Genomic DNA, 121,896 nt, shown 5'->3' with positions numbered 1-121,896 from the left:
GATCATCAATGCAAAATCAACTGATCTGATTTTATAAATAGGCTTCACTTCACACAGTAAAGTGAAGCCTATCTCAGTAATCAACTGCTGCTCTATATTTGCCTTCTCTGAAAGGAGACTATATAAGGAGTTTGCTGTTTCTTTTTATCTTACATGCTGGAGTATACGTATGCCTGTGTACGTTTATGAGTGTGTGCCAGGAATTGTTAGGAAGGTGATGCTTATGGTCAGAGCAGCAGGCCCAACCCTGTGATTAGAAAGAAGAGCAACGCCTATCCCTCAGCCTGTGATCTCAGTCTTGATCTCTGCATTCACTGTGGTTTTTTGTGCTTGACCCAAGGGGAGACCCACGGTTGATAAACGACAGGGCAGAAATGTTTGAGCATGACTCTTAAATACTCTGGATGAGACACACCCAGGAAACATCACCGAAAGTGATGTCTAGCTCCATGGAAGATGAGCTTATTGTTTGTTTTTTTGGTTTTGACGTTGTTAACACGAATGTAGCAAGGACTGTAGCAAGATAAACAGACAGAGAAAGAAAGAATGCAACTGATAACTGATTGAAGACAGGCAAGAAGACAGTGCAACACAGAGACTGCCAGTGGTGTTTTGGTCAGAATACAGATCTGATACATCCCAGTTTAATGTCATTCAGTCTCTCTGTGCTCCATTTAGTCTGGCTTTGAACCCTGAGACCTGCTGAGGAAATTAAAAGATCACTGCAGAGAAAACACAGTAGATTTCCTGATGAGGAGAATTTCCTTCTCTTTCCTGTTCCTGCTTTTTCATCTGGAGTTTTGCAAATCTAAAAGGCGGCTCATTTGTTTCACATTCCTCTGTTCTTCTGACAGATTATGTTGGATGTAGCCTGCGAAAGTGCAGAGCAGTGTTGAGCTACACAGGCTACTTCATAAATCTACTGGATGCTTGAGGTCCACGTGGTGTTTCAGAACGAATTGCAAATATTTGAATTATCCCCATCTGTTTCTGTAGCTGTCTCACTTTCCTCCTCCTTCCTCTGTTTACAGGACACACTCATACTCTACAGGTGCAGCTACAGGTGTGACTTACCGTAAATCCCAGTCATAACAACATACGCTCAGTCATGCACACACAGATCCCTGAAAGCGAGACATAAAGCTCATGAACATGTGCTTAAGCAGCCATGCAAACACACAATCAACACACGCCCCGAATGGTGAAATCCTCAATACGCCACATGATCGTTCTGATAACTCACTGAGATGGCTGATTCTAGGAAAAACGGAAAACGGGGATTAGGTTTCACAGCACGATGCAGCATAAATATTCTCTGGGAGCGAATTTGCAGGGGCCCCTTGTGTTTCACCATGTGTGTACAGAATGTGGCTTCCACACTAAAGAGGGTGTTTCATCCACAGCCAGCAGACTAGGGATGTGACTGCTGATTTTCTTGTGTACTTAGTGTTTTCTGGCAACTTTTAAAAACATCACTTGATCCTTATCTGAGGTTCCACTCATTCCCCTCTCTCTGTATTCCTTGCACACCTGCCTGTGCAAGGCCGTCCTCTCGTTGTTTCACTGACTCAAGTCATATTGTGTTCTCCTTTATCTGAAGGTTTCCTCTTTCTCTCATTGCCATCTCTGTCCAGACGCAACAGGAGAGCAGACCTTCAGGAAATTCTGGTGAAACCCCGAAGGTAGCCAGTGTAACTAAATTCAAAGAAAATCTCATGAATCATGGTTCCACCAGTTACCCAATTTACCTCACGTTTCACATGTGGCGTGAAAGCGATCCAGCACTGCACTTAATTTTAGCCCATTCAGAAATCCATTAGAGGATAAAGATTTGCAGGGCAGGACAGGGGGAAAAAAAGGCGCCTCTGTGGGAGTTCGGTCTTTTACGAGTCTCTGACTAAAGACACAGCGAGGTCATAAAAGAGCCGCACAAAGACTCAAGGAGGAGACGTGTGTGAGGGGAAGGCTGTGTTTTAAGGGTGACATGAAGAGGTTGTGTTATACACTTGCGCTGGTGGTTTAACGAGGAATTGATGCGTTGAGTTTTTCCTTGAGTGTTGCAAAGGAGGTTTGGGTGTTTATATCTCTTATTTGGATCCACTCTGCACTGTAAACTGTGTGCACCCCTTTCATGAAGCCTTCAGTCCTCACTTTCCAGGAAGTTAACCAGCCCTACAACAAACATTAAGCATTGGATTAGAAGGAAATTTTTCCTTGAGTTGAGCTGAATCCTTGAGTTTTGCTTTTCAAAGATTTCAAGGAAAAATCTGATGAAAATTTTCCTTCCTTTAAAATCCTTGAAAATCTTTTTGAGGAAATCTTAAAAAGATTTCGAGGAAAACAAGTGTCACAATGTACTTGTGTAATGTTTAGGAGCTAGTAGATTTTGTTTACAGATTATCTGCAAGATCAAAAGTATGCAACTTCCAAACAAACCATTATTTTTGCTTTATTGTATGAGCCAAGTAGGTTTTCACGTGAAAAAAGAAACTGGATCAAATCACTTCTGTGGAGTTTTTTTAAACCCCGGTCTACCAGTGGAATGATCTCAGTGAGGAGCATACATTGCGATATACATCTGCAATGTATACTGTTTGAAAGCTGGATGTGTGGTGGGGTGACCTCATGAGATTAGTAGGGGGAGGCCAGAAACATCAGCATATGTTCATATGGGGTGTAACAGATGCATACACAGAGAGTCCCGACAGTGATATTCAAACATAAAGTAAGCATGCATATATCAATGTGTGTAGGCTGACGTGCACGCTCAGAAACACACGCTTTCAAGTAGCCGTGTCTGCTCAGTACAGTTTCTGCAGGTTTTCCATGCTCTCACTGAAAGCCACTTTTGCGCATACATGTTGGTGGTTTATCTGTATGTTATGAGAGGAGTGAAGGCGACCAGGAGGCTGAGTGAGTCCTATGTTCAGTCCATGAAAGCAGCTGGTCATGCTAGTGTTAAAGGGAGACCACTTAGGTCACTGTATGTGCAGCAGTCAGAGCCAGTCTGGTCTGACCAGACTTTCTCAACGCACTGATGTCCCAATTCAGGAGAAATACGAGGTTTCATAACGATTCGATTTCAGCTTCTGCAGGAGATGCAAGGATCTGAGTGGCAGCAGAGAGAGGGGGCTGCACATGAAGAACTGAATACATACTCCTTACAGTGTTCATTTAAATTTCTGTTGATGAAAGCCTTACGAGGAATGACTGATACGTTTGTGGTCCAAGAAGGAGTCAATTTTAGAAAACCTAGCACATTTATTTTCAACATAGTCCCCACCTATATTTGCACACGTGGTCCAGTGGTCATCGAGCATACAGTTCCCTTCAGTAGTCTTGGACCTCCAGAAAGTGGTCCAAAGCTGAGATTATGTCACCATCACTGTCAAAATGGTGACCACTGAGCTCCTTCTTCACCTTGGGGAAGAGGTAGTAGTCTGGCGGTGCCAAATCAGGCCAAGGACCTCACTGAGTGATAAGCTCTTGCTGGATTAAGGCCAGTTTTGTCCATTTTCTCAGGCTCTTGTAATTTGTAATTTTCAGTTACCTCAAACAGAAATTTTAAACTTTAAACTTTTGGCATAATCAAAGAGTATGACTGAACATGTACGTAGCAAGACCTGTATAATTCATCTTTTACCTTAGGCCATGAACTTATTAATCATCCCTCGTATGTTCTCTCCACTTGTTTCTCCCCTTGATGACTTCTTGGACCCTGATGACCCAGTTTAGCTCAGGTCCATTCTTTGCTGTCTTTCATCAGTCTGACTGCTGTCTGAGGTCAATGTTTGTTGGCTGGCAGGAGACTTGGGTTGCATCATTCCTCTCATGAAGTCTTGGTGTTCTGTTGTTTCAACTCTGATCGGGATGATCATCATGACAATAGGAAAGGGACCCTGTCCCTCATCCATCGCCCATGTTGCCCTGTTGTTGCTTGTTATCAAATATCCGTGTGTGTCTTGAACAGAAAAATATTTGAAAGATTCCAGTAGCATTCTCATAAATTCATGAAAGATCTCCCTTTTAAAATATTCACCTCAAAAAAGACAAGATCTCTGGTTCTGCTGCATCGAATTTGATTTTGTTTTAATGTCCATCCTGAGTCTGACAGTGTTACAGGATTGCAATGCTGAATCGGTTGAGACTTCTTTAAAGAAAATCAGCAGAGATTATGCTTAAAAACTTTTTATGTTCCCATTCATTTTTCAAATCATATTATGACACATGATCTTGTGGAGAGCTATTTGACAAAGACTTTTCTAAAACACTCTTTCTGTTTAGACTGTTAATGCACCATGTACTGCATTTTTCTGTGGCCCACAGAGCTGATGCTCTGCAGACCTCCTTCTCTCCCCTGCAGGTCAAGGTGCTGCTCCGGGATTCAGTTCTGCTGAAAAATAAAAAGAATGTTGTCTCAGCTTTGTTTTCTCTCAGTTGTCCAAGGAAGCTCCTGGCGGACCCACCGGTGGTGGTCTCAGGTCTGGACCCTTGCAGATCAACATATAGAAGTGCTTCTGCACATGAATGTACCATCAAATGCAAACATGCAACACAAACATACGACTCTGCCTCAGCTCTCCTGCTGCTGCGTCTCACATTCATGTGCGCTGCCACTGATTCAGAAGGTGCAAACCAAGCAAAGTCAGGAAACACAGCAGAAGATCTTGCTGACAACCTGCTGTGTGATATGATGTGAATTCCATTGTGTTTTCAGAGGTGTGGCTCTGGCTCAAACCAACAGACATCAGATTACCTACTACATGTTCACATGATCAAGAAAGGAGAGAGGAATTTGTTTGGAAAATAAGAAAATGCAGAGTACTGCTAAGTTCATTATAGCTTGTGAGGCTAATAGCCAGTTAAGATACATAAGACCCAAATGTCAGATCCAGCTTTAGATTGACAACTCAACTGCTCAAAAGTAATAACAACTGAAACCTAAATGTACAAACATATAAAGATTCTGCAGTCCGCAAACTCTGTCTGGTTTTAACATACCCAAACAATTTTATCCATTTACAGTTAATTCTATTAGAAAACTGTGCAGAAAGGAAATTATCTTTTTTTTTCATTCCATACAGTGGTAATGAAACCACTCTATGGGACGATTTAATGTAAAAACATAACATCACTACTAAATCAACAAGCTACAATTTCCAAACAGACAAAATATTTCATCCAACAGTTAAAACAGATCAAGAGCAGCATACAACTACATTACATCCCTTGCAAGTTAAACCTGAGGTTATCTCTCAAAATGATTCTCCAAAACATCTGTGCAACACATTTGCAGCTGCAAAGCTGAGCTTGTGTTTCTGTGTCATAGATGTAGAAGTAGATATCAAGGAGGAAATAAAGAGGATGGAGACACAACAGACACACAGACACGAAGGACACTTCCATTTGGTAACTCCTCAGGACAGACATCAGAGAAAACAAACACAGTCATTTTCAAAAGTCCAGGATTCTGGGTAAATGAAGTTGCACAGCATGGGGGCAACGCAGAGGATCAGTGGTGTGTGTGTTTGAATGCATTCCTTCTACTTTGACCTCAGTGTGAGTGTGTGAACCAGTGTTTGCATACACATTTTTCTGCCTGTAAGTGTGTGTGTGTGAGTGTGTGTACGCGTGCATGTCAGGCGTGGTGTCTGTGACCTTCTCCACCTCAGACCCTGTGTGCTCATCTCCCCACCAGTCCTAGTCATGTTGATTTAAGCTGTTCGTCCTACATCTGGTGGACTATTTGTATTTAAGAAGCGGTCAGTTGGGGCGAGTTGTCACATTTAGAGTGTGAATGACTGTCACCCTCAATCATCACAGTCGCTTGTAATATTGTAATTGCTTTTTAAGCTGATTCCAAACCTGTTTCAGCCTCTATTCATGATCATATGACACCCTCTAGTGGAAAAAAAGAAAATAGCAAAGGAAAATGAGGAGGATTTTAGACTCAGGGATCAGATGTTTTGCCAAAAAATATATTCTATATAATAACATTTTATTGAGTGCAACTTTGTTCACACTGGGTGCCAGATGAGAAAATACATAAAAAAAACACATTAGAAGTATACATGTATTGATTTAACATATTTCACAGCCAGTAAAGGAATTGTGCCCAGGGAACACAATGTAGGAACAAGGAAACTACATTTTTAAGCACACCAATAATTATTATTGTATTATCTAATAATAGAAGCCATTATAAAGTACTGCATCGTGTTGTTTCTTTGTTCTTGGATAATTCAGTTTTCATTTGTGAACACAAAACTTTCACTTTGAGGACATTATCATGCTTGAATGACCATGCACTACGTGATGTTCTTTGTACTTCCCCACAAATTTATACATATGTGTCACCCATAACACTAACAATGCATCATCCGCAGAGTCCTGGAGAAGGAAAGTATCTTTTGAAAGAGAGGAACTTCACTTCTAGAAGAGGAACTTGGAGCCAGTTATAGATAAGACTCACTGAAGTCAGGGTTTATTTCTTTTCTTAAATGTTGAAGAGGGAACTATAACTGGACCTCATGACGTATCAGTGTGAAGTACAGAGGTCAAAAGTGGCATCCTACAATTTTAAAAGTGTGTGTGTGTGTGTATATATATATATAAGAATGAACTGGATGGACAGTTGAGCTAGATGATGTCTTATTCTGCATATCAGATGAAACACTAAAATGTGCTGAGGTCCTGTGTGTAGAGACAAAGTGGCTGGACTCCAACCAGTTGTCCCAGGCCACCCCCCTGGGTTTGCTTTTGCAGCCACTAGCTTCTCACCTCAATTTCTTTAGGCTGGAGGTCTGCAAGCCATGTGCAATAAATCCATTTTTATTGGACAGTAAGTAACACTCCCTCTGCCATTTGGATAAGTATCAAGGCACCAGAACAGCAGTCTGATTGCACATAGATACATTATGGAATACTTCAAGTGGTTATAGGGTGATAATAGTAGTCAGAGTTTCTGGAAATGTAGCAACACTGAGTATAAAGGGCAAGGTTCAGTGCACGACCCAAGAATATTTAATAATCAATCTATATCCTACATCTTTTTAACAAAGTATAATACAATAGGAAGCTCTAACAGAAGGGTCGAAATTCTAATACTTGCTTCAGTGTATCACACCAACTTGTATGCTTTTTGTGATTTTTTTTGTGCTTTATGTGAGGCTCTAAAATTGATCTTTGGAATATGAGTCAAGGAGCATTTGTTTCAGTAGCACCACTGCAAAAAGATGAAAAAGATTTTATTGTTGTCGGCAATTTCACCCTGTGAATTTTACCACTGAGCTCCACTAGACCACTGAGCCAAGCATGGCATTAAAATAAACTAAACACTGTCAACAGAAGGAACAGAAAACAAACAAAACAAAATCACACATATATGCAAAAAAAAAAAAAAAAATAGACATTTTATGTTACAGAGAACTTTAGGCTGAAACATCATACATTAAATTTGAGATTTCATCACAGATCTGTGCAGACATACACACAGCAATCACACAAATCAAATACTATATACAAATAAAAAGAAACACTGTTTGAGATATAAAGAAAAAAAAAAGTCTAACAAGCCTGGATGATCAGAATGTGACATTTAATTTAAAAACCTTTTCTTCAGAGGGAAAATTTTTAACCAGCCATCCGTTTTAAAAGAATGATGTCAAAAAGGAGCTTCAAGCTCTGAACAAGTTATTTGCAACAAAATGCTTTAACAAGAATGAAAAACTTCCAAAATGTTTCAGACACAAACTGGGATACAGAAAGGAGACTGGTGAGCATAGGTCCATCAACCTAGGTGTCTATAAAACATCTGAATTTACAACACAGAGCTGGGACGTGATTCCACCAGAGGCCAAACAGTAAACACAAGGCAGTCTTGTAAGCAGACAGTCGTGTTAAAACAAGGTAGGTTGGACTGGATGATAAAGGCAGGAGATCACTACATCACAAAATAAAATGGAGAAGCAACACGAAAAATAAAGGTCTTGATCAAAAATGGATTGGAATTGTGTCAAAAAAATTTTAAAAAAATGTACAAAAACAAGACGGCCACATCCTTCATGACATGACCTCCTGAAACAGTCCCACTATTCACTATTCGATTAGACAGACATCAGTAGCGTCGACCGAAAGCTCCACCCTGAAGCCCACCACCCTGCATCAGCTGGTTCTGTCTGTTGAGAGCTCCAGAGAGGGACTGCGATGTCCCTGTGTTCATGTAGCCTCCACGGCTGGTTAGAAAAGACAGACACACGATAATCGACACTCTTCAAACAAGCAGTGCTGGATGCTGTTGTGAGCTTGAGTTAGTCTTTAAAGAAATAACAACAACAATGACATTTAAATACAGCTGATATTCACTGCTCACCCTGCCATTCCTCCTCGTGCCATGTGGCTCTGGCCTGGGATAGCACCATCTCTATCTGGAATTGAAAAGCAAAACATCAGCCATACAGACCACGACCACAGTAGCTAAAGCTCTAGGCGGCCTTTAAGCGGGATAACAACTATACACCAGTTTCCATCGGCCTGCTTCTATGTATACCCCATCTGCCACTCCAGTCCTCAGAAGGCAAAACTACTGTACTTTAAAATGTAAATCATGGAATCACAAAATCAGTAAGTGTAACCATCACAATACAGGACAGGTATTCATACTTTGCCATGTTCTGTCTCCTTCCATCTTCCGCCCGGACTCCCAGTCTCGGCCTCCTTCCCTAAAAAACACACAAAAATAATTTGTACATTTTCCCCTCCTTCAGTAAAAATATCCGTGCTGGACTCAGAGCTTTTATAACTGGAACCAAACAAGCTCAGTGTGACGTTCACCTCGGGTTGATCCGCTTGTCATAGCCTCCACTCCAGGGCTCTCGGCCGTCTCTGCTGTGTCTGTCTGACCTGTCTGAGAAGTGCTGTACAGAGACGAGACTGTTAAAACTCTCTCATACACACCCTCCAGTGCAGCTGACACAAATTTAAGATTCATGTTTTACTGTTCTTTAGGGTACTGGGGCTCCATTGATCTTTATGCCAGCCACACACCAAGTCAATGACCCTGCAGTCATGGGAGGAAGATCCACATCTCTTACCTGACCGTCTCTGTCTGCACCCATGCCACGAGCGTTGTCCCGCCTGTCCATCATCATGTCATCTTGGTAACGGCTCCGGTCTCTGTGGTCAAAGTCCTGATAACGTTCCTGTCGACCGAAGTCTGAACGGCCATAGCGGTCATCCATGGCCATGCGCTTATCAGGCCAATCATCTTTCCTACGAAAACAAAAAGAAAGATTTTCCATTTATTATTGATGAGATTGGGAAATGAAACTCTGCTTTAGCAAATCTATTCACAAATCATCCTGTTCAGTGTCCCCACACCATGTCAGTTATCATTTACCTGCCATCCATGTCATAAGGCCTCTTAAGGTGGCGTCGCTCCTGTTCATAACGTAACTGATCCTGCTGCCGCCTCAGCTCCTCACGCTCCCTGAGGATCCTTTCCTGCTCCCGTCGCCTCTCGTACTCTATACGCAGCCTTTCACGCTCCAGGAACTGTCGCTCCATACGGTCTGCGTCGAGGCGCTGTTTCTCAGCCTGGGGATGAAACCATTCATCAGGACTATCAAGAGATATCACATGAGTTTTTTTAAATATAAAATAAAGTAGATATGGGACAATGAGAAATTTGACAAATGGCTCTACTGAAGCAAGAGAAGCGAACTGTATTTCCATTCATATTTTAATTGGAAACAGTGTTATGTATTCAACACACTAAGATTTGCACCAGAGAAAGTGTGCAGGAAATGTGGGCAAGAGCAGCAATGCAATGAGAGAAAGAGAAGTCCCCAGCAAGAAATATTATTTAATTTGAAGTACCTCCAGCCAGTGTCTCTTCCGGATCAAGTGTTTCCTCTCCTCTCTCTCCCTGAACAGACGGATACGCTCACGCTCACGGTCTGGCCGGTTATCACGGTCACGGTCACTAAAAGAAGAGGGCAAGGATTAATCAGCACCACTGTAAAAAAAAAAAAAAAAAAAAAACCCAACAAAAAAACCCAAAGATATTTCACATGATCCTTCACAAGAAAATAACCTAAAGATGCAGATCATCTTCATTAACTCTATGTTGTATTAAACCTTATTAGAGTAGGCTGAGATTATTGTGTCTCGCCCCTTTGAATGATCCTTACGTATATCTGCGTCTTTCGACCTCTCTGATCTCCCTCTCTCTTTGTCTCTGCCTCTCCCTCTCTCTCTGCTCCTTGATCTGGTCAAATGACAGGATGTCTTTCTTCTCTTTACTCGATGACTTGCGGTCTTGACTCTTTGTGCTCTGGAGAAGAGAAGAAGAAGAGAAGGAAAGAGAGGATAGAAAAAAGCCGATTACAAAACGATTACACACTGTTATGTATTGTATTTTAGAAGACTCAAGCCGATGTTCTCCACACATGGCTGCTGTAGTAACTCAAGTACACCAGTTAGGGGTATATGTTCACTTACTCGCTCCTTGCTTTTGGTTTTGACGCTGATAACAGGCTCTCCCTTGGACTTGTCCATAACTACAGTCCTCTCATTTCGCCCTGTGAAGGACAAATGGTTGATATTGTCAAGAATACCTAAATAGAAAGTACATTTTTTGAGTGGTAACTTTTTCTAGTGCTAACTTGATATATACAAGCGGGGATTGATCTAACTTTTCTCACCTTTGCCATCTTTTCCTTCTCCCTCAGATTTCTCATCCTTTCCGTCAGACCTACAAAATATATTAGTAGTGTGAGTTCTATTAAACATTTTAAACAACAATTCAGTGACTGGTTTACTTTTCTCCCTATAGTTGACAGCTCATCCACTCTTGAGCCATAAAGCTCAGGACCTCATAACTGCTGAGGTTATAGGTTACCACTGGGTCATGCCATGCTAAAAATGTACGTACCCATGATATTTAAAGACACACTGTGTTAAAATATCAGGCTGCTATGTCATTTTTAGTATCTTTACTCGAACACGAGGCAGCTTGTAAGCGATCTTACTTGGAGTCAGAGGAGTGTCTCCTCTCACTGCCAGACTTCTTGGTGTCATTCTTGTCTGCTGGCTTCTTCCCCGCTGGCTCATTTTTAGCCTACAGTGTTTAAAACAGGAACATGTTTACTCACAAGAGCCGAATGAACAGATTAAGTTTTGCACACTGATCATACCAAACGATGAACATGGCAAAATCTTTTGCAGGTATCAGATCGCTTGTAAAAACTGTGTTGATATGTTATTTGTTCTAAACGTTCTCAGTTGTTAGAGAAGTTCAGAGTGAAACCAAAAACTGAAAATCTAGCAACAGCTGTGTTTGCCATGTGCTATGGATACAGCTCCCACAGAGATTATATTCAATAACTGAGTTCAACCTATACATGCTAAGATTCACTCAGATCCATGAGGTGTTCCTCTGGGAGGGACCTTAGTTATTAAAGGACCACTAAAAGCAAAAGCCTTCCCTCAACACTCACCCGCTCGACTGAAATCATCCTGCCATGCAACTCAGTCCTGTGAAGGTGGCTGATGCACTTGGTGGCCTCCTCTGTGGAAGACATGGTGACAAAACCGTAGCAGCGAGCCCCTGGGCTCTTAGCATTGGTAACCACCTTAGCTCCAACAACCTACATAAAATGAAGAGATGGGGGAGGAGAACCAAGGACCAAAAAGTAGAGGTGAGCAGGGAATGGGGTAAAATAATATATGAAAGGACCCATTTTAAATAAAATATAAAGAATTTGTAAATTCTCAGCCTGGTGACAATGGTGAAAAATAATTTGCATAGACTAGACCTTGCCGTATTTGCTGAACAGGGTCTTCAGATCAGTCGCTCTGGTAGTGGAAGAGAGACCGCTGACCCACAGATTCCTGCTACTGCTTGCTGCAGCACCACTTCCAGCGGCTACACGTATACACAGCAAATTAATGAACATACATCCACTGAATGTGAAAGACAAGGGCACGAGCAAAAAAAAAAAGGTTCATTCACTCACCCTTTTCATCTTTTGACTCGATCTTTCCATCTTTTTCCTCAGAGCTAAAGACAAAGGAAAAAAAGGCATAAATATACAGCAATAAGGACACCTGGGATCTCCTCCCATTAATGCATTTATTTATGTGTTTTATGGTTTCATAAAAAAAGGAGACAGTGATCAGCCCATCATGTACCATAGTGCCGTGCTTTAACAGTGAATAAATGGGACTACACCCTATGAAAATCCCAACACGTTACTCGTTAATGGGTAATAAGGTGGTAATACGTGAGTGTAAAGAACGACAAATGAAAACGGACAAATGCACAGAACGTTTTTACCTCCAAAAGAGCATCCAAATTGTTCTAGCACAAAGGAGCCAATGCAACAGAGATAGCCATTTTGGTTTCTAGTAGACAGAAAGCAACAAACCTCTTTTTCTGATCATCGCCCTCTACAGAAGAGGACTCTTTCACTGTCGAGGCTGAATCCACAGCAGCTTTCTCTTCTGTCTTCTCATCCTCCTCACCCTTCTTAGACCCCATTTCTGAATCAACGGTTTCACCCACAGCACCCTGTTCGCTTACACTAACAGCCTGCGAGCTTTTGTTTTCAGTGTCAACTGTCTCTTCTGGGACATTCTGTGAGTCCCCAACCTCTTTGGTGTCAGTCTCCATAAAATCTCTGTCGCTCTCCACATCTCCAGAGGTGGCTTTGTTGGACTTGGCACCAGTGTTGGACACACTGTCTTCCCCTCTGGCGGTGGCAGCTTGCTCTTCTTCAGGGCTCGTCTCGTGGCTCTGGTGATCTTCTTTAAGTGGCTCAGATAAACAAGACCCGGCTACTTTGTCATTTTCTACGGATTTAACAGGAATAGAATGGCACAGAGTTTAATCACTTCGGAAACACAGCAATGGTTAACGAGGAACTGGCAAGGCCTGGATTAGGAACGTCATGACCACTGGCCTCTGCTCTTAGAACTATGTATTAAAACGATGAAGTAGACCCTAATGAGAGACTGGAAGAGAACCCAAAGGCTGGAGGACAACCAAGCAACTAGTGCGACTAACACTTTGGCTCAATTCTCAAGTTGAACCACTTCACTCTGTTCACCTGATCCAAAGCAGACAAAGAGTTCGGTGCTAAAGAGCACAGTGTAGAAGCAGAGGTTCATTTCAGTCCATCTTCTTTCAGCCTTTGACTTTCCACGTGTCCATTTGTATTGACCAGAACTTCAGCTCAAGTCCAGCATGTTCACATCCAGCTGATCTCTGAGTCAGTGTCCTTAAAAACATGTAATAGCCAATGAGTCTTGATGGATCTTCTTAGTCTTCGTCTTCATGTGGCAACCTAGAAACACTGCAATCACCTGCAACAGCTCAAACCTCCCTCACCATGAAATTTAATTGCTGTCAGTGTGCATCAAATTGTTAACCACTGTCATTTTACAACTTCAAGAACATCATTGGTAACTTGACCAATATTTACTGGTGAAATTATTAAATATGGATAACAAACTTTCAGCACAAAGCCAGCAATTTCCTTTGGGCTTCCAGTCTCTCTTCCTAAACAAAGTGTTTGCATTCCAAGCTCAACACTGTAAAAAGATGCCTCCACCTTTTTATCAACCATTTTCTACAGTACCTGTTTCTTCTTTCACGTCGTCTGCATCTGGATGCTGAGCCTAAAACAAAAAAAAAAAGATAACGTTATGAAACTAACACTATTTTTTTCCCAATAGCATCACAAGCTTTACATGCATGACAAATATTTGTGAAAGAACATACCATACTGACTGATGAGCATGTCATATATTCATCCTTATCTAGGAGGTCAGACTCATCCATCTGTTAAAATATACACAAGGACAAAAGCATTAAAAATGCCAAGATAAAGGATAAAAATTAGTAGACAAGTTTCTAGTCTGGTCTCACCTCTAGAGCTCTTTCTTCATCTTCTGACTCGAAGGCTTGGTTGTCATGTTCTTCATTCATCAATGCATCATCTTCTCCGTGGAAATTCTCTGTTTCATCCTCATCGTCCTCGGCTGGTATGCCATTGTCGTTCTCTGTCTCGTCCAGCACATTCATCTCAAGGATGTCCATTTCCTGCATGTTTTCGTGATCATCCTGCAGATCCTCCTGACAAACAAAAGACGGATTTGTTAAAAAACTGTAACAACAATATAAAAATAAGAGCCAGAGCCAATTAACTCTGTATTTGATAAGGATGACTACCAACATTTTACAGCACTACATTTGTAAAAAATGAAATGAATCTTTAAAGGAGCTTACATGCCCATCACGGGAGTCCTCCTCAATAGTGCTGTCCTCTGGTTCGTCATTCTCTTGCCTGGTATCTACGGAAAGCAAACTCCTGAGTGTGTACTAACCACAAACAACTACACTGTATTCAAATGAATTAAATAATTATGCTTGTAAATGTCTCCTTGTAAAAGGAGGTAAAACACATATCTTATACAAGTTCTTATCTACAGGTTTTTTTTAACGCAGTCTGGAAAAAAGTAAGCTTCAAGCCCAGATTAAGAGGTTACTGTAACAGTAAATAAGGCGAATGTGACTGGTGCAAGTCAGATGAGAGTATGTCGAATATTGACATATTTTCTATGTTCTATTATTGTTCTATTTTTCTGAATATAACGTGCAAAGGCATGAAGTGCTACAAGACCAAGTACCATGTGTCATTTGGCAAGCAGAGGACTGCCGTCTTGTTTCGTTTGGACAGCTGCTAATGAGACAAGACCATGTGTCACATTGTGTAGACATTTGTAGTGTAGGCTGAGGAACATTTGTGCAGCTCGTGCAGACGTTACCTCTTGCAGCCCGTTTAGATGTAACGTTGGATTTCTTTGGTGCTGAATCCGGAGTCACAATAATCTCATCAGGATTTCCACCCTCCTCCTCGATTGCCTGTTTATGGAGAGTAGACTCACTAATGAATAATTTGATAAACTGTACAAATAATGAGGAGTTGAAAATAAAGCAGTGAATATGTATAAAGCGCCACAAAAATTAAAGCATGTTTGGCGCAAACATTAGCTAACAGTTAGCGTTAGCACACAGTTCAGGTCTATGCGGCCCAGAAGCTAACGTAGCTTTAAGTTTATATTAATCTGACAGGGTATATTCGCAAAACCAGAAAATGCGGGCTTGTGTGGTAACTCTGTGCATAGCCGTTAAGCCGGACAGCAGTCAGAAGACCTTTTTCAGACGCTCCGACAGCACGCTCTTTACGCCCGTGGTATCCAGGTTTCGTTTCTTCAGCTCGGCCTTCAGATCGATCACTCTCAGCTCCGACAGTTTGCGAACTTCTGCCCCTTCCGGAACGTCCACGTCCGCTGATGGGTCAGCCATCGTTTTGTCCTTGAAAATATTTCTTCAGCTTGAAATAACCCCTTTCGTGCACTTTATTTACCAATGCAGCCTCCACGAATGGAAGTAGCTAGTTAACAAAACTGTTGCAAAATGGAGGCCGCGGCGAGTCAGTGACGTCAGAGCGCAGGCGCAGTAAAGTTGCAGAGCAGAGATGAGCGCAGTGGAAACTGCGTTCAATTGGAAACGGTTATAAAATACACGACACACTCACATTAATTCTGAAAAACAATAAACATCTACTGTCAGAGATGACAACGAACTGTTTTTTTCTTTTGTACAAATGAACGTAAGAAAGCTAAAAAAAAAGCTGAAGACACAACGGTTCATACAGTTAAAATGTTTTATTTCTTCCGTCTTACAGAGAGACTACGCGTCAAACTTGATCTGCCTTGTAATGTGTTATATTTATTTATTTATTCTTATAAAAGTGTTCATATAATATTACAAAAACTGAATGCATCGTTAAAACAAAGATAAATGAACCACATACCTACTGAACTGGAAACTTTCCAGGCTCCCCCCCATCTTTTGGCCTTTTTTAAAGTATACAAGTATACTCTGACTTATCAGCATGTCATGGTCAAATCAGGTTTCATGGTGACTAGTAAGTCTGAAAGTTGTACATGTCACTAAATTTGTAGTTTGTGTCATTTATTTGACTGTGGGGCAAGCTTTTGCTAGCAACAAGAGGTTTAGGGGTGTCAAATAATTCAGGACTGTCAGTCTCCTCTGGTATATTGGCAATCCTGGATGAAGTCGGGGGGTCAGTGGTGGAAGATTGTCTACCACTTTGCGCATAATATGACCATGTGTTTGAGGTTGATTCAACAGAGGTGAAGTCCTCGGCAAGCAAGGAGGACTCTGGGACATTGAAGGAGTCAAGGCTGCAGGCTGAGGATGCAGAGCAGGCACGAGTTGGTCGTGGCTCATGGAGGTTGAGTTTGGAGACCAGTGGTTTGCCAACTGTTACTGGTTGCCTTTCCTGCACTTCTTCATCCATGTTGGAATAGGTGTAGTGAAGACAGACGGTGAATGTGAGATCCCTCTATTAAGACAGTGAAGAGCAGAATGTGTTTTTTAGCTTCAGAGGGAAAATATAAAAAGGCTTGAGTGGTTCTGACCTCCTCCACAAAAGACAATGAAGTATCTCTCAAATCAACATAACATAACGTAAAATCTCTTAATTCTATAAACTCAGTATTACTCAATATTAATAACCTGTTTTTAGAGGGGCAATAAACATTTACCAGGTTCCTTCTAGGACAGAAATAAGAGAGGTAATTATGAGAACAACAACCAGTATCTGACCCTGAGTCTCTGCAGGCTGCGGATGCGGGTGTAAAGACTGGGGACCTCTGGTGAAGGAAGAGTTTCCTTGATCAGTATTAAACTGCCAGCTTCAAGCAGAGTCTCCTGGTTACTTTTCTTCAGATCGATGTCCACATCCTTCCAAAGAAACATAGAATACAGTGTCAAGGTCGGTACAGTGCTTAAATTGGACATTTTCTGTGTGTCCACAATAACAAATTATTTCCTGCTTAAAACAGTATATTGCAAAACCAGATTCCAGTGTCATTGTGAGCCAGAACTTTGTTTGTCCTTAAGATCTCAGATCTACATAAAATCAACAAACAAACCTCGGGGAAATCAGTAAGCTGAGCAGAGCAGGAAACAATTTCTTTGGGCTGCTCAAGTATGCGAGTGTAGATAACCATGATGTTGGAGAATTCTGCCGCAAACCCAAGCTGGACTGTCACCCCACAATCAAACTGCAGGCAATGGCTCGCGGGTAGGACTATGAAGGCAGGCATTTGAATTAGTTATACTTTACTCTAAGACAAAAGTGTTCTGATTTAATGGCAACAATAAACTAAGTAACCTACAGACATGACAAAAACTTGCTATATTTAATCATTTGAGTTCATTTTTGTGGCGAGAGTACCATGAGCGACGGCCCACTGCAGGTTGCGAGCTGAATAGGATGCAGAGCATTCATAGGTCTGTATCCGATCAGTGAGGGAACGTCGTTCAGACAGGTTACTGCGTAGCTCCAGAGCCTGCCTCCCTCGTGTGATTGCACAGCGACCCATGTCTGAAAAGAGTTAAAAACTTAAAATGTACAGTATGTATTCATCAAAGCTGTTAAAGAGTAATTCAGTATTCAATTATTTAGGGGTAATTCATGGTGAGCTGTAGATAAGGCCTGTATTTATAATATGAATGAAATGTGCATTATTTGGAAGAAAGTTGAGGTGACTTTAGCCCACTAATTCCATTCCAGTACTTGTCCTGTCACACATTTTCTGTCCCAGTTGGCGCTTGGCCTGGTCTTGCTTTATACAGTGCCCGCCGCCCGTCCCTTCTGTCGCGGTCTTGCTTTATACACACAGCCCAGGGAGCGAATTACCCACAGTGCCCGCCGCCCGTCCCTTCTGTCGCGGTCTTGCTTTATACACACAGCCCAGGGAGCGAATTACCCACAGTGCCCGCCGCCCGTCCCTTCTGTCGCGGTCTTGCTTTATACACACAGCCCAGGGAGCGAATTACCCACAGTGCCCGCCGCCCGTCCCTTCTGTCGCGGTCTTGCTTTATACACACAGCCCAGGGAGCGAATTACCCACAGTGCCCGCCGCCCGTCCCTTCTGTCGCGGTCTTGCTTTATACACACAGCCCAGGGAGCGAATTACCCACAGTGCCCGCCGCCCGTCCCTTCTGTCGCGGTCTTGCTTTATACACACAGCCCAGGGAGCGAATTACCCACAGTGCCCGCCGCCCGTCCCTTCTGTCGCGGTCTTGCTTTATACACACAGCCCAGGGAGCGAATTACCCACAGTGCCCGCCGCCCGTCTACATACCTTCAGCCACTCTGTCAAGCATGACTGTGACCTTCTCGTCTTCACAAACGCGCTGTTTGAGGAAGTTAATGAAGATGCCATTGGACACGTCTTCCCTCTTTACTTCATATGCCTCTGCATCTGCACATCTAAACACAACCAAGTAGATATGAGGGACACCTTACAGAGTAATGATGGAAGACTATTACATAATTGATGCATATATTAAATATACTTCTCCTGTCTGAAATGCCAGACTCATTCAAAGACGACATCTGATACCAGCATAAGAAACTTAGAATTACTGTTTCTAAAGAGCAGCAACTTACGTGGCATAACCAAACACTATATTTGCTGTGACCTTCAGCAGTCCGGTTTGTACAATGACATCATCATTTGGGTTTCTAAGAAAGAAAACATTTTAAGCACAAATATGCACATCAGGTAGTCTAATCTTAACATGACATAAAAACAAGCTGGTACATAAATTCATTAATTTAAATAAACATTGATACCTTTTGCGGCACATGTCCAGCAGGAATACGTTGAGTCCAGTCTCTTTCTCTTGCATCCTGGTGAGTATATTCTGTACACACAAACAGTGCTCTGATGTGTATGAGGCTGGTGCATCGATGGGAACCATGAAACTGTTGCCGTAATTCTCATAACCATGACCAGCAAAGTATAGCAAGCCTGTAGCCAGAAGGACAAAGAAATGTTATCAAATTTGATGAATTGCGTCAAAATCACAGAGAATCAAACACTTCAAGCTGAAGTTGTTTTATTTTATTTTGTTACATGAAAAATGGGAAATTATATTCAGCAAAGTAAGATTACATCTCCCAACACACCCTGACTGCCAATTTTGTTGTGAACAAAAGGTCTAGTCTTTAAAAGTCATAGACAGACACAAAACAGGTTTTGAACATATCTCTATGGACATGAAACAAACCATAGACTCCCTTGTCAAGCAGCAAGAGGAACTCTGTGACGGCGCTGCGCATCTCCTGCCAGTTGAGGTCGAGCAGGGAAACCACCTTGAAGTCCATTTGTCTGAGGAGGTTGGTCAACTCATGGACGTCAGCAATGGGAGCACATAGCTGAGTGTGGTAGAGGTAGTTCATGTTGCCAATCAGCAGAGCAACTTTGTCTGTTGCTGTGGAGGGGAAGATAGGGCATCAAGAAAGACCCACTAACCTAATAAATTATGCAATGTGCCTATTAACCGTATATATTGTGGTCTACAGATAGTGTATTGTAACTACATTTTTTATTTGGACAAAACTCACCATAGAAGTCCTTGGTTGACAGTCGTTGTTTGGTCATCTGTTGTAGCGGATTTATTCCTAGTCCACAAGTTGACCTGTGGATTTCCTGTGAGTCTGGCAACATATGAAAGAAAAAAAAATTAAATGTTTGATGTTACATCAGAATGTTTAATGTCTAATTTTCATTTTGTTTTCTACAGTGCTTGGTAATACACACTCAACTGCTCTGACACACCCAAAGTTACAAACGCTTTATTTTCACCCATGTGATTACAAAAAACAGGAATCAAGATGTGATGAAATGTGACAGAGGAAAATGACAGAGGAACAAAAATACTACTACTAGTTCCTTTCTTTCATTGTCAATATTCTTGCTTAGGGAGTAAATAATACCTAAACCACGATCAACTTCTACCCAGGATGCTTCAATAATGGAACTAGGGCCTGAAATAAAAGCAGAAAACAAGAAGTTATTCACTGAACAGTACAGCAGTATTGTTCCTGTGTGATACTGATGCTATAAACATGCACTTTCTATGCATTTCTGCAAATTCCTTAGAAACATTCACTTAATATTCATGCCGTTGTAATAAGAATTTTAACCTCTCTTTGATTTTTCTCATTTAAACATTTCAATTCTGAATATAGAAAATAGAAACTATGTCTCACCAATGGTGACTGTTGCTGTATCGCTCCACGCCTCATGATAAATATTAAACACCTTGCACCGGTACTGTCCTCTGTGTGTTGTGGTCACACACGGGATCTACAGGACATAATAAAATAAATACATCAACTACACAAACAATACTTACACAGAGACTGACACAGGTTTTCTGATGATGAATGATGACTGTTATATGCAGTAGGTAAGCAGTTGACAGCAGACTCTGTGAATACACTTACTTTGAGTGAACGTGTCTTGTGTTGAGGCATGGGCTCCGTGTTGTGGTACCACTGGTACTGGGCAGGAGGGTTGGCCTCTGCTTTGCACTCCAGGAACAGAGAGTCGCCCTCAGACACTGCTTGGGACTGAGGCTGGTGGATGATACGCAGCCCACTCACTGATCCTGGAAACAAACTGCTGCTGCAGCCTGAGATGGCAAGATTTACCAGGACATTACATCAGATGTCATGTGATGGAATAAAACAAAGGAAACAAGGAGAAGAGAAGGACGAGGGGAGAGGTACCTGGACTAGAGCTATTTTCAGAGCGAACCAGGCGAACACGAGCCCACTGAGAGAAGATGCAGTTGTCTCCATGGTTGACCCTACAGATATAGTGACCCTGGTGGGCCGGGGCTATGGGACACAGAATCAGCTGTGGCGTACACCCCGTCTCATCCAAAATCTAAAACAAGAAAATAATCTGCATATCCTATAGCCCATATGACAATTTATAATTGACATTTTATAATAACCATCAAGGGTCAACAGTTTATTTTTCTAATTTACCTTCACCACAGCAACGACAACATGATGAAAAGGTGCCAGATTTAGCCAAAAAGTAACACAAATACAGAACACTCCACATAACTCTTTAAGACTTTGACCAGAATTCTTGTGTTACTTTTTATTATGAGGTAATGATAAGGTGTTAGACTGACCTCCTCTTTGCCCCTGAACCACTGGTAGCTGAGCCCAAGGGGACCAGCAGCTTTGCAGGTCAATAGCACCCTGCTCCCCATTGGGGCCTGCTGGGACTGTGGCTGCTCTGTGATCCAAATCATCTCTGCCACTACCAGAAACACACACACAACATACCCACAACATAAACAATCATATGCACAGACAAGCGGAAATGCTCTCTCAGTGGCATAGGTCTTTCCATTAAGACATGTAGCTTATCAGAGGACGTGGCATAGTTTTAACAAGCAGTGGCTTGTGAAAAGATATGTAAAATAGTGCCACATAACATTTCCTCTGCTTTGCAAGCTATACGGTTGACAGAGATGTTACTATTTTTACTGTTCTCTTCAACAGAGAAAAACTAATGGACAACAAAAATAGGAAGCTGTATGAAATAACTTTCAAATTGAGATAAATTTCCTTCTGTGGCATTACGTCGCCTTAGAGGGCTGAGAAAAAGAGAAACAACAAATTTTCCAGGTCTTGCGATTGGGTTGTATGGCTCATTGGTTCCTCTCTATGACTTACTATGACACATGTCGTAGTAAGTCATAGAGATGACGTGTATATATAAATATATATTTATAATAATATACATAACTGGAGTCTCCCTATTAGTTTGTGGATGGGTAAAAATCCATGTGACACAATCTCAACTAAAATAAAAACCAAAAGCAAATGTGTCTGTTACCCCCCCCCCCCCCCCACCCCCCCCCCCACCCCCCCAAGTATAGTGTATTACTGTAAAATATAACATTTATGTTATTAGTTACACCTGTGCTTTTACTGCTATGACCAGTCCAAATGTCCATGAGGAGAAAAAGCAAGTGTCTAACAAATATACACTGTGTTCAAGTAAAAGTACTTGCCACTCTCCACCTCTGGTTCTATCATCAAATTTCATGCCACAACTTGTGTTCTACAGACAAACTAAAGTATCTTTGCTTGAAAGAGTGGAATTTCTGACTGTCCAAAGTATAAACACTGCTGGGAAAATAACCCAAGTTTATCTCAGGTCCCCTGTGCTAGGGGAGATAAACCCTAAGTTTATCTCCCCTGAGATAAACGTAGGGTTTAGGGTTTCCATAGGGCTATTTCCTGGAAAACATTTCCGCACATATGTATAACAATGCCACCACATTCACTTCTCTTTTACTTGTGGTGGTCAGGTACTGCACAGCTTCCTGGTGGTCCACCTTCCTCAGGCAGAGGAGGAGGAAGTCCACGGAGCAGGAGCGATCAGCCAGCCGAGCCAGGAGGGCGCGTCCTGGGCTGCCTGCAGCGCTCAGCACCTGGAGTGAGCAGCTGGTCAACTCGCTTTCGCTGCAGGGAGGGAGTTCAGCGAGCTAAATGAGTTATTGTGGTCGTTAAAAAGGTGTGGAAACAGCTGTTAATCATGTGGAGTTGTTTGCCCCCCCAACGCCCCCCTTGGTGTGATGCCTTCAGGCCCTCACCTGCAGCGGAATCTCGGTTGCCCGGACACCGCATCGGCCAGCTGCCTCCATCCGCAGGTGGAATTGTCCAACATCTTTGACAGCCTGTTCAACACCTCTTCGCTCAGAGTACCAATGCTCATTTTCCACTCCTCCATCTTCGTATGTGTCACCACTAACAAACCCGGAGATCTACAGGATAAATAGGGGACAGTAACACTGAAACTTTACGCGGTAAATCGGCGGAGTCCACCACGCGTGGCAGCGAGTCCATAAGGATGTTTTACTCCGGGTGTTGGCAGAGTGATGGCCGAAAACAGTGGGTTTATTGTTGAACGAATTTCCCACCAGTTCGCCTACACGGCTGGCACGCTACAAAACCAAGAGGTTGTAAACACGGCGTCGGGTTTTCCCGTGGTCAGCTTTATGAAAATGCGTGGCGCGGAGGAAAATCCGCCGGTAGTTAACTGTACACACACACACACACACCGCACAGGACAATGAATCGTGTTAAGGAAAGAAGCTAGGTAACAGCGATGCCTGAAAATGAAACTATACGTTGTATTCAGACCAAAGTGAACAACGCAGAGTCAACCGATAACTGCGCTGCCACTTGCCGTTTCCGCCATTAATATACTGAAGCATTTATCAAAGTCGTGAGGGAAAACTTTGGACTTACCGACTTTACAACAAGCGTAGGTCGGTGGTCAAATCCGGTTGTACACAGAGGAACGAGAGACTCTTAAGTAAAAGGAGATGTCTGATTCATATTATACCGCATTACTCTTCCAGTCTTACATGATTTTGTTCCCCAGGTTATTTGCTTTTCATTTCAGTTCCTCATTTCTGCCATCCCCGGCAGGCTGGATCATTTGCATGAAAAGTTGTCATGGCAACGCCATTTATTAGAGCCAGTATGATCAGTATTGTAAGCACTGACGTATTAAACTTACAACCTGGCAACTCAGACGTTGCTCTATGATTTAGAACTGGTCTATAAAACATTAATAGATTATTAATAGTTTATTGAGCAATAAGAAAGCCATTACTTACAGTTCACAGACCTTTCATAAAGTGGTACCAGATTTATATTCATAATATTGATTATAGGGCATTGTGTAAGAACAGAATGACACCATCTGTTGGATATTTATTGATTTTTATTTATAATAAGTCTGCAAAAACAAAGTGACTGTGAAAGTAATGGAAGTGGAAATATCATCAGGCCATTACCATTGTACAAATGAACTGAATCCAATGCAGTAGCCTTGCATCAAATACAGTAAACACTACTGTCTCTGACCTTGGAAAAAACTCTCACCACAAGGTCTATTTAGTAGCTGTACTGGAGCTTTCAGCTGTGTCATATGAGCTACAAAATGCACCTTATTGGTGAGATTTCAGAAACTTGACATGGAACATGACATGAACATGTTAATGTTCCATGTCAAATTGCTGTAAAGGAGGAGAGCTGCCCACTGTCAGTCCAGTGAATACTCATAACTTCTTCCCTTTATGTAGTCTGTTGAAACGCAGAATATTTTCCTTCCTGAGACGCTTCCAGTATTCCCAGGTGTCTGGTTCCAGCTCCTGCAGCTTTTTGGGTGGTCCAAGGTTCAACTGGAACAACCTGAGCAAATGATTAAACAAGAAGGAAATCAAATCATTGAAGTCATTGAAAAATGCCTTTATTATCCAGAAAATTAAAGTTACAATGGGTGGACAAAATAACAGAATAAAAAAAAAAGTATGACGTTGAACTGGAGTCTCCCTATTGCCTCAAAATCTGCCTGACACAACTAAAATAAAAACCAAAAGCAAATGTGTCTGGTCTTGAACCATTGTAGATTCACTATGTGTAGGTGGAGAGAGCAACAGTAATAGTGAGAGGGAGCATATAATGTAAGAAAATTTGTAGTTTTAAATAAATGGGGTATAATATGTGTAAAATGATCAAATACATGTATAACTCTTTGCCACTAAAGGACACATTCATAATGATTGACTTATTTACTTTTTTTAAAAAGAGGAAATGAAATTAGCCAAACAGAAACAGTTAGGTCTAAGTGATGATAACAGAAGTCATAAGAAAAAAAAGTGGCTGAGGCAGAAGAAATATTTGCTCTCACCACTCTGGATATTCCTCAGGAGGCTTCAGTTTAGGGTCCTCTCCTTGCTTGAAGATGTTGGCCCCTACTGCATAAGAAGTTAGTCTTACTGGGTCTTTACACACTTCTGGGCCTTTCAGTTCCTCCTTCACCATGCCTTTACCTTTTCCTTTGGCCGCTGGAAGACAGGGGAAATCATGTTAATATCAATTGATATTGACTCCTGGTTGCCAACAAACCAGCAGCCCTTTGTTAACCATAACACAGTATGATTTAATGGCATATGCAGATTCAGACAGGTATCTATTGACAACATTTTATTTGTGTATCATTGCTGGAGTTCAATAGCTGTTATGTATTGTTACTCCTATCATTAATTTTGTATTTATTTTTAATGGCACACATTGGTGTAAACAGGCATGCATATGTTTCATTAGCAGAGCCAATTCAAAACTGGCACTGTAGAACAGAGACATTTATAGTCAGTGTATACCGAACAGAGATGTCCTCTTTACTCACCAACTTTCTTGGCATATCCACATGTCTGTATTCTGTTTAACACGTTCGTCCTGCAGAGCACTGTTGTAGCGTTGTTTGTGATGCATTTTGTTAACGCTACTATCCTCAACAAACTGTACCCCGACATTTTAGTTTTAGGTTACTTAAAAGCGTTACCCACCATGCTACAGTTTGACATTCATAGCTACCTTTAACTTCCGTTTTCTGCTTCGTCTTTGGCTCTGTGAAAATTATCTTCTGCGCCTCTCTGGACGGGAAGACACGCTACAACACGGCTAACGCAGGGTGCCCCCCTTGAGTAGTTTCCCTTTAGTCCGACAGGTGGCAGCACAGGTTTACGTGTGTCTGATGCTGTAATAACACAACAGAAGTAGAAGAAAATCAAGAACCTGTAGAAGATGTCGGAGTACGCCACGGTTCAGAAGAGTGTCCTGAAATTAAAAGGCGCAGGAAGCATTTCATCTGGGAAAAAGTAAGGATTATTAAATTTGTGAGCATTTTAGCAAGATACGACGTATTTAAATGGACCGAAATAGTTCAGTACCCAGTCGTCACTAGAAACAACCGCTGGTATTCGGGCAAGGCTAATGTTAGCATGTTTGCTAATAGCACTACTGTTAATGTTACGTTAACGTTTACTAAAATTATATGAACATGATAAAGATTTATTTGGTTAAATTTATTGTGAAAATAACAATTTACAGTGGAAAATCGCTGGTCCCAGTTGTGATCTTAGCATCGTTCACTGTAATATTATCAACATTAGCTAGTTAGCATTAGCTACTTCTAAACAACAAACTACACTAGACTACGTAGATCTAACTATGTCAAACAGACGTGTTTCTTTGTAGGTGGTCCGACAAGCCACTTATCAACTAACTGACGTTACATGCGTGTTTCTTAGGAAGAAGAAGAAGGATAAAGAGAGTAAGCATCGCTTGGAGCAGGTCGTGACCAGTCAAAACGACGAGGAGGTGAAAACCAAGAAAGCATATATTGACAAACGGACACCGGCACAAATAGCCTTTGACAAGATGCAAGAAAAGAGGGTGAGTTGTTGTTCTCCGGCATTACAGAGCTACAGCCACAATGCCATGTTAGTATGAACTCAGACATGGTCCAGCAATAAGCAAACCAGTTTGCTCTGATTGATAGAAGCACACAGAACAGTTTATATACAATACAACGCTAATCTAAAATACTACACAAACAGAAATCCTTAAAATCTGTGACCTTTTTGATAGATTACTACACAGACATATGGGAAATGTAGTAAATGTAGTTTCACAACCAGCAGTGGAACAGAAACACTTAATTATCCATGTAGGGGTTGTAGATTATTAACCTGTGTGCTCTCTTGAACTTTCCTTTTTTACCGAAGTGCTAGTTTTACTGGAAATACCTGTGAGAGAGAGCCAACTGTGTCCTGTATAAATCTTAGCTCAGCATTGTGATCCCAAGCTGAAACGGGTTCAAAATAAACTTTGTTAGCTGAGCAGTATAGTTTAAGTACAAGGTTCATTATTTGAAAGAGTTACACATGGTGAAGCACCATAACATGAACATCGTGAGCATTCTCATTATTTAATGATCAACATGTCTACAGATAACTTTCACACACTTCATCTGCTCAGAATATTTTCAGCTTGTCACTGACAGTCACAAGTAACTACAGGTCCAGTCCTCACATTTTCTTGAGTTTGAGGTGTTTGAATGTAATCATTGTTCAGTAGTTTACTTATTTTGATGTGTTTGTGAAGGTGTTTATAATATGCCTTAACTGACCTGATGGTGTACATTTTTTCAAGCCATTCATTTAGCCTCTGTCTCTATCTCTCTCATTACAGCAAATGGAGAGGATTTTGAACAAAGCTTCAAAGACCCACAAACACAGAGTGGAGGTAAGTAATAGACCTTGCACAGCACCATTCTAACCAACTTGTTAATTCAAACTTGTAAAACAGTCATTCAAATGACTGAATCCAAATTGTGGTAGAAATGCTGTCTTATTTATAAAATGTTTGCAAAAAATAATTTCTCTTCTATTTTTTCATTTGTTTGCAGGATTTCAATCGTCATCTGGACACCCTGACAGAGCATTATGATATTCCCAAGGTCAGCTGGACCAAATAGAAGAGGAGCAAATGTTCACTTTGTTGTTTTGTTTACCGCTTGTACAAAAATCTCGCACATCATGTTTTTGAAACGTGTATTTGTTACTTGCTAATTTTATCGATATACAATTAAAATTTGTTCAACTGGCTTTCATTTATGCTTTTGTTGTAATTGCTGGTGTATACAATAAAGGATTTGTGTAGACTTATTGTCTGTCTGTTTTGTCCTACATACTGTATATCCTCTGTGACAAAATTTTACCTGAGCATATTGTCTGAATTTCCTAAATTTAAAAAACACAACTGTGTATGTGTAAACAATATGAATGCCAGAAAACCAGAATATGTTTGCTTTTTAATTAATATATTTTTCATTGAACTGGAACGCTGCACAAATGGCACACATATTGTAAACCAGAACACACAAGGTACAGTAGTCCATAGTGAATTATTTGGGATGGCACAATGTGAACATATGAGCAACCCTGAAGGTACCAATTAAAACCTGAACACAGTCAGTATTTCATAGGACTTTGACTACCAGAAGCAACAAGTTTGTATACAAATTCACATGTATTACGACAAAAGTTGTATCGCTGGTGAAACTTAACACTAATGATGTTAAGCAACGTGTATTTATTAAAAACACAACATTGCCTGATAAGACATACAGGTGTGTGTGAAAAACCCGGGTGGAGAAACATTCCCAAATATGTGGGATTTAGTGTTATACTATATTGATTTTCATCATTTTGACAATCTTTGCTTCACATGTTGCAAATCTTTAGCCAGCTAAACAAAACCGTGAAATTTAAATATCATTTTGCCCCAGGTCTAACTTAGACATAGGAAAAGTTTTTGTTTTTTTCCTTTAACTATATTCATCTGGAGTAAGTTAAATAACATCAGAGGCTGCATCAAATAACAGCAAATGATTCTGAACATTTTTATTAAGAGGTAAGATGAAGTTTTGTTTGTACAGTTCTTATCTGATTTAACGGAAATACTCTTTTCTCACATTTGAAAAGATATTTGCTTTGTAGTTTCTTGTTGTGTTGTCAGAGTTCACTTTGGCCCCAGCATGTCACTTGGCTTCACCCACTGGTCAAACTGCTCCTCGGTCAGGTAGCCCAGCTCCACGGCCACGGCCTTCAGCGTAGAACCTTTCTTGTGAGCCGTCTTGGCAATGGCGGCTGCTTTGTCATAACCGATGTGTGGGTTGAGCGCAGTGACCAACATGAGAGACTCATTCATGAGCTTGTTGATTCTCTCTGTGTTGGCCTGGATGCCTACCACACAGTTGTTGGTGAAGGAGACAGACGCATCACCCAGTAACCGTGCAGAGTTCAGCACGTTCTTTACCATCATAGGTTTGAAGACGTTGAGCTCAAAGTGTCCGTTGCTGCCTCCGATGGTGACCGCGACGTGGTTTCCCATCACCTGGGCCGCGACCATGGTCATGGCCTCGCACTGGGTGGGGTTCACCTTGCCTGGCATGATGCTGCTTCCTGGCTCATTCTCTGGTAAGATGAGCTCCCCCAGGCCAGATCGGGGTCCTGACCCCAAGAAGCGAATGTCGTTGGCAATCTTCATCATGCTGACAGCCACCGTGTTCAGCGCTCCACTCAGCTCCACCAGGGCATCGTGGGCTGCTAAAGCTTCAAACTTGTTGGGAGCAGTCACAAACGGCAGGCCTGTGAGGGAAGCAACAGTGGAAGCTACTTTCTCAGCAAAGCCAATGCGGGTGTTGAGTCCTGTTCCTACTGCTGTGCCTCCTGCTGCCAGCTCATACACCCTGGGCATGGCGGCCTTCACTCTCTCTATGCTGTACTTCACCTGCTGGACATAACCGCTGAACTCCTGTCCGAGTGAGAGCGGCACAGCATCCTGAGTGTGCGTGCGCCCAATCTTGATGATATCTTTGAACTCTTCAGCTTTAGATGCCAGAGCATCATGCAGAGTCTGCAGGCCGGGCAGCAGGACCTGGTGGACCTCTGTGGCTGCAGCGATGTGCATGGCGGTGGGGAAGGTGTCATTGGAGCTCTGACTCTTGTTGACATGGTCATTAGGGTGGACAGGATCTTTGGAGCCCAGTTTCCCTCCCAGCATCTCAATAGCTCTGTTGCTGATCACCTCATTGACGTTCATGTTGGTTTGAGTTCCAGATCCTGTCTGCCACACCACCAGAGGGAAATGATCATCCAGTTTACCAGCTGAAACCTCATCTGCAGCCTGGATGATCGCATCTGCTATCTTTGGGTTGAGGCCGTACTCTTTGTTCACCTCAGCGGCCGCTTTCTTCAGGATACCAAAGGCCTTGATAACTTGGATCGGCATTCTCTCACTTGGTCCCCCTATCTTGAAGTTCATGGTGGATCTGACAGTCTGAGCACCGTAGTACCTGTCGGCTGGGACCTTGAGCTCACCAAACGTGTCCCGCTCAATCCTGTACTCTGAAGAGGCCATTCTGGACGTGCAAATGAAAAGTTTAGAGTTGACGCTGGGTCTTTGCAGAGTCAGGAGGTTGCAGTTAAACTGCTGGACGAGTTTCAGAGACCGAAACATGGCTTCTCATTAGAGGTGAATCCGGGGGGAGGTCAATGCGGCCTTACACATTGTAATCTGTCATTGGATGAATCGGAAACTGATCGCAAGTCAGCCAATGGTGAAGCTAGAGAGGCGGGACTTCCGCTGGGATTGACGTATCAAGTGGAAACTATCGGGCTGCTTCATCCGGATCAGTGAAGCTTTTCACAACATTGCACGACATTATATCCGCCGTGACGACCAAGCTCAATTTGTAAAAGCCTGTAGATTTACATAGCTAGGTAATTTTAAGAAGCATGCATTTCATTCATTTCAAACGAACTTTTAAATAAGTGTAGATATGACATTTCTGGCTTCTCTGATATTGACACAGAAACATGAATGAGAATCAGATGTATGTAGCCCATCAATCAATGTGTGTGTGTATGTGTGTGTGAGTCTTGGATTGATGTTCAACATACGAGATTAGATAAGATTAATTTACAACTCCCAGACAAATTAATTTAACTCCCACTATATGTAGCCTGCTGTAGTGACGCTAGAGATCACTGTAAAGCTATCTTTTTCATAGACACTGAATTGCAAGACATATTTTCATTGCAATATTTTGGTTTCGTGTAGAACGACCTTTATTTTGAACCATGAGAGTTAGCCTTCACCGGAAGTATGTTGCGTGTCGTAGCTATCTTCACTCCGCTGTCTCTTCTCGCGGTAACGTTAGTACACTGTTAGCTTGTTAGCTAACCCCATCGTTTCCAGGTTTCGTGTCGACCTGAAAACAGCAAACGAAGAGAGACACAGAGAGGCCACGCAGCTGAATATTCTTTAAATCCAGGCTGCATACAGAAGCGGGACAATGCCACACAACTTCCAGCCCGGAGACCTGGTCTTCGCTAAAATGAAGGGATACCCCCACTGGCCAGCCAGGGTAAGCAAGTAACGTTAACAGCAGCCGGAGGGGCGGAGGGGGTGGGCTGCTCTGCATGGGACGCTGGAGAAGGTTCTCTGTGTATCTTTGGTTCTGTCTAATATGGATACCTATAACATAGATACATAACTTCATTTTAACTGGGCCGACAGGCTGTGCTAGAGGCCCGCGGTCAGTGTACCAGCAATGTAATTTGCATGAGATGCTGTCGGCCTCATCTACAAGGGGACGTGCAGCAGCAAAGCTAACGTTGTTATTTTTGAAATGACGTTTGAAAGAACCGCGTTGTATTTTCTAGATAAGAAGGTACTTTTCGCATGTTAAAGCTTTTTTTTATTGTATACCGCGTATGCAAACAATTTACATCACATAAAATGAGTTTACATTGTTTTGTTTTCTGGAGGTACACAACATTAATGCATGGCACCATGAGATCTGAGTCCCAGGTCCACAGAAAAACTTTATTAATATTTTCTGTTTGCTTTTTGGTTTTGACTTGAAAGTCTTGCTTGTTCACAGATTGAAGATGTGGCAGATGGGGCAGTGAAACCACCTCCTAATAAAATCCCAATTTTTTTCTTTGGGACACATGAGACGTGAGTACAACACTGTATCATCAGTCACTTGGAGGTTAACGTTCTTTGCATTTGCAGGACTGTCAAAAGTAATCTGACTATGATTGATTTTTTTTTAATCCTTTGAAAGGAAGGTAATTAGCTTCTATTATTGGTTTAAATCCATTAATTGTAATGCATTTGTTTTTTGGTCATGCATGATTGAATTGGTGGTAATTTTAAATTTAGGTCTTGACTCTTCTGTTTTTTAGCCTACTATCCTTTTTGTGAGAGCACTGGTGTGAGACAAAAACAATAATCACTACGTTTGTCCCACACCACGGACTGTTAGTCTCCTTTTGTAAGCTTTTTTCCCTTTCTGAAGGTTCATTATTAACCATTGACTTATGTCAGATTGAGTGTGCAGTATGTTTCTGAAAGAGGTGTTGGTATGTTTTATCCAGCATCAAACACCATCTGTTTGACAAGATGGCACCTGCAGTATATTAATCCATCACTAGGTGGCACAGTCTACTGTTCTAAAGTCTGAAGTCAGTGTAAAACTTCTTGAACATTGGTGTAAACAACCTTTTATTTCAAGATGACATTGGCTTGGTTTTAGTTAAACAGATTAGTTTAAATAAGGGAATTGTTCACATTTTCTTTATCTTTCTGTTTCACAGAGCATTCCTTGCACCAAAGGACCTTTTTGCCTATGAAAAGTACAGAGAACGCTATGGAAAGCCCAACAAAAGGAAGGGATTCAATGAAGGTTTATGGGAGATCCAGAACAATCCACATGCCTCCTATAGTGCTCCACCTGTGGTAAGTCACCCTGATATCAGAAATCCTCATTCCGTAAGTCGGCACTACCCCTTACTCAACTTCAAGCGTCATACTGTGTCACCCACTTATTTTAGTTTTGGTTCAGGCTCATTTGTTGTTAGTGATCCTAATTTCAATGAATTTTAGAAGCAATTGTGTCCAAACATTTTGTTTTTGATGGCATGCCTCTGCTCAATGGTGACTTATGAGTTTCTGCTTTTCCTTTTTATTTGCACAGTACTTCTCTACCTGTCCCCAGTTTTCTTGCAAAATGGCATTACATGTTCTTAAAAATGTTGAAGTTGCATCTGAGAGACCAGATTTTTAACAGGATTTGTAGACTGCATTTCATTTCAGTGAAAAAATTGTATTAATCTTCTTATCACGGTTCATCTGCAGCCAGCCAGCTCATCTGACAGCGAAGGCAACAATGCTGGAGGAGGAAGTGATGAGGATGAGGATGAAGAAGAAGTTGTGGTTCCACGGAAAGCCGACTCAGGAAGTGAGGTTGACTCCGATTCTGGCAGTGAAGACCGTGGAAGGGGAGGAGGAGTGAAGCGAAAGCCACCGGCTCCCAAGGTAGTTGTTCAGATGTGCAGTTTCATTAATGATTAATGATTGTGATCATGATATAATTGTTTTATTGACGTGAATAGGAAAATACATTCTGGGCCACAGTTAATGGTACAGATAGCAAAAAAGAAACACTAGTTAGGTTCTTTTTTTTTAAATTAGCAGTTGTCATAGCAATGGCAAAAACATAATGAGCCCTGATTAATCATATCTGAATGGAACATATCCGAATGGGCTTGAGTGCATGTTCGACGATTTAAACAACTGACTACAATGACAAATAACTGCAATAATAGAGTTGATTCAGTTCAATTATATTTTTCTATGGCTTGTGTTTTCTTTTTTAGCGGCCTCCTCCTCCAAAAAAGGCTCGAGGCTCGTCCAGTGACCGAGATGAAGAGGAAAGTGGATCCCCCTCTGAATCAGAACCCACGCCTTCAGAGTCTGACTCTGGAAAGAACAGTGACCAGGTAATTACACAGACGCACAGCATGCTGGGATTTGGAGTCTTCTGAAACTAAACAGCTTATAAATGTTACACATTTTCCACATTTGTTTTTCTAATAGGACTTTACTCCAGAGAAGAAAACAAGTGGACGAGGTGGAAAGAAAGCAGGAGGCAGAGGGAAGAAAAAGGTCACCCATGTGTCCCCTTATACAGTGAAAGTATTTTGAAGACCTTTTGTGGTGGCTATAGTTGGTTATAAATAAACTCTTCTCTGTGATGTTGCAGAAGGCTTCATCTGACTCAGATTCAGACTCAGGATCAGGGTCAGAGAAGAAAGTAGTGGACAGCGACTCCGAGGACGAGAAACCTCGACCAGCTCTGTCTGGCTCCGAATCCCAGTCTGGCTCGAAGTCTGAATCAGACTCAGATCCGCCTCCTCGTAAGGGCCCACAAGCACGCAAGAAAGGTGTAGCTTTTTATTTGGCAATTACAGCTTCTTAAAAAATCGTAGAAATGTGTTATTAGATATTTAGCTAAAGGTTTCATGCCCTTCTTTTTGCTTCTGTAAATGTGCTCAATGCTTGTTTTTCTCATCCACAGAGAAACCTGCACCAAAGCCTCGTGCACGGAAGCCCAAACCCACGCCACCAAAACGAGCACCTTCATCGTCCTCCGACAGCGACAGGTCAGGCCACTTTAAGGCTTCCCTTTACCCATTCATGCACCATAGATTAATACACTAATATGAATTCTAATGTGCAATTTTAACTTGGTGAAAAAAGGTACCATAAAAGTTGCCCTGTTTTGTCACAGTGACAGTGAACCCGACCGCATCAGTGAATGGAAGAAACGAGATGAGGAACGCAGGCGAGAACTCGAGGAGCGCCGGAAAAGGGAGGAGGCAGAGGAGCTCCGCCGGCTACGCGAGAGAGAGAAAGAGGAAGAGGAGAAAAAGAAAAAAGACAAAGACAAGGGTAAAAAAGAGAGCGACAGTGACAGCAGCAGTAGCTCAGATGAAGGTGTAGATGATCACCCGTTGAAGAAATCCAAGAAACCCCCTCCACCTCCGATCCCGGCACCTTCTGACTCTGATTCTCCACCACCAGCTGAGGTACAGTTGTTTGCTGGGGAAAAAATGGGATTATCTGAATTATGTGTTAAATTTTGTTTGTTTGCAGGGGAGTCTTGGTGCCATTGACATGTGCAGCTTCTTATGCTTTTCTCTTCAAAAGGTGAAGAAACCACCCAAAAAGCTAGACAACCAGAAGAAGGCAAGAATAAAGAAAGAGAAGGAGAGAAAAGAAAGAAAGGAGAAAGAGTTAAAAGAGAAGAAAGCCAGGCGGTTAGAGGAGAGGTCCAGAGCAAGGTGAGTGCACAATGAGGAATAGACTACAGAATGCAAACCTCATCAGTATAAGTTCATTAAAAATGAATAGACACAGATCACAGAGTTCCCTCTCTCTTAGGTCTAAGCCTGAAAAGCCCAAACGCAAACCCGAGAGGCCGCCAGAGAAAAAAGTGGAAAAGAAAAAGGGTATGTGTCTCGTCCATTCACACTTTTTCACATGCACTGTTCTTGTTTACTGCAGCTGACCAGCAGTTATTGTCTGGAAAACCTATTTGCATAGATTTGAAACTTGCAACACCTCACTAATCGCTCTATGTATTGTTTCAGTGAAAGGGAAAGTATTAATTTAGTAGAGTATATTGACTGTTACTTTGTGTGTCCGTATGCAGAGCCATCACCAGAGGAACGGCTACAGAAACTCCACACAGATATAAAGTTTGCACTTAAAGTGGACAACCCAGTAAGTGACATCTATGATTTTTGTGTTTTTATGTTTTTTATGTCAACTCAGACCCTGAATTTTTATGTATTTGTGTATTTTCTAGGACATAGAGCGGTGTTTACAAGCCCTGGAAGAGCTTGAGGCTGTGCCTGTCACCAGCCAGATACTACATAAGAATGCTGAAGTTATTGCCACATTAAAGAAGGTACATGTTCTTGTGTTTTGGTTGGATGCCATTACTTTGGATGTTTGCAAACCCATCTTGTATTCAAACAGGAATATTAAATAATGAAATATAGTATATATGATGACTTAATTGTAACTGGTACATGTTTTCCTATAACATATATCTGCCACAATATTCCAGAAATTACACTTGATAAAGTGGTGTCCCTGGAGTGGTGTCCCAGTTGTTTCCGAGAGTATTAATGATTGTTGGATTGTACACTGATCCCCTGCTAATGCGGCTTCTTTTTATGATGCTATAGTTTGCTTTGCCCATTATATTTAATGTAAATAACTCAGTATACAACACAATCACTTGTCTGCAATATGTGATTGTGTTTGTTTGGAATAAGTTTCTCATTTAAATTGTCCTCCACATTTATGTGCTTTTGTTTTTTTGTTACTAACAATTTAGATTCGGCGGTATAAAGCCAGCACTGCAGTCATGGAAAAAGCCAGTGACGTCTACAACAAGCTAAAACTTCGCTTTGTGGGCAAGACAGAGGTGGCAGTTAAACCTCAAACAGAGAACAAGGAACCAGAAGATGATGAGAAAGAGACACCGAACACAGGTGAAAAGCTACATTTTGAATCTTGTGCTGATCTGGGTTTGACATTACATGGATATTTTTGTCAGGCTTGGTATACTTGCATGCTGATATTAATCTTCATTTGACTTTTCTAGACTCCACTCCAGTGAACGGGGAATCAGAGCAGAAAAAAGATGACATGGAGGTAGAGGAAAAACCAAAATCACCTGCCCATGAGGAAAATAATGACAATACTTCTTCAAGTCCAAACAGGTGAACACCACATTTGTGGCAATATAGAGTTTGTTTTGTCTTTTTTTTATACTCTTCTTTCAGTTATTGTGGCACAAGCACCTGAAAGGATACTAAAGCATGTATTTTATGGACAAGAAAAAAGACATGAAATAATCTCCTATGTATTTTCTCTTTAGACAGAGCCCAGACAGCCCTGCTGAACAACAGACACACCCCTATGAAGAAGCAGACAACTCCATCTCTGCAGAGGTGGAACCACCTGCTGTTGAAAGCTGAAAGACCCTTAACCACCATAGCTGTGGACCAAGTACTACACCAAGATGGTGGCCTCTCTGTTTGACATCGTACAGTACTCCTGGCCCAACAACATTGCAACATACACCCAGCATTTCCTACAGTATCTGTTACATCAGTGTTCATGTTTTGGACATTTTGTACTATAATGATATCAAGCCAGAAGGTCCCATTTCTCACACCCTTTGGTCCATTATTTATCCCAGCAAAAAGGAAAGCTTATTAGCATAATAGTTTGTGGCGCTGTGCAAACCTTTTGTTTCTGAAATGTACTTTTCCTTTTATACGGACACTCTGCCCGTCCTGGATCCTCAACCCAAACCCCTGCTCCTGGCTACTTTGTTCTTTCTACCACATGAACTCTTACTTTGGTCTTTCATACCGTATGTACATTGAATGATTACATTTTTAGCACTTCTAACCGGAATTTAGGCTGGGGTAGTATGAGATCAAACTTTGAAGATTCTTGAGGGGAAGTTGGGTGGAAAGGGAGCCATGCTGTTAATTTTTCGCTTTGAAGATTTTGTGCAGCCCTTACATCTGTTGGCTTCTTCTTCTTTCTTTTTTTTTTATTTTTTTTTTTTTTTTTTATAAAGCTTACAAAACATCACAAAGGCCTCTTGTCTGTGTGTATGGCATTGTGGGAATGGTGAAGTACTATTTGTGAGTCTTTTATGTTAAATATTTTTTAATTATCTGGTCTTGATCCAATTAGTCCAGTCTGACATGTAAAGCTATGAGTTGAGTCTCTTAAAACTGTTTTCCAACTGAGGTCCACCTACTTTTTATAGCCTTGTTTTCAGATATTTGCATCTACAGTTTTGTCTAAAATAATAGTTGCTGTGGAGTTACACACCTTGCACTCTTATCTCCCATTAGTGTCTGCGTTCAGTAACTTGCATAATAAATGGAATAAATGTACAGATCTGAAACTGCCCTCATAAGCAATTGAGATCTCATGTAGCTGCAGCCTATTTTGACATTTTCCCTTCACATGCATACAACAGGTGTTTTTAGTGCTATGTAAATTGGTAAAACATTTCTATCACTTAGTTGAGACTTGAATAAAAATCTCAGCATGGTTTTGTTTCTCTCATTTTTTTTGTTGCGTAAAGACTTTAATAAATTTGTTGCGCTTGTGTAAGAGAGGGAGGCTGGTTTTTGGTATCAAATTGATAGTCTGCCGTTTTATGCAACATAGTCTACTGCATTTCAATACTCCACTTTCTTTAGGCTTGTGAATGACTGGTTGAAATTTAATGGGACTCAATCGAAATAAATGCCTACAAGATTTTATGATAGGCTTGTGAATGACTGGTTGAAATTTCATGGGACTCAATCGAAATAAATGCCTACAAGATTTTATGTTTTGTTAGTATCTCGAAGTTAACAGTGGCATACAACAGTTTACTGTACAGAACGGGGGACTAGACCTTTAATTCTCCTGATTCCCACATGAGAGTCTCGCATAATACACAAGTCAGCTGACTTTAGACGCCATTTTGTCAGCCATTTCCTACACTGATCCATTGCCAGAGTCTCTGCACGGCACGGGACGCCCCGTCTGGCCTCAGCTTCATCTGCCCGGGCTTGATAAACAGGAGCGGACTCTGCACACACGGTACCCGGGTGGATGAGAGACAGTCTAGCGGGTCGGTCGGCACCCACTAGACCTCTGCAAGGCGCTTGGCCCCGCGGGACAGAAGCGGTACAAGTCACAGACCAGACATGGCTTTGAAGATTGTCAAAGGGAGCATCGATCGGATGTTCGATAAAAATCTTCAGGATTTAGTACGTGGCATTAGGAATCACAAGGAAGATGAGGTAAAACGATCAAACAGCAATCACTGTCACCTGGAATATTTTTAACTTCACCTTTATAAATGTTTCTAAGTCACAGCACACCTTGTCTTTACCGTTATCGTTGACCAGCTAGCTAACGTTAATAGCTACCGTTGGGCAAGCTGGTCAGCTAACGTTAGCGTCCGCTCAGTCATTTCACCCGCTGGCTAACAGCTACTCAAAACAGTCGTTCTCAAGGGCTAGTGCAGCCGACTAAAAACTAATTTAACGTTTGCTAAATAACAGGTTGCTAAGCACACGGTTGCTAAATTTATAGTAACGTTACATGTCGGGTTTTAAGCAGGTTATTGTAGAGTTGTTACTAACAGCTAGCTAACCTAGCTAACTGAGAGCCAGTTAGAGGAAGCAGCTCGCCAGTTTATCATAATTTACCAGATGACTCTTCTGCATCATACCTGACGATGCTGCTACTGTCAGCACCCTTACCAATAAGCAACTGCTAATAACCTTAAAATTTGCTGGCTTTTAGGGACTGCTTCGTTTGGGGATAAATACCCAGAGGTCCGAGCTTTGGCAATGGTAGTTGTCTCTTATAGGAGTTCAGGACATCAGAGTCACTTGACTGTTGTATTGAGGTGATGCTCTGGTGACAGTATCTTCTCCTTGTAAATCTTTAATCTTTTAAATTCAAATACGAGCACTCTGGGTGCTGCTGTTAATCTGTGTCTTATATAAACTGGCAAATCATGTGATATGAGTCAGTCGGCATCTCGTTTTGAACACCCCACCGGTGATTGAAAGTGATGTCATCCCTGTCACAGCTCTGCCTGTGGGTGAGGACGGGCTCCTGGCTACATGGCAGCACCAGACCTGAGTGGGAGTAGGGTGGGATGGGCCATTAGAGGGCACTGTTTGGGGCAGCCACGTTTCCATCTCTAACATCAGCCTTGTCCTCTTAAAAGCTCTGCGTTGGCTGTGTCTAATCCTGTTCCTTCTGTAAAAATTGTATGTCAAGCAGTAACACAAGGTGACTGTAAAGCAGGATCCGAGGGTTGCTGTCACACAGAGCTGCAGAACTGTGTGCACCTGTCTCAAGCTGTAGGTCAGGTGTGAAATGTAGAGCTAGCGTGTCTGACCTGAGGGTAGCTTTTGGATGCAATTTCATTCTCAATGTGGCAGGTTTGTCCAGCTTACCATTTCATCAGGAAACAGTTTACATGCAGGGGCTAAAACAGCAAGCAGAATTAGCTATATTCACACTGTCCTGTGGTATAATTTTATCTGTGTTGTGCCTTTATGATTTTCATTATAAAAAAAAATACGCACTCAGATTAGCTATTCTGTACTAGGCCGTCAGTGCTTGATCTCTTGATTCAGTGTGTGGTCTACTAAGCTGTTCTCCAGTGGTAACCCAACCTAGGCAGCCTAGATAAGGTGGTGGTTGCCCAGTCAACAGTGGAGAGTTTGCTGAAATATTCATACACTGTGTGTGTGTGTATGTGTGTCTACACCTAAGTGTGTGTTGACTTTTTCCTGGCCAGCCCACAGTTTCTCATGCACTCTGTTTGTTTTTCATGTGTGTGCTGACTCTTTGCACGGTCCATTCATTCACTCACTCTCCATCCCACGCCTTTGGAACAGCAGGCGTATTGAAGAAAGGTGTGAGGATGTCCAAAGTATAAATCAAGGAGATCACTAGCAAGGAATTTAGGGCTATTTGTAATCGTTGTCTGTTAAAAGAAAAGGTATAGCACTAGTTAGCATCAGCTAACACTGAGCCAGGTCATTCTCTACCTAGAAAGTACAGGCCTTGCTGTACATGTCCACATTAGCTTGCTTTACTGACAGAAAGGTTGTCTGTGTTGGACCTTTGACAACTATTTCAGATATTTCAATGGTTCTGAATTGGCCATTGAAGAAGAGTGCGATGGAGAAGCACTGAGTGTGTCTGGCGATGGTGTGTTGAATCCCTCCCTGCCTGGCCTCCAGCCCTGCTAGCCACAGTTTCTCCGAGAGCAGCATCAGAACACCCACCCCCTCCTCGTCTCATGACTGCGCACACATGACCAGCACACTCTCACAGTCTACAACTATATGTGTGTGTTTGTCTTGCAAGGGTGCTCCTCTTAACAATGACTGACTGATTGCCCTTTCTACAGGTTTCACAGAGTTTATTCCTCTGGTTTCACTATTTCAGGAAATCATGTGTACTATAGCAGGCATTAAAAGAGCAGCTATGGTTTTTTTCACTCATTCATTCAGGCATGAGGCTCCTGGAAACACTCATTTGTTAAAATGCTTTGGTGAATGGCAGAGCTTTTAAGTCACCCATTACCTTTTAGACCTGAATAAAGCAACCTGTGTTTAGCAACTGTGTAATTAGAGTGATACAGATTAATCTTTTACTCATGATCTCGTTTAATTTTTTTTTTGGTCTGCAAGCATGGACAGTTTGTTCTCGGACCTGAACTGTTTAAGCAAGTGTAGCATGTATTTTTTTTAACTGTGTTCCTGCCATCAGGCCACACCTGATGACAATCTAACATGCAAGTAGTGGCATTTAATGTTTGCCAGTAACAGCCATGAGGGAAGAAAGTGATTTAAACTGCAACTTAGGCCAGGGCTTTAAAATGATATATTTCAGCAGTCAAATGGCACAGCTGTGGAACATACTATGACACAAGTCATGAATTTGATGTTTTTTAGGTTTGCTATAATTTTGAATCCCTTAACCAATGATTCATGACTTGCATTTGACCTGGTACTTTCCCTATCCCCATAATGGAAGAAGTTTGGATAATGCTAGAGTCATATTAAGATGAAGCCTGCATTATGACTTTACAATGTTTAGGATTTGCCTGACTTGACTTGGGACTTTCATAACAGTTATTCAGCTCCACCTCTTGCGGCTAGCATCTTGGATAGTAAAAACAAGCAGACCAGGTTTTTCCAGCTGTTTTCTTGTGCTTGGTACCAGCCTCCCACTCTGGATATCACTCCATATAATTTGATTTGGTGTGTGTCTGTTTGTCCTTTCTTTTGTTTCCCCTCAGGCCAAGTACATCTCCACATGCATCGATGAGATCAAACAGGAGCTCAAGCAGGACAACATCGCTGTCAAAGCCAATGCTGTGTGCAAGCTCACCTATGTAAGAACACCCTACACCTTCATATCTGACACTTCTACTTGACACACAAGCACTAATAAACTTACAGATAGTCGCTGTCTGTGTAACCACATCTGTGCTCCTTAGGATAAAAACACAGGTAATCTGGCTAGAGTCTCTCTGTTTCTCAATTCAATATTATGATTATGTGGTTTGGAATTTGAAGCTAAGGAAGGCAAGGAATATAATCTTATATATATTTTCTGTCTTGGGTACAATTAATTCAAAACATTAGCTAGTTAGTTGAGGGAGATTTTTTTGAGCAACCACTGAATACAATGAATTTTACCCTGCAGGTGTGGCATATTTTGTACACACACACACACACACACACACACACACACACACACACACAGTAAAATTCTGTGATGTCTTTAGAAGGGCACCACACACAGACTTCAGTCTTTTCATGTTATCTTTTCTTTTCAAAAAGTGTCATTCTGAATCAAAGGCCATTATTTCAGCTCAAGCCTTCATCAGGGGCAAAAGAAGTGACCAGTTAGAAACCTATAGAAATTATGTACAGAGTTACTTGTGAATATTTTATTTTTATAGCTGAAGATTAGTCGCTACAGAGCCAGATATCCAGAAACGGGTACTTTGTGAGAACAGTGTACATTTGCTGTTTAAATGAAAATACCCGTTCTATTTATAGCCTAGGCCTGCATTGAGGTTTAGATGGCTTGTTTCGATTGGCATCAGTGCTCTCTTTGAGAGATTTCAGCTCAAATCATTTAGCCTCTCTGTGCACCACAGGGACAGCTTAGAGGCTCTCTCCACTTTTTATTCACCCACATCTCTCTCTTTGTCTCTTTTCTGTGTTACAGCTTCAGATGCTTGGCTATGATGTCAGCTGGGCTGCTTTCAACATCGTTGAAGTCATGAGCTCCTCTAAGTTCACATACAAGGTACAACTGCAATATAATGATTAGTCTATTGCTCAGAATCCACCAAAGTGTTGATATGCTGTTGTCAGGATACTTGGGATCTTTGGTGAGGAAGTCAGAGGCTAATGACAAACACAGATGGTCTTGTCATAGATATTCTCCCCAAAAATAAATAGCACAAGGAATAATCACAGCAAATAGTTTGTCCTGTATAGGTAAATCTGTGGAACTGCTGAAAGTTGATAAATGCTTATAATAATAGCATTGTACTGAAATACACAGTTTGCAGTTGCACAGTTAAAATATGTATTGCTGTCTTTCGTACAGAGGATTGGCTACCTGGCAGCTTCACAGTGTTTTCACGAGAGCACTGATGTCATCATGCTGACAACCAATCAGATCCGAAAGGTCAGTTCCACCCTTGGTCTGTATGATTATCTCTTTTGGCTGTTATTTATCCTTCACCCAGCCTTTTCTGACTTTCTGTTTTTTTTTTATTTTTTTAATCTCTTCTCCCCCAGGATCTCAGCAGTCCCAACCAGTATGACACAGGTGTTGCCCTCACTGGCCTCTCCTGTTTTGTGACCCCCGATCTTGCTCGGGACCTGGCCAATGACATCATGACACTGGTTAGTCATGGAGTGTATGTCAAGAGGTTTACCCACAGGACTTATCCTCTTTAGTTTATTTTCCTGAGCTACAGTTCATTCCTCCCCCTTTAACCTCTCCTCCATCTTTATTTACCTCAGAGCTTTGTAGAAGATGTTAGTCTTTTTTTAATAGGTTGAACAAACTGCCTCTACAATCTTTGCTGTTTTCCCTCCCTAGATGTCCCACACTAAGCCGTACATCAGAAAGAAAGCGGTGTTGATTATGTACAAGGTGTTCCTCAAGTACCCAGAGTCCCTGCGCCCTGCTTTCCCGAGGCTTAAGGAGAAACTGGAGGATCCAGATCCAGGTATCAGGAAACGCATCGCATTCTCCATAATCCCAAAGCTTTTACACCCCCCAATTTACTCCAGTGAAGGAGAGGAAAGATTTTTGTTAGTTTTTGAGGGTTGCTCTTGCTTTTGGCCAAATATACTTTTTCTCCTTCCAGGTAGCTAAATCATAGACACTGCTGGCACTGCTGGTGACAGGCGTTCTCTGTCACCTGAACCCTGTGAATTATTCAGCAGCTAAGAATATGAGATTAAGGACGGCTCATTTGTGATTCTGTCAGGCCCTGTCTGGGAATATTCAACAGTACACAGAACTATTTTTGTTGCACAGACAAAACATCTCACAGGACATTTATCTGGCTTTATTGCTTATAACAAGGACTGTGCCAGTGGTGCTTAACTTATTTACAGTTAGTGAGTCACTTTTTACTGGTCTGAGATCCTGAAAGCTTCATCCATCTGTTGTCAAACAATATTCACCTTAACCTAAGAAACACAGTTTTTTGTAGTTATGAGTAAGAAAATGTTTTGTTAATGTTTTGTTGTTTTTTTCCCTGACTACTTGTTTTCTGCTCATCCTTGTTCATGTCTAATGTCCTCTCTCCTTTTTAGGCGTCCAGTCAGCAGCTGTAAATGTTATCTGTGAACTGGCCCGGAGAAATCCCAAGAACTACCTGTCTCTGGCTCCACTCTTCTTCAAACTCATGACCTCTTCTACTAATAACTGGGTTCTCATTAAGATCATCAAGCTGGTTAGTCAACAGGACACAGTGTTTTAAGTATTGCTGAATTGTATTGGACGCTCACAGTATTGCATCAATCATGCAGGGATAAATCCATCAGAAAAGAGGAATTGATTCTAGTTCCTCCACCAGCGGCTGGCAACATTAGACCTAATTGCAGTGAAGTCATATGACAGGTTCCGTTGCATAGAAATCTCTCATGTCAAAAGAACCACCTTGTTTTGAAACTTAAAAGTTTGCTGTACAAATATTTTATAACACATTTTCAGAAATTACTAATTTAATGCACAGAGGGTTGTCTGCAATGTGGAAAGGGTAGTTTCATTGTAGAAAACTCATTTGTTTTACTCAGTAATCTAGTTTAAATATGTCACTGCATGCTCTTTTTTTTTTTTCCCCAGTTTGGTGCACTCACACCACTCGAGCCACGATTGGGGAAGAAACTGATCGAACCTCTGACAAACCTAATTCACAGGTGAGATGAAATCCCTCAATTCTACAACTTTTTCAAAGTTTGTAAAGTTTGTAGACTGTAAAGTGTGACGTGATGGATACAACAATAATAATCTGAACTCTCTCTGTTTCTTACCTCGTCCTCTTGTCTCACAGTACCTCCGCCATGTCACTGCTGTATGAATGTGTCAACACTGTGATTGCAGGTCAGTATTGTTATTCTATAGGCAGTGTAGTGGTCTCACTCAGGTTAGTGTGTGTTTGGTATTGTAATGAATACTACTCTTTTGAATTTATTTGATTGTTTTACGTCAAATAGACATTTAAATGCTTATTATTTCTTTGCCCCTGTGTTCAGGGATAATCTCAATTCACTCATTTACAAAAATGTGGTATTCTATAGCAGTAGTGTCCTGTTTACAGAAGTATCCACATTTGCTCTTTTGCAGTCTTACTAAATGCAAAAACCATGATTTTGTAATTTTTTTGACTCCTTTAACTTGAATTTACTAATTAACTTGAAAACTGACCTTTAACTATCCTGCGGATTTTGAGAGAAATACTAAGAAGCTTTTGCCTCGTACACAAATCCCCATCTTGAGACTTGGTTGACGATCAGATCTCATTTCTTCTTTTTCCTGCGTTACAGTGTTGATTTCCTTGTCTTCTGGGATGCCCAACCACAGTGCTAGTATCCAGGTAAGCCTCTGAGGTCCACTCTTCTATCTGCACTTTAAAGTGGGTTATATGTTGATTTTAACCCTTTCCACTCCAGTTGAATCACAATGCATGCTTTCAGCAGTTTCTCTCTTTTGACGTCGGTCTGTCTAACATAGTCTGATGTCAGACAGGCAGTTTTTTTTCTTGCTTTCAGTCCTTGTGACTGTCAGAAATGCAAAAAAGCCTTTTCGCAGCATCAAATATAGGCCCCATTTCACCCACTTTTGTTTATCCCCTTTATGTTTTTTGAATTGTGCCCGTATTGCAAGACTGAAACTGGTGTGGAAAGGTTCACGGTGATGTTAATGGCTCTCCACTTCTTCCCCTCTCCCCCTCTCTCCCTCAGCTCTGTGTGCAGAAACTGCGAATCCTGATAGAAGACTCGGACCAGAACTGTGAGCCCTCTGTCAATGCCTGCAGTGTGTCATTTTCTCATTGTCTGCGTGTTTCTGACTATGGAACAGTCCAACCGTTTAGACGACAATAACATAGACCCCCTTACTCTGGATAACTCGAACATCTCTACCTTCCCACTCTCAATTAGATTGCCTGCTTGGAATACCATTTCACTTAAGTCACATCCACACAAAACCCATGTTGGACAGAGAAAATGAGCAACTCACAGGTTGTTTTTCCCCAGTTTGTTGCTGTGATCTGGTTTTGGAAATACACACTCATGCACACTCCCAGTGGGAGCTGAGATTGCTGCATCCAGCCATTCGAGTTATCTGGATCCCCCATACATAGTTAGTTATGTGTGTGGAGTAGACTATAGACCTGTGGTGTTAATAGAGCAGACTGTGAACCTGTGGTTTAAGGTTTTCTTTATCCCTTTAAACACTTTGCAACACATTCATGAATAAAGGGGTGAGAGAATCTTTCCTGGATATTGAAGATACTTAACAAAGTCAGTAAGGTAAAGTAACAAACCTAAGGCTGTCAGAGCCCATTTAAAAGCCTTCAGTAAAGAGGGAAGAGACCATCTAGGAAGCTCATTGCTCAAAAATATTTTATGCAAGCAAAATACATTTATAACATTTAAGTTTCATTTAGATGGCTGAAAGTCTGGACATACTCGCAGTATCATGCTTTAGTGCACTAGCTGTATTATAGTGTACTTAAATAAGAAAGTAAATTACCATTAAGTCTGTGTTTTAGATGCAAAATTTTTATCTGTTGCTGCAAGCAACAGATGCATTAGGTGTATTCTTCTTTTGTGTTGACTATGGACACAAAGTGCAGCTGTCTGAAGATTTTTCTTTAATGAACAGCAAAAACCAAGGGAAGGAATTGATTGAAGGAACCACCATAGTACACAGTCTTTGAAATGCTTGTTTACTACTCCTCACTTTTCACTGAGCAGTTTTGCCTTTAAAGTTTCACACTTTCTAGGGTATTTTTTTTTTCAAAAACATTTTTGCTGAATTGCTCCTGTCACTTTTCCTTAGCCGAGATGGATTCAGATTCAGATTCATGTCCCTGGTCACTTCTTCAATGTATTCACTGCAGGGACCAGCCTCGCCTCACCCCAAGGTCACTACAACACATGCACTTATCGATCCAGGAACCTAAGAGGCATTTGTCTCTGCCAGATTAGATGATCAACAGAATGTCATGATTCAGCAGATTTCTGAGTCAAAAAAAATTTTAGTAGGAAAAGTTGTGAGGGATACGATGGAGGATAAAGAAAGACAAAACTACTGTGACCAGTGTGGGTGTTGTCCCGTGTGTATGTGTTTGTTTGTCATTTCCATTGTTCTGTGTTTTGTGTTCCTTTCCTTTTGTGTCATTTCCATATAGCTTTTATACATTATAGTTATCTTCTATAACAGAACAGCAGCTTGTTGATACTCAATGTACATGAAAATATTGTCTATATACAGCTAGCTAGGCCTTATTGAGAAAAATGTAGTAAATGTTAATAATAGTTCTCTGTCCTTTGGAAACCATGGACCTCCAAAAAAAGCACTTTAACTAGATATCATATTTGTCACAATTAAGCAAGGATAGCCAGGTTTATACATGAATAGGATATAGGATCTTGTATAAGAAAACATCATAACAACACTTTTGTTGTTAATGCAGAGAATAGTGTCAGGTGATAGAAGTAAACATAGTTTGTCTTGGTAGAGTGCAGAGAACTAAGGGTGTAACGTATGTCTGTTTTTAAATACGCTAAAACCATTAGTGTGTATGTGTCTTTGTAGTGAAGTACCTGGGCCTGCTGGCCATGTCAAAGATCCTGAAGACCCACCCCAAGTCAGTGCAGTCTCATAAGGACCTCATCCTCCAGTGTCTTGATGACAAGGATGAGTCCATCCGCCTTAGAGCTCTAGATCTGCTCTATGGAATGGTATGGAACCCTGTTTTTTACTTACACATTACTACAGTTATTTTTTTAAATTAATGTTAAGCTTCATTGTATTGTTCATGTATTAAAAATAGTTACATATTTATTAGTAAAAGATATTTAGAGCCAGATTTGCTTTGATTCATTGTAAGTTTTTTTAGCAGGAAACCAACGTCTTCTGCTGCTGCTTGTTGAACCTGATTTGACTTGTACATTTAAATAGAATAGGTTTACCAGGCCATGATGCAGTAGCCATCCAAAGTGGCTTGTGAAATAGACAAACCAACTAGCTACTGTCAGACAATTCTGCAGGTTTGTTTATCAGTGTCGTTGTTATTTTTCAACTTCAGGTGTCATTCTATAACAGGTGAAATAAAAATTTGCCATTATGCCATATGAACACATTATCATTGTTAATTATAGAGACTAAACAGTGCATTAAGATATTGCACTTGTGCTCTTGTAGTTCAGTATTTATGATTTCTGCCCTAGAAAAACAAGTCTAGATTTTCATTAATGCTTTTAAATCCTCTCATTGTTGAACCGGTGCCTCCTCTCTCCAGGTATCCAAAAAGAACTTGATGGAGATTGTAAAGAAGCTGATGCTGCATGTGGACAAAGCAGAAGGAACCACCTACAGAGACGAACTCCTTACCAAGATCATTGACATCTGCAGCCAGAGCAACTACCAATACATCACCAACTTTGAATGGTCAGTCTCTTAGCCAGTAACTCCACACAAGCCTTGTCTTACTTTTCACACCCCAAATTTTTGGTAGATGTTATTTGCCACTTTGGTACATGTTATCGAACTGCACGTCTTCATATCTTCTTGACAGGTATATCAGTATCCTGGTGGAGCTGACCCGATTAGAGGGCACGCGACATGGCCATCTTATCGCCTCTCAGATGCTGGATGTTGCTATTCGGGTCAAAGCCATCAGGGCCTTTGCTGTTGCCCAGATGGCCACTCTGCTGGACAATGCCCACCTGCTCACCGGCAACATGCAGCGAAACGGCATCTGTGAAGTCTTGTATGCAGCAGCCTGGATCTGCGGCGAGTTCTCCGAGTATGTTGATTTTTCCCATTGTGATGCTTGCATGTTAAGACTGGTGTAAGACGCAAGTAAGCACAAAAAAGAGAGAGCGTAAAACCACTCTCCAACATAAAGTTATTTGTACTTTGTACACAGTAGGAGCTGTAAAGCAGCAGACCTACATAAAGATTTCATGAGTGTAAAATGAAAGTAATAAGATATCCCATTACCTCTTTTGTCTGTAACAGTGAACCTATGGGGAAACGACTGACGCTTTTGTTCAGATACTGTGCTTCCCACCCCTGTTTCCTTACTCTATCATTCAGCCCTGGCAGCCAAAGTGTTTTCTTTAAACGCACGAAAAGCTAATTAATCTCTCTAAATTGGACTCCAGGAATAATGGAAATGCTTCCTCTCTTCTTAGACACCTGGAGAACCCAATGCAGACGCTGGAGGCCATGTTACGGCCAAAGGTGGCCACACTACCAGGCCACATACAGGCAGTGTATGTGCAGAATGCAGCCAAGCTATTTGCCACCGTGTTGAAGAATCAAGAGGGGAACACGGACAGCACAGCCTCACAGGAGACCAGCCAGCTGATGATAGACAGGCTGCCGCTGTTTGTCCAGAGCGCCAACCTGGAGGTGCAGGAGAGGGTAAGAGAGGCACATAGTTTAAGAACCATGAGTCACATCTGGCTTTTTTTTGCCCAACCCATAGTGGAGATGCTTACTTATTACCCTTTGACCTTTGGCAGTCTCACAAGGGGACTCACTGCATACAAATTTGATAAATACCTGTGCTAATTGACATGTCTGTCTGTAGGCGTCTTGCATCCTGCAGCTTGTCAAGTACATCCAGAAACTACAGCAGAAGGACGTCGAAGTAGCGGAGGAAGTGAGCGCTCTGTTTGCTGGAGAACTAAACCCTGTGGCCCCCAAGGCACAGAAGAAAGTGCCTGTTCCTGAAGGGTACGGTAGCTCTGTACACAGGGAACACACAAACTGCAATATTACATAGTTAGACATAACTATTTTAAATCTTGTCAAATAAAATCCAAGACATTTGTTTTTACCATTGTGGTGTACCAGCAAGAATAGCATTGATAAATTTGTATGTTTGTGTTTGAGTGTTGATCTGTGAAGGGTAACTTGAGTTTGTTTCTGCAGTCTGGACCTGGATGTCTGGATCAACGAGCCTCCATCTGAGAGCGAGTCTGAGGATGAGCAGCCCAAGGCTATTTTTGCCAAGGAGGAGCCCAAACACTCCCGCCCCCGTCACACAGAGGTGGATGAGAAGGAGCTGGCAAGGGTAAGCTCGTCAATAATTGTAGCTCTGCTACAAGAATTATCATTTTATGAATTGTTCAGAGCTGCATGTTAAAAATAAAATCAGTTTTTTTTCTGTCTGAGCTGAAGCATTTGAGAGGAACATTTTTGTTCAAGTTGTCGTACCAGCTTTTTGTAAATTATTTGTGTGTAAATATATGTTGTATTGTCAGTTTATTCTTTGCCCTTACATAATTTTTTTGTTCATACTTATGTTGTTTATACTTGGAAGTAATCAACACATTCATGTGATATAAAACTTAGACAAAAGCGATTATCAGTGTCGCTGTAATCAGCCATGTTCTATCTCCAAAGCAGACAATGCAAGCAATATTGACCTTTTTAGAGTTGTACTGTTAGTACATCTGGTTTCCCATGTGGTTCGCCTCTCATACTATAACTGAGGCAGACTTCTCTTTATTGATTTAATTCTTGTTGCTATTTTCCTCCCACTCCCAGAGGAGAGAAGCCAGAAAACAGGAGCAGGCTAACAACCCATTCTACATCAAGGCCTCCCCGTCCTCTCAGAAGGTGTGTTTACCAGTTATCGCTACTAGGCTTCTTTATTTATTTATGTATTCATTCATTCATTCATTCATTCATTCTCATATATTGAATAAATGTATCTAGACTAATAAAACTGTGTGTTGAGTATGTTTGAAATGGATGTTTTTTCTGTGCAGGTTTACCAGGACACCCCTGGAGTGGAGCACATCCCAGTTGTGCAGATTGACCTCAGTGTGCCTCTCAAAGTCCCAGGTGGGACACTACCACAAGACAATGTCACACTCATGACTCTGTTATGTTCAAATGTGTTACTTTTCTGCCATCGTACTAGAATGTTATGGCGATACTGTAATGGTTCAAGGCTAGTTAATTATTTAGATCTTTTTTTTCTTCCTCATTGTCTGGTCGTACCTACTCTGCTGTTGTTTCTTTTTAAATTTGGATAATTATTAAAACCTTGTCTTTTGATGGAACCCCTGTGGCTTTCTCCTGTCCCACAGGTCTGCCTATGTCTGACCAGTACGTTAAACTGGAGGAGGAGCGCCGGCAGAAAGAGAGAGCAGAGAAGAAAAAGAAGGAGAAGAAGAAGAGGAAAGAAAAACGCAGTGGACGAGGGAAGAAACATGATTCAGGCCCAGAGAGTGAGGAGGACATCACACCTGCGCACATGGTTGACATAGTAACTGAGGAGATGCCAGAGGTATGCTGGAGCTGTGAAAACTTCACAACAAGTTTATAGAGAAACATTAGAATTAATGTTATGAATAGTAAGACACACATGAAAAGCCAGAAACAAGGGTCATAAAATAGGAAAAAGTATTACCGCAAACTAGTTCTTGTTTTAGTGTTGTTGAAACATTGAGCAACGTATCAGTTTTCCTAAATTAACTGATAATCCTCTTTAAATTATAATTCTGTTTACACATCACTCTGACCTTATTATTGTTCCAAGCACAGTAATTCCAACTGCAAGGAACTGCAAATGTATCTCAGTCAGAATTAAATAGCACAATCATTGCCCCATTTATTAGTTTCTCAGCTCTGAGACTGAAAGTCAAGGATCTCAACAGATCTCTTCATGTTTTGTGTGTGTCATGGTAATAGATTCATTTAGAAAGAGATTAAGATATTGTTTTACTGATTCCACCTTCTCGTTGCTTCAGAATGCCTTACCCAGTGATGATGATGACAAAGACCCCAATGACCCTCACAAAGCCCTGGACATCGACCTGGACAAGTGAGTCTGCACTGTGTAGATCCTAATTCTACAAATCTGATCTGATCATCAATTTTAGTGCCCAATGTTTAAACCCATGATTTACATGTGTAACTAAGCCAATCAACCAGTCATTGAAACTTTGGTTTTCAGTCCAAAGCTGAAAAAGCAGAGGAACACTGAAGCATGTCATTGTTTTTAATCTGGACGTTTTCTCATCTTAAGTAATTCATTCCTGATTATATCTTGAGTTTCCTGGCCACAGCGTCACGGCCAATGTGACTTGGCCCTTTCCCTCCTCTGACCCCTCCTTATGGCGTTGTGCTTTCTGCTTCCTCTTTTCTATGCCTACACACACCCATTACTGCCTCTCTCTGCGGGCAGCTTATTGGAAACGGCTGGGCGCAGGTGAGTAGCACCCCAGCCACAGGACTTGGGCTTCAACGTGTACAAAGACTGCCTCTATGCCTTTCTCTTTCTCTGTCTACTAATAGCTGTCTTGCTCTTCTCATTAACATAGCTGTCCTTCCTTCTCATTTGAAATTTGCAGTACCCGCTTCCTCTTTTTGCTCTTCTTTTCTTGTATTTTCAGTATCTTTTGTTTAATTGTAGCCTTTGACCTAGTATAGTATTGAGCATCCCTTTTCCCTTACCATTCTTCCTTTTTTTTTAACCTCTATAAGCTTGACAATATCAGCAGCTGATTCTAAATAAACTGCTCTATAATTTTTCTGCCCTTTCAAAGAAGAAATGTTCTCTTTAATTTGTTTGATAAAACTGACATAGTTTCATTAAAAAAAAAAACAGTTTTTAAGTGGCTGCTGCTGATCTTTTCAGGACTAAATCTTTCACCACCTGTCCTCATGGGATAGGCTCCTAAAAGCATTTTAGCACTTGTTTTTCTTGGAAAAGATTATCGGCATCAACATGCTTTTAGGAAACATATCCCAGGGGTTAGGTCCTATAATTGTTTTGCTCAAACTTCCCCGATCCTCCTCAGTTGAGTTTGTTAGACTAGCCATGCCTCCAGATTCTCACCAGCTATTTGCTGCTCCTTGCCTGGCCTTGGTGGAAATGACAAGCACATGTGCCCTTAGACCAACTCTATAATTTAAGTAATTGAAAATTATTTTCATAGCATTGGGTCAAACCCAAGTTTTAGACTAAGCAATGAAGAAGAGTAGCAGTTGTGCAGGAGACTTGTCCAGAAACATCTGGAGGAGACTGTCTGATGTACATTTATGTCCATATCTGTAATTTATTTTACAGAAAATTGACCTCAGTAGTAATAACTCTGTCACATTTTTGGGATGTTTGTCAGTTAGGTGACTGCAGGCTTTTTGCTGTTAGTTTTACTGTGGACTTCTCAGTCTCTGAAATGTGTGTCACGGATGTCTCTTTACTTTAAGATCAATCTAAGAAACTGCTGTTACTGCTGGGTTAGACATCATCATCATTATTATTATGTAGACAATCATATACACACTGATCTTGATCTTCTCCTCTTGAAAAATGGTGTAAAGCTATAATGGAAAAAATAAGTACTATTACTACTACTGTTACTAATGTGAGAGCAGTAGAATGTGTTTATACAAAAGAGCCAGCAGGGGGCTGCAGTCAGTATGGTTACTGCTTACATGGGTCAGGCTTTGGGGAAATAAACTTGACTGCTCATATCAGTTCAATATGGAGGAATTTATTAGTGTAGTTTCTAGCTGTCTGGGAATGTCCAGTGCTTCCAGCTGTGCCAGAGGAATGGCTTAACTCAACGCTTTGAATGAGACCGGGCTGCTGCACAGTGCAGAAGATGTGCCTGAATACAGCACACTGCTGCACCCTATAAGCCTTGTTCACCTTCTCTAACAAATTAATACTCACTATAAGACTGAAGAAAAATTAAAAATATTTTTCAGATGATGGCACTAACTCCAGATGGACCATAATCACCTTGTAAGTGCTCATCCAAGCAAAGTTCAAATGTATGTCTATCCTGTTTTGTTTGTCCAGGCCTCTTGGAGACAATGAGAAGCTACCAGTCCGGGCACACCGTGCAGCAGAGGCTCCAAAAAGCCCAGCAGAAGATGGAGACGCAGAGAGTGCTGCCACAGAGGAGCCCAAGAAGAAAAGCAGCAAGGAAAAGAGGGAGAAGAAGAAGGATAAAGACAGGGATAGGAAGGTGGGGTTGAAATCCTTTTTTATCTTAAGGGTTATCTTTCTTTCTCACTGGAAACCACTCTTGCCTCATTCTGTCTAGCTGACAAAGCTGCTTCTTAAAACCAGTAATTCAGATTTATGCAGCGGTTTAAGCGAGGGGAGAACAACAAGGAGCTGTCAACCTCAGATGCCTCAGAGGTTGTGTTTCTCAACCGTACTGTGACACAGAGCTGAATTTATTCTCCTGTTTTTGCAGAAGAGCAAAGAGGAGAAGAAGAAGAAAAAACACAAACATGAAGAAAAGGAGGAGGATCTCCTCGGGGGTCAGGCGGACGAGCCTGTGGTCCAATCAGAAGAAACCACTGAGGTGGCAGCACTGCCCACTTCCACCACTGCTGAGGTATGCCCTTGTAAAAGGGTGGAGCAGAGCTGTTTTCTACCTAGTAACAGAGTTTGTGTCTAATGTTTTATTTAACACCAAAACCTGATTTGAAAAATTGTAATTAAAATTGGCTTTAAAATACTGTCATATTTAGTCAGTGTACAAATGTACAATTTCTGCTTAAAGGTTACATGCAAACAAATATCTTTGATCATTTTCATTGACTCAGCACTTCCATTGCTTCTTCCCGGCCTCTCTTTCAATCAGCGTTAGTGATCAAGTATCAGTTTCCTCGTAGCTGACTGCACAGTGTTTTGCCAAATACTTGATTTATTCATGAAATAGAACAGTGTAATCTCTGTATCCATTTTCATGAATAGTAGTAAGATACACAACCGTTTTGGCCCTCACCCCTCTCACCTCCTCGCATTCCTTTCCCTCCCTTCCTCTTCTAGGTTTCGGATCTGGATTTCTGGCTCTCAAATGCTCCAGTGCCCTCTAACACCCAGGTGGAGTCGCCCCCCTCTCTCGCCCTCTCTATCTCCTTATGCCCCTCAGTTCCTCAGTTAACACATTCCTTGTTCATAACTCCATGTTTTATTGATCTACCTCATACGTTGGTTTTTGCCATGTGCTCTCCCTGTATTGCTTCTCGATACGGATCAGTTGGTTTTTTTTTTTTTCTCATCTTCCACACGTCAACTCTATGACACGACTTCCTCTCTTTCACAGGTCACATAACACTTTCCTCTCTCATTCTCCAGCCTCCCTCTGTTTTCTAGCATGTGTGTCTGTATGTGTGTTTGTCTCACAATGCCAGTGGTTCTCTTCCTCAGCTTTTGTTTTGCTCGCTGGATGTCGTGTCGGTCTTGAGGTCAAAGTGATTGTTGTTGTGTTGGTGATAAGTGCGCGCAGGTTGCCTGAGGTTCCCTGGAATCTGGCCTGGAGTCGGTTCTTTTTGTTCTTGTCACCACCGTGTCACCACATGTGTTCTCTGACTGCTTCCTCTGTGGTCACACGTGGGGTTGTGCTTGCCTTTGTTGCTGTTTGACCTTTTTAGTGTGACAACTATTCATACAGAAACAGAAAACACCCTTTAAGAAGATTTTAGAAAACATTCTTGGACAGAGTCTAGTTACTACCTGTTAAACCACATTATGTTGCTTTTGACATTAAACATGGGTATTATTGCAGACTTTGCACCTTCCATAGTGTCTCAACAGAACATGTATTTAGTAAAACCAGGTCTGTCAGGCTTTTTAACTTTGGTTTTGAGGAATGCTGTTTTTACGTTTCTGCCCCAAAGTAAAAGAATTGACCTAGAAACATGACCTCTCAAAGACATGCCTCAACATGTCTTTGTGGAAGACTTGTTTTTGTATTGGCTGTCACGCTAGCATAACATCAGAATTAGCCCCAGAGAGCTTACACTAGTATATTGATAGGCTGTCAATAGGCTCTATAATATGCAGCAGCAGCTTGTATGGCTGGTTAGTACAGTCTAGCATACATACATCATTCTTGTTGGTTTCTCAGGCAGGCTCATTTGTGGTATAGCTCATTTGACTGTTCAGTATTGTTGCATGTGACACTTTTGGTTAAGCCTATCAGGTTTGTGTTTGTGGTATCACAGACCTCCATAAGGTGCAGTTGATCATGAATGACTTTTGTATGAATGAGAGAACTCACTAATTTCACTGACCTTTATCAACACAGAAATGGCAGAAGCCACTATAGGTATTACATGCTGTGGTTGCTCTTGCTAATGCCTTTATGTGTGTGGTGGTGTGTGTGTGTGTGTGTGTGTGTGTGTGTGTGTGTGAACAGGAAGCAGCAACAGTAGCAGCAGCAGCAGAAGCAGCCCCCGTGCCCAAGGTGGCCCTGGGCACAGCGCCAGACTCGGAGCCTGATGAGCCCAAAGACACTGAGGAGGACACTGTGAGTCACCACTGATGATGCGATAATTGCAAAGTAGAAAGTTTGGCTGTGGTGCTAGAGATCCCAGTTCGCTGTGACCTGACAGGATGCAGTACATTGGCAGCTCTTCTTTTTCTCACAAGTCTGTGTAAATGATGTACCAGAGACCTGCCAGTTCTAATGTGGTCTCTGGAGGAATATTTGTACCAGTAGCCAGATTTCATTACAGATTCAGTTTGAGTGTCTGGGTTTTCTCATAAATTGTCTCCATGTTCTTTGTGGGTTTTCAATGATAAGAAGTCCTCCAAACACAAGAAGAAGAAGCAGAAAAAGGAGAAGGAAGAGAAGGAGAAAAAAAAGAAGAAGAAGCATCATCACCATCACCACCACAGTGATGGAGGGGGAGAGGAGTCGGTGCAGAATGGCACTGTGGAAGAGGAGGAGCCTCTGCCAGTCAGTGGTTGTTTTTGATTTTTTTTTTAGATCAGCATTAAACTGCCAGACCTCCACAAGAAGTGTTAATGAAAACATTCAGCACACACTATGAGCATGTGAGGGATGATTGAATTGCCTGTGGAATTTTCACTTACCTGAAACAGAAATACCACAGAGGTTATTAACTTTCTGTATGATCTTTCAAAAAGTTGAGCTGGACAACTCATCTCCTTCTACTTTAGGCCACAAACTTATCAGTCACCCCTTGTAACTCATGCATGTTTTTATTTTTTGCATTGATAAAGTAAAAAGAAGCATTTTAATGATCCAATCTAGCGTTGTTCCAATCAGTCGAGTGAGACCCACGTCATAATGATATCTATGACTCAGTGTTTTCGTCATTGCAACAAATAATGATTTCTGAATTAGATAAGTAAAAAGTAAATTAGCATCCTTGCGTCAGTCTGTACTTTTCATCTTGACTTAGTATTGCCTTTGGGGGAAAAACAAGTCACTGACCTCAAAGCCACTAAACCTAATGCTGCATGTAGGCAGTAGAATTTATCATTGTTCTGGTCTGATCAAGCTCCCACTCTTAAAACCCACTACCTCCTGTAGACACACACACACTGCCTTGCTTGTAATGCATCGGCCAGGGAGAAGCAGCTCCTGTTGCCTAGTTAGCATACTGAGTGACAGAGAATGCCTGATCTGACCTCAGCTCTTCTCTCCTTTCAGCCCATGTCCAATTACTGCCTGTTGGCTGAGAACTCCTACATCAAGATGGTGAGTGAGGGCCACTGTGATGCTGCTGAAGGAGGGTCTTCTAGCATTGTGCTTGGAAAATTCAGTTTTTCTGTCAATATTTTCACTGTTTTGCCACCATTTTCAATTCAATTCAATTTCATTTATATGGCACCTTCCACAATCAAAATTGTCTCAAAGCGCTTAAATTTGTGTTTGGCCTCATTTTGGTCATAACATTATTTATTATAATAATTAAATTTATGTTAATATCAGATTTGCTTGCTAGAGGACAACATACAGCTTTGTCTGATTACTGAAAAGGAGGAATGTATTTGATGGACCACAGGGGATGTTTACCCTCTGTCGACTCAGTTCTTAGGTTGTATTGTTGTATTACTGCATACCCATATCTCTGCAGTAAAATTAATCATTAAAATGTTATAACCAATGGTAAAATCCAGGTTGGTGAAACACCTGAATTTTTCCTTGACACAGACCCAATTCTAACCTTTACACAGTTCTTCTGCTGACAAATGTGCAAATGTTCATGTTTAGGTTACTGATACATACAAGTTATCTAAGGCAACAGTCGCAGTAAAAAAAACAAAAAAACATGCAGCTTTCTAATGTCTCTCCTTCTCTTTAAAGATGATGGAAGATGCGGATCAGGTATTGGTTAAAGTTCTGTCAGTGACAGAATATTATTAAAACTCTTCCCTAGATGTGTTTCTCTGTGTGCTTGCTGCTCTACACAGACTGGCCTCTGAGGCAGATGAGGTTAATGTGTCCACAGCACAGCAGTGTTGTATCAGTTCCTGAGAATGATTCTGTCTTGGTGATTTTTTTTTCCTTGTGCTCAGACTGGTTTCTTAGAAACTGATGTGTGCTTTGGTGTTGGGCTGATGAATGGGACTTGCTGTGTTTACTGTATGCCTTCTCTAAATAGTCATTGGTCAGTTTTTTAAAATACGAGGAGGGAGGATGAGAGCCTGAATTTAAATAGTAATTTCAGCCACAAATTATGTAATATATATGTATTTTTCCCTCTTTCTCTCTAAGGTGTATGACATCCAGGGGAACCTGCAGGATGGCAGTCAGGTCGTGGTGTCTGTTATATTTGAAAACAAGTGTGACAGTTTCCTCAAATCAATGGAGTTCAACGTTTTGGACTCTCTCAACTCCAAGCTGCAGAGGCCAGAAGGCTCGGGTCCACATGATGGCCTCACCGTCCCTTTCCAGCTTCCACCAGGTCTGATTATTAGCAGAATGTACATCTTTAATATAAGATATTTTCCAGATAGTATATTGATATTTTTTATTAAGTCTGATCACCTAACTGTAAGCTTTTCTCTTTTGTTCCAGGGGTGTCCAATGAGGCGCGATTTGTCTTCACCGTGCAGAGTATTGTGATGCCGCAGAAATTGAAGGGAACACTCACCTTCATAGTCAAGGTTAGCAGAACAACTCATACATACACAAAGGAAACGTGGTTAAAAAGAGGGTGGGAAAAATCCACGCACCAAAACAGACATGATATAAGCAGTTTCTTCTTGGGTGTTTTTTTGTATTTATTTTGCTGTTACCCATCCTAACATAAAGCAGAATAGCTGGATATTGTGGACCTGTGTAAATATAATTGTTCCCATGTTGTTGGAGGGTGGCAGGGTGGATGCAACTGAGGCTGTGTACTTAGGCAAGACAAGGAATCCAGCTCCAGTTTCATTTTGGTCACTAGTCCTTTTCTTAGGTCTCTCTACAAGTCAGTTGGTCAAAGGAGTGCCATGTTACTTTACTGTTACTGATTATCTTTATTTGTTGTTGTTGTTGTGGTGTGTTCCCACAGAATGAGGACTCCTCCACTCATGAAAAAGTGGACTTTAAACTGCACTTTACCTGCTCCTCTTACCTAATCACTACTCCTTGCTACAGGTTGGTGTTACCATTACTTTGTGCTAGATGATAAATCACAGGATTACTAAAATACATTTGATTTATCCTTGGGTGAGCATGAATATTAGCACTAAATTTAATGAAGATCTGGCTATTCGTTTTTGAGTTGTCTCAGCTCTTTGAAAACTGATTTGTTTCCGTTGTTTTTGTTTGGCCAGTGATGCATTTGCAAAACTTCTGGAGTCAGGGGATCTGAAAGGCAGCTCTGTCAGGCTGGAGGGAGTCAACATGCCCTTTCACCACCTACTGGCCAGGATCTGCTTCCATCACCACTTCTCTGGTACATATACGCCAGGACATTTGTTTTGTTTGTTTTTTTTTTTTATTGTCTCAAAGAACAGACATTTGTTCAAGTTACCAGATGGATAGAGTGCCCCACATACTGAATACAACAACAACTATTCAGAATAATTATCAGCACAATCACTTGCTATTGTTCTTAGCATTGCTGACAGTTGTGTTCCTCTTCTATGATCAGTCGTGGAGAGGATCGACTCCTGTGCCTCCATGTACAGCAGGTCTGTCCAGGGTCACCATGTCTGTCTGCTGGTCAAAACTGTAAGTAGACCAGTTTAATTCCTCCCGTATCCTCTGTTCACCAGTAAATTGAGAGATTCATGACTAACTTGTTATGGTTGCACCAGTTATAAATAAAAAAAACAGTGAGTTGTATTATAGTGTCCTTGACTTTGCCTTTCTTTCTTTCTCTCTCACTCTCCCTTTCTGTCAGTCTGGTCAGACAGTGTCCATTGACGCTAAATGTGACGAGCCGACGCTGCTTGGGAATGTGCTGGATGAGATCAAGCAGACCTTCTCTCAGTGCTGATTGTGTCTGACAGCTCCAGGGTGCCCCCAACCCGGCCACATCACCCCACCCCCCACCCCACTCCTCCCTTGCTGAAACACAACATAATCATATTACGAAACACTGCGGCTGGCAATTCCAGTATCGTCCTATTTATTAGTCCAGAGATTCGCAAGATTTCTTTCCCCCTTACCTTCTACGTCAGTGTCCCGCACTCTGTTGTTCCTCTGCACTCTGAGCTCTGTGGTCACTCCCCGACACTTGATGTTGTTTTACAGACTCGCTGTGTTCATTCTGCATCTTCTCTGCAATGCACTTTCATTTTTACTTCCTGGTTTTCGACCCCTAACAGCCACCCTTTTCCACCCCAACTCTGACTCTGTACTGAGCTCCTGTGTTTCTGGACACCGTGCATCCTCTGCTCTTTCCTGTGCACCTTTCCGCTCTCCACTCTGATGGCAACTCAGTCTGTGACAGTCATGTAATGTAATGTAGACAACTGGACTTTTGCTGTTGATGGTTGAATTGTGTTTATACTGTTTTGAAGAGTTTTGTTTTTGTTTTTTGTCTTTGGTTTGTTTTTGTTTGTTGTTTTTGTCTCAAATTTTTTTTGTTTTTTTGTCTAAAGCCTGTCTGCGCCTTTGTCTCACCCCCGTCTTCTTTCTGCTGACTTAACATCTATGTGCGTGCTGCTCAGCTGTGTAGGCCTGGTAAAAAAAAAAAAAAATGACTGACTTTCTCAAACTGGTCCTAGCTAGGAAAAAAATGGAGACTCTCACCTGCTCACCCACCTCTGACAAGGTGCCTAGAGGAGACCAGACACTGGGTGACTGGAGTGAGGATAGTGCAGAGATAAAAACCAAAGCTACATATAAGGCATGGGTCTTTGACTAGTATCAGAGCTGTTGCAGATCTGCTAGTGTTAGTTTACTGTACTGTACTTTGTACAGTAGATCATACCCTCCCACCCCACTCCCCAAAACAAGAACTCCACATGTATCATTCAAGAAGGGAGTGTATAAAAATAATTGAAAGAAACTCTGGCACCAGAGTAGAAGTGTAATGTGAGATTTCTTCAGCACAGGACAGTTTGCTGTCAGGCTAATGCCACCTTTCTCAGCCTCCTCTTCAACTCACAGCTGGAGTTGTTTGTTGTATAGAAGATGTTATATTGTTGTAATTAAACAGAAGCATACTGTTATTCTTATGAAGCCGCTATGGTGCTGACATCCCCCATTTGTGTCACCACATGGTCAAATTAGTGACAGAATAATCTGGCGTGAAGAGAGTTGCTCATGTTACATTACTGTCCTGCCTCTTTTCTCTGAAAAAGTCAAACTATGAATACTAAAGGACGATATAGTTACACTATAAAGCTTTCTGCATTTTTAAAACCAGCTTCTCTGCATATCAGGTTGCTGACGTTCTCTCTGTAAGCAGAGACTGTGAAATGGTCGATGGTTTTAGGTTCCCCTCAATCAGTATTAGGCAACGTGGTTTCCATGTTCTGTCAACAGCAGAACGGAGTTTTGTCTGTCTTCATGTGAAATCATGTGAAACATTTGCGCCTGTGCCACTTTGATGTTCGCATCACAGAAGCCGCACCCAGCTGGTGTGTACCCAGATAAATCCCCCTATGTTTCTTTTCCCTTCAGAAACTGCCTTGCCACTTCTTTTGTGCATTGACATGTTATGATGAACATGAAAGGCTATTTTTTTTTAAAGGAAATGGCCTCCTCTTAGAACAGTCCCAGAGGTACTTGATGTTTTAGTTTGTGTCATTCATGTCACTACCTGGTCCAGCACGACTTAACCTTGTAGTAGCAAGACAAAAACTGACTTGGTAGCGTCTCTTTTCATGTATACTGATAAGGCCCCTTCACATCTGTCTGTTATTGTAGATAACAACTATGATAATGATGTCTGTGACCTGAAGGTCAGGTCAGCTATTCCATGAGATCTTCTGTCCAGTTGTAGAGTCTGAATACAGAGGTGATCAGCTGTGTATCAGGAGTGTCAATAGGATATGAGTATGTATGTATTACCTGTTCCTGAAAATGACTGATATCAGCAAAACCGAAAAAAAAACAACTCCCCTGATCATACATTGTTCTAACTCTGATCATTTTCCTGTGCATATTTGATTAAAATTTGTATATTGCATGATTTGGAATGTACACTTTTTATTTCCCTTTTTTTCTGTTCCATGGACATGCTTACACAAACAAAAACTTCGTCATTCCATCTTGTTCTTTTTCTTTTTAGTCTTTTTTTTATATATAAAATTTACTTGACCATTCTCTGTTTTTGATGGTATTGTGTTTTTATCTATTCTAAGATCAGACAATTAAAAAAAACGTGATATTGTTGAATGTTTTAAATTATTAAACATAGGGGAATGAAGGGGGTTCTCTTTGCTGTCATGACACACAGGGCTTGGGGCTCCAAATAAGTTGAATAGAACGGGTCACGTGAGTGTACTGAGAGGCAACCCACTCTGTCTTAAATCTCTATCAGTTCAGTTGTAGTGAGTTATTTTATCAAGTTTGGCTTGTGACATTGAAATATACTCCTATATGACTCTGACTTTTGAAGGTCCTGTCTTTTTATTTCTCCATATTCAGTTCTCCAGCTGTATAATGTAATATGTTTTAAAGGGGACAACATAAATTATCTACATTCCCTTTAAAGAAAGTCCACCCAAATTAAAAATAAAGGCTGTAAGAACATGTTGTAGTCTTTTTTGTGTTACAGTGAACCAATAAACACACACATATGCCAAAATGTTTAATATCTTTTCTGTGTATATAACTAAGGATACAAATTGGTATCAGAATGATGTGTGTCTGGAGAAAATGTGTTGTTATATATTCTATTTATTTATTTATGCATGCATGCATGCATACACATAGATAATGTTATTGGCACATTTACATTTAACTAATACAGCGACTATAGATGTATTACTTTGAACTTCAACTCCCAGAAAGCCTTGCCTGACAGCAGAAGTAATCGAGATCTCCTTACTGATTGACAGCAAGCAGCTGAGTTGAGCAAAGTTCAACGGACAGAGTCCCTGGTTTTGGTTTTGTTGTTTCATGTACAACTAGTTAGTTTGAAAGCAAAGGTCGCTCAGGCGATTTCCCTTTTCTTCTGATAGCAAAACACCCGAAAAAGGAGACAGGCTAGCTTTCGTTAGCATCACCGCCAAGCTAAAAGTGATCAAAATAAAGCTTCCTGTGCATACTTTCAAAATAAAACCTCCACTCAACCCGTTAACTGTATATTATTAAAAAATATGCAATTCAAAAGTAAACATTTAGGTGTATCATATATTTTGAAAACAGGTGATAGCTGATTTATATCTCAAGCTAAAATGGCATTTAGAGCTAGCTGAAAACCCAAAGGAAAGTGACGCACCAGTTCATTCGAAACAGAACTAACAAAAAGAAAAACATACTTCACTAATACTGTTGTGTATATAACAACAAAAATAAATAAACTCACTGTGGAGTTGTGATTTTTTTTAACTACAGAACGAAACTACACGTTCAAACGGATAAGTAGGGGCAACATTTCGAAAGCTGTAACCGGAAACCGAGTTGATGTGTCAGTGTCTGACTTGATAACAGTAGAGCTCGGATGGTTGTTAATAACTGGGGCTCCACGGGATTGTTCACAACAACAGAGGAAGGCGCACCAGCTCTGACCAAATAAAGCACAGTCGCGATTTTTAGATCCTGTTTCGGAACCATACAAGCGGAAACCAACGTTAACGCGTTGTTGCGCGACAGGGGTTCGTTGTCCTACGGAAAGCTGTTGTTTGTACCGAGCTAGCTTTGTCCTTCTTCGCAGTCACAGCTGTGGTGGTGTTGGTGATATATTTATACAAATCGTTGTGGAATATGGCTCAGCATGGACATCATGTAGCCAGTTCCCAAAAAGCACTAATGCTGGAGATGAAAAGTCTCCAGGATGAACCGGTCGAGGGGTTCAAAATAACTTTGGTGGACGAGTCGGACATGTACAACTGGGAAGTAGCGATATTTGGACCCCCAAACACACACTACGAGGGTGGTTATTTTAAGGTGAGTAGCTAATGTTAGCTAGCAGTCGATCTATTGTTCTTTAGCTGGTTGATTTAGCCTACATTTAGGTAAATTACCCATGGAGGGCAACTCAGCGGTTAACCTTAGCCTTCAAGTAATCGTCTTCATCAACGGCAGGTAACCGTTAATAACGTTAACTTGGCTAATTGGCAGTCGTTCCCTGTTTACTGTGATAAAACAGTCTCTCCTTCTTTGTTCAACTTTAAATCAACTCCACTCAGTCAGGATAATTAGATTTTAGTGGCGGAACCTTGTAGACACTGAAAGTTTCTTTTTGTCTATGGCTTGTTTTTATTTAAAATATAAGTTAGCTGGGGTCCCCTGCAGTGACAGTCAGCGCATGATCACGTCTGACAGTCACTTTTGTGTTAACATGAAACAAAAGGTTGTTAGCACGGCCGCCTCAAGCTTTAACGGTACTCTGATTAGGCAAGCTCATCATCTAAGCAATTTAATCACTTCCTTTCTGTTTTTATCATTACAAATCAGCAGCCCTAGGATGAACAGGCTCTTTGTTTGTGTGTTCTAAGGAACTCAACGCAGTGATAACTTAGGGTAACTCAGAAGCCATTGAATTTATTTTCTGGCGTACTTCCTCCCTTGAGATGTGTTGGTTTCACAGATATCTTGTTCCCCTTTGTGAGTATTTGTGCCATAAGCAAAGAGGGCTTGCAGTTTACACAGCTTCCCCTTAGTCATTAACTACTGCATTGTCTTAGCTACATTTTTTATCATCGCTAGCACTCAATGTTTAATTGTAATGTCTTTTTAGAGTGACAGGAATATCAGATCATTTATTTTCATGGCACCCTTGACTCTGACCCTTGACCTGTGAACTGCTGGTTGTTTATACTGGTTTTGGTTGGAGCTACAGAACCTGACTCACTTTAAGTCCAATTGTAAGCTATACACCTACATTGTAAATATAGAATACCCTGACATGTGTTGGTACATCAGAGAGCCCAGTGGTGATTTGTCTCAAACCTAAATGAGCGAGTGAAAATCAGCTTCAGATGTTGCAAAACACTGAGGGGATTGTTGTTCACCCAAATTTGAAGTCCTATACTAATGTGGGTATTCATCCGGTAATCCACTTTGATTTATTACTTTGTCTGGCAAACTAAAAAAAAAAAAAAAAGACCCCGTAGTTCTGCTTCAAACTTGCCCTAGATAGTTATTTTATTGTACATCAAACAAAAGATAATGAGCTTTTATTAAGGTGGTATAATAGTCCAGTCTTTATGAGAAAAAGACAAGGTTAATATTGGTCATGGGCATGAAAGAAGATTTAAATTAGTAGCCAGAGTAGCCAACAAAAATAACAACATACTCAAATTGTACATAGTCGCTTTACAAGGGCTTTCTGTAATGGACTCATAATGCTAAGTCTCACATTAGCCACAGTTGTTTTCATATAACACCTAACTGTAAAGTATCAGTAATGGCTCCCATTGTGTTCAGACTATCCAGCATATTATATCACTTAAGCTATATAGTGCTTTGTGATTCCAGTTCTTGGGAAGCCTCTTCATTTCACCTCTGGTCCTTTTCAAGCCCCGTGAGCACAGGCAGAGGGCCCTGGCCAGGCTGCAGTAGACGGGGTTCAGTGTATCTGTGTGGGTGCTGTGTACAGGATTCCTTTGTCGGGCCAGGAATGCACAGCCTGGATGTGAAAACCACCGCATGGTTGTGACTCATTGTTCTGGGCTGGGTTTCCATCCAACCAGTTCGCCATATTCTAACAAAAAAGAAAAAGAAGGAAAAAAAACACACACACACACTGTTACAACCAGGTTACCTAAACAAACAAGCAGTTATGACTTGCAGCAGCAGCCTGTTCATTAGAAACAGGGCAGGTAATGACGTCACATGAAACCTGGCTGAGTCAGGTATTCATTTCACATGGGTGTTGCTCTCAAAGAGTCACACCATGATAAATATGTCATGACTGCAGGCACACTGTAGACTGAGACTTACTGAAAGATCATTCAGCCTGCATTAGATAACTGTCCTATATCCACGATACATGGGTCAACACTACCTTACTGTAATATATTGACCATTGACCTCAAGGTCTCACAGTAAGCCTCAATTATGACCCTCATTTGTTGGTTCTGAGACATTTCTAAACTATGCTCTCTGCTTTGTCATGTGAAGTAATCTCTGTGTGTGTGATAGCCAGCTATGGTCTTGGGTCATGTATGAAGCAGAGAGGGTGAGAAAGTCAGGAAGGGGGTTAGGACAGAGATTCACTGTGTGTATTGTTAAGGTACACATTCAGTTTGAATGTCCAGACGATACAGTGACATTGAAGACTTTATTCAGTCTAATACAATGTTAATCTGAGCCTTTAATACAATACCTTGAAATGGAGACAGCGGTAAACATAAAACATAAAAACGGTGCACTTCGGTTTCTGTCCTGCTCATTGTATTTTCTAGTAAATTCTCCGCACTTTTTTCTCTCTCTTGAACATCTCTGTCTTCCCTGTACATTTTCTTGACACCAGGAACATTTCAAGGTATGAGATATTATTGAATAACACATTTACACTCCTGTTAACATCACTCCACAACAGCTTGTTTGCCTGTATTCAAGATTTCATGTTGAAAAATGCTACTAAGCATATCCCCATGCTACAGTGATTGTTTGTTTATTTTTTGGATTGTCATTATCTTAGTTTGCTCTTGAGCTAGTTGTTTGTGATTTGGATCCCCAGTGACTCTCCTTAGGAATCTGAAATCTCACAATTTTTGAGTGCTCACAGTTTGATCCAGTATCTGCATTAAATTATCCAAGTGGAAGAATAGTAATGAATTACAGCGCTTCTTTTTTAATCATAATTATGTAATCCAGAGCAGTTGGTATGATCCCCAGTTCAAATAGAGTCACTCCACAACAAGTCAAAAGTAATCACTGTACTTTCTAAGGGGCCCAGGCAGTTTAGTGCAACAACAGGCTCGACCAGTAGGTTTTGCCTTACATGGCATAAAGTACAGGAACATACTTTCATGATTTAGTTGAGCTCTTTACCGTGTCAAGTATTTGTGTAGTATCTATACAAGGCAAAAACAACAGCTACACACAGACAAAGAACCCTAAAATTTTTACTTTAGCTGGAACTAATTAGATAATTCAGTTTTTGGTTATTGTTGAAGGCTCAGTTTCTCTGTATTCAATTTAAAAAAAAAAAAGGTTTCTATAAATATGTTATATTGCTATTACCATCTGTATGGTTTATTAAAATAAACACAAAACCCATCAATTCCACCGTGGTTCTGTGCTCTCCATTTTGATTAGCTTATTTGCTTAATAAAAGAATAATTACGAGCATAAAGTCTTATTCTGGTCCATGAACTGTGACATTGCTTTTTCTTTGAACGCAAAGACTGCCATTCAGATTTGGCCTCTTCCTGCTCCGTTTTGTGTCATAAACCACAGCGGCAGAGAAGGACGATCTGTATCCGTAGACTATGAGGTCATCTGCTTGTGTATCACATAGAAGTTTCTCATGTTGACATACAGCAGAAACTGTGCTCTGCGTGTGGTGACACAGGGCTGAACCGCAGAACTGTGGAGGTACCTGTGAAACTTGATGGGTGACCGTGTTTGAAGTGCTGCTTTGTCAGCACCTGGTAGCTTTAATTATAATTTTTGTCGCACGTAATTATGATCTAAATGGGCTCTCTGCAGCTCATGCTGTGAAATAAAACCGTTCATATCTCAGTCGAGTGGTTTACTCGACTAACAGACCATTCTTCATAGCAGCGATGAAAAAGGGAGGGTGTTGCCCTTCAGTTTTGGCCTGGGCCTCCCTCTCTTTTTTAGCCTCTGACAGACCAGAGTTGTGTTGAGCAGCTGACTCTGTGTTTCTGCCTACTTTCCTTCCTCCTCGGCTGCATGCTACATAATTTGCACAGGCTCTGTGTAAGCCTTTGCAGTTTCAGTGGAGGGGAGGGGTACAGGCAAGAGGACCCAGCCGGGCTGTAGAGGGCTTGGCTGGGCCGGGCCTGGCTGAGCTGTTGGAGTCATGTTTCCCCCTCTGGCTGTGTCACAGAGAAATGAGAGTAGGGTAGAAAAAAGAGGGAATACAGAAACAGCCAGATCAAGAACAGGCAGAGCTCTTCCTTGCAGTGGTGCCCCTTTGAAAGGAGAGCCTGCTGCGAGCAGAGGTGAGTGAGAGGCCCCAAAAGACAGTTATAACTGTCCCCTGAGGCCCCGGCCATGTGTTCTCTTTCTCTTCCTGTATGGGCCACCAGTGTGGTAAACACACCTTTGGAACATGGCTACAAATATGTGCTGGTTGCTTTAAATGTTTCATGTGTTGCAGTCACCTTGTAATCAGTTTATAACACCAGCTTTTGATCCTTTTCCTCTCCTCTACATCCTCCTCCTGAGTTGAGTTAATGAGTCTGGGGGCTGTTGGGTATGAACATGATAATCTCTGGGACCTGTGTGTGTGCATGCGCTACGGAATTTGCTCTACGCTACGACCTTATTCCTCGTCATTCAGTGTGAGGTGGGTGGAGGGTGTGTGTGTGTGTGTGTGAGGATAAGGTCGGTGGAGAAGGTAAAGAGTTGCACAGGGAGAACAGAATGATTTTTTCTGTTCAGGGTCTTCGCATTGACCTGGTTTACTTCGCCTTGCTGTCATTTTCCAGAGGGTGGGCGCGTTCGCTCTCATTCCCATTATATTTTCAAGGCAGGGTTTTTTAGGTCACAATCCAAGAATGAGTTTTGTAGAAAGAGATCTTGTATTCTATATTTTCTGTAACAAGCTCTTCATGGGTCTCTTTTTTTTCACGTGCATGGCAGGAAACTGTTCAGAGTGAATCACCTTTTGACCATGGTTGCTGTTAATTATGTCCTCAGTCCAATTATGAGGCATGACTGGCAAGCCAGCAGTGGCATGTTGGAACGGATGTACTGAGGCCAGCACTTTGTGATGAGCAGACATCTTGGTTGGTTGAGCTGCTGCATGTGAAGCAATACCTCGTTTCCTGTACCCATTACTGCTTGATCCAAAAGGGTTGTGGAGGCAGAGTAAAGAGAAAGCGAGTGTTCTACAGAATATACTAAAAAGTGAGTGGATAATAAGGACAGGCACTCATGTAGAGAGGATGATCTCTGGCCTCCTAAGACCATGCTGCATCATCCCCTTCCTCCACTTCCTCCTCCTTGTGTTTCTTTGCTTCTGTCTGCTGGGTGCTGATGAGACAGGAGACAAGCTGCTCACTGCTGCAGATCAAATGAGCCAACCAAGCAGCCTGTCTGTGTTTAGGCCAGCTCTGTCACTCTTCTCTAAAACCATCCATCTATCCTCTCCTCCCTCCATCCACCAAGGGTTTGGTCCCAGCTTGCTGGGCGGGCAGGCCAAGAGTTACAGCACTCCGATCTATCTTTTGGTTCAGTGAAGTTTTACACTACATTATTAGTGTTGTATGCTCTCCATTAAGGTTTATAACACACCCATTGCCTGGACAAAGCTTATGGACAAATTGTTCTGCACCTATTTCCAGTGGTTTTAAATCGATCTGTAGTTGGTGCTGCTGAATCCACAAGCATCTTTCCCTTCTTCATTAGCCTACTCACTTTGTCAGTTGTATTTTGGAGCCCTAAATGGTAACTGAATGCACTGCTAGTGTTTGCATACAGTTTGTGATATTGTGTTGCTAGGAAAGCGGATCTAAAGCCTCCTGGTAAGCTGCATTGTGAAATTATGCTCTTACCTTCTTACAGGGATCAATGCTCGTGCTTAATGCATATCCCCACCTCCCTGCTTTACTTGCAGCCTGGATTCAGACTTGCAGGATCACGATGAGTGAAGCTATTTTTGTCAGAAATTAACGAAAGTTTGGCAATAATGGCACCATTTCTGTGTGTGTCACCAAAGAGATGGGTGGCTCTTGTTTACTTTCCACTGTTGGACTGAGTGTAGGTTTTCTTCCATGTCTGATGGTCTTTTTGTTTCCAAGATAGCTCAGACGGTTTTGGATGAAAGTGGGTGAACAGACAACTCTTTGCCAATGCAAGAGTGAATTAGATTTTGGTGGTGTTTGAGGATTTTTTTTTTTTGCCCTTAACTTTTTTTCTTAATTCATGTGAACTAAGATCTAAAACTTTCAGCTTTTCATTAACACACTTCTTTTGTTGGAAAAGCATACCTGGAGGACAAGCAAACATAAACCACTTTGCCCGTTGGCAGTGTTGGCGTAAGTTTGTGCCATTCCAAATCTCCTCTAGTTCTTTTTTTTTTTGTTTGTTTTTTGCACCATTTCCATCCCCTTTTGAATTGGACCAAATGGTTTCTCAGAGTAATGCTGAATGGCTTCTGATAGGAGCTACTGTGGCTTATTAAATCACCCACACTAGTAGATGATGTGGCTGTCAGCTCGTCTTATTGGGGTCAACAACAAAAAAAAATAAACATGGGCATTGCATTGTAAATCAGAGCAGACAACTTGACTGTCAGTTGGACATGAGAAGGAGTGAGAGTTTTCTCTCAGCCAGTGGACAGATATGATCTTGATGTTTATATTGTTTGGGAAGACAAACCATGCTCTCACAGTTGCAGCCTGGCCCTCCTCCTCCCCACCCCCACCCCTCTCCTACCCCCCCCCTGGCTGGCTGCTGTGTGTTGCACTGTTGCCAGCCTGTAATGTGTACAATGTTGGCTTGAACCCTGCACTCTGAAGGGCCGCCAGCTTTTTTGGCAGGGTCAGTCGGACCCTGGGACTTTTTTTTTCTACAAGCCGCATTCTCTCAGGGCTGTGTCAGTGTTTCCTCTCTGGTCTGATTTTACATGGTGAGAACAGTTTTATTCTGTTGGTTGCAAATCAGGACCAGGAGGGACATCCAGTACAACAAATGTTGATCTTGCACTGTAGGTCAGGACATACTGACACACAATTTAAAAACAACACAGCCTGTGAAATACAGCTCTGACAGACAGGGTGGACAGTAACAGATTCAGAGAATATTAACAGATCACACTTGTGGCGCTTTGGTCTGAGCACTGATATACCGTATGTTTCTGCTATATACTGCCCGGTTTAAATGCCCCCCTCTCCAAACTACCACTACCACTCCACCCCCAGTGTAGCCGACAAACCCCCACCCTACCACCGCTCGAAGGTTCACTGTGGCGAGGACCAGCTGACCATGCCAAATCAGCAAATGTGAGCAAGTGTGTGTGTGTGTGTATATGTTTGGTTGGTGGAGAGGGTTGCAGCAGAAGGTTTCATGCTGTGAGTGACGTGCGTGTGTGTAATCTGTGTAGCCGGTGTCCTCTACGCATAGTAGGATTAATACAGTGTGTGGGTGTGGTTTCAGTGTTGAGGGTGCATAATAGCAGAACACGGGTGTGAGCTGTGGATTGTCTTGGCTTGCAGTGACAGCTGGAGAGGACAAACCCCCACACAATGTCTTTATACCAGCAACCCCAGCACCCATTCCCATCCACCCCCACCACCCTCCCACTGCTGTTTCTCTGAGCTCCACACACTGGGCAGCTGAATGCACTGCGAGCCTCCCCTCCCTCTTTCTTTCTACATCATATTACATTACACTGTCATTAGCCCCTCCATGCTCGGCCACCTCAGTAGGGTTTGCCATGACTCTACAGCTACTATTTATAGTTTTCTTTTTTCAGTCACCATTGAAACTGATCATCTTGATTGTGATGTTCATCTAGCTTCTGCTTGTTGACACCAGAGCTGTAAAACATAGGTCTCTGTGAAGAAAAGCCCTCAGAATGTGTGTTCTGCTTTTGCAGCATTGTACAGACTTGAATTCGGTTAACCCTGGGAGACCAGCAGGATAATTTTTAGCAAATGTGTGTGTGGATCTAATGCACACTGCAGGTTTTCTTGAAGCAAACAAAACCACTAGTGCACTAATATTAAATGCAGCAGCCTAGCTATGATTAAAGGAATCACCCTTTAGTTTCCAAGTATATTTTGAGCCAGTAAGTCTCTGTGGGCCTAATCGGTGAAAACGGTTCTCTGAAACGGTGAACAGTTCAGAGGGAAGTTGTCATGACTTGTCTGTTGGCAAGGGAGAAGTGTTGATAAACCGTCTGCCTCTCACATTTCTATAATGTGTCTTCTGTCACTTTCAGGCTCGGATCAAGTTCCCCGTCGACTACCCGTACTCTCCACCTGCTTTCCGCTTCCTCACCAAAATGTGGCACCCCAACATTTACGAGGTAACCCTGACTGGTGTAAATGCTGATTGTAACTTGCAATAGCTTCTCATGGCCTTTGTTAACAGACCCGTGAGCTACTGCTTATATAAGTAGGATATATATGAATATAAGACTGAAAATAGGAGAAACAGTAGATCCTTGTCATGTGATTCAAGGTCAAGGTTTAATTATTATAATTTTTTTAATAAAGATTGACCAAACCTAATATTTTAATCTTGGATCTAAGTAGTAATAATTAAAATATTACCTCAACATGACGGTGTTGGTTCTCTTGCGTCCTTAGAATGGGGATGTGTGTATCTCTATCCTGCACCCACCAGTGGACGACCCACAGAGCGGTGAGCTGCCGTCAGAGAGGTGGAACCCCACACAGAACGTCAGGTACACAACATAACACTCTTTACCCCATTCTAGGTTGTTTTGTTAAAGAGCAGTGTGCAAAACCATCAAAGTTACTTTGTCCAGTGTCTTACAGCTGCCTCCTTAAATATAATTATTTGAATTATCTGTCATTTCTAACAAATTGACAGAAGTAAGCATTACTAGACATATGGTCTAGACCGTAACTATGTGGACAATTACACATTTTTGTTCACACATTCAATTTGAAATACATTGAAATACATTAAAGTACCAAGTCTCAGCTTTAATTTGAGTAGACTTGCATCAATATAGAAAGAACTCTGCTGTAAATATAGCCCTTTTAATATAGTCTGGACTTCCAAGCCTTTTTCATACCTTACCATGAGGCTTTAGACTTATTTCCTACATTCCTTGCAGGATTTTGATTGATGCATTTTTCCTGCCTTCCAGGCAGCCATGTTTTGCCTGGAATCCTCATGTTGTGTTATGACAGTCAAAGACTTGCAAAGACTTGAAGTTTCCATAGTTTACTTTTGGGTTTTGTCAAATATATAAGTGTGTGTGCTAATGTAGCTGATAGCACCAGCTGCTGTGGCTGTGCACAGTAGCTGATTCAGTCCAGAGTTCACCATTTAAAATTAAAGCCTTTGAAGAGAGACAAACTTCTAGATCATGGTTGATAAAACTACTTCTACAATCATTTTGGACTGATTGTTTTGTCAGTCGCACACAAAAGGATCTAGGAGCAACAGTGCTAATAAGCTAAAAGTCTGCAAGTTTTGGCCTCCTGTTCATGGATGTAACATAAAGGCAGTTATTCGAGATCTTCCCTCAACTGCCTACCAACTTGCTGCAGTGTAAATGCCTGAACCAGCCAAGCGTGGTGTGTAATTGATAACCCTTTATTTCAGATATTTACTTGACACCTTCATTCAACCCCTGCAGCTTCTCCATTCTCTCTCTTTCTCTCTCTCTCCTTAGCTTTTCCTCTTATGCATTATGTTCATACACAGACTCTTGCAGTTGAATAGAGGTGTACAACACAATAATGGGTCCTTTGTTGCCCCCGAGCTGATGATCAAAACAACAACAGAAACAAAACCAGTCCCACATTTTGGCACCAGGGAAAGGGAAAATGAGTGAGCTGGTGGGAGATCACATATATGAAAACAGTTTTAGGGACAAGGTGTACTGTAACACCCAAGCTTTTTACTGCCCTCATATGGTTAAAACTAGGCGATTTACCCAAGCATAAATAATGAATGTATTGTCTGTTAATATCTCTAAAAATCAACAGATGACAGCAAAGACAAATGGATATTTTTCTTGTCTGACTGTAACATTCATATCTTACCCTCCCCCTCTCTGTCTTGCTTTATCCGTATGTCCTTTCTTTCCATCTCTGTGCACGTCCTTGTCCTGCATTCTCAACGTCTGCTATCTCATCTTACCTCCATCTTTGCCTCCCACCCCCCTCTTCCTCTGTTTCTGCCTTTCCTCCCCCTGTACTGCTCTCTTGTATTTTAATCTCTCTCTCTTCACTTTCCCTCGTCTGCTGACGTCTCCGCTCAGGACCATCCTGCTCAGCGTGATCTCTCTGCTGAACGAGCCCAACACCTTCTCCCCAGCCAACGTGGACGCATCAGTTATGTACCGCAAGTGGAGGGACAGCAAGGGCAAGGACAGAGAATACATCGAGATCATCAGGTACCAAGAGGACAAGCAGCACTCTTCTCTTCACACTTCAGAGAGTTTTTCAGTGTAGCAGGTACAGAGAGTACCAGCAGTGAAGCTCTCTGTGGCCTCGTCTGACTGTTCTTTTCTTTTTTCTGTCCTATCTTTCCTTTTCACAGGAAGCAGGTGGTGGCTACCAAAGCTGACGCAGAGCGGGACGGTGTCAAGGTTCCTGTCACGTTGGACGAATACTGCGTCCGCACCCAAGTCCCGCCCACGGATGACGGCTCCAACCTCTTATATGATGACTACTACGACGACGAGGAGCTGGAGGACGACGACGAGGACGACAACGAGGACTGTTGCTATGATGAGGACGACTCGGGCACCGAGGACTCCTGACCTCGTCTCCCTGTGAAATCACCCCTCCCCCCGTCCCTGCCCCATCCCTGTCCCCCACACCCCTAGCATACACACATCCCTCTTCTGTCATGGACTGAACTTTAATTCCCTGTCCCCCTTCTTCTTCCCCTGAACCCCCTCCATCGTCCTCACTTAGCGCAGACCCCCCTGTCCACCTTCTGTCACGTGTGCAGTCACAGTATGCACACTAAACCCTGATGCATTGAAGAAAAGAAAGCTACAGAGTTGTTTTTGTTGGTTTCTTACATGTTTTCTTTTATTCTTTCTTTTTTTTTTGTCTGAGTAGAGGTTACACACGTTACATACACAGCAGGAAAACATACAGTAACAGTAATAACAGTACTTCCTCATCTGCTTCTGCTTGTCTGAACTGGTAACTGGTTTAGATTCCCACAAAGTGTTTTTAGCTCCAAGACCGATTTCTTCCTCTGGCTTTGAGAGGAACAAAGCCAACTTGTTTTGTTCTTTAATTAAGCCAAGGAATGGTCACACCTTTTCTTGACATTATCATCAGCAGCAGGGAGGAATGTAATGTCACAGGTCAGATCAGAGTAAAACAAGCAGAGAGCATTTGCAAAGGAAGCTAATTTAGAAAAATTATACAGTGTGTGTGTGTGTGTGTTTTGAAAGGCTGAGTCACGTCCGCCCCTGAGCCATGTATGTGACCTCCAGTTACCAGGCTGTTCGAAGCCCTGCCATGCTTCACCTCTGACATTTTAGGGCCCCAGGGCTTGTGCTGCTCTGAACAGGGAAGCTGTTCACACTCCCTTGTGCCTTCCCTCACTCCTTGATACCACAGATCTGAATGACTTGTGGGACAGACCAGTCAAAGCAAAAACCCCCTAGCAACCAGGCAAACAAAGGTGGCAGAAGGGAGATATTCAGGCTCACAAGGTCTCAGGTGGGGATAACTGTGCACACAGCGCCCTCCTCCTGAGGGAACAAGTTATCTATAGCAGCACCTGTCAGATGTGAGTGAGAAAGGTAAGATCCAACAGCTGAACTAAAGAGTGGAATGTAGATCAGGATCCCACAGACGTCCTTTACTGACTGCCACGCAGCCTTCATTACACAAGCACGTGCTACTAGTGCCCTGGATGCATTAACAAACAGCTAGCTGAGCCTGCTGCTGCTCATGAAATCCAATGTACTGTATTTAAAAAAAAACCTATGCAGTCAGTGCTTGAACTCACTTATTATGCAGTGCTTTAAAAGTGGCAGTGAAGCTGAGCCTTTCAACAGTCTGACCTTAACTCCAGCTGGAGTTTTACAAGCCAGCTATGCACCTGTTAGGACTTTGGACTGACGGTGTGCTTGGTTAGAGATGGACAAGTGTAGCTGTATCTGCTTTTATGTTTGTCAGTGGTTTGTTGATCTAAACCAGAGTAGCACAAGTCTCCACAGCAGAAGAAGCAACAGTGAGATTGTACTAATTTGCCTTCACAGAGCACACCCCCTCCTTGTGGTGGCTATGTGTACAGGCAGTGTTCTTTCCCCTCCTGCTCTGAAATTTTCAGCTGGGCCACATCCATCTTGACTCATGTGAATAAATGACCCTTGTTACCTGCGAGGAGATCATGTGGCAGTGTGAGTGATTCAGAAGAATGAAATGGCCTGATGGGGGTTTTGTTTTCAGTCTGTTCTGTCAGAAACCCTCTTTGTAGCTGCCAGGAGTGCTCTGTTGCACACTCGAAGACACATTACCACCATCCAGCAGTATTTCCAATGAAATTCTCAACATTGCTGTAAACATGTTTCCGTTGTGTGTGTGTGTGCGCGCGCGCGTGTGTGTGTGTGTGCGTGTGAATATTCACCGATCGTTTTATAAGATGTGCCGAGAAGGTATGGAGAAGAAGCGCAGAAATGGGAAGGCAAGAGGATAGGGTTGATCTTTGAGCATGAACAGGAGAATGTGGTTCTTCACTAGCATGCTGTTAATGACGTGTTTGTGGTTTTAGATCTGCTATAAGGGTTGGAATCGTGTCCAGGGACAAAGGTTCTCAATTTTATCTGTGGCATTGTGAATGGGCTGAGGGTTGTCCGTTAATTTTGGGCTTCTTTAACTGTTTTTGATGTAACTTTTTTTTAAATTTCCAAATTGTGGTGTGAGCTGCAATGTTTTCTGTCTTATATGTATTAAGTGCTAAGAATATTGACCTGATTGTTTAAAAACCCAGGATTGTTCATGCAAGAGCGAATAAATGTACCGACCGATTACACTATAATCAAACAACAGAAAAGTTGAACAGAACCAAATTGACACAGCACACCTTACAGTAATTCTTTCCAGCCTTTCTCAGCCCTGAATGCTCAGAAAATAGTTATCAATACTCAATAATTGACTGATGTCTGCTACACAGCCTATGAATGATTCTCCCCCCTCAGTTTTGATGTTTTAGGGTGAATGGGATTTCTTTTTTTTTCTTTTTTTTTTTGTCAAACCACTGTTTTATCATCCTGCCCCCCTCCACCTCCCCAGTTCTCTGAGCTCTGATTGGTGGCAGCATCACTGAGGGGAAAAAAAAACCCAGCAGTTAATTACAGAAAACAACAAGAACCTCAGGAAAAAAAAAAAACAACAAACAACCATCCTTCCCCAGCTGAGTGATCCTGACCCCGGGGAGTCTCACTTTTTGGCTTCAAAGGACTGTTTACAATCCCTTGATATGCACATGTGGATATTTTGACGATCACTTGATGTTTTTTTTCTTGTTTATATTTTCTTTTTTCTTATGGTTTGTAAATCTATTTAAAATCTGAAATAAAGATCTTTATTAGATATTGGCTGATTTTTTATTGAAGGGTGGGCTTTAATTGGCTGTGTTTGAGAGATTTAAAGGTCTCACTGGTTTCTCCCTTCTCTCTGTTCTCTCATAGACACTGAAAAGGCTTGAGTGACTGAAATGTGAGTGAAACTCAGGGCTACCTCTGAGAGGTAAGACTCGTGTCCTTCCTTTTCACTTTCACTTGATGGTTTTTAGAAACCATTTTAGAGGAGTTAAAGTGTGAGGAAAGTGCATGATGAGATGTGTACCCAGCAGTCACCCTGCTAAACTCAGAGGGTGGTGGAGACTTTAAAGGATTTCCTGATACTTTCCATGTTTTGTCTGTTGAAAGTGGGAATTTAAGAAATGCCGCCTCTAAAATGGCCATGGTTTCTTTTTTTTTTTTTTTGCTTCGTTCTCCCTCCTTGACTGTTGCTAATCTAAAGTCTTGGAAGAAACTGCACGGTAAGACATTTCTGTGTGTTTTTGTGCGGGCTGCTGTTAATTTCACCCTGCTTTGCATGAAATAAATTCAAGTCACCATTTTTTCCTGTGCCTTTTCCTTTCTGACATGTAGAGGAAAAGATCAAAAATAGTGTGTGGTGTAATGCATTACTGTACGTGCAGGTGTGCTATGCAAATCAGATTGCCAGGAAAGGGGCTAAAATATGAAAATTTAAAAGCCTTCCAACTGGTGCTGAAATTTTTAATCCGTTACTTGAGTTTCTTCAATGTTTCTTATCATTGTAAATCAAATATATTTGAGTTTTAGGCGAGACAGATGAAAAATATCACCTTGGACTCTGGGAACTTGTTATGGGCATTTTTAATGATTTCATTTTAACAGACCAAACTATAAATAAATGACGAGTCCAATAGTACAAGTAACATTTGCCTGAAAGCAGCTCTAGTCAGCTTAAAACAGTCTAGAACAAAGCATAGTTACAGCACTCTGGTATTGTGAAAAGCAAAAAATAATTAGTTAAAAGAAAAAAGAAAACTGCAATTGACTGCATACCAGTACATGACAAATCATACTGGTGAGGGAGCGTATGAAACACTTGATCCTCTTGTGCTTCATGCTGAGAAGAATTTCACACATTTCTTACACCTTTCCTGATGTAACTGCCTCATATTTGCCTGTCTTCAGTTTCAGTTCCCTTCTTGCCTGTGAAGTTTTCTGCTGCCTCCTTTTTTTCTTTTTTCTTTTTTCTTTTTTTTTTTTTTTTTTGGAGAAACTAATCAGAAACAAGTCACGTGCAAGGAAACAGACTATAATCCAACAAACATTAAAACTTGCTGTTGAACTGAAAGCTTCAAAGCTGCTGTCTGAATGAGACATTTCCTGTGTCTGCGCAGCTTCACTGGAGACAGAAAGGGATGTTTTGTTGCACGTACAGACAGGAAGATGGTTTTATTCTGTCAGTAGATCCTGCTTATTGGACAACACAGCCATTTTTAAGAAAGTAATAAAGGTTCCTGTCACTGTATCTTTCCTTACAGATGCTTTAGGGGATGCACACGATCCTTACAAGAAAACTGAGGTAAGACTGTTTGTTCACCAGAGTGCAATAAGTTTTTCTTAATGGAGACAAATGAGCTCATATTAACTGCTTTTAGGGGAAGGCCTTTATATGTTTTTTTTTCTTCAGCTCAAACAGATAAAATTCTTTATTTCATGTAAAGCAACTGGTGCATTACCACTTGGCATGGGCCATTGTTTGCACTAACAGTCCCACATTCTGTGACAGCTTTTAGGTCCTTTTGAACACATTTTCCCACAAGCCTGCACTGGTTTTCTGTCCTAGTCTGGTGTGCTGTGTTCAAACTGTGTGAGTAGCGTGAGCGATGAGATCTGTACCCTGCAGTCACCCTTTATACACAGGATGGTGGAGACTCAAAAGGGTTTCCTGATGCTCTCCTTATATGAACACTTACACCAAACTACATGCATTTTTTTGTAAGAATTCATTTTGTGAGCCGCCTGGTTAGCTCAGTTGGTAACGCACGAGACTCAATCTCTCAGGGTCGTGGGTTTGAGCCCCACTGTGGATGACACCACCTTCCATGGGTTCACCACCTGTGGGAGGTGCCGTAGGACTTCGGTGCATTGTGGACTGGGTGGGAGTTGCCCCTGCGACCTGGGCCTGGACCCAGATAAGCGGCAGCTGATGAGGTGATATTTATTTTGTGAGAGCATCACACGCCTCCAGGGGGCAGCAACAGCTTGTCTCTAGTTACATTGGAGGTATTTGTCTGTAGTTTGAACCAACCTGAAGGACCACAAAGTCTCTAACATGAGTTTCATTTTGTATTTTTTAGATTAATTTTGTTGCTGATGTTTTGTTGCACTTGCTTCTTTTGTGTTCTCAGTTCAAACTTGATGTGATTCTGCAGTCGACACCACCAGCTGAAGCCTGCAGTGTATCCAGGTGTTTACTCTCCAGTAGGGGGCACTGCAACCCCCTCACATACACAGAAATAAGACAGTAATATGGGCTGTATGTTTCACCTTCTCATATGAAAGTGCCAGAATATCTTCTGGTCATTTTCAGTTTTTTCATCACCTTCTGTGACTCTGTCAGTGTGACTCATGCGCTGTGTGTCCTTATATGCTCCTCCTGCGCATCACTTATTTGGTTTATTATCTCCATGTTCTTATTTTTTTCACCTATGGCTGGCTGTGATGTGGTTCTGGAAAATGAAAATCATCAGTCTGTGAGACACAGTAAAGAAAGTTTCACCTGACAAAAATGTAGATCAGTATACTGTATGCCGGTGTTTCAGGCCAGCTCTGAGTGTAGTCCCTCTTTGCTCCAGTCGATTTTTTTTTCTTACATCCTTTTACCCACACTCCCTTAAGCTCCTAGGTCATCCCATTAGTCTCCTCCCACAGATATATACCATCTTTGCTACAGAGTCCATCAGATTTGTTTCCTGTGGCTACAGGTCTGACCTTTTGCCCTGCGTGTGTCCAATCCAAATGCCAGTTCAGCAGACCAGAAAAAGCAAGACACTCAAATGGTCCTGGCATTTGCAGAATTGCTTCTCTCCCTCTGTGGTTTCTTTCCTACTTCGCACTGTGTTTTTGTCTGGAAAGGAAAACACTCTGCTTAAACTGCAGGTTATAAACCTGACTGCTGGATCAGAGCCAGGTGTCACAACCCGTGGCCCTCTCTCTGCGGTTTCACACTGCGACCGTGAGTCACATGTGCTACTGCGCCCCCCCGCTCCAGCTGGTGGTTTGGCATCGATCTCCTCCAGGCTCCCAGTGACTGACTGAGTCAGAGACGCCGGTGACCCGTGGAAAGCTGTGGCCCGAGGAATGAGCGAACCGGGTGAACTGTAACAGACCGGAGCGGTAAAGATGTGAGATGAGAGGAGGAGAATAGAGAGTTGGTCAGTGGAGGCGGGGTGTGGGGGGGGGGAGGATGGATGGCAACAATAAGAGGCAGTGGGGTAAAAATGGACCCTGTGACGTGTTAGGCCTCTATCTTTTTTTTTCCTTGCTTGACCACAATGAGTGACCTCATGTGCTAAGAGTCAACACGCACACGCACATGCACACACATACATATATACTGTAAAAGGAACAAACCTGGAGACTAGACCTCCCACAGAGCTTTTGTGCAGCCACCGCAGAGTCTGACGGCCTCGTTTCTGCGTAGCAGCCCGAGCTCCTCCTTCCTGTCTTTCTAGGAGGCCAATCGGATGTCAGCAGGGAAGATGTTGCACCACAGTGGTGAGACACTCTCTGCACTGACTCCTGACTCCTGACTCCTTCAGCTGCCTTTTTTTCATACACCTGTAATCACCCCCCATCAGCCTGCGTGCAGGTACATCTGTCCATCCATATGACAGGAGGAGAACACAGCCACGGTGAATCACATCTGCATTATTCACGGTCACTTCTGTACTTCTGGGTTTGTTGTAGCTCCAGTGTTGCTCACACACTTCTGGCCAGACAGAGATGTAGGGTCCGGACCCCTTAATGAGAGCAGAACAGACGCATTAACCTTTTCTCAGGCTGTAGCCTGTCCTCGTCTCAACGCCGAAGATTCTCAGACGCCTATATATCGATCTCATTATTTTGTAAAGGAAGCTGTTAACAGTGTGAACCTGCAGTTGTTCGCAGAGTGGTATGACATTCAAACATTCCCCTGGAGATACTGTTTACATTTTAATAAACTTTTTTGTTTGTTTTCCCATTTATGTTCTATTGGAAGTTCTGTTGTATTCTGTGGTGTTGAATTGATTAACATCGGTTAACAGGCAGGCGAATGATCAGTCGTTTTGAAAGTCATTTCATCATTTAAGACAATGTTTTTGAGAAAGGATGCCTAAACAGTCACAGGTTCCAGTTTCTTTTTGGCTTGTTTTTTGTTTCTACTTTTTTGGTAAATTTTTTTCCATGTAGTTTGGTGGTGAGCGAAGGGACATAACATAGGATTTTAAAGCACCGGTGCAGAGGATGTGCACCAAATATTTACATAAGTTTACATTGAAAGGAGACAAATTATGAAGAACGTCTCATACAGAGAGTCAGTAGTCACCACGGTTTTATGTCACTTAATGGCTATTAAATTAATTTATCAAAAAAAATACAATGACAACGAAAATAATTGTTTGTTCCACCCATAGTAAATATTTTTCCAGCTCTGAAGCATCAAAACACGTTTTACTTGACAAGCAAGTCACGGGTCAAGCATGTATAGGGTGCTGAGTGAGTGTCTCTCTGCTGCTTCACATGACAGGCAGCAGTGGGTGAAGGTTCAAATGTGTCTCTGCAATCTATATGGTAAGTGACTCTTTTCATGGGCTGATTACATCAGACAATGACCTCTGGGAGGAGCTCTGAAGGCAAGATGTGTAATTATCTCCACTCAGAGAATGGTGGAATAGCTGACATGGTGGACATACCATGCTGCAGCTGTCATCATGTGTGTCCTTCTTGCTGTAGGTTCAACTGTTATGTTGGGGGTTCACTTTTACCACCTGGTGAAGAATGTTATACAGCAAGTTCATCCTCCTCTGTGGATCCAGATTTCTAATGTGTGTGTAGTTGCACAAACTCATGTGTAAACAGACATGGATACTCTTGCATGTGAATTGGTAAATTTTATATATTAATGCACCTTTGTTGAATGTCAGCACTAATGTTGCACAGATATACTGTAACTCCCAAGTGGTACCTCTGCTTTACGTGTCTCAGAGCGTTGATCTTTCTGTGACTCAGCTACTACGACTTAAAGGCTCTGACAGCATATTTTCTCAATAGTGTTCTTACTTGGGTAAGAATATTATTATAGAATATTATATATATATAGAGAGAGTATTTTGGTACTGGACTCTGCATGAACACATTTGGGAAAGTGTTGTTTATCTCGCATTAGAGATTTCTGTATTTGTGTTTTTGCACTGGTTTGAAGTGGAGAGGGCCTCAGCTGGAATGTCACATAATTCTGTGCATAAATCAGGATTTAGCAGCATTTTAACATGAATCTAATGATAGTTGTGGAGCTGTTTAATAGTTTTGCCTGGCTGGTGTTTGTCACTTCTCATCAAATGACACCCACAGTCCTGATGAAGCAGGTTAGCTGAGCTTTTGTTAAATTCCTATAAGGATTTTTAGCCACAGTAGCCTCGTGGCTCCAGATGCAGCGATACTGGCTGGTCCACCACTTTGTTCCAAAATAAAATATATCAACTATTTAATGGATCACCGTGAAATTTTGTGCAGACATTCATGGTTTCCAGAGGATGGCTCACACTGATTGTGGTGATTCTAAGACTTTCCCTCATGAGCATGTTTTTTAGCCTGGCTATAAACACTTAATCTTTTTTTTTCTAACTTTATCTTTGAGTGTTGCTCTTGTAGTTAGAAATATTTAATGAGGTGAAAATATACTTAGTGTTCATAGGCTTTAGAGGAGGCTGAAATTCAAATGGAGTTTAAATCCAACAGCTCATTTATTGTAAACCTCTGCTTGTTTTCCTCGGCAAGCTCCCAATTAGCAGTAACAAGAAGGCCAACTCCATCTAGAACAATCAAGCTCATCTCATTTTCCATCTCAGTGAGGCAGAGCTGGCAGAGATGACACCTATTCTGGGGCTGTTCACATTAAATATCTGTTAATCCGCTGTTTGTAAAACTGTTGTTGCCACTGTCTCCTCAATCACCGGGTATTGACTCTCACACTTGCTGAAATCTGTACATTTCTTAATTCCTCCCTGTCAAAGCAGTGGCTGTTACTGATCTCTGATAAATCAGAACCCCTCTCAGTCCACGGGTTACATGGCACTTGACTCAAAACCAAGCAATCTGGACAAACAATGTGCTTTTTGTCCTGCAGATCAATGAAGTCAGTGGGGCCCTTCCTATTTTAGACAGACAAATGTATTTGTTGCCATAGCAAAGTTTCCAGGGTCGGTTTAAACCCAAAGACAGGCAGACAAAAGAGAGAGAGAGAGAGAGAGAGAGAGAGAGAGAGAGAGAGAGAGAGAGAGAGAGAGAGAAGGAGAAGAGAGAGCGAAGCGAGATTAAAAAAAAGCTGCTGTAAATTGATTCAGACCACAAAGCACACAGGTGCGTGTTCTCCACACTGCATTGTCTGCTCAGCTGCATGCGCTTTTCCTGGTCAAATAGGTACAGTCTTATTAGATGTAATGGGCAATGGTTTACTGACACACGGTACTTGGTGCTTTGTGTTGTGTGTGTGTTGTGTGTTTGGCTTCTCTGAACATGGCTTGAAGCGACAAATAAAGTGAGAAGGTGCAAAGCAAAAAGAGTAGCAAAAGAAAGTTAATATTCCGGAGAAAAGAAACCAAAGTGAGAAAAGTAGAGTAACTGTTATATCTTTATTCTTGCATCCAGGTATTTGACAAGACAGCACTTGTTGCAGTGTTGAAAACAGCAGAAATATCCACCCAAACCATTGGATTTGCTCAGTATGGCGCAGCAGACTGTGCGGGATAAATCCACCTGTAAGATTCTTCTTCCTCTGATATGTCACCGGTGTGTTTCTAGCTGGTTCTGCTGGGAAACACGGAAACGCACAGTTTGATCTTATTGGTCAGCCGCAGCCGTGCGCCGTCTATAAAACGCACGGCTGGAGCTCCGGAGCTGAGACCGTCTGAGGGCGCAGGGCAGCGCCGAGGAGCGCACGAGCTCATCCGTGGAGAAAACACCTGTTACTGGCGGAGTAAGCGGATAAAGAGAAGTGCGTCGTTTTCCACAGTGATGTGAGTATATTGTTTATGAACGTCTGTACATCGGAGCAGTGTGTTTTCCCAGATTTCAAGGCGACATTACATTTGAGAGGTTTTGGAAAACGAACTTTGGTGCGCAAAAGGGAGGAAGCCTCTTCGCACCGGCTGAGCTGAATTTTAGTTTGTAACTTTTATAGAATATTTTTCTGCAACGTTTTTGATAAAAACTTACATGAGGCACTTGTTCCGAAGAAGCAGAGATACAATCTGTTTTCAGATGAACAACCTTAGGGACATTAACATTATGTAGTTTCACAAAAAAAAAAAAAAAAATCAACTGTAAAATGATTTTTTTTTTCTGACTTTTTTTTTTACTTCATGTGTTTAGTGAGACTAAAAACAAGAATTAAACCTGATTTTTCTCAGCTTTAAGAATATAATGCTCATAAATAGTTCTCAGGGATGTAAGTACATGTTAATACAGCGCGACTTTAAATTTAGTCCTTTAAAATATCGAGAATCAAAAGAAAATAGTGAAGAAGCCCCTTTTGTTGTTGTTGCCACACTGACTATATGTTTACACTTCCAATCAGTGAAGCCCCTCTGCAGTCTTAAAAGCAATTATGGCTCCGTGTCATTTGTTGTAAATGTTGAATTCTGGTCTAGTATCGTTTGTCAGTTTAACGACTTGGCATCGCTGCCTGTTGAGACCTGTTAGTTCCTCTTTCCTAAAATGTAACGAGCCTAGTAAATTAAATGTAGTTCTTCAAAGAAAAGATTTTTGAAGCTGCATTATATATATATCTTTAGAGTTTTGACTCCATAGCATCTTTAGTCAATGGGTCCATGAGTTAAGCTCAGATTCAATTTTCTGTAACTGTAGCATCTTTTGTTAATTCAGTCTTACACCTTTAAATACATTGGGTTTAATCATAGTGTTCATAGGAGCTACAGCACCTCAGTGTTATTTTTATCCCTCTGTTCCCTCCTCTGGTCATTTACATCTCCCCCTCTGTGTGCTATTAATTGCAGATACACCTGACTGCACTTAGTCCACATACCCACACATCCCACTGTCTGGTGGGACCATGTGGGTTCTGGATAAGATCCGTGGGTCGGTGGAGACCGGTGTGCTGCGACAGGGAGAGAATGGAGACAAGAAAGGCGTAGCCCCAGCCTACAGCAACGTCCTCACCCCCGACAAGATCCCAGACTTTTTCATTCCGCCGAAGCTGGTCAGCTGCCCCCCAGAGCCCGAGGTTCCCAACTTGAAGCCCAAAGAGGGGCTGCAACCATCCACGTCAGAGCAAACCATCGGCAGTGGTAAGAAAATCAGTAGCCCGAGAAGTCCACGTCTGGTGGCCAAGATTGCAGGAGACACCAAGAACTTGCTAAGAGCAGCAAACCGCCACATCATACAGATAGAGAGTGCTGATGATGTTGTGGCTGGAGATACCAATGCAGACCCCCAGTCGCAGACAGCTATGTCCTTGCCTTATGTTCCCAAGACTCAGACATCTTATGGCTTTGCAACCTTAAAGGAAAGCCCCCACACTCGCCGAAAAGAGTCGCTGTTCCACTGCGAACTTACCAGTCCCATCACCTCCCCTAACACCCAGAGGAAGACCACGGGGAAAAGCAGCGAAGCTGGAAACCATCTGAATCCAGCTGACTTCAACACCTCTCACATGAACCCTTATCGATACTTCAGCGGTGGAGAAAGTGACACCTGCTCCTCAGCGGAGTCCTCTCCCTTCAGCTCTCCTCTGCTCTCCCGCTCTGCATCTCTGCTCAAGATCTTCACCCATGAGACGCAGGCCAAAGTCGTGAAAGCCAAGCGGACATTCGCTCGCCACAGCTCCCTCTCCACCGACGAGTGCAGCTCAGCCGAGCCAAGCCCCAACATCCAGCGACGGCTCCATGTCCCCTCCTTCCACAGCGGTGCTGGAGCGTCCGACCATGGCCTCCATCGAGAGCACACCATCAACCTGCACAAAGGCGGTACGGTGAGAATCAGTGCCAACTACGACTCCAGCACCTCCCGCTTGTTGATCCGCGTCCTGGCGGCAGAGAGTCTTTATGACAAGCACTTTGACATCAAGAGCATCAACTGCTGCGTGTCCATCTATCTGAACCCAGGCAAGCTGCAGAAGCAAAGGAGCAACATCATCAAGAACAGCCGCAACCCAGTCTTCAATGAGGACTTCTTCTTTGACTCAATAAGCTCAGTTCAGGTGAAGAACCTGTCGGTGAAGTTCAAGGTGGTGAACAAAGGCACCAGCCTCAAGAGAGACACTCTGCTGGGAGAGCGTGAGGTGCCGTTAACGAAGCTGCTCACAGGGCTTTAAAGCCACAGGACACGGAGGTTAAAGGAGGCAAAAACCAAGGATACTGATTGAAACTTAAATTAGATGTTTGCACTTGATTCTATACAATCTTTTTATTCCGATAGATTACATCAGTGAAAATAAAGACAATAAAGGGACAGGAAAAATGACCACCAGTCAGCCACCACCAGTCCCAAGAAAATGAGTCTCTTGATGTAGGTGGCCAGATGAAGGATTTATGGTGGTTGAGGTCTGCCTGGTTCCTTCTCCCAGTAATGAATGCTCATTAAACCAAGCTCGGCTTGACAGCAACAGATGAATTTGAAAGATGAAAGGTTTTTCTTTTTTTTCTGGACAAGTCTCCCAGCCAACTTCATCTGCCGGGTGTGGTTCAAAGGTTGGACGACACCTGTGCGTCAGCCTGTCACGGGGCCCTTGCCTGCACTGTGTTTGTCACATGTGGCATGGTTTTATTATTGTAATGTGACATAAATCCACAGAAGCACAGGATGGGATTCTACATTAGCCACGCACCGTGTGTTTAGCACAAACATGCCTTTGTGAATCATCGCGAGCTTTGAAGTGGCACTACATCCTGATGTGCAAATGACCCTTTGATCCCAGTTGCCATGGCCCACCTCCTACAGGGGAGGGCGAGGACAAACAGAGCAGTCACGATAGTCACATTTACATACACATCAAAAATACAATTATAATGCGACTAATAATGCAAGTAAGACTAAAGCCTCTGATTGCCATAATCTGATTCTGTTATTGTACTTATAAAGTAAAGTCAAATGTCATACAAGCGCTGCAAAAAAGTTTTGTCTTAAATTAAAGGTGCTCTGTGGAGTTTTCTCGTAAGCAAACAAGAATTATATCATCACCAAATCACACTGTGTGGATCCTTGAGGTCTCACAAATATGTGAGAAAATATCATTTGCTTCTCTATGACGTAATTTTTAAGAAGTATTTTAAATCCTGTAATGTTTACATTGGTGTCTACTTACATGCGTCCATCCGTCATTCAGCAGAACAGAAGGAAACCAGCACCAGGATATGAACAAAATGGGAGTTAAAAAAAAACTTTGCTCCACAGCACTACTAGGGGCCAAAAACTCCATGGGGCACCTTTAAAATATTCTTTCGCCACTTGCACATTTCTTTACATAAAACAGAGAAGAACTCAATTAGAGACAGAAATTATCTAATAAGATGTGATTTTTTTTTTTTTTGTGGGGTATATGGACTTTAATGTCTGCAATAGCCAGCAGCTATGTCTTTAACTGCATGAAACCCAGTTCAATTTATAGTTAATAAATGTGGAGGAAGGACAAAAAAATGTTTGCAGGGTATGTGAGAAAGTTCCTTCACATATTTTACGCATATATATTTCTTTGGTTGATGAAATCCCTTCAGCCTTATGAAGGGTCTGTGTGGACTTTCCAGATGCAGCCTGTCAAGCATGCCTCATCCAGTGTGGGCAGTTTGATTAAATCTTGTGCAACTAGGCAACAGGCTCTCGCCAAATAGGTGCGCCAACATCTTCACTCTGCATTCAGACCGGCTGGCATCACCCCAGGGTTGTTGCAGAGATTCTCAGAACCAAGAATACGGGAGCATAGAGGATTTCAATTTTGCAGTCGGTCACACAGCCACATGAAAGATTTTAGGGACATTTAATTAATTTATTTTTTTAAATTTCTTTCCACTTTGCTTCACTGAAGTCCCTCAGGATCACTTGCTCCCTCAGTTCCTAAAAGATATCCAAAAATGTCCAGCTCAAATTCTTCTTTCAGATGTTTTATTTTACAGCATCATTTTAATACAAACTGTGGTTGTGACAAAGTGCTTTAACTGCCTCTTGGTTAATCCTGACGACAGTGGGACGAGGAGCAAGGTTATTAAAAGTCACTCTTTTTACCATGTAACAAAATTAAATACATCACGTAAACAGAATTTAACACTCAATTTATGCAACCGGGCTGTTGCCTTAGTCTCAGTATTGGCAGTGGACAAATACAGTACTTGTGTGCATGTAAATGTATTAAATGTCTCATATGAGAAGAATAGAGCACCGTGGTCAAAGTGCTGAGTACCAGTTGCATGGCATGAATATGTCAGTAACACACTGGTGTTTGCATGACATACTCAAAGTTCAATGAAACCCTAAAGCCTTACTACGTATGTGTGTGTGTGTGTGTGTGTGTGTGTGTGTGTGTGTGTGTGAGAGAGAGAGAGAGAGAGAGAGAGAGAGAGAGAGTGACAAAGAGAATGTGTGTTTTGATTAGCATGACATTTTGTCCAAAGTTGTTGATTTTCTATGTAGTATTTTGTAAAATGCTTTTGAATGCTTTGAAATGACTGTAAAGTTGTGTTGGATTTATACTGTATATAACTACATCTGTACTAGTTTCTACTATTGTCAGTGAAATGCCAATTATGCACCAGCGAGTGAGAAATGCTGATCAGAGGCATTTTAATTATGTCTGTTTCAACTCTAATGAAGCCCAAGGGACCAAGACAGAAATGTCAAGACAGAAATATGAGAAAAAAAAAAACAAACAAAACCAAACAAAAGCAAGGCAACAATATGATGCATTTTGATGAGAACAGCAGCCCTCTCCTCTCTCTGCGTACTCTGCTGTCCTTCTGAGGAAATAGAAGAAATTGCATGTGATTGCAGCCTCAAGTGCTCGGTGGAGGAGACTACAGAGAGAAAAAAAAAAGAAGTCAGAGGCATCAGAGGGATGCAAATTACTGAGGTTTCATACACACTGCCCCAAAGCTTCAGTTTAATTCTGGGAGGATTACTCTCACCTGGTGTTTGTAGCTCACTTGTAGCAGTGCTGTTGATATGCTCTATATACTTTCCATACAGTGACACTGCTGGTTGGCTTTGTGTGAAAAGTCGGTGATCTGTTGTAATCCCTGTTTCATACCTGTGTGCAAGCATACAGTGCCTGCTCGTAGAGTTATTGTATGTTCTACTCAAACTTCCTAAATTGTACTTGACCCTGTTGTTGCCAAAGCTTTTTCAGAGGTTTCTTCTAGCATGACTTGAGTAGTGTCAGTGCTAAATTTCAGTGGATTTTTGTTGTGCAGTGGTGGGTTGTCCTCGTGCTCTGATTCAAGATGAGGATTTGCTGCCGACACGAATGTTCCTAATAATACACCGAAAATAAGGGTGACGTGTTCTGCAAATAGTCTGACTGAGTCCTATTTTTACAAGTAATTGCTTTGATTGTTTTCGTGTGGCTTATCATTCAGTAGAATTGAAATGCAGGGTGGAAAACAATAAACAGTTATCCAAACAATCCTGCCTGGGCGGGCTCTGCTGTCCTCAGTCTACCTGTGGCCTCTTCACAGCATAATATTCTGCAAACAGGAAAAAAAAAAAAGGCCACATCTGAACAGAACAACCTTATCAGTAAACATATCTGACAAAATATCAATCATAGCTGAAAGAAATGGTCAAAATAAAATGCCACTTACTGCTTCTTTACTCTGATCTTGACAGGGGTAAAAACCACTGATCTGCCTTTGAGGAGGTTTATTGAATTGATTTGTACACTTTTTATTGCTCTTGTGGTCAATTTTGAGCAGAGCTGGAGGCTTATCTGTAAAAGAAATATATTGGACAATGTTGTGCTAAGTTCTGATAAGCCCGCTTGAAACAAAGTTTTTCCCCCACTGATTGTTCTTTTTACTATCTGAAAACACAAAACATCCCGATGATCTACATTTAACAGTTAGTTTATAAGATACAGTCAAATAATTTGGATGGACCTTCTTGGTCCAAATGCGGTCTTTATTGCTCTGTACACTGTCACCTGCCTTTGAAGAAAATGTAGCTATATCACAGACCTGTGGTCTTGTGTGCATAAAGTACAATGAAAAAAAAAACAATAAGGCTAACTGTTCTTTTAAAGAGGTCCTGACATTGCAACTGGAGTGGGAATTTTGACTTGTTGGTGGTGCTAAATAAAAAGTCAGTTTGCCAGCTGAGTCATCAAGATTCATCCCCTGAGGACCATGAACATGTGTACCAAAGTGACTCCAATTCATTCAGTTGTTGTGAAGAAATTTCACTCTGGAACAAAGTGCTGAATCCCCCACAGTAATGCCTTCTGAGGCTCAAAACAAGGTTGGTCATTTTAAATGCTAACCTTTACTTGATCCACAGAGGAATTACCAGAATTAACTTTCCCATTATCCAGCCTGTTGTTGTGGTGAAAATCAGTCCTTATATCCCCTCACTCAATAACTGTTTAATTAGGGTACAGGGTGGTGGGGCTTGACTGACGACATTTACAATGAGTATTGAGGAATGTGTGTGTGTGTGTGAGTGCTGAGAGAGTGCTGGTCAGTTGGATACGGTATTGTTTATTCATTTATATATATATATATATATATATACTGAAATGTCTCTGAAGTCTTCCTGTCTTGACAGGTTCTCTCTCTCAAAAAAAAAAAAAAAAAAAAAAAAAAAAAAAACGAAGCTGAAAAGTGCCGGTCCGTTACTTGACACTGAAATCTTTAATTTCTCTCCAGACTTAGATAAACAATGGAGGCTGATTTCCATGTGCTGTTGCTGTTCTTGTGTTTCTGGCTTGTGCAGGTAGATACTTTTCTACTGTGATGCTACAACCACTTACAGCAGTTCTGTGGTTTCTTTCTGTGTTAATGGGTGTGAAATACTTTAATTAAAGGAAGAGTTCCACAGCATCTCCGCTTATGTCGTTATTGATTTGCAATTTATCAGTGCACTGATTTTGGGGTCTCTGACAATATTTGTGCCAATTAAGTTGAATTACCAAGCATTAATACTGGATGTTCAGTGTTGGTATACACATACTGAGGAGGTCAGGACTGAAGGTCTGGACTGATCACAAGTAGAACCAGACTGAGCGAGGAAGTTTGAGGCCAATATAAAATCTAATATATTGAAAAGCTTGTGATAAAAATACGTCTGCATAGGCAGAAAGTTTTCCAGTTGGACATGAAAGATTGTTTTAAAATAAGTTTGCAAAAGCAAATACAAGATGAAATGACAGCAAATAGGAACAGCGAAGAGCGAAGAGAGTTTAGTGCTGCAACTTACTACAGTGGCATTTCTTTGTTCATACAGTACCTACACTATATACACTGTATCAGTATATACGTGATGGTACAAGTAATGGTAAAAAAATATGAGTTTTACTGGATAATCATTTTGGCCTCATGTACATAGCATATAGCTGCAACACTTGTTACTTGGTACGACTCCTTACCCTGCATTTTCCGTCTTTCCACTGGAAACTGTATAATGATGTATAAATGCCACAAACATTATCTTTACAAGGACACTTCCACAGAGATGATAGGATGATCTGAGAGAGATCGATTCAAAACTTGTCGCTTTTAAAACTTTTGTACAGTGGCATGTACAACACAGAGCTAATCCATTCTAAAATAAGAGATATGAAATGAAATCCAGAATTAAACATGAAACAAATGACCAAACTAGTTTAGTTTTTGACAAGTTTTCCATTTATTTTTATTTTTGAGAAACTAAAAAACAAAATACAGTGCAGCTGCTTTCTTGTCTCCTGCTGGCATTCAGTTTTGTTTTGTTCCTCTGTTCAACAAGAGATTGTTCAGATCGTTTTGGTTCAGGTAGATCTGCATCAAGTTTATTTAAGTTTTGTCTTTTATTGTGCCAAATGGGAAATCTGGCTGTTAGCATAACAAAAACAGACACATCAAAACACTCACAAATGGGGGAAAAATACAGATAGTAATTTATTATACCAGCAAAAACAGTGATTGTAATAAGTAAAAACCAATTAAAAAAGAAAATAATAAGATAAAAAACAGGGACTATGTTGCTGATAACAAATTGATGAATGGAGAGCAAATGAATTAAAAAAAATAATGTTTTTTCACCCAGTGATTTAATACCTCTACCATAAATAAATCAGTTCTCTTTATTCAACAGGTGGTACTTCTTACTGTTAAGTTTGTTTTGCCTTTCACTCAACTCTTCTGTAAAATGTCTGAAAATGTGCATTTCTGATCAAACATAACAATACTGGCAAACTTGATCAACTTTGACTAGCTACTTTTAGGTTACTGCATCATTGAAGACCAAAGATTAAAACAGGCTCGATAAACATTTGGTTTTCAGATTCTGATTATTAATTTTTACAGATTGCATGTTTCATGTATTGAAACTCAAGTCCTTATCAGTAATTGTTCTGGTGCTTGTAACATGCTCGAAACCCACTTTTTCAGTGTAAAAACTTTAATTCTGGGATGACCTCAATATTTGTTTACAGCTTCAGTACAGAGATTTAACTCAGACAGCCATACTGACATTTTATCTACAGTAGTATTTTTTAGACTTAGAACAGGTGCTTGTGACAGAGAGGATGAAAACTCTGACTTCGAGTAAATTCTCAACATTTCCAGTCAGGAGAGCATCACCACCAACACTTTCTCCCTCCTTCCCTCATCTCCGGCTGCTCTGCCTCTGTCCTTTCTGTCTTTATAATTACTCGATTCACCACAGTAATGTGACGCTCTTGCTCCCTTGGACCAACCCCTGGTCTCGCTAATGATGTCCTACCACTTAAAATCCCATATCCAACAGAGTTTTCCTCCTGTCCTTCTCAACCCCTGTCCCTCGTCTCCCCTGAATTAACAGTCACAGCAAAAGCAAACAGTAACATTAAACATCTCAACTCTGCCATGCTTTCTTTAATTGGCAGGGTAAAAATACTGCACCATCACCATTAGCCTCAGGGTGGAGTCAGTCTTGGAGTTGTCGTTTTGGAGAGGAAGTGTGTGGGAGGAGACAGGAGGTTATACACACCATGGAAACACTGGTAATAACTGCTGCCAGTGTGACATTTCTATTCCCCTGCATACTTTTTTTTTTTTTTTTTAAGAAACAGCACTAATTGATATTATCATAACAACAGCTCAACTGTGAAAGTGATTGCTTTATTACCCAAATCTGTAGTTCCCCTCAGCTCTATGGAAAGTTTTAGTGTCTTTAGTTTATTCTCACCACTCTCATCAACATCGTTTCCATTGCTTTTCAGCATAAAAGCCCTGATAAAACCTCCCCAGTCCAAAGAACAGCCAGTCAAAGTTAGTGACTACCAGGTGAATATATCTGAGCATTTAGCTGCTAAAAAGCCGAATATTTTCCTCAGCAGTTGAGCAAAACTGAGCTATAAGCAGCGTGACTACTGAACTTAACTTGTCAGATGGTCACCACCCACAGCAATTTTACCCGCCATATTAAATTAAACAGTAGTCCAAATTGGCGGAAAACCGCACGATCTGGCAACACAAGTAGAAACGCATTGCGCGCTGGGAAGCGTGAGAGAGCGCGTGGTGTCGTGCTAGCCTAACAAGCTAGCTGTTTGTAATGGATGAAATAAAGCAAAAAGCTTCCAAAAAAGGAATTTCTTACAACCCCGAATGATTCGAGGGAGCCTTTTGATTTTGTGGAAATTTTATGACGTCGCTGTGACAGCAGATAAAGACCCCCAGCCCTCCGTTATGTCAAACCCGTTCTGGATTTTAACTGTTGGTCCTGTTGTCCGGTTCAACTGGTATCAGACGTGTTGAGCTTACAAGTTCATCTGGTCTTCACTTGGAAGTTTAATCTACAAACTGGTAAGACAGATAATTTATTATTTTGAGGCTCTGTGGTGTCGCATGGTGGTAGTCGACAGAAATATGTGTTTACCACTAAATCTGGACCCTGAAGTTTGCCGTCTGATTCGGCAGGTAAGGGGAAAGCAAAGAGAAACTTAGCGGACAGACACACACGGTGTTTTAAATAGTCTTTAGCTTGTCTTGGATAACAGTGTCCAGATTTCACACGTCTAAATATAGTGGTTTTGGATCTGGACCTGGTCCAGTGTGGTCAAAACAAGCAGCCGAAGTCAGAGATAAAGAAAATATCTCTGCAGAACTATATACAGACATGGAAAGAGGTTGGCAGTTACAGCTAAATAAAACCCAATATTAACACTAATACAATCCATTCAGCTCATTTTTTTTTTCTAATTTAGGCTGTTTGTCTGTTGACCGCCTGCGTGCGGTCAACAAAAATTACGGCTACCCAGCTCCCCTTGCTCCTCCTACCTGAGCGCAGGTGAGTGAGTGCCCCACTTTCCTACCTCCAGCTATAACCGAACTATGCCCACGTGACCCAAACTTAGTGCATCACCATGGTGACCAGACAAAACCAATCAATAAACCATCACCAAAAAAAGAATAACATGGCTCCTACAGACGGTATTGAAACTGGTACCGTTGCTATTTTTAAGACACCGCGGTATACCTTATTACCGCCCGACCCTAGACCTGACTGATCTGACTGAGACTTTATCAGAAGTGTGAGCACTTTTTTGTCCTCTACCCCACCACCTCATTCAACAATTGAGTTACCTCAAACAACTTTGCCCACTAGGAGTGAACATTTCCACAATTTATTATTCAGGATCCTGCACAAGCAACAGACTCATAGTGATCCTCTTCCTCTCTGCTCATCCCTGCTGTCCGTAATTTGTCGCACACGCACACACGCACACACCAGAATACTATTAGGTTTCCCGTAACAGCTGCACATGAGATGCTGCCACTGCCTACAGCCCGCTTACTGTGGCAGCAAGAAAATGTTTTCCAATATCCCTCATCTGCCATTGTTCATTTCCATCCTGTGGCGGATGTCTCTCACAGCTTGTAAATTGATTTATAATGCTGTCTTCTCCTGAGTAGGATGGAGGATGGGGGGAAACACATTGGAGGCTGGTGTCTGGGAATGGGTGCAGGCTCTGGGTGCGATGTGGCGGCAGCAATGGAAACCTATATTCTGGAGGGCAAATTTGATTGGGGCAATTGTCATCCCCGGCTTCCTTGTCTTCAGGGAGGAAAGGTTTAGGGCTGTTATTGGCTTTGGGATTACTATGGCAACCACAGAGCAGAGTGCTCTCCGAGTGAAGGAATGAGACGACTGTGCATGTTTGTGTGTGCGTGTCTAGTGGGGGGTTGAGTATTGCTGTTTAAATTGCTATCTAGTATAATTATAGCACGCTGTGTTTTTTCTTTCAGTGTTAACCCTCAAACAATCTTTAATTAGTGGCTCTCATACTGTTTGCAATGTGTGTGTCCAGTCACAAATTAGATTTTTTCTGTGGGTTAGCTCACTCTCAGAGGTACTGTATAGGGTTAGAGATGTTTTACTAGAATCTGTATAAACCTGACACCTTCTGAATGCATTGAAGGTCAAAATGTCTATTTTTAAGAGCATCTATGGCTTTTGCTGGTGCGCTCGCTGAAACTTTATGTGTTGCTGGTATTTGCTGTTTTCTACAGACTGTGCTATACTTAATGCTAAGGCTCATGTTCATATAAAGTATCTCTGATTACTTTGAAAGTTCACCCAGACTGAGCTGTATCTGAGTAGGTGCTGGCAGGTTATTAATGGCCTTTACATTGATCATGTCACAGCTCCATCATTGTCCTTGTATAATGTCTGTATGATAAGTCTAACTGTGTCTCTGTGGTGGATCTGAAGCTTACTATAAGTGTATATCTCTTGACGTGCAATGGGATGTGGTCCTTTAGTCAGTCTGTCTTTTTAAACGATCGTTCGCCAAAATCCGATTGACCTGTTATAGCTTAGCAACTGTAACTAGGCACGTGATGGTCAGCCAAGCTTTGGAGTCTAATCCAAAGGCAGCATCCAGAAACTGCAGTTCTGCATGCTGCTGTAGCAGAGTTTAAGGTTATGCTCTTAATCAGAAGAGGAATTTTTCAGAGCGTGGTGAAATGTCAAAATGAGAGACGCACAGGTGTAATATTACTAAGGCCTGTATTCCAAAACAAAAATAACATACAAAGTTTCACCAACTCCTGGAATTAATGTTAATTTGCTAACAGGCAAAAGTAATCGGCAGTTGTCATTTTCAGTGGCTGAAATAGCAACTGTAGCTGGCAAAAAAAAATCTGGAAGCCTGCTTGAAAGCCTGTTTGAAAACAAGGACATGTTGTTGTTCCACAAATGACCAATATTTCCATATGTGCCAAAGCTGGGATTGAGAGCTTTACAGGCACAACAGCAGTAACTAAGGGAGGTGGAGCTGGGCTAAGGGTTGATTTCAATTACATTTTAATTCAGTCCTTCGCTCCCCCAGTCAGACATGTGAGAGTGACTCTGGACATAAACACAATCTATGGGATAAACACACGTTATGACTACATGGAGTGCCGACAAAGGCATGGTAACCACGAGGAGCATTCGTTCTGTATTTACCACTTGGCAGCCAGCACCATTAAGGATCAGCTGCTGCTTCTTTGTTGGCCTGGCCTCCCATGATCCTGTCAGCGTCCGCCCCCTTGGCCCTAACCAGTGAGATGGCCGACCCTCAGCCACCAGTGCGGCGGCATAACCACTGTGATCACGGGAGACACTTCAGCTGTGAACGTTAGGGATGAAAACTGGAACCAACTGTGCTGTCAAACCAAACCCACAGTGCCAGTGTTACCATAGCAACCCAGGGGACATTTGCCACAGGTGAGGGGGAAGTGAAGTTACTGTGGAGGGTGGGGGGCAGGAGGGTCATTTATATTTTTCATTTATTTATTTTTTCCTGAGGAACATCAGGTGGTCAGTGTTGTAGGAAAGACATTTTCTAAGCATTTGGAGTCAGGGGAGGCAGGGAGCGTGTGTCATTAGCAGCCCTAGGTCATCTCATGCAGAAAAAGGTTTCTCAACTACGCTGAAAAGGGAACTCACCGTTTTATTTCTAAGCTGACCATGTATCAGTATCATATCTATAAATATAAATCGAAATTGATTAGGGCTGCAATTAATTACTGTTTTCATTTTAACATACTGATTTACTTGATTAATTGTTTGCTCTGTAAATTGTCCGTCACAAGTTTCCAAAACCTACAGTGACTGAATTTTTTTTTTTTTTTTTTGGTCAGCAGTCAACAGTCCAAACCCAAAAGATATTCAGCTCACCGATATAGAAGAGTATGCATATTAGAAAAAAATCACATATGAGAAGCTGGAACCACTGGATTTCTGTCAATTTTGCTGAGGAAAAAAAACCCCAAAACGCTAAAACTTCATTTATTCCCTTTATCCATTTAATTAGTTGTTCATTTTCTCTTGATCAGCGAATCAGTTAATCAATTAATGCTTGCAGCCTTTCAGAATAAGGTGATTATTGTTAGAAAGCATTGGCATCAGTTCTCCCAAAATGACTGATGGATTAAATACAAAGCTCATGAGAGAAGATTATTGATGTCATTATTCATGTTGAGATGTTTCTCATAAAATTGCATCATTATAGCTTTCTGAAACAGAACAGTCAATAGTCATTGTGATTTACCCTCTTTTTTTATTTACCAAACATCACTACATTGATAGAGGAGGTTCAGTGATGGAAAATTGTATGCTTTTATCTTCACTAATTTGTCACTGGAAATAAAGGCCGGGAAAAGACCCACCTCTGTGACGACTGGATTGATTTTTATTATGGAAGTAAATTAGCCACAACTTCCCTTTTCCACTGAAAAAAAAACCCAATAAACTGGATGAAAGGAAATGAAAGCAATTTTATTAACTAGTCATCAACACCCTTTAGGCAAGACGAGGGCTATTTTCCTCCCCAATCTCTCGTCATATTAAAACAATACTGAGGGAAGTACTGTACTGTTTGTTCTTTCACAAAGCGGCAAATTACTCATCTCTTCCAACAAAGTGACAGCATCCTGTCATGACATCTTTATCAACAAATGCGTGTCATTTTTTCAGCTCTTGTTATTGTCCTCACACTCTTATGGCATCATGTCTCTTTTTAAACCTGCTTCACAGGTAGAAACAGCATCACACAAGGCTTTGTGATTGACACATTGACCACGAGCTGTGCACGTTTCCCCATGAGCTGAGATGAAAGAGGCTCTTTGTATTCATTTGATTGCACAAAAAGCTCAATCAAAATGCTCAGGTGCTGTACAGACCAAATTGTGCAATCAACAAAAAGGGTCATTTTTAAGATTTGTCTCACGGAGTCAACCAAAGACAAATCATGTCAGCTCTTAGGGAAAGAGTCCTCAAGACATTATCAGTGTATCATGTAAGCAAGATCCTGAATGCTGCATTTTTATTTTCAAACCACAGACCACAAAAGGCTAAAAATAAAGAAAACCAATTAGAGCAATTTTCACTGTCAGATTTTCACGCCTTCATGTCCACAACAAAATGCACAAATCACTCACAAAACACGTACTGTATCATATTGGAGAATCCTCATAAATACTAACTGCATAATCAATTTTTCCTTCTATTTCAAGCTTTTGAGGAAAAGTGAGCCAACTGAAAGGAAATGTGCTAATTTGCTTTCTTGCTGAGAGATAAGATAAGATACACCTTTATTAGTCCCACAATGGGGCAATTGCATGCATCACAGCAGCAAAAAGACAGATTCACCCAGGATTTACAAAAAATCTAAAATATTTAACACTCAAGATTTACCGAAAAAAAAAAAATACTATAAACAAAATGACAATGATGAGAAGACTGATATATGGTAAATATGAAGCTACAACCTGGAGACAGGAAATGGGGAAACATTGAAGTGTTGGTAGATGGATTTTGATTCCACTGGACAGAGACATGCTAGTTGTTCCCATGTTTCCAGTCTTTATACTAAGCTAAGTACCTGCTGACTGTAGCTTCACATGCACTGTACAGATAACAGAATGGTATCAGTCTTCTCATTTAACTCTCTGCAAAAAAGTGAAAAAAAGTATTTATAAATATAAAAGTGTATAAAATGCCAAACTTTATTTAAACACACCAAAATTGAACAGTCATTCCTTTTTTTTAAATCATCTACACACCAGAATATTTCAGTTTGTCTTGCTGTTTCACAACGAAGTGACAGTGTCTCAAATCACTAGAGTATGTTAGACTATGAATCTAAAATACTAGATTCCCATGAGTGAGCTCATCGATCTGACAAGCAGGTTTTTGAGCAATATATAGCTGCATATCCTGAGACTGAGCATTAACGCTCACATTTACGGTGATCTGCTCTTCACGGCCAGAGTAAACATCTAGGGAAGTTAGGCAGCTAAGGGGCTTTAGTGCGCTTTCATGAACAAGCCTTTACGGTATGTTTACTATCCAGAATGCTCTTTAAGATCTGACTTTTACCAGACAGCCTCAATTTCCTGTTCAGGAGAAATCAGCGGCAGGTTGCCCACGCCACAGTGAGCATTGTTTGTTGTCCAGATCAATCAGTCCTGATAAGAGGAGGAAAAATATATATACGTGTGTGTGTGTGTGTGTGTGTGTGTGTGTGTGTGTGTGTGTGTGTGTGTGTGTGTGTGTGTGTGTGTGTGTGCATGTGCGCGTGTGCATGTTTCGGATGAGACGGCATACCTTGAGGTTGCCATGGTGACTGGCAGGCAGCAGACACCTGTGATTTAACATTAGTGCTGCAGCACCAGGATCTTAATTAGAGACACAGGGAAAGAGCAGGATGGCAGCTTGATTCAGTGCGTTATCCGGGCCCTTTTTTCAACACGCTGCTTCCATAAAATCAAAGAGAATTAGTTTTCAAACGAACAGGTGTCAGATAGAGACACTGTGAGAGGGGAGATGAGGAGAGGGATGGAGAGAATGACTGAGAGCGGTTTTTACATTTACACAAACCCTGGTTAGTTCAAATGTAACCTGGTCCCCTCAGGACATTTTATGCAGACTGAGAAGAGCACGCTAAATGGAGTGTCCTGGCAGGATTTATTTTTTCTTTCATCTACTTTATTCATGTTTCTGGTGAAAACACCTCTGTCCTCTCACAGGTGCTTCTGAAGAATACACTGCTGACTTACCAGTGCTATGCTGTTAAAACATACTGTTGTAGAGGTGTCAACAGTTGCAGGCCAAAAACAGATACATGCTCTGTTTTGATACGAAATGTTTTCCCCCCTAACTCAGCTGACTTATCTTGACCCCCATGTACTCTATTCATGCCATTCAGACTCGAGGGCTGTAACAGGATTTTAAATATACAGGGATCATAAGTCTGAGTAACCACACACTAATTCTGAAGAAAAACGGGGAGTAAAATTTCTTAGTCAGTTTAGTATTTTAATAGTATTTTCATACATAAATGCTGGCTGAGCTGCCATTACTCTTGCACCATTATTATCCTGAAAATGTCTCATTCATAGCCATCTCTTTCAGGTGAAACACAGTTTCATCCCTGCTGATGAGTTATTGCACTGTGCCATTTTGTGGAATTTCTTTTATAGTTTTGCTGATTTATTCATTTTCTTCACAGCGCTGCTGATCGTTTTATTGATCCCAGGGCTTTACAAATTTCTCTCTTTCAACACTCCTGTAAAAGCTCTCAGAGTGTGCTGTGACTGTCACCTGTGCATGCAAAATGATTCAGAGCCAACACACAACACAAAGGTGTCTGTTGTGTCATTTTCCCCTGATAAATTATTCATCATTATTATTGTCAGCATTTAATGATATTCATGATCTGGCCCCTAGGTAGATGTGCCAGAACATGACCTAATATCCTCTGATTCAATGTTAGTCATCCTGAGGTTCACAGTGACAACAGGTGAGTGGATGTTGGTAGTTAAGCGTTTACTGATGGCCATAAACTCCATAAATCTGAAATCTTTCTGTGGACAAACAAGATTTTTTTTTCTTTAAGACAAAATCAGAATGTGAAAGTGATCCCCTGGATTTAGAGATGAGCAAACGACTAATTCATTGCTTTGTTCACTACTTGTGTTGTGTAGCAGGAAATGTCAGATTGGTGCCTCTTATTCTCCCTGTCACCTCTTTTAATGAGCAAGTAAAGGAAGGTTTTTAAATTCACATGAAAGCTCCTGTGGAGAAGGTTTTCATGGAAACTCTGGAGGGTGCTTATTAAGGCAGTTTATGTTCCAGACAAAGTAAATATAGTTTTTTTTTTCTTTTTTTTTCTTTAGCAAACTGCATGAAGATAAACAGCAGCTTTATATCTTTAAAAGCCTTTAAAGATTGAACGGTTTCACATTTTGTGTGCATAACTGTAATACTTTTGGTGGGAAGCTGAAGTGCTTTTCTAGAAATCTCATGCTTGTGTTTTTGAATTCAGCACAATTGAAAAATTTTTTCTGCATGGTGTTATGTTTGTTTGTATGGAGCTTTGTCAAATCTGAAATACATTAAAGTCAAACGAATGTTTAATGTAACTATCTTACGCTAACAGAAAGCAGGGCTTAATGGCTAATTTGTGCACCTAACTAGACCCACCTTAATTAGAAAGACCCTGGCTTTATCTCATAGATTTAAACATTAGTGTGACGTTGTTGATTCAAAGTGAGCAGTTAGAACAAAAGACCATAATCTTTATAGACAAACACAGTATGCGGATATGCATTGACTCTTCAGCGTCTGATTTGTCCTCACTGCCAGACAGCAACAATGCTTTTTCTCAATCGGTTTTTATCGGCAGGTTTTATCTGCAGGTGCAGAAAACGTCACTTTCTGCCAAGGAAAGTTTAATCAAATCTCCCACTGAATGCAATACACATCTGCTGTCAGCTGTGCAGTGTGAATGCAGCCTCACGGTTGTTAGTTTCATAAACATGTTCATTCTTAGGTTGTGGTCAAACACAACCTGTCTTCTCATTCCACAATTGTGCCCACTGTCCACATACGCTTCTGGGAAACGTGTTATTAACTGTTGACTTACTATGTGTGTTCTCACTGTTGTCTGTGGTTGGGTGTGGTGGTGCAGATTAGTGATGTTTACAGAGTTCACACAAGGATAGGGACTGGGAACACTAACAACAGAGCACATGAGAGAATCTATTCAGAGACAGAAATGAAAGGTGTCTTTCTTATCGCCTTTCCACAACCAGAAACACAAGCACAAAAAGATATTGTTAAGCAGTGTGTTTACAAACTGTAACATGAGCTGCAAACATTAGCATGCCCAGCTAACTAGCTTACTAGTTTGCTTACCACAGTCATAATGCGGTTGTTACTTCCATTTCCAAAGAGCCCATCATTAGTGAACTACATTATATGGGAAAAAGCCTTGCTTAAGACCGACACATTGACTGTGTGGGAGCCATTAACATTAACAGCTCTCTCATGCTCTTTATTGAATTCACACTTTAGCAACTATAGCCAAACTCGTGACCAGCCAAAGAAATTAAAACTTAAGTTGGAGACCATTGAGGGATGACTCACTAAGAAGACCTCCCGTCTTGCACCACCTACCTAGGAAATAGTATCTTTATCCATAATGGTCTAGAGCTGTTGAAGAGCTAATCACCGTGGTGAAACTCTCTGCCCGGCAGTATGGACTGCAGTAAAACACGAATGTCACGACTGTGACGTCACCTATAGGTTTTTTTATGGGCCGTTTTAAAGCCTGAGCACCTTTCGAATTGCACAATGGGTACCTGTCAAGATGGAAAAAGAAAATCTCCTGCATATTCATTATGGTTTCTGGCAATGGGAGTCATTTATGATCACTGCTTCAGTGTGTGTGTTTCTAAAGTGTACACGTCATGGTAAATTCACAGGAACCGGAGGAAGTTTTTTTTTTTTTTTTTTATTCTTCAGTGCATTGCAGGTCGAGTCTCTTACGGCTGATAATAATCACAGAGTGAGATTAGGGGTTGGATTAGGGTTGACTGTACTTTATTGATCCATCTTTGCTTTCAGAATTACAGAGCAGAGGACCCTCATATTGTGTGTTTCTGTTGCGTGTTGTTTCTATTTTAGTCCAGCTACCACTACAGAGAGAGGGTAAACATGGAAATGGTCTAGTGAACATCCAGTTTCAACTAGAGCAATGTTGCTGTTTAGGATATTACTGAGAAAATCTGGCTTTTCATGCATGTTTTTAGTTTTTTTGAGAAGAATAGTTGGATCTTGTGGCAGCTTCCTCTAAACTTTGCTTACCACAGTACAGCCAGTCTGTTCACAGGCCAGTGGTGTGTTTAGTGGTTGAGAAAAGTAAATAAACTTTATTAATCCCCTGTGGGAAAACTAGTTAATTGTTGTCTCATCATTATAAAAAAAGCTTCAGCAGACTCTTTATTTTGAATTGACATTATGTTGAGAGAATGGACAAACAGTGGTTGGATAATGGCCCGCCTGGTGGCCAATGGACTATGTTTTTTTTTTGTCTGATAATGGAGCCCGTGGTGGACATGTATGACTGCACATGTTGTTGATTGATGCCATTGTCGCCCAGCAAGAAGCTATGGACTAACGTGCCTGCCAACCTGCTTGGTGTTCACAGGTGTTTTGGGGGTTTTTTTCCGTATTTTGTGATGTGGCTTATCTCGAGTTGGAGTTACCTGGACTTGGTTAATGCACACAATAGTTGGGAGAGCTCGGTTTAGCTTATTAACTGGAACACAAAGAGAATGAATGGCCATCTACACAGAGGCTGGTTGGGCCACTCCTGCTTCCAGTTTAAATCCAAAGGGGCAGCAATTTTAATAAGCAAGACTACACCCTTTGTTCCCAATCTTTTTCTGATAGTGAGGGTAGGTATGTAGTTGTAGAAGGGAAGCTATACATTGTCCCACTTACTCTAATCTGTCTATACTCACCAAAATACAATGGTGATCAATTTTTCTCTTCATTATGGTCTTCAGTTCCCAGTTGAAATTCTCATTGTGTCCTAAAGCCAAAGCTAGGCACATCCTCCAAAACCATTCAAGGATTCAAAGGATTATAGGATGGTTGATCGTTGGCAATTAAAAAAATCTTCATATCTGGCATTAACATGCGTTAACGTGTTACTAAGTACAGGTGTGAATGCACATCCAAGACACATTGTCGACTGACTTTCATCACCATCTCTGGGTGCTGGGTGATAAGCAGACACACATAGACAGATAATTGTAGGACTCCACCCTGTCTACTTCCAGCTGGGCCAGTTTCTTGACTTTCATGGGGAAAACTAGCAGCCTTTTTGCTCTGAGTAGATTTCATTCATTCACACTGGGCTGAGGGCAGTGGATCTTAAGAGTATTGATCGGTGACAGAGCTGTGAGAGACAGACACAGATAGGAATCAGACTTTCAGCTGCATTTGGGGATTGAGTGTTGATGATGATGGTCTCAGCTCACCGTGTCTAATTTCTCTTTTCTGATGACAATAGCCCAACACTGCACTTTATTTTTATACACTCCTTCCATTCCTGTGATGGACCGGTTCTCTGTTCAAGGTATTTCCCTGCCTTAATCACTGTGTCTATTTTGGGTTTGCATATTTGTTCCAGGCTTCAGTGTTTATTCTTAGATGGTCTGATAGTCGATCATGCTAGTTGATGTTACAGTTAGTCAGTTGTGAATCCTAATCACACCAGGCAGCATGAAATTAACCTCAAGGACAGAGGGAAGTACAGAGACATGAGGAATAGTTGGAGACCTATGTGAAGGACATGGTTTGGTGTTAAACTACGAAAGGCCGTCACAGTCTGTTGTCCACAAAAATTCTCAGCACATGCAGAGACAAATGGTTTCACATCCTGAGCTCAGCTGTTTTCTCACAACACACTCGATGAGACAGTAGTTAGTCCTTCCATGTGCTTAAATAAAGCCACAAAAGGTTTTGATCATATTTGACAGTTAAATTTTATTTTTGTGCAACTTAATACGAGCAACAGATAAAACTTAAAGTTCTTAGTTGCTTTCTTGCTAAGAGTTTGATAAACACTCTGATCCACATCTGTTGGCTAAATATGAAGAATCTACAGCTAGCAGTAGCTTAGCTTAGCATAATGACTTAAAACAGGGGAAAACAGCTAGCCTGGCTCTAACCTCCCAAGCTCACTAATTGAACATATTCCAAAAAACAATTTGCTATTTTATGGAGAAAGGTGCAGTGACAAATTTCACATCTGGGGACATCAGAAGAGGGTTCTCAGGTATGAGGTGCATCACTTCACTTCCACAAAAGTGTAAAAGCACATAAGGTATTACTTTTATAGTGGATTTAACTCCTTTTCCCTCAGAATGAGAAGGTAACAGGATCTTCTCTGCAAATCTTCATTAAGTGAAATAAAAATCCAAGAAAGCCAAACAGAGTGAAATGTTCAGGTATTACTGAGCAGATATAACTTCATAACTCTTTTATAATGATGTTTGTTGCCAGGCAACCAGTGGAGACTGTATCCCCGTAAAACGTTGAATGGTTGTTTTCATGCTGCTGTTTTTGTGTGTATTAAACAAATGAGTTACAACATGTTCATTAGTGAGCTTTGAAGGTGCTGATTGGTGTATTTTATTACCTTTGGTCAGAGCCAAGTGAGCTGTCTCCCCCTTATGCTAAGCTAAACTTATACCTGGTGGCAAAATGCAAATATTTATATTTTTGGTCCAGACAAGAGAGTGATTCTGTACTAATATTCTCATCTAACACTCTAGAGAGTGACTTAGCACATTCCACTAAACATGAAACAGTTTCTTTAAGACTTACGGTTTGATAATTAATAACTTTACAGATAAGTATTTCCATTGTGATTTTACATCTTCAGCTGTTGCATATCTGGTTTGTCTACCCTTCTTATTCAGTCACCCCCTCCTGTTTCTTCTTTTATTTGTCCTCCTCTCCTCCCTCTGCCATCATTCTCATCTGGTCACATGGTCTGTGGCTGCAGATTTAGGAGAGCGATGAGGGGATTAGCCTTAGATTTGGTTTGCTTTTTCTCGGCAGAGCTGAGGGCCATGTGCTCCTAAAAAGCAGACAGACAGGGGAGGGTAGATCTCCTTTGTTAAACAGGCTTAGTAAATCTGTCACTTTTATTAGGCTTTAGCACCCACACTATACACCATACTGCGGGAGCTGTTTAAAATGTTTAAAGGCGATACAAAGTGTACAAGCTAGTAATGTGCAGTACCTTTTAAAAATTTACTGGCATTATTTAAAAGGATGAGCCAGCAGGCGTGCAGCAGCTCAGCAATACAGATAATGACTTACGCTTCATTTTGGTTGTTCATTTTAAATTTTCTCTTTTTTGGAAGCAGCGCTTCAAACATTCTCTCATGGTGTGCAATAACCATTCTTCAAAGGTCGCAATTTGTGGCAAAATTTCACAGCTAATTAAAGTCTTAGAAATTAAGCTAGATGAAGAGTATATTACCAAATTGTGTCTCAGTATTTCAGATGAAATCCCCCCAGATCAACAGGCCTGCCCTTTATACTGTCATCTTAAATTTAATGAAACTTTAATTGATTGTTTTCAAATCCATCTGTTCATCCAAATATCAAAATAATGTCGTGATATTGAAGTGTAAGGCATTACTTACATTTGCCATTTTATCAAGATAACACGTATATTTTCTCAGGTTACTTTACTATTGATCTGTTATTGGACAACTGAGTGAAAACTCATTTTTCTGTTGCTTGACATTTCTAATACTTACCCATAACGTCTGTGAAGTCAAGGTGTTATGACAGCAGCACAATCTAAGTTGTTTCTTACCATTTGCTAAGTCTGCGTGTTCTGACATTTCTTTACGTTCGCTCCCTGTTCCTCCCACTCCCTAAGAGTAATTCACAAAGTATTTGAGCATTAAAAGTAGCTCTAAGGTCTGAGAGAAGTTATAGGCAGTCCTAAGTTACTAGGAGCTGCTCACAGTTCAGTTTAAAAACATATTTTGATGGCAGGTGAGTTAATAAGACTCAAACTAGCTTACCACCAAACTGAAAAATTGACTATTATCCCTGAAACCAAAAACGTGCTCTTCAGATCCACATTTGTTTGACAGTTTATTTAGAGTATAATGCAATATTGATCAAATAAAATAAATAAAGATGATTTTATGGCCATTGACGGATTGCACGTAGAAGATGCTTTAAATGTAGAAGTTAAAAAACAAGTCAGTATTTTTCCTTGTTTCATATATGAAATTGGTAATGGGTAAATGAAATTGAATGAAATTGTATTTGAAATTGTTAAGTTTTAATTGAATTTGTAATTCAGATTTAATTTAATCTAATTTAAGTTATATTTCATATAATTAGATGTAATATTTTTTATTTTTTTTTACTTTATATTTAATTTTGATCAAGTCTGTTTCATTTTAACACTCCTGTCTGTTGATGAATTTTCTATTTAACATTCATGGACACAGACTGTTCACCTGTCAATCAATCACTGAAGATGTAGTGAGTAAATTAACGATCATCACCTTCCCTCACACCTGTGCCTGCAGTCAGCCACATTTCCTGTATCATCTGCCGTTCTTATCCTTAGTGTTACATCTCTCTTTCCATGTCCTTTGCTAATGATCTCAGTCTGTTTTTGGTTTCATTTTGTCGTCCTGCACCGTTTTTGGACTGTCTCTACCTTTTGCTGACTTTGTTGACAAATCATAACTTTACTTGCTCTGCCTCTGTGTCCTGCTTTTTTGTCACAATACAGAATTAAAGTCCCTACCTTTTGTACTTATGGGATTTTTAATTTTAAGATCCTGCTCTCAGCTAGCGTAGACGATAGTACAATATGGGATGCACAACATATCTAAGTCTTTGTTTACTGTCTGTGAGAAACACTGCAGTGTCCACTTAGTTTAGGAATGTCCTACACAATTTATGTGTGACATTCATGGCTTGTTTGATGTTATATCTACAGCAGCACTAAACCAGAATGTCACAGGGCTAGTACAAGTTGTAAAGACCCGTGTGAGCTCACATACTAAACATAAAGTATCTGCAAAGATCTTTGCCAAGAAGACAGAAGGCGTTTTATTTACTTTTATTCCAAGTCACAGATGTATCAACTTTCCTTAATCCATTGTCGATCACTCTAGAGACTCCACACAGTAACCTCACAGTGTGATTATTTTTCCTCACAACAATGCGGTATTGTCAACAATTTGTACTCACTTTTTTTCAGTCTTAAATAGTCTATTTTCGAAGGTAGTGCTTCAAATACAGTACGTCATTTTTACAAAAAACACAGTTTTGTAGCTTTTTCAATGAAAAATGCTTCCTCAACACTAAGATGTATATTAATCACTTGCCATCCTCCATGTACTTCAGCTCCGCCACTTAGATCTGCATTCTACTCATTTTCCCACCAGGAGAAGGGGGGTGGTCAAGAGACAGTTTTCTTCTTTTTTTTTCTCCATGAGACCACAGGGTGAAATCCACCTCCTGTCTTCTTGTAACTGGCTTTGCTGGCAGTCCATGTAGACATTAACTTGTAGTGAACCAAAGCGTGATCTCAGTGATGGAGCTGGGAATTGTTGCCAATGCTTTGTAACAATAGAACCCAACTCTGTGCTCAGGAGATGTTCAACACCCCAAACTGACCCCAACGAAACCATTGTGGAGACAAGAGAGAAGTAATTTGTTCAACTATCACAATAATGTTGGCCAAGCACCCTTTTCAACCTTCCTCATCCAACACACACACACACACGCACGCACCCTGTTTCTGCTCACAGCTAGTAAATGGCTGAACTCGGTGTTTTCACATCCCTGATGATAACCAGAGACATTAAAATGTGAGTTTTTAGGTAAAACGTGAGAGTCACTGTGCAGGAGTTTGGTGTGATGCATCTGAGCTGAACTGACACCTCATGTACTGGGGAATGAATTGTAGATAAGCTGTAAAGAAGAAAAGACATGGGTAATAATGATAAATGTTTTTAATGAACCAACAAAACCACAACCACCAAAATAAAAATTAAAAATTAATATCTGACATTAAGTTACCTCCTCCACTGCTCCCAAAAATCCTATACAGTACAAAGCAGCATGCGCAGCGTCAGTACCTTGTTTTTCCCGATATAATGTGAACACAGTGTTAGTCTGAGGTCAAGTTTTCAGGACTTCCAGAAGGGCCCTGCTTGATCCAGTTCCCACTGTATTCCCCCACTTCAGGCCCTCAAAGTGCTTTAAAACAGCAACAGGTGGCTTATATGCCAGAAACAAATGCCATGAATACATCAGTGTTCCTCAGTCGCTTGTGAAATGATATGCCTGCAGATATGATGAATACCTGCAGGTGAATTTTTCATTAGGATCCAATACTCGTCTCTCTCCAGGTCGGCTCTCAGATTTTCTCAGCCATCCTCACCCTGCCTCTTCCCCCTCAGAGGGAGCATTATCTCTCTGCTTTCTCAACCTTATCCTTCCTTTTTTTGCTCTATATCCCTCCATCTCTTCTGCCAATCCCCTCTTTAATTTCACCTCTCATCCACTGACACACACACACACACACTCACACACACACACAAATATCTCCTATCTGCTCACTGGGTCATAGCTGGAGGGTATCTGTATTGTTCTCAAATGACGTAATCCTCTCATTGGCTCACTGTTGATGGCTGCCATAGTAACGTGGTCTTATAGATAAACATAATAACAGCACAATTTAACCTGAGTCGAATGTGTTTAATAAAATATGAGGATCCAACCAAAAACAACACACAGATGGGCAAAAGTACTCAGTGGCATCCTGCCGCTGGTGTTGAAAAAACTCTGCTCTCATTATGAGTTGTTGCATTGGTGTTGTGCTTTATAATTATTTTAAATAACATTATGAAACCGCTACTTAACATCCATTTAGGATAACATAGACTGTTGAGAAATCACCTTTCCACCTTTAGCTGTCTATAGCCAATGTTTCTTAAGTATCACCCTGGGGGTGGTTATTGAACCTTTTTTATGAGATCATTTTTAGGAGTGTAGTGGTATCTCCTGGCAGTGCGCGTGTAGTCTCTCATCTAAGTGGATAGCCCCAAATTGCCACAGTTTATGAACTGTGTTGATTGTTCATTTGCACTGATTGTAAAGGTTTAATTAATGTCTTTTAAGTGTGTTCTTGCTCATGAACACATTGGTGTTTAATTATGCAGCTGCAAGTGCTCCAACTCCAGGCCATTTTCACCCACCAGCAGTCGTGCTCATGTTCCTTTATTTGTGGCCAGTTTTAATACAACAGAGAATGACTTGACTTATTCATATACACTGGCTTTGCAATATCTTGTTTTTCCTTTGTCACCAGCTTTTGAAATTGAGTTTTAACCTCTATCTGGAAACAGAGAGCTTTACCTTCTCTCTTATATCACACTCAGCTTGTGTTCAGCATGTAATCTCCATCCTTAGACCTTTAAGTCTACATATTCTCTTTTATTACAGTCTAAAGCCCTTAATGCAGTAACTCAGCCTCAGCTCTGTAGTCTCTTAAGTCTCAGTTCCCTGCATTTCACGGGCCTACGCTCCCCTGCTGTTGTCTTCACTGCAGACAGCTTCCCCATGCTTCACTGCCTGTCTGATAAGAGGGAGAAAGAGTGAGACTGACAGAGACACGTAGGGGGAGGGAGGAGCAGAGAGGTAGAAAGCGATGAGGGTGGAGGAAGAGAGGCGGTGAAAGAAAATGAAAGAGGAAGATGGAGAGAACTAGAGACACTGGCCTAGACAGAGAAAGGCAGGCAGTGCCATTTCATGAGCGGGAAGGAAGGAGTGGGTGGACGGGCTTTGAAGGAAGGTGGGCAGCAGTGGGTGGGAGGTAGAGAGGAGGGAGGCCAAAAGCTTCATCACTCCCTCATTTCAAATTTTATTACCCGTTTTATTCATCCAGGGCGACTCATAACTTTCCTCCTCCTGTGAATTAAGAAGTGCGTATCACGCTCTGATGTCTCCCTCCTGCTTTAAAAGGTAAAATGACATCAGTCTTTTAGGCACCCGAGTCAACACTGGGTCAGTATTTGCATTGTTATGACTCTTTTGATTAAGAAGGATAGGCCCGGAGCGGCTCTTCTCTCCATTACCTGTCTAATTACACCTCAGATGATGAAGGAGAGCAGGGGAAACCTTGTTAGCTCTAAAAGCTTAATGTCATTCTGGTTTGGAGCTGCAGAAGCAGCAGACTGTGAGGATTAGAAGTAGAGATTAGAGTAAAAGTGTCAGTTTTCAGTGAGATTATTTTAATAAAAGACCAGCTACAGAGGAGAGTGAGAAGCATCTCTTAGTTTAAGTGATATTCATGTATGGGAATGATGACTTCTGTGTGTAAGAGATAAATGGCTAAAGCTTCCTTGTGTCTTGGAATTTCTCTCTGCTGATTTCATTGATCCACAGCTTCTCAGATCCCGTCAGATGCAGTGATTGCAGTGTTTTGACGACGGTAAAGCTCATCAAGTGATGGAATCAGCTGTTCTGCTTAAATTGCCCCAGTATCATCAACAGAGAGCTGCTCTCTCTCTAAAAAAAAAAAAACCAAAAAAAAAAAACTCAGCTCCCTCAGGACAGAGGAGAGGTAATTGTTTTTCAAAAGACAGCGACACTTCAGAAGAAAACATGAACCTTTTAGGATCCAAATAGTTGCAGTTACAACCAAACAAAACAGCTTGTACCTTGATAATAACAGTTTTAAATGAATAATAAGAGTTTAGGGTTTATGATAAACACTTACAGTATAAATTTGCTCCAGTATCACGGTAATTCAATATTGAAAAATGTGTTTTACCCAAGCATGTATCCTGATGTGCTTGTTCTTGTCACATCAAAGCTTAGTGATCCAATCACAGCCATGATAGCTGCCTTAATTGGCCCACAGAGGTTTGTTATAGTGCTGATATAGAGCAGGACAGGAAACAGAGGAGAATATCTGATGCTCTGGTGCCAGATAAACTCACTAAGTCCTCGGCCTCCGGCAAAGTTAGAGGGAGAATGGTATCTGGACCGCATGAGACAGAGACGTATCTCTGTGGTCGCACATGGATTTTAGGGATTACATTTCACCCTAAAGTGTCTCTGCACTTGAGCTTTCCGTCTCTTTTTTGTTTCCTATGTCTGCCTCCATATATTTTGTTCCTTGGCACAGTGGTTCAAACTGGGATTTCTCTCATTGCTGCAGAGGGATACAGCACTGCAGGCGAGATGACAGCTGTGCCACATAAACACTAAATGCTCAGTGGCAGCAAAAATATGACCTAAAGAGGATCCACAGCATCATAATTTATCAACCAAGGACTCGGGTTACCCTCTGTCCTTAATTAAAATATGCCATTGTTAGTTTGGGCTGGCAGCACGGAGAAGCATTGAGAGGACTGAGAGAATGTGGAGGCAGCTGTGAGTTATTTTATGAGAATAATAATGAGATGAACAGTGAAATATGTGTGCATTAATGAGCAGGTACATTTCAGGTGCATGCATAAATGCATGTTGTATTTATATACATAAAACATGTCGTTTTCAAAATGATGAAAATACCTTTATAATGAGTGGCAATTCCTCACCCAGGCCCATCCCTAACAGGAAGTGTTAACAGGAGCCACAGGGCAATACTGAGATTCCCACTGAGATCTAGAAGTTTCTCCTTGTATACATAGTCTGACACGTCTCTTTTGTGAACACATACATCATCAGGGAATGTGTGGATAGCAGCCCTGACCTCATCACATCTCCTTTCTTCTATGTCGTCCATAGTGTGTTTCAACATACAGGCACTGCTTCCTAAGCCTTCCAGACTTAATAAACTCTGTCATCTCCTCGTTGGAGAAAAGAAAATCACACATACCTGGTGGTGTTGCTGCTGAGAGCAGTGTCCACCAATGGCAGAAAAAAAACTCATGACTGAAGAGGTCATCTGGTGTAGGCAATGATTCTTCTCTGCTCTCATGCAGAGATTGCCTTGTTCTTCTTTTTCTCATAGCAGGGAGCTTCATATCAATCATTCTCTAGACTGCAATTTTTCTTGCTTCTGTCTGGCAGGAAACAAGCCCACTGAAGTCTGTAGTAGGTAGTTCTTGACTGAAGTTCTGTTTGGATTTGGAGGGATACAGCGAGACCTTGTAATATCTTCCTTGCATGGTAGATCTGGTGTAAGACTGTGCCAGACCACCATGCTCAGCAGGTCCTCAGCTCACCCTGTGTGCCCTCAGTTGAGGACATTGTCTCAGAGTCCTTCTTTTCCACGACAAATTTCTTCAGTGCAGACAGTGCTTGTACCATCTTATGGCATCTGGTACTGCACAGACTTCACACTGTTGATTCTCACCTCCCGTCTTGTCACTGATAAATATTTTGCCATGAGGTCCTTGACATGTTGTTGCAGGATGGCCCAGTGAGACACAGACAGTCTAAAAAAAGAGTTGTACACTCTTTGCAAAATACAAGGAAAGTTTGCTGCATCTTCCACAACAAGATTCAGAGTGTGACTGATGTAGGAAACGCCCCCTACCTTGTTGGTCAAATGCAGTATTCTTGCCTGAACCCCCTTTTGCATTGCATCATGTTACTTGTAGTACTGGCCACGACAGTCTGAAATATTTAGGTTGTGAGTTTCCAGCTTTTCCAGAGGCATATCAAACAGGCCTTTTCCAGTCTTGCACATCAAGAAAGATTGCAAAATGTGGCAATATGAGTGGCCATCAGGGGCCACTTTTCCCAGATTTTTTGGGGGGGCCCTAAACACTAGCTTGGTTTGCATTTCCTAAAGGTGACCGGTGTTTATAATTTGTTTTATGGCAAAATACTATGCTGCCAGAAAACACTATGCAGTGCACAGACATATTGTAAAATGCTTGAATACTGGTTGGACCTTATGCTCAAGTTCACTAACACAAACACACAATGAGGCAATGGACACATCCCTGCAGGTCACCCAGAGCCGCCTGGAAAATGTTATTACAGTGTTGTTTGGCATGGCTAAATGCTCCATAATGTCTTGTTTTGAAAGGTCGAGAGTGCATTTAACCCCCCCCCTCTACTCCATACTCATCTGAAATCTCACAGTGTTACTCCCTCCCCCACTCTCTTTTCTCCATCTCTGTCTGTCTTTATCAGCATGTCTCTTAATGCCTCTCTCTGGCTGGTTTTAGCTGGAATTAGCATGTCCATCAAGTAGAGAAGGACTTTGCACTGCTGATTTTCTCCTCCACCAGGGCTTGTTATAGCTGAGTCATACTTTTTTAAGGTATAGTTTGACATTTTGGGAAACTTGCCAATTCACTTTCTTGCTGGGAGTTAAATGAGAAAATCTTGGCTAGAGCCAAGAGGCTCGTAGCTTAGTTTAGCTTAAAGACTGGAAGGATAGAGAAGCCAAGTTAACAAAATTCACCTACCAACGCCTCTAAAGGTGTGTTCAGACAGAATGCAAAGCTAATTTTTACCTCACCTTATGACAGCTACCTTCATTAACTGTAGTTGGCTACAGGTTGGCAACAAGAAACCACACTTTAGGTAGTGAGTTTTAGAGGTTCTGGTAGACAACTTTGGACAGAGCCAAGCCAGTTTTTTCCTCGTTTTCGGTCTGTATGCTAAGCTAAGCTAAGAGTTTCCTTGCTGCAGCTTTGCCCTTAACACAGACAACAGAGTGGAAGCTTCTCAGAAAGCTAGCAAGTGAATTACCCCAAACGTGTCCTTTAAGTGAAAGTTAAATTGGTTTTCGTGCTAATATGTGTTTGTGTCGCTCTCTGATGTAAATGCATGTCTGAGTGTATTCGTGTGTCACAGTCTCGTCACAGTATGGCAGCAGCCTCATCACAGCTCTCATACAAAAAGGAAAGGTCAGGCTCATCCACCTCGTCTAATCAAACATCCATTAGCGTACAATATGTAAATAGGCCACCCAGCTCTGCACGCACACTGATGCGCACAGGTTAAGGCCCCTCTGTCACAACCCCTTAATTCATCTACATATACACCCACTTTGTGGGGCTCAGTTGCAGTGAACTTTCTCTAGAGGTAATTACACCTTTATATTCATCTATCTCTGTAATTATATCCTTAGCAGACGCCCTGCACTGTACCGCTGAGCAGAGAGCCTCTGAATTAGGGAATCAAATGTTTTCAGTTCCCCCATGGAGGAGAGATGGTGAATTTCTCTCTCTTTTTTTTTTTTTTAATGGGAAAGGAGAAGACGTCACTGCTTTTTCATGAATTACATTTGAAGATAAGAAGTTCATGACGCAGCAAACGTTTTGCATATCCAGTTTGGTAATAATTATGATTGTATCCTCGAAAAGTCTTGGCGCAAGGCTAATATATATAATTGTGTCATATTAGCCAATGACTTTGACTTTCATGGCATCAATATTTTGTTGGAAAAAGTGTCCAATTTCCAGTGAAAATGCCCGAACTTTGGTTGTAGCAATTGTGCAACCAAATGTGACAGTATGTGACAAACCAACTAGTTGGTTTATTTTTAATGGGTTTATGATTTAAATGAATAAACAATTGATTAAGTATGAGATTTTTACATGGTACATAGTTCTTCCCGCAGGAGCTTGCAAGAGTTTGAATGAAATGTTTAATTCTAAAAAAAAAAAAGAAAAGAAAAAAGAAAGAATATGCTAAAATGTTTTGATCATCTTTTGTTCTCTTCTGGATAAATTGCTACACTGGAGCCTGGTTGCTGCTGCTTGCAGCTGTAATTGTTCTTACATGTGTCTATGATGCTCAGTCAGCCTGATCACCTCAAACCAACATGACGTCCCTGTCACATCATGCCTCAGCATGTCATCACAGTCTGTATGAAATGAAGCCATTAATGACAAAAGACCGCAGTGAGGATGCCAGTCACAGAGTTCATTTCTTATACTTTATTGTTTTGTCTTCATGATTGAGCTTGATTGAAAGTGATACAGACCTTTGTTAGTAGTGATCTGTGATGTTCTCATATAAGCTTCTTAAATGTCAAAACACAATGACATTTCAGAAAACACTGCAACATTTCAGATTATGGAAAGGGATGAGCACCACTTTGTCAGTGTCCCACCTTTTCCTTAACCTGAAATATTGTGGTGTTTTGACCCTCAGGGCCACCGTATTATTATGTCTTCTTCTCTTATGAAACTGAACAGAAGAATTACTGGGTAATTATAATCACAAACAACTACAAGTTGTCCAGGATGACACAATAAAGTTGAAGAATTATTTCCACAATTGTCGTTGATGGAGTGATAGCCAAGATGCAGAGTCCAGGCCACCAGATGACTTCATACTACCAACAAACCAACATTTCTTCTTTGAAAGATTTTTTTCAAAGAAGTATTAATATCACAAAACAAGTGAGCCATCACCTTGTTTAATAAAACATGCTTGGTGTTTTCGATATTTAGAACAGCACATTAGGAGCATGGGAAAAAAAAACTGTAAAAGACTAATACTGGACTTTATCTAATCTATTATTTGAAACATTTATTTGTTAGTTTTCTCATGTATGGCTTTTTTATTGCTGTTGGCAGCGGAGAAGCAGTAGATAAATTTGATTCGACGTGAGGATGATTGAATCACACACATTAACCAACTCAAGAGCTCAAACCAATCACTGTTGCAGTGTTTTAATTAGGTGCAGCAACTACTAAGCTGGGAAGACATTTAAATATCCTGTGGTAAGTTAAGCTGTCTGGTGTTTGTCTTGACTTCACCTGACATGTAACCACATCACATTTTGTACTTTCAAACATATGGCCATCTGTTTACAGGGTGGTTTTGTGTGAATGCAAACATCGCTACTTTTTTCAACAGAAATGCAGATAAAGATTTTCAGACGAGTAAACCTACAACTGAATACATAATTAGGACTTACACAATTAAAATTGAGTGTAAATAGAAAAATAAAGTTTCTTTTCCTTTAACCTCCAGATAGTAAAAACAGCAAAAAGTTAATTCTTCTCTTTTTCCACCAATCATTTGATAAATTAAAACTTATTGCATTTTACTTATTTCACTTACTCATTTTATTTTGCAACTTTTTCATTTTTCACACTTTTTAATTTTGATATTTTCCCCACGTAACATCTTTTTCCATATCAACTCATTTAAATAACTCTTTTTTTCTTGAGAAGGTGATGACAATATCAGTGATGCCCTTCTCCTGACTGACACACTCAATTCTGTGCTTCTGTGCTAAAAGGCGTTTGTGTAACCCAGTGCCTCTTTCCAGTCATTGACTCACCTCTGAGTACCTATGCACCACACTGTGTAGGTGGCCAGTATGAAGCTTTGTAATTGTACTAACCCTTTCCCTGCATTGCCAGGGGACTACTGGCGCAGATACTGTCATTATGAGCACGATGGTTCACCTGAGAAACACGTTCATTGTTGTCCGTGGTATCTCTCTCATCTATCTGTTCCTCATTCATGAAAGCAGAAAGGCTGAGAAAGAGAGGAGGATGAGAAGATGAAAGACAGAGAGAGACAGATGGAGGCAAAAAACAGAGATGAAGACAGACGGAAAGATGTAACAAAGAAAACCCAGAGGGAGATAAACAGGTGCTGAAAGAGTCAAAGAAAAACCAGGGGAGGGAGGGCAAGAAGGAGAGCTGGAGAAAGAGAGAGCACCAGAAAGAGAAATGACTGACATGAAAAGCTGCTGCCGTGCCTCCTGGGCCAATTAGAATGCCATTATTGAATCTCTATAATGATGCATCATTTAGCTCGCTGCACTCCTGCTCTGACTGGTGTAGTTGCACCAGTCCAGAGCTCCATTATTCCATAACGCCTTTCCCACTTCCTCCTGCGTCTGTGGACCCAGACAAGGACAAGAACAAAGGCTGTGTGTGGGTGCAACTTAATCATTCTGAAGGCCGACGTGCGCCAAAGATTAGGAGTCCGCCCTCAGGGCTGGAAAGTCCAGCTGATGCCGTGCTGATAATTTCACTTCTGCTTTCCTGAACTATTGAGTATCTAGGGAGAACTATACGGTTAAAATGATGCATGTTTTCTTTTTTTGATTCAGCAGTTGATATTGTAAGGCATGAGGACAAACTGATCTTCATACTATACGTGCTGAAACTACATCAAACATATACAAACACCAAATACACCACTCACTTTATTTAGAAAGGGATACTGACTCTACACCTGTACCATTGCCTATTGTAGATGTTTGCCTCAGCCAGGGTCTAAAAATTAAACAGTCTTGGCAAAAAATAAATAAAAAAACAAAATCAGTTTTCGGTTGAACTGCTTTCAGTTGACAACTACGCTAAGATCTGTGATGAGGACTTACATTGCTGGAAAGGTTAGAAACCACTGTCGTGCTGCAAGAAAGTGAAGCAGTCAACTGCTAAACAGATTCAAATCCAGTCTGATTGTTTACAACGAACCACCTTGAATTATTTAGGGAGTGAATAAGATTTATTCGGAGGGGACGTCAGAGGTTTATGGTCTTTGCTTGTGAGATTAATTAGAAAAAAGAAAGAAAGAAGATCAAATAGACTCAAATTGTGGCTTTAGTGTGCACAGTGTGCTTTGCCATTCATGGAGGGCAACAAGCCTGTCCCTGTTTCAGGGCTGAATTTTTCTCATCAAAGTAAATTAGCTAATAGGACCAATGTGTCAGTTTTGACAAATACATCTTAAGTGATAATAGTGATGAAATGTTATCTCTGTGGACAGTCATTGCCACCTTCATTTTAGTCTGCATCAAAGCAAAAAAAAAAAAAAACAAGAAAAACTTTGATGCTTTATGTTACTGTACTTTCACAAAAGTTAAATGTTTCATAAAAAGTTTGGCCTTGTATTTGGTATCTCTTTATTCTGAAATAGAGAGTGGGTGGAATATTTATAATTGTGTTATGCTTTGCCATAAATTAGCTAATTTCTAATAAACTAATGCAAGCACTTCTGGCTATTGAAAATTATTCTTCAATCAATATACTAAAGTTTCTGTAGTTCTTTACAATTTGCCCTTTTTAAAATAGGAAATTGAGTTAAAAAGTGACACCTATGATTCAGCCCTCCTCCTCATTGCAGTAACTTTCCAACAATCCCTTGTAATCCCAAAATACAAACTGCCACCATTTTATTACATTTACATTTACAGTGGATGTTATTGACTGGCAAGAACATTTAAGATGACATGAGAGGAATCATTTTAAACAGGAAGGTAAAGGAGTAATACAAACACACACTCAAATGTCCTTGGTGAAATTAAACGTGAAGAGAAGTTATATTTCAGATGTATGGTTGAAATGACAAAATAAATTTGAAGAGACAAGGAAATCAGAAAAGGGCTAAAATCAAAAGTAAAGTAAGATATTACACACTCTGGCAAACTTAAATATTAAAACTCCCAAATGTTTCAGCTCTGCATACCTTATCCTTGCAGTGTACATTTAGAAGACTTGAATCTTCTTCCTTCGTTTCTACTACACGAGGATCCCACAATTGCGCATTGGCACAGTGCAATAATGTGATGCTCAGGAAGATTGTTACCCAGGGATCCAAAGTTTGTGGCTCTCAGACTCTTTCTGGCTCCCAGGTGCAGAATACACTGTTAGAGGTATCGGCCACTGCGTACGCACCATCTGTCTCTGTAATTCTCATTATTCTGCTCTGGAAGGGAACACAGAACTCCTGCAAACTCCCAGCAGCTTCGAGGCTAAATAAGCAGTTACACGCTGTGGCTGGCTCACAGAAACAACACATAGTGGATGAGTAGGTGACTTGCTGACTAATACGCTGAGTTGGTACTTTGCTGTCTTTGCCTTATTTCAACTCTTTGTACTTTTCTAAAAGGGTCCGCGTTGACATTTTCTCAGTTTGGCCTATTGGTCATGTTGCCATATATCTGAGGATTTGCATCAAAGCCTTCCAGGTAACTGGCTGAAGCTCTTCTTAACGTTTAAAATACATCAAGTGACCTGAGGTGACACATCAAATCAAGCTCAAACATCTGGCTGCTTTGAATGATACATTTTTGGAAATACGCTAATTTTTCATCTTGCCGAATACAATAATTGATGCTGCTCTGATTTCTGTAGACTAAATATGAAGCTACAGTTAGCTTGGTATAGCACAAAGACTGGTAAAATCTGTTAAATCAGGGTTTCTACATGGTCTTTTACCTATTTATTGTACTGCATGTAGAATACAATTTAATAAGCAGTGCTTAAGCTCCAGAGAAGGCTGTCTACTGTGCAAACGAAGACCAGCTCTACTTGTTTGACCAGGAATTGTGTCCACTGGACCAAACTCACATAGCATAAAACCAAAGCGCTGAGTGCTTTTGAGGATTGTAACAGAATAATTTAACCTTAATCAGCTGTCGGAAAAGAACATCAGCTAAAAGCCCAGTGCTTAATTGTTCTAATTACTACAAATGAGTAAGATGCCATGTATCTACAAAGAGGATGCAAAGTGTCTGTCTTGTGCAAAATTATGAGTAATTACAGACTTATAAAGGTCTGAGAAGTAATTATGTTATGAAAATACTGAAAAGTGAAACATAACAGTGAAAGTTAAGACTTCTATTTGAGCATGTTTTCCCTTAAAAATAATTATCTGTTCTTTTTTTTGTTAAATGATGTGTGAGTGCCAAGGTACAATATGCGTCTGTGAAGAGTAAGAAGCAGTTGACATTAAAGTGGTTCACTCAAGAAGTGTCACATTCTCCTCAGGCTGTAATTGTCTGGGACAGACAGGCAAAGCCATTGTTGAGGAGTTCTCTGAGAGAGCTTGCATTATCTGCATTTTCTACATGCACCGCTGAATGCCATAATTACTTCTATCACATTTCAGGAGCCTGTGCAGCACTCACACATGAAGAGGTTTCACTTCTCCTCGACAGCTTTGCCATTCAATCACACACACACCTCACAGAGGCAATTACGCGAATTCGTGGACATAATTACAGTTATATTGTACAAGAAGGCATGCGCGCACATTTTTTATTCCGCAAGTGAAAAGTCAGTCCATCGCCATGTGTTCTTTCCCTATTTATCCCAACCTGTGTTATCTCATCTTTTTGTCAGCCCTCTCAGCATCGCTGCTGATCATTTTCTAAATCAAGCTGGGTGGCTGCTGGTTTGTCTTCGTGGCTGTATGGTGTGATAATTAATTAGCAGAAGCTGCTGGTAATTGAAGAATCCTTCAGCAGCTGAAATCTGAGCTCGCTGCAGAGGAACGCAAGCAAAAATGACATTTATTACATTTGGCTGATGGCTAAATCCCTCCTCTCAAACAGTAATTGTCCAATTGTAGCTTA

At 41.3% G+C, this 121,896-nt stretch overlaps 9 protein-coding genes across 12 annotated transcripts; 5 read left to right on the top strand and 4 right to left on the bottom strand.

Annotated features, from left to right (window-relative positions):
* Positions 1 to 7,580: 7,580 nt before the first annotated feature.
* On the bottom strand, positions 7,581 to 15,483 carry safb (scaffold attachment factor B). The gene is made up of 21 exons (XM_041039915.1): positions 15,218 to 15,483; positions 14,830 to 14,926; positions 14,291 to 14,355; positions 13,931 to 14,137; positions 13,784 to 13,843; positions 13,641 to 13,680; positions 12,429 to 12,852; positions 12,018 to 12,061; positions 11,817 to 11,926; positions 11,499 to 11,648; positions 11,031 to 11,119; positions 10,704 to 10,753; positions 10,501 to 10,580; positions 10,191 to 10,333; positions 9,877 to 9,982; positions 9,398 to 9,594; positions 9,093 to 9,270; positions 8,833 to 8,915; positions 8,662 to 8,720; positions 8,372 to 8,426; positions 7,581 to 8,234 (listed from the first exon to the last, which is right to left on the bottom strand). The coding sequence occupies exons 1-21, from the start codon at positions 15,368 to 15,370 to the stop codon at positions 8,117 to 8,119; spliced, it is 2,508 nt and encodes an 835-aa protein (XP_040895849.1). The 5' UTR covers positions 15,371 to 15,483; the 3' UTR covers positions 7,581 to 8,116.
* A 240-nt stretch (positions 15,484 to 15,723) lies between these two features.
* On the bottom strand, positions 15,724 to 23,442 carry malt2 (MALT paracaspase 2). The gene is made up of 17 exons (XM_041039916.1): positions 23,235 to 23,442; positions 22,577 to 22,747; positions 22,279 to 22,445; positions 21,101 to 21,231; positions 20,685 to 20,844; positions 20,400 to 20,587; positions 20,163 to 20,259; positions 19,887 to 19,937; positions 19,515 to 19,607; positions 19,178 to 19,381; positions 18,741 to 18,918; positions 18,555 to 18,629; positions 18,247 to 18,374; positions 17,334 to 17,483; positions 17,029 to 17,186; positions 16,700 to 16,837; positions 15,724 to 16,436 (listed from the first exon to the last, which is right to left on the bottom strand). The coding sequence occupies exons 2-17, from the start codon at positions 22,711 to 22,713 to the stop codon at positions 15,993 to 15,995; spliced, it is 2,499 nt and encodes an 832-aa protein (XP_040895850.1). The 5' UTR covers positions 22,714 to 22,747; positions 23,235 to 23,442; the 3' UTR covers positions 15,724 to 15,992.
* Positions 23,443 to 23,700: 258 nt separating this feature from the next.
* mrpl54 (mitochondrial ribosomal protein L54) lies at positions 23,701 to 25,396 on the bottom strand. The gene is made up of 3 exons (XM_041040609.1): positions 25,183 to 25,396; positions 24,685 to 24,841; positions 23,701 to 24,185 (listed from the first exon to the last, which is right to left on the bottom strand). The coding sequence occupies exons 1-3, from the start codon at positions 25,307 to 25,309 to the stop codon at positions 24,053 to 24,055; spliced, it is 417 nt and encodes a 138-aa protein (XP_040896543.1). The 5' UTR covers positions 25,310 to 25,396; the 3' UTR covers positions 23,701 to 24,052.
* A 115-nt stretch (positions 25,397 to 25,511) lies between these two features.
* On the top strand, positions 25,512 to 27,501 carry fam32a (family with sequence similarity 32 member A). Its single transcript, XM_041040820.1, has 4 exons — positions 25,512 to 25,654; positions 26,087 to 26,231; positions 27,030 to 27,083; positions 27,247 to 27,501. The coding sequence occupies exons 1-4, from the start codon at positions 25,581 to 25,583 to the stop codon at positions 27,313 to 27,315; spliced, it is 342 nt and encodes a 113-aa protein (XP_040896754.1). The 5' UTR covers positions 25,512 to 25,580; the 3' UTR covers positions 27,316 to 27,501.
* A 717-nt stretch (positions 27,502 to 28,218) lies between these two features.
* On the bottom strand, positions 28,219 to 29,902 carry fh (fumarate hydratase). The gene has a single exon (XM_041040819.1). It carries the CDS (start codon positions 29,859 to 29,861, stop codon positions 28,362 to 28,364), a length of 1,500 nt encoding a protein of 499 aa, XP_040896753.1. The 5' UTR covers positions 29,862 to 29,902; the 3' UTR covers positions 28,219 to 28,361.
* Positions 29,903 to 30,555: 653 nt separating this feature from the next.
* hdgfl2 (HDGF like 2) lies at positions 30,556 to 37,347 on the top strand. Of its 2 annotated transcripts, none has more exons than XM_041041317.1 (16): positions 30,556 to 30,771; positions 31,291 to 31,367; positions 32,009 to 32,150; positions 32,550 to 32,729; positions 33,071 to 33,193; positions 33,291 to 33,359; positions 33,457 to 33,637; positions 33,772 to 33,856; positions 33,985 to 34,282; positions 34,404 to 34,537; positions 34,638 to 34,705; positions 34,909 to 34,979; positions 35,065 to 35,166; positions 35,602 to 35,758; positions 35,872 to 35,989; positions 36,152 to 37,347. In XM_041041317.1, exons 1-16 carry the CDS (start codon positions 30,700 to 30,702, stop codon positions 36,309 to 36,311), a joined length of 2,037 nt encoding a protein of 678 aa, XP_040897251.1. In that variant the 5' UTR covers positions 30,556 to 30,699; the 3' UTR covers positions 36,312 to 37,347. The 2 variants fall into 2 exon arrangements, with proteins under 2 accessions (XP_040897251.1, XP_040897253.1); XM_041041319.1 differs by having other exon boundaries at positions 36,148 to 37,347.
* A 439-nt stretch (positions 37,348 to 37,786) lies between these two features.
* On the top strand, positions 37,787 to 62,393 carry ap3d1 (adaptor related protein complex 3 subunit delta 1). Of its 3 annotated transcripts, XM_041041048.1 has the most exons (34): positions 37,787 to 38,089; positions 41,122 to 41,217; positions 42,063 to 42,143; positions 42,450 to 42,530; positions 42,644 to 42,751; positions 42,951 to 43,080; positions 43,676 to 43,815; positions 44,208 to 44,281; positions 44,416 to 44,465; positions 44,909 to 44,958; positions 45,326 to 45,374; positions 47,187 to 47,332; positions 47,893 to 48,041; positions 48,169 to 48,399; positions 48,791 to 49,022; positions 49,192 to 49,337; positions 49,536 to 49,677; positions 50,154 to 50,225; positions 50,378 to 50,453; positions 50,702 to 50,901; positions 51,365 to 51,438; positions 53,425 to 53,593; positions 53,828 to 53,971; positions 54,409 to 54,462; positions 55,781 to 55,891; positions 56,168 to 56,323; positions 57,044 to 57,091; positions 57,701 to 57,721; positions 58,112 to 58,301; positions 58,415 to 58,503; positions 58,896 to 58,981; positions 59,161 to 59,282; positions 59,481 to 59,560; positions 59,733 to 62,393. In XM_041041048.1, the coding sequence occupies exons 1-34, from the start codon at positions 37,994 to 37,996 to the stop codon at positions 59,826 to 59,828; spliced, it is 3,789 nt and encodes a 1,262-aa protein (XP_040896982.1). In that variant the 5' UTR covers positions 37,787 to 37,993; the 3' UTR covers positions 59,829 to 62,393. The 3 variants fall into 3 exon arrangements, with proteins under 3 accessions (XP_040896982.1, XP_040896984.1, XP_040896983.1); XM_041041050.1 differs by lacking the exon at positions 54,409 to 54,462; XM_041041049.1 differs by lacking the exon at positions 57,701 to 57,721.
* Positions 62,394 to 63,451: 1,058 nt separating this feature from the next.
* Positions 63,452 to 77,361, top strand: cdc34a (cell division cycle 34 homolog (S. cerevisiae) a). The gene is made up of 5 exons (XM_041041051.1): positions 63,452 to 63,895; positions 72,036 to 72,122; positions 72,406 to 72,503; positions 74,058 to 74,192; positions 74,339 to 77,361. Exons 1-5 carry the CDS (start codon positions 63,713 to 63,715, stop codon positions 74,559 to 74,561), a joined length of 726 nt encoding a protein of 241 aa, XP_040896985.1. The 5' UTR covers positions 63,452 to 63,712; the 3' UTR covers positions 74,562 to 77,361.
* Positions 77,362 to 84,484: 7,123 nt separating this feature from the next.
* On the top strand, positions 84,485 to 88,565 carry LOC121183825 (C2 calcium-dependent domain-containing protein 4C). The gene is made up of 2 exons (XM_041041094.1): positions 84,485 to 84,589; positions 85,589 to 88,565. Exon 2 carries the CDS (start codon positions 85,645 to 85,647, stop codon positions 86,902 to 86,904), a length of 1,260 nt encoding a protein of 419 aa, XP_040897028.1. The 5' UTR covers positions 84,485 to 84,589; positions 85,589 to 85,644; the 3' UTR covers positions 86,905 to 88,565.
* The last annotated feature ends 33,331 nt before the right edge of the window (positions 88,566 to 121,896 follow it).

The sequence above is a fragment of the Toxotes jaculatrix genome, chromosome 6 (assembly GCF_017976425.1).
Source record: "Toxotes jaculatrix isolate fToxJac2 chromosome 6, fToxJac2.pri, whole genome shotgun sequence".
Lineage (NCBI taxonomy): Eukaryota > Metazoa > Chordata > Actinopteri > Toxotidae > Toxotes > Toxotes jaculatrix.
The sequence above is the reverse complement of the archived record's forward strand: the minus strand, read 5'-3'. Positions and strand labels throughout refer to the sequence as shown.

Coding starts and splice junctions, on each gene's coding strand:
- safb (XM_041039915.1), bottom strand. CDS start 15,370: ATGGCTGACCCATCAGCGGACGTGGACGTTCCGGAAGGGGCAGAAGTT. Junction 10,334..10,500: donor AAACCAAAAGCAAGGAGCGA/GTAAGTGAACAT, acceptor TCTCTTCTCCAG/AGCACAAAGAGTCAAGACCG. Junction 8,721..8,832: donor GACAAGCGGATCAACCCGAG/GTGAACGTCACA, acceptor TGTGTTTTTTAG/GGAAGGAGGCCGAGACTGGG.
- malt2 (XM_041039916.1), bottom strand. CDS start 22,713: ATGGAGGAGTGGAAAATGAGCATTGGTACTCTGAGCGAAGAGGTGTTG. Junction 20,588..20,684: donor TGAAAATAGCTCTAGTCCAG/GTACCTCTCCCC, acceptor TTGCCATCTCAG/GCTGCAGCAGCAGTTTGTTT. Junction 19,938..20,162: donor TACAGCAACAGTCACCATTG/GTGAGACATAGT, acceptor CTTTTATTTCAG/GCCCTAGTTCCATTATTGAA.
- mrpl54 (XM_041040609.1), bottom strand. CDS start 25,309: ATGTCGGGGTACAGTTTGTTGAGGATAGTAGCGTTAACAAAATGCATC. Junction 24,842..25,182: donor TGGATATGCCAAGAAAGTTG/GTGAGTAAAGAG, acceptor CCTGTCTTCCAG/CGGCCAAAGGAAAAGGTAAA. Junction 24,186..24,684: donor CCTGAGGAATATCCAGAGTG/GTGAGAGCAAAT, acceptor TCATTTGCTCAG/GTTGTTCCAGTTGAACCTTG.
- fam32a (XM_041040820.1), top strand. CDS start 25,581: ATGTCGGAGTACGCCACGGTTCAGAAGAGTGTCCTGAAATTAAAAGGC. Junction 26,232..27,029: donor ACAAGATGCAAGAAAAGAGG/GTGAGTTGTTGT, acceptor CTCTCATTACAG/CAAATGGAGAGGATTTTGAA. Junction 27,084..27,246: donor CCCACAAACACAGAGTGGAG/GTAAGTAATAGA, acceptor ATTTGTTTGCAG/GATTTCAATCGTCATCTGGA.
- fh (XM_041040819.1), bottom strand. CDS start 29,861: ATGTTTCGGTCTCTGAAACTCGTCCAGCAGTTTAACTGCAACCTCCTG.
- hdgfl2 (XM_041041317.1), top strand. CDS start 30,700: ATGCCACACAACTTCCAGCCCGGAGACCTGGTCTTCGCTAAAATGAAG. Junction 32,151..32,549: donor CCTATAGTGCTCCACCTGTG/GTAAGTCACCCT, acceptor GTTCATCTGCAG/CCAGCCAGCTCATCTGACAG. Junction 33,360..33,456: donor GAGGCAGAGGGAAGAAAAAG/GTCACCCATGTG, acceptor GTGATGTTGCAG/AAGGCTTCATCTGACTCAGA.
- ap3d1 (XM_041041048.1), top strand. CDS start 37,994: ATGGCTTTGAAGATTGTCAAAGGGAGCATCGATCGGATGTTCGATAAA. Junction 49,678..50,153: donor ATGAGAAGGAGCTGGCAAGG/GTAAGCTCGTCA, acceptor TCCCACTCCCAG/AGGAGAGAAGCCAGAAAACA. Junction 58,504..58,895: donor CACTCACCTTCATAGTCAAG/GTTAGCAGAACA, acceptor GTGTTCCCACAG/AATGAGGACTCCTCCACTCA.
- cdc34a (XM_041041051.1), top strand. CDS start 63,713: ATGGCTCAGCATGGACATCATGTAGCCAGTTCCCAAAAAGCACTAATG. Junction 63,896..72,035: donor ACGAGGGTGGTTATTTTAAG/GTGAGTAGCTAA, acceptor TGTCACTTTCAG/GCTCGGATCAAGTTCCCCGT. Junction 74,193..74,338: donor GAATACATCGAGATCATCAG/GTACCAAGAGGA, acceptor TCCTTTTCACAG/GAAGCAGGTGGTGGCTACCA.
- LOC121183825 (XM_041041094.1), top strand. CDS start 85,645: ATGTGGGTTCTGGATAAGATCCGTGGGTCGGTGGAGACCGGTGTGCTG.